This window comes from Pan troglodytes, chromosome 10, assembly GCF_028858775.2.
Source record: "Pan troglodytes isolate AG18354 chromosome 10, NHGRI_mPanTro3-v2.0_pri, whole genome shotgun sequence".
Classification (NCBI taxonomy): Eukaryota; Metazoa; Chordata; class Mammalia; order Primates; family Hominidae; genus Pan; species Pan troglodytes.
This window is the reverse complement of record NC_072408.2, coordinates 77,100,996-77,202,301: the sequence shown is the minus strand read 5'-3', so window position 1 is coordinate 77,202,301 and position 101,306 is coordinate 77,100,996. Positions and strand designations below refer to the sequence as shown.

The window sequence follows — 101,306 nt, the reverse complement described above, 5'->3', positions numbered from 1 at the left end:
CAAACTAATATAGATTGTTATTAATAATAATAAATGCTCATATTTAAATTCTTACTCAAAGATAAGAACTCTAGAATGTACTTTTCCTCAGTACAATGCTGTGAGTAGGTCCTATTTTTATCCTCATTATATTTTAGTATCCTCATGTGGCAGGCAGAATAATGGGCCGCCAAAGATGTTCTCATCCTAACCCTTGGAACCTGTAACTATTTAGATTACATTGCAAAGGAGAACCAATACTGCAGATAAAATTAAGGCTGGTACTCAGCTGGCCCTGAGATAGAGAGATTATCCTGAATTATCTGTGTGTGTCCCAAAGGAGCACAGGCCAAGCATAAAAAGACTAAAACTTAGATTTGTCCTACTGTGATTTGCCTTTGGTAGAAATGAGGAACTGGAGAGAAAAACTATGTTTCGAAAAGAAAACTATAGCTGGGTGTAGTGGCTGACACCTGTAATCCCAGCATTTTGGGAGGTCAAGGTGGGAGGATCACTTGAGGCCAGAAGTTCAAGACCCAGCCTAAGCAACATAGTGAGACCCCCGACTTTACAAAAATAAAAAAAAGTACTAGCCAGGTGTCCTGGCATGTGCCTGTTGTCTCCAGCTACTCAGGAGGCAGAGGTGGCAGAATCATTTGTGCCCAGGAGGTCAAGACTACAGTGAGCCATGATCACACCATTGCACTCCAGCCTGGGCAATAGAATAAGACCCTGTCTCTGATTTAAAAAAAAAAAAAAAAAAAAAAGTAAAAAGAAAACTATAGTATGTAAGAGTTAAAGAAAGAGGAAAGGAACACAAAACACAGCTTGCAGTTGAAGACAGGTTTACTTTAGATCAAACCTGAGAGGTGTCCCCGGCCCATTTCGGTCAGAAGCCCTTTCTCTTGCAGACTAGGAGTATATATTGGTTTTAGGGTGAGGGGGCTTATGAATGTTTATGTGTGTGGAAAAGTTTATGGCAGAATCTTTCTGGGAGGAGGGGAGGTTATCTTAGGACAGACATCTTTCCAGCCTGGAACGGGGTTATCTCAGGGCTAGCATCTTCCAGGCCAGAGCAGGGTTTATCTCTGGGCTGGCATGTCTCTGTTCAGGGAGGAGTTTGGAATGTTTCTGGTTGGAGATGTTATTTGTGGTTTATGGTCATGCTGACCTTAGCCATTAGGCTGATGTCCTTTGGATTTAGGTGGTTTTTTATTAAGGTGAACTTTAGAATGAGGGGCTTGTCCAAGATGGCGATGCTCCTGCTCTGTCATAGTACACCTGTAATTAGGTTCTAGCCTTTCCATTGTTTTAAAGTTTTTATTATTTGCCTACAATTTGGACTAAATTCTAAATTTCTTCCTTGCTACAAGTCTCCAAACTAATGTTTTCAAAATTTCCTCCCCTTTTACTGATTTGAAATCACTAGAAATTAAATCTTCTTTTCTTGAAGCCCTACAAACTGAAGCTAGACAACCTGATATAAACTTCAGGAGAAATCACCGCAGCAACTTATTTATAAATGGCCTTCATGCCTTTTGGTGTATGAACTATTCCAAAAGTTGACTTGAACACCTGATTCAAACTATAATCCAGGGAATATCTGTCAGATTGCCACTATAATCTGAATATGCTTCACAGACTCTGGAGCAGTCTATAAACTAGAAAAGCTAGTTTATAGAAAACTTAGTTTATAGACAACTCCAGACATTAACCTTTGTTTTTATTCTGTTTCCATAGAAATGCCTTTTTATTAAAGATGTTTGCCTGCATTATATATAGAGGCTTAGCCCATCTGCAATGCCATCTCCTGAAATGGGACACAGCTGTTTAACTGAACTGATCTATTCTCAGGACTAAGAGACTGATTCAGGCAGATATGGGACAATATATTTAAATTTGCTCTTTTCTGCTTATCCCAATTTGTTTTTTTCCCCCTCCTTTGCCTATCTCTTGCTACTCGACTACTAATCTGATTTCTCACTTCACAGCCACCAACTCAGCTTTTAATGCATGAAACTTGCAAGGAAGTTCCAGACAGGTGGAATAAAGGAGCACAAGGAACTTTACTCCAAAATATGATCACTTGGTATAATGAGTATTTTGAATTAAAGGCTCTTAGAGATCAATACACACTATAAGAGACTTTCCCCCTATCTACATAAAGACCAGAAGGACACACCAAGGAGAACAATAGTTTTTTTTTTTTCTTGCCTTCCTTTCTATCTCATTATCTGTTGCAGAAAGGATGACCATGAATGTAACCACACCTCAGCAGACCCTTTCACAAGATAATGTCTGTCTCTCAGGTTCATAAAAATTCCAAAGAGAACTAATTTACAAGTGAACCTCTGTTCTCTAATCCATTCATTTTCCTCAGAAAGATTTACTGCCCCTCAACAGAATTCCTCTTTTCCCCACTCCCATAATGTGTTTTGCCAGGATCCAAGCCCCCATTCTTTCTGTAACCTCAAGATACTATTTAGGCTTCTGAACCCAGTTGAGGGATAGATAACCATTCTGTGATTCTCCCTCATGGTCATGTGAATGAATTTGTATGTCTTTTCTCCAATTTATCTGCTCTTTATGAGTTAATTTTTCTGTGAACCTTCAGAAGATGGAGGGGAAGTTACAGCTGAATGTAATCACTGGAGTCCTTGTAAATTGAAGAGGGAGGCAGAAGATAGTGAACCAGAAAGATAGCAGTGTGAGAAGAACTTGGCCCAACTTTGTTGGCTTTGAAGATAGAGGAATGGGGAAATGAGCCAAGGACTGCAGGTGGCCTCTAGAAGCTGGAAAAAGCAAGGAGATGGATTCTTTCCTAGAGCCTCCAGAAGGAATGCAGCCCTGCTGACATTGAAACAGACCCAGTAGTCACATAGACAGTTTTTTAAAATAAACATAGAAATTGACACTTTTAGTTTTAAATCTTGAAACTTACATTTGTTTTATCTGAGTTCCTTCCTCAAAAAAGGAATTGTAGGCCTCTCAAAAAGTATCAAAGAATGAAACTCACCAAGTCACAGCATCCAGACGAGACACTAAGCCCTCATTCATCAAGATTTCTTTCTTACCCCTCCTGAGTTCCTGTTTTCCCCTACACAGTTACATTTCTCCCCTGCTATAAAAATCCCTAATTTTAGTCACTCAGGGAGATGGATTTGACACTGATCTCCCATCTCCTCAGCTGCAGCACCCAATGAAAGCCTTCTTCCTTGGCAATACTCATTGTCTCAGTCATCGGCTTTCTGTGTGGTGAGCAGCAGGACTTACACCAAACCCCTGGTGTTTTAGTAACAGATTTTGGTTTCCTATCCAACAATGCATTGCTTGTGCTCAGCCGCCATGGGCCAGGAGGCCCAGAAGCCCTGCTAAGCAGCTGCCCACCCAATTTTGGCTGGAGGTGAGTTTCTGTTTCTCTCTGGCCCTGCTGCTGCTGCTGGCCCCAGTTGCATTCCTGATTACCCAGGAAGAACTGCCTTTGAAATTTGGCATCCACATCTGGATAGGTGAGAGTTCTTTGTGTGCCCAGGCAGCAGGGTCTATTCCTCTCAATTCGGGAAATTTTTTCAGTAATTTTCATTTGCAGGTTGAACAAGCCCAACTGACATGAGGGAAGCACCCTGGCTGTTTCAGTATAAACACTCTTGGGGTCTTGTTTGTAATTGTGTTGTATGTGTGTGTCCAGGCAAGTGAGTATCTTTTGTGGGTACCAGACAGAGAGATTGGCTCCTCTCAACTGAGAAATTCTGAAGGAATTTCTGTTTGTAGGTTGATCAAGCTCAACCAATGAAGAGATGAAGCACCCTAACTGTTTCAGTTTGGACACTTTTGGGGCTTGTTTGTTGCTGCAGCAGTTGGATTGTGTTTTGGTGATTGTTTTTGTGTGTCCATATAGCCATGGGAAATTTGAATTAGATAAACTGATATTATTTTGTAATACTGTTTACCCCCAATATTCTTTGGAATCTGGAGTTTGCTTTTGAATGGGAAAATGGGATGGAGTTCTGCATACTCAGGCTTTTATGCTGCTGCTCTACAAAAGGAACCTATCACTTTTTGATGCTTTTGGTCACAGTTCTGTCACTAGAATCCTAGCAATTAGATATATGCAAGGAGTAACCTAATCACTTTAATACAATAGTTTGAAGTGCTTCAGGCAATAACTACTGGACACCAAATCACAGTGTTTTAATTTGTGACATGTTAGCATGATAGGACTTTCTGTTGTATAAATATCCTATTAACTAAACCTTGTGCTGTTAAGTTACAGGACTTTGACTCCTGGGATTGAAAAAGGTACTGACCTCTGCTAAATCTTGAGCATTGACATCAGTCGAAGTCTCGTCTTCAGTCCCAGGAGAAGGTGACAATCAAAATAAACTGCGTTAGTGAAATACAGATCCAGATATTAACACTATTCAATCCCTTTAGGCCCAGGGATTATTGTGGAAGAGGTGGGCACATGAGATTGTAAGGGCAAACTCTGAGGGATAAGATTTATTCAGAATTTTTATATAAATTAAACATTAATATCAAAAGCACACTAATGCAAGGCCAGCATCTGGGCCTGTCTGTTAGAATAACAGGGTTTTCTTGGATCATTGATATGCTATTTAATAGGGTATAGAAAGATTATGGAAATCTTACCTTATGGTCAAACTGATTAACATTAGACAGATTTGCTTATAAGGTTTTATTAACATTTAACATTAGTAATACACCATACAAAGCAAAAATTTGATTTTGTCTTTGGAACAAAATTTTCAGGTGAGAGATAATAAAATATTGTGTTTACCTTTTGAATAAAACTACAGAAGAATGAAAAAAGGGAGGGCAAAAGACAGATTTAGTTGGCTTCATATTGTCTTTATTAGGTCTTATTGTTTTGGAAATTAAGTCATCTTCTCTATTAAAGTATGAATATTCTTGTTTTAGCATTTTGCTAAATGAATGACTATTTTATAGTCACCTATAATCCTATTTTGTGATATCAAGTATCTTAAACCTTTGATAGGTGGCAGACTTTCCAAGAGCAAAATTTCAAGTTCTAAATTCAGTCTTTTTGACCTCAAAATAACTTTTTCAAATATTAGGTTCACTGAAGTCCAAGAGGGACTTATTAGCCTTATTAGGCTTATTTATTATGTTAGAATTATGCAGGAAGCATTGTCAAAATCTTAGGTGTGTTTAGCTTTTTTTGTGTTACATTTATATAGATGTGTTGTTAATAAGTGTCCAGAATTGTTTGAGATTCCTGAAATTCTGATGTTTTAATATTTCTTGTCAGTAATTATTATGATTATTATGTTAAATTGTTGTATACCATAGAAATAACAAAATTTCTTTATCAATTGTATCTTTAACTATTGCTGTCCTAAGACTTTGTCATCCACAATTGTTGTTTTGCATGGATTCTTCTCAAAAATTGACTTATAATCAGCTACTGTCCCTTGCTTCTTTGGGGTTTCATGAAAAGGACTCCTTCCTTCCTGAAAAGGACTCTTTTCTGATAAATTTGGAGATTTTGCCACTGGATTAGAGAGAAAACTTCTAGGATTCTAATTAAAGGCTGATAGAAACATTTATAAAGATTTCTAACCCAATATGAAGCAGATCAGGAGTTGATTTCATAGTGCATCAGACTGTTCTTGTGCTGCCCTAAAGAAATACCTGAGAATGGGTAATTTATAAAGAAAAGAAGTTTAAATGGCTCATAGTTCCACAAACTGTACAGAAAGCATGGCTGGGGAGGCCTCGGGAAACCTACAATCATGGTGGAAGGCAGAGGGGAAGCAGGCATGTCTTACGTGGCTAGAGCAGGGGGAAGAGAGGGAGTGGGGAGGTTTAAACAACCAGATTTCATGATAACTCACTAATTATCATGAGAACAACACCAAAGGGGAAAATCTTCTCCATGATCCAATTACCAATTACCTCCCATCAGACCCCACCTCCACTGTTGGGGATTTGACATGAGATTTGGGTGGGAACACAGACCCAAACCATATCATTCTCTACTGGCCCCTCCCAAATCTCATGTTCTTCTTACATTTCAAAATATAATCATGTCTTCCCAACAGTCCTCCAAAGTCTTTTTTAACCTTGTGATGCAACAGAACCCCCAAAGTCTTAACTCATTTCAGCATTAACTCAAAAGTACAAAGTCCAAATTCTCATCAGAGACAAGGCAAGTCCCTTCTGCCTATGAGCCTGTAAAATAAAAAACAAGTTAGTTACTCTCAAGATACAATAGGGGTGTAGGCATTGAGTAAATACTCCTATTCCAAAGGGGAAAAATCAGCCAAAAGAAAGGGGCTATAGGCCCCATGCAAGTCTGAAACCCAGCAGGGCAGTGATTAAATTTTAAATCTCCAAAATAATCTCCCTTGATTCCATGTCTCACATCCTGGCCACAGTGATGCAAGGTGTGGGATCCTAAGGCTTTGGGCACATGGACTGAATGAATGGAGGACTGAAATAACTTTTTAGGGCTTTTTGTTTGTTTGTTTGTTTGAAACATCACTGATGGCTGGGCACAGTGGCTCATGCCTGTAATCCCAGCATTTTGGGAGGCTGAGGCAGGCGAATCACGTGGTCAGGAGATCGAGACCATCCTGGCTAATATGGTGAAACCCCATCTCTACTAAAAATACAAAATATTAGCCAGGCATGATGGCGGGCACCTGTAGTTCCAGCTACTCAGGAGGCTGAGGCAGGAGAATGGAGTGAACCTGGAAGGTGGAGCTTGCAGTGAGCCGAGATAGCGCCACTGCACTCCAGCCTGGGTGACAGAGTGAGACTTGGCCTAAAAAAAAAAAAGAAAGAAAGAAAGAAACATCACTGATTCCTCAGAGTCTGGAGAACTTTTATCCTTTCGAGCTATTTATAGCCTTTAACAATTGAGTAGAGTATACTCTTCTAAACAGAATTTGAGGCACATTTTTCTGTGCCTCATTTCTCCAGAATTTGTAAATTATTTATGAATATTCTTAATTTATGGCACTGTGTTTGTTTGTATAAGTTCAATAAGAATCTGTTTTCTTTTATAATGGGACACAGTTGGAGGACCTGGTTTTCTTCCAGGGCTTTGACTGAAATGTCCTTGTGAGAGGTTCCAACAAAGCTGATTGAGGAAAGCCTATGTGGACACTGATTCTTCCTGCTATGTGTGGGTAATCAGGCCAAGTACATGGGACTGAAGCTTATTTTTCAGGTAGATTGGTGCTGCTGTGATTTGTCTCTGGTGGAAGTGGGGGACTGGAAAGAGAAAGATTGTGTTTCAGAATGAAACTATAGTTTTAGATTAATCTTTGAGCTGCCCACAACACCTCTTCTCAGCATGAAGCAGTCAGAAAGATTGACAACCAGATTCCCCATGACTGAGGAATTGATAAATGGAGAGGGGGAACTGAAACTATCTCAATAGTCCCATAGACTTTTTTGTTACATAAACATAGAAATTGACCCTTCAGTTTGGTCTTAAATCTTGAAACTTACATTTGTTTTTATCTGAGTTCCTTCCTCAGGAAAGGACTTCTAACCCTCTCAAAAAGTATCAAAAAGCTGTGGCTCACCAATTTATCCATCCAGACAATGAGATACTAGGCCCCTCATTCATCCTGATTGCTTCCTTACCCCTCCTAAGTTTCTGTTTTCCCATACATAGTTGCATTTCTTCCCTGCTATATAAACCCCTAATTTTAGTCACTCAGGGAGATGGATTTGACACTGATTTCCCATCTCCTTAGCTGCAGCACCAGATGAAAGCCTTCTCCACTGGCAATACTCATTGTCTCAGTCATTGGCTTTCTGTGCAGCAAGCAGCAGGACTTAGCCCAAACCCCTGGTGTTTCGATAACACCTTGATTTTAGCCTAGTGAGACCCACTTTGGAGCTTGACCACCAGAATTGTAAGATAATAAGTTTATGTTGTTTTAAGCCACTAAATATGTAGTAATTTGTTACAGTAGCAATAGGAAATGAATACACTTCATTTTACAGATAAGAGATCTGAAGTTTAAAGAGTTTCCATAATTTGCCCAAGGACATACAGCTAGTAAGTGATGAGAGCCAGTATTGGAACTCCGATGTCTGTAATACAGGGCCCCTATTTATAACTGCCATGATAATTTGCAAAACAAGTTCTAATCCCTCTTCCACCTGGCAACGTTTTTAGCTTTTGAAAGTAGATATCATGGCTTCCTTCTGTCTTCTCTAGGAAAAGCACAGTTTCTTCAAACCATCCTCAGATGACAGCTTTCGGTCCCCTAACCATCCTGGAAAATAAGACACCCACATTGAAAACAGTGCCAGTATGGCTCCAGCACCATCTTTGTGCATTTCAATCCACCTTCATCCAAAATGAAAATTATAACTCATAAAATTTAAGCAATACTTTTTCAGTTAAAAAAATGAGGTGATAGTTTTCTTGTATTAACAAATTGGCTATGAACTTAATGTTCTTACAAAATGAGTCATCTATGTTGGAACATTAATTATTTGAGCAGCTGAGTCCACATGACTCTAAGCAAAATGTCACTGCTCTGTCCCTGTACAGATCATTTCAAAAAAGTCCTGATGCTTGGCTGTAGTACTAATAGCGCAGGCTTCCTTCTTGCCTTCTCACCCTAACTCTTAGGTCTTGAAGGGTAGAATGCTCCTCAGGAAGAATGCACAGCTGTACAGTCCATCTGGCTACCCTTTTCCCACCCCCAAAAATAAATTTTTACTTGAGACTGAGATTCAATGGGACCATATGCTTTCTATTAGAGGCAGGGTCTTGGTAAGAAAAAGTGGGTGGGAGATTGAGACTTCAGGTTTAAAATAACCCACATGGCCAATAAGAACTGCTAGTACATCATGACAGGCAAAAAGAGATAGAGTAATGTACTCTGCTGTCACAAAAGTGTTTTGATGTTGGCTCATGAGAGTTAAATGTTCCCCTGAACCTAAAATAAAAGTTGGAAGAAAAAAAAATAAAAATAAGCCAATAAAATTGATTAATTTTTTAAAAAAAGAGGTAAGTGTCAAATTTTCTTTTCTATTTTTATTTATTTATTTTTTGACACAGGGTCTCACTCTGTCAAAATAAGCAAATAAAATTGATTAATTAAAAAAAAGAGTTAAGTGTCAAATTTTCCTTCTTTTCTCTTTTTATTTATTTATTTATTAAGACAGAGTGAGACTCTGTCACCCAGGCTGGAGTGCAGTAGTTCAATTACAGCTCACTGCAGCCTCAACTTCCCAAGCTCCAGCAATCCTCTCACCTCAGCCTCTCAAAGAGCTGGGACCACAGGCACGTGCCAATGTGGCCAGCTAATTTTTTTTTTTTTTTTTTTTGTAATAATGGGGTTTTGCCATATTGCCCAAGATGGTCTTGAACTCTTGAGTTCAAACCATCTTCCCACCTTGGCCTCACAAAGTGCTAGGATTACAGGTGTGAGCCATAATGCCCAGCCAAATTTTCTTTCTTCTATTTTTTTCCTCTTTTTTTCTTTCTTTCTTTTTTCTTTTTTTGAGATAGGCTCCTGCTCTGTCACCCAGGCTGGGGTAGTAGGCTCCTGCTCTGTCACCCAGGCTGGGGTACAGTGACATGATGATTGCAGCTCACTGCAGCCTTAACCTCCCAGGCTTATGCAATCCTCCCACCTCATCCTCCTGAGTAGCTGGGACTCCAGGTGTGCACCGCCACACCCAGTAAATTTAAAACAAATTTTTTTTTGTAGAGATGGGGTCCTGCTCTGTTGCCCAGGCTGGTCTCAAACTCCTGGGCTCAAGCAATCCTCCTGCTTTAGCCTCCCAAAGTGTTGGAATTACAGGCATGACCCACTGTGCCAGGCCACATGTTAAATTTTCTAAACAAGTTGTTAAACACAGCCATTATTAAAAATTAAATGATATAAGCTTATAACTTAATAAATTATATCTAAACCAAAGGTAATAAATACCCAAACTCATCAGTTCCTTATATTTTTACCATATTTGACTGTTATTTCTGCTCTTTAGGTGATTTTTGTTGACTGATTTTGCATGGTTGAAATACTATATAATGGTGTGCTACTGCACATTACTTTCCAACTCCAAGTTCAGTAATGTCACACTGATAGCTTGCAATCAGCTACAATGGGAGTACTGATACCACAGAAATCAGCAAAGATGTAAATGAGGGCATCCATCACACTCTTGGCTGGTTGTCAAGCATTTACCAACACATCAATTCCCAGCAGTAAACCTTCCTACTCCCACCCCCAAACACACACAAACACTGCACCCCACTCATCCCAATCAAAGAGTGAAGTCATCAGTCTTATCATTTCATCCCATAATTATAAAGGACAAAGTAAACATTGCTGTAGTGGATTTTGGGATGGGGGGTTGGAAGATTGCCTTCACACATTTACAGTTCATATGTTTCCTCTTTAAATTTCAGAGTCAATTTGAATTTTATAACCCAGAGTTGGCATTTAAGATATGCTGTCTCAGAAAGCAAAATTTTAGGAACTAATGGGGATATTGCAGTGATTTATGGTGTCTCTTGGTCTCTGATGAATGAAACAACATGGGAAACCTTCTGAGGCATCCCTCTTCCTAAACTACCTTTTATGTTCATGATACTGGAACTCATTAATTAGATGTACTGACAAAAACCACGTGATTATCTCAATAGATGCAGAAAGGCCTTCGATAAAATTCAACATCCCTTCATTTTAAAAACTCTCAATAAACTAGGTATTAATGGAACATATCTCAAAATAATAAGAGCTATTTATGACAAACTCATAGCTAATATCGTACTGAATGGGCAAAAGATGGAAGCATTTGCCTAGAAAACCAGCAAAAGACAAGGATGCCCTCTCTCACAACTCCTATTCAACATAGTATCAGAAGTTCTGTCCAGGGCAATCAGGCAAGAGAAAAAAATAAAGGGTATTCAAATAGGAAGAGAGGATGTCAAATTGTCTCTGTTTGCAGATGACATGATTCTATATTTAGAAAACCCCGCCATCTCAGCCCAAAATTCCTTAAGCTGATAAGCAACTTTAGCAAAGTCTCAGCATACAAAATCAATGTGCAAAAATCACAAGCATCCCTATACACCAAATAATAGACAAGCAGAGAGCCAAATCATGAGCGAACTCCCATTCACAATTGCTACTAAGAGAATAAAATACCTAGGAATACAACTTACAAGGGATGTAAAGGACCTCTTCAAGGAGAACTACAAATCACTGCTCAAGGAAATAAGAGAGGACACAAACAAATGGAAAAACATTCCATGCTCATGGGTAGGAAGAATCAATATCGTGAAAATGGCCATACTGCCCAAGGTAATTTATAGATTCAATGCTATTCCCATCAAGCTACCATTGACTTTCTTCACAGGATTGGAAAAAAACTACTTCAAATTTCATATGGAAACACAAAAGAGCCCATATAGCCAAGACAATCCTAAGCAAAAAGAACAAAGATGGAGGCATCACACTACCCAACTTCAAACAATGCTATGAGGCTACAGTAACCAAAACAGCATGGTACTGGTGCCAAAACAGATATATAGATCAATGGAACAGAAAAGAGACCTCAGCAATAACACCACATGTCTACAACCATCTGATCTTCAACAAACCTGACAAAAACAAGAAATGGGGAAAGGATTCCCTAATTAATAAATAGTGCTGAGAAAACTGGCCAGCCATATGCAGAAAACTGAAACCGGACCTCTTCCTTACACTTTATACAAAAATTAACGCAAGATAAATTAAAGAGCTAAATGTAAAACCCAAAACCATAAAAACCCTGGAAGAAAGTCTAGACAATAACATTCAGGACATAGGCATGGGCAAAGACTTCATGACTAAAACATCAAAAGCAATGGCAACAAAAGCCAACATTGACAAATGGGATCTAATCGAACTAAAGAACTTTTGCACAGCAAAAGAAACTATCATCAGAGTGAACAGGCAACCTACAGAATGGGAAAAAAATTTTGCAATCTACCCATCTGACAAATGTCTAATATCCAGAATCTACAAGGAGCTTAAACAAATTTTCAATAAGAAAACAAACAACTGCATCAAAAAGTGGGAAAAGGATAAGAACAGACACTTCTCAAAAGAAGACATTTATATGGCCAGCAAACATATGAAAAAAAACTCAACATCACTGATCATTAGAGAAATGCAAGTCAAAACCTCAATGAGATACCATCTAACACCAGTTGGAATGGCGATTATTAAAAAGTGGAAACAATAGATGCTGGTGAGGCTGTGGAGAAATAGAAACACTTTTACACTGTTGGTGGGGGTGTAAATTAGTTCAGTCATTGTGGAAGACAGTGTGGCATTCCTCAAGCATCTAGAACCAGAAATACCATTTGACCCAGCAATCCCATTACTGGGTATATACCCAGAGGATTACAAATCATTCTAATATAAAGACACATGCACACATATGTTTACTGCAGCACTATTTGCAATAGCAAAGATTTGGAACTAACCCAAATGTCCATCAATGATAAACTGGTTAAATAAAATGTGGCACATATACACCATGGAATACTATGCAGCCATAAAAAAGAATGAGTTCATGTCTTTGCAGGGACATGGATAAAGCTGGAAGCCATCATTCTCAGCAAACTAACACTGGAACAGAAAACCAAACACTGCTTGTTCTCCCTCATAAATGGAAGTTGAACAATGAGAACACATGGACACAGGGAGGGGAACAACCCACACTGGGGCCTCTCGGGGGGTGCCAGGCAAGGGGAGGGAGAGCATTAGGACAAATATCTAATGCATGTGGAGCTTAAAACCTAGATGACGAGTTGACAGGTGCAGCAAACCACCATGGCACATGTATACCTATGTTATAAATCTGCACATTCTGCACATGTATCCCGGAACTTAAAGTAAAATAAAAAAAAATTAAAATTAAAATAAATATATACTGAGGTTTCTCCTAGACTCCCAATTTCATTAACCTTATGACTTAACCAAGATTCTCCTGTTCAGCAATGCCATCCAAAATGCTTTTGAGAAGACGTAGATTTGTTCCTTTATTGAGGGAAAGTGGCAGAAAAGAAAATCTGTTCAGTTATCAGGGTCAAAGTATTTTTCATCTTTCGTCCTTTTCTTTTTTTTTTTTTTTTTTTTGAGATGGAGTCTCGCTCTGTTGCCCAAGCTGGAGTGCAGTGGCCCGATCTCTGCTCACTGCAACCTCCGCCTCCTGGGTTCGTGCCATTCTCCTGCCTCAGCCTCCCGAGTACCTGGGACTACAGGCGCCCCTCACCACGCCCGGCTAATTTTTTGTATTTTTAGTAGAAACGGAATTTCACCGTGTTAGCCAGGATGGTCTCGATCTCCTGACCTCGTGATCTGCCCTCCTCGGCCGCTCAAAATGCTGGGATTACAGGCGTGAGCCACTGCGCCCAGCCCACCTTTCATCATTAAAATAAAACATCAATGAACCGAGCTCCTCTACTCAGAGCTAATTCCCCTCAGGAAAAATTCCTCTAAGACAGCTAAAGAGGGGCAAATGTGGAGTTGAATTCCTCCCTCAGCTTGCTGGTGGTAATAGAGGAGAACAGGAGTCAAAGGATAGGAGGGAAGAAAAAAAATGATCTCTGCCAATCACATCGATGGAAACCAGTGATGATTTATAAATCAGAGCTTTAATTCAGAGACAATTAGCCTGGAATTTGAAGGCTGCTTGGGGGTCCAAGTAAGGAAGAAATGGAGAATTCGGATTTTTTTTTTTTTTTTTTTGAGACTGAGTCTTGCTCTATTACCCGGGCTGCAGTACAGTGGCACAATCTCTGCTCACTGCAACCTCTGCCTCCCAGATCAAGAGATTATCTCATCTCAGCCTCCCAAGTAGCTGGGACTACAGGGTGCACACCACCATACCCAACTAATTTTTTATATTTTTTGTAGAGATGGGGTTTTGCCATGTTGCACAGGCTGGTCTCAAACTCCTGAGCTCAAGCTATCCACCTGTCTCTGCCTCCCAAAATGCTGGGATTACAGGCATGAGCCATCGTGCCTGGCCAAATTAGGGGATTTTAATATAGCTAACATTCATTGAACACCTACATTGTGCCAGAAACTATACCAAGCATTAAGCATTTTGCATATAGTATCTTTCCATACATTATGTCACCAATCATCTTTTATCTCAAAGTGTCTCACACACTTCCAAGAAAGACATTTAGTCAATCTGGTTAGTAGTACTAAATAACTTCTAAAGAAACCAAAGGCTGCTTCATGGTTTCAACCAGAAGAATTTGGTTGGAGATCCCAGAAAAAGCTGTTGACCAAACAAAGCTGAGTTTATTAAATTTATTCCAAAGGAGACTATTTTAACAAAGTCTTCGCAGTGACTCAAAAAGAGAAAGTTAGGGAAGGATATTTATACGGTTTGGGCATCTGAACGCAAATCGTTTAAGACAGGTGTGTTTTGTTTGTTTGTTCGTTTTTTAGTTTTTGAGATGGAGTCTTGCTCTGTTGCCCAGGCTGCAGTGCAATGGCACGATCTCAGCTCACTGCAACTTCCGCCTCCTGGGTCCAAGTGATTCTCTTGCCTCAGCCTCCCCAGTCACTGGGATTACAGGCAAGCACCGCCATGCCTGGCTAATTTTTGTATTTTTAGTAGAGACGAGGTTTTACCGTGTTGGCCAGGCTGGTCTCAAACTCCTGACCTCTGGTGATCTGCCCGCCTCGGCCTCTCAAAGTGCTGGGATTACAGGCATGAACCACTGTGCCCAGACAAGACAGGTGTTTGAAGGCAAATATTTTCTGTAACTAAGATAAGTTCAAAGGTGAGGATCATGAGGCAAAACTTGATTAATTGTTGTCCTAATAAAACTTTTTTCCTAATTTTGGAGCTAATCTTTGGTATTTTGTAGTAACTTCTTTGAACTCTCCAATAATATGGCCTCCTGTGGTATTAGGAAAACAGGATTCTTAGTGGGAGTCGTTCATCTGTCATAATGACCAGGTAAGGCATTTCCTTCAATCTTCGGATTATCCCTTTTGTTTGGCATTCTACCTCCTTAAGAAACATTAGAACACTTAATCCTTTGACTATTTTTATTTGCCTTTTCCTCTGCAGGTATCAATATTCTTAGTTATTTAAAACTTTCCCCACCTCTTGCCATTGGTATTAATTCTCTTGTCTCTAGTTTGTTGACAGGTCATGGTGAATACAATAAATTCTGCCTCCTGTATATACTTTGGATTCAGTAAAATATCATTATTCTAGGGTGGGCTTTATTCTAGGGAAAGTGCTCTTTCCTGTAATCCCAGCACTTTAGGAAGCTGAGGCACTTCAGCCCAGGAGTTCAATACCATCCTGGGCAACATAGTGAGACCTTGTCCCTACAAATAATTTAAAAATTAGCAGGGTGTGCTGGCACACACCTGTGGTCCCAGCTACCCAGGAAGCTGAGGTGGGAGAATTGCTTGAGCCCGGGTGATCAAGGCTACAGTGAGCCATGATCACACCACTGTACTCCAGTCTGAGTGACAAAGTGAGATCTCGTCTAAGAAAGAAATAATAATGATAATAACAAATTATTATTCCAGGTGTTAGTTGAGATCTGTGATGACATATTCAGCCTGATAATTTCCTGTTTTGTCTTAAGGTATGACTCATTGTATTAGTCCATTCTCACATTTCTATAAAGAACTACCTGAGACTGGGTAGTTTATAAACAAAAGAGGTTTAATTGGCTCACAGTTCATAGACTGTACTGGAAGCATGGCTGGGGAGGCTTCAGGAAACTTACAATCATGGTGGAAGGTGAAGGGGAAGCATGGCTGGAGCAGGAAGAAGAGAATACAGGGAGAGGTGCTACACACTTTTAAACAACCAAATCTCATGAGAACTCACTTGCTATCATGAGAATAGCAAGGAGGAAATCTGCCCCCATGATCCAATCACCTCTTATCAGGCCCCTCCTCCAACATTAGGGATTACAATTTGACATGAGGCTTGGGCAGGGACACATCAAAACCATACCATTCTGCCTCTGTCCCCTCCCAAATATCATGTCTTTCTCATATTGTAAAATACAATTAGCCCTTCTCAACATCCCCCCAGTCTCAACTCATTTCAGCATTAAGTGAAAAATCTATAGTCCAAAGTTTCTTGTGAGACAAAGCAAGTCCCTACTGCTTATGAGCCAGTAAAATAAAAAACAAGTTAGTTACTTCCAAGATACAATGAGGGTACAGGCATTGGGTAAATGAACCCATTCCAAAAGAGATAAATTAGTCAAAACAAAGGGGCTACAGGCCTCATACAATTCTGAAGCCCAGCTTTAGATAATGACTAATAGGGTAGTCATTAAATCTTAAAGCTCTGATATAATCTTCTTTGACTCCATGTCCGATGCAAGGGGTGGGCTCCCAAAGCCTTGGGCTGTTCTGCCCCTGTGGCTCTGCTGCGCTCAGGTCCCAGGGCTGGCATTGAGTGCTTGTGGCTTTTTCAGGTACATGGTGCAAGCTGCTAGTGGATCTATCTGTCTGGGATATAGAGGATGCTGGCCCTCTTCTCAGCTCCACTAGGTAGTGCCCCCATGGGGACTCTGTGTGGGGGCTCCAACCCCACATTTCCCCTCTGCACTGTCCCAGTAGAAGTTCTCCATGAGGCCTCTGCCCCTGCAGCAGACTTCTGCCTGGACATCCAGGCATTTCCATACATCCTCTGATATCTAGGCTGAGGCTTCCAAGCCACAACTCTTGCCCTCTGTGCATCTGCAGGCTTAACACCACATGAAAGCCACTAAGTCTTATGGCTGACACCCTCTAGAGCAGTGGGTTAACATGTATCTGGGGCCCTTTTAGCTACAACTGGCACTAGAGTGGCTGGGACACAGGGAGCAGTGTCCCATGGTTGTGCAGGGCAGCAGGGCCCTGGGCCTGGACCATGAAACCATTCTTCTCTCCAAGACCTCTGGGCTTGTGATGGGAGGGGCTGCTACAAAGTTCTCTGAAATGCTTTCAAGGCATTTTCCCCATTGTCTTGGCTATTAACATTCTGCAATGTTACTTATGCAAATTTCTGTAGATGGCTTGAATTCCTCCCAGAAAATGGGGTTTTCTTTTCTAGTGCATGGTCAGACTGCAAATATTCTAAACTTTTATGCCCTGCTTCCCCTTTAAATATAACTTCCAGTTTCAGATATCTCTTTGCTCACACATATGACCATATGCTGTTAGAAGCAGCCAGGCCACATCTTCAATGCTTTGCTGCTCAGTGTGTGGGGGTGTATGACAATACATTCAAGCTTATATACAAGGCATTTGAGGTTGAGGCATGGAAAAATACTAAGGCACTGTGTGTATGTTGTTTGTGCATGATACTGTAACTCCTTGACTCTGAAAACAGGACAAGGAACAGGATGTGTGATAAGGAGTGCTGAAGACAGCATCCTAAGAATGTGGTTTGAGTGCTTTCAGATGTAATAAATAAGGCCATATGTACCTCATGACCTGACCCCCAAATAGCCACCTGGTGGATGTTTCTTGTTTGTCTAAATTGTAGTTTAACAAGCCTTCTCAATACATACTTGACAGACAGATCTTAAAGCAGCAATCCCTTGAAGGAGCTGCTCCCCACCCCGTTCATTGTAATTGTACGAATACTTATTTCTCAGCGTTCACTGCAGAGCAACCTGCAAGTGGTGACCCTGATGCGACTGCTTTGAAGTTACACCTGGAGTAGGACGACTCACCAATCTTTGGGGAATACCAGTAAGGAACAGTCCCAACCCATTTTCAGGAGGATGTGACCAAAGTGTATAATACCAAGGGTCGGGTTACCATGAGTCAGGAGTTGACCAAAGAGCAGAAAGTTTTTTATAAAATGGTGCAACAATTACTTAAGGCTATCCAGTGCACTGTAGAGTCTGAAGCTTTGCATAAGCTTATGCTTTTAATTTGGCAGGAATGCCCTTGGTTACATGATCAAGGAACATTAGATTTAAAGTTATGGGAGGAGGTGCGTTGCTGCCTGAAAAGAGGATTGGAGCAGGGCCATTTTGCTAATGTTACCGTTTTGACCACCTGGAGTTGGTTATGCTCTGCGTTATACCCTTTTGATATGCCAGATCGTGATGAGTCAGATCACCCATTTTCTTCACCTGAAGGGAATTCAGAAGATTTAAAGGGAAAGGGTACACAGGAACCAGAACAACAAAGAGGGGCTCCTCGCCCCACTTCACTCCCTTCAGTAGGGCATAAAGAAGACACTCTGGTAAAAGTTTTGGTTTCAGCTGCCGAATATACTGTGTGGGGGAGCGAGTACAGTCATTTAGCCATGCAGCAATGATTACAAATTTTGGATAATGATATCCTGATACAGCTTTATATGCTATTGGGAATAGGGCCTTTTCTTCAGCTCAGGCTCAGGCTCAGGTGGACAGCAGTTGATTTCCTCAATGCTCGCAGCTAGCCATATAAGTATGAAGAGGATACCCGTGGGACAATCCCAGGGTTCCTTTGTGATGGTTAGACAGGATGCAACAGAAACATACATTGAATTTATCAACCAATTGCAGGCTGCAATCAAAAGACAGGTACCCCATCCTGAAGCCACCAAACTTCTTAAGTTGTAATTGGCTTTTGAAAATGCAAATAAGGATTGTCAGGCAGCAATAACCCCAGTCCGAGCCACTGCCACTGAAATCAGTGTGTTTATTAAAGCATGCCAGAATGTAGGCACTACAACTCATCTGGCCCAGACTTTTGCTGCAATGATGACTGGGGCCACATGTTACAACTGTGGCGAAACCGGGCATATGGCCAAAGAATGCTGATAGAAGGGAGTCCCAAAGAAATCAAAGGCCTCTAAAATATCCTCTAAAGAATGCCTGCAATGCAGTAAAGGTAAGCACTGGGCTAACCAGTGCAAATCAAAATTTGATAAGGATGGAAACCCGTTATCAAGAAACAGGAAGAGGGGTGAGATCTCCAGCACCCAGAAAAATCCATGGAGGAACACCAATCCCCAGACTTGGGGAATAGCTTTTTCCTCGGAGTCAGGACCAGAAATAGCATCCATGATCTCTCTTCCGCCACCTCCGGCAGCGAAGGGCTGGACCTCGCAGTCATAACAGTCATGGTGCTTAAAGAGCAAGATGTGGTCCAGTTGATTTCAACTGGAATCTGTGACCGGTTACCCAGAGGAACGTTTGGATTGATTATTGGAAGGTCTTCTAATACACTTAAAGGGATTCAAATTCTCCCTGGAGTGATAGATTCAGACTATTTAGGAGAAATAAAACTTATGGCACAGGTGTCAGGGGTCCACACCATCTCTAAAGGAACTCACCTTGCTCAGACTATTCTTATTCCTTACCTTCAAGGTAATACTCAACAGAAAATGGTGGGGCCTCAGGATTCGGCCACTCAGGCATGAAAGTTTTTTGGAGTAGTCCAGTGTCATCTCATAAACCATACTTGGAAGTAAAAATTAATGGAGTTATGTTTATGGGAATTATTGACACAAGAGCTGATCAAACTATTATAGCTAAAAAACACTGGCCTTCAGATTGGGCCTCCTCTTCTGCCTTATGTTCTATCACGGGTGTTGGAGCGTATCAGCAGCCATTAAAAAGTAGGCATAACCTTCCACTTTTGGGCCTGGAAGGCAAGGTTGCCCAGCTTCAGCCCTTTATCTTAGAGATTCCATTTTCTCTGTGGGGACAAGATGCCCTAGAACAGTGGGGCTTAAACCTCTCTGTCCTGCCACCTTTTTGGTAGGGGCCACTGCTCCTTTGAAAATTATCAAAATTAAGAGGAAAACTACTAGCCCAGTATGGGTGGAGCAGTGGCCCATTAAGAAGGAAAAATTGGAACATATTCAACGTCTAGTACAAGAACAACATGCTGGCCACATTGAGCCTCCTGCTAGTCCCTGGAACACTCCTATTTTTACTATTCCAAAGAGGTCAGGAAAATGGAGGTTATTGCATGACCTCTGTGCTATTAATGCTGTGATGCTTCCTATGGGAACTTTGCAACCAAGACTGCCTTCTCCGGGTATGATCCCCAAAGACTGGCTTCTTATTATCATTAATCTAAGAAATTGTTTTTTTACCATACCCTTGCATCCCGAGGATCGAGAAAAATTTACTTTTACCGTTCCCACTTATAACAATCAGCAACCAGTTCAACGTTATCAATGGAGAATTCTACCCCAAGAGATGATAAATAGCCCACTACATGTCAGCTTTACGTACTTGAAGCCTTACTTTCTGTGCGTCCATCCTTCCCCCAGGCAAAAATCTTCCACTATGTGGATGATATTTTGATAGCTGCTCAATACCAGTCATTACTGCATCAACTTTACACAATGGTAATATAGCATATGTCATAGTATGGTCTTGTTATTACACACACAAAAAAGTCCAGCTGACATCTCTGTGGCTCTATCGAGGAAGTCTTATTTTATCTACTACCCTTAGGCCACAACTTACAAAAACAATTCTTCCACAGCACTTAACCCTTAATACATTACAGCAAGTCTTCGGACAGATTAATTGGATATGTCCCTATTTAGGCATTCCTGCAAATTCCTTGACTAATCTTTTGTCACCCTGAAAGGTCACCCTGCTTTAAATTTGCTGCGAGACCTCTCTCCACTAGCACAGGCAGACCTTAACACTGTGGAGCAAGCCTTGGCCCAATGGTGCATCTCGCGTTTAGATCCTGACAGACCTCTAGATCTTGTTAATACCTCTCATAGCCCTACAAGGATGCTTGGGCAAGTTGGAACAGATGTGTCTCCTTTGGAGTGGCTTTACCTGTCTCATAACCCCTCTAAACACATACAAAAGACCACAGATTTAATAGCTTCTCTTCTCATAAAGGGATGCCAACCAATTGTCAGGATATGACCCTGCTACTCTTTTCTTACCTTTAAGCAAGGAACAATTTCATACTCTCTTAGCTTGTGATCTTGATTGGCAAGTTGCAATGGCCGACTTTGTTGGTAATATCAGTTTCCATTTACCAGCCTCTAAGCTCCTGAACTTTTTACAAACTGTACCTGTTAAAAATTCGCATCTATTGTTGTTTCTGAGCCCTTGCCTCACGCCACTACTGTCTTTACAGATGATTCAGGAAAAACAAAAAAGGCAGGTATAGTGTGCAAGATGCCATGCAAAACTGGCAGCACAAAATCCAGGAACATTTCAAAACTGTGCAACAGGCAAAGTTAGGCGCCCTAATGGTGGCCTTACAAACTTTTCCTCACCAAGACATAAATATAATTAGTGATTCCTCTTATGCGGTGTATAGTATTACTCATTTAGATCTCGCACATCTGAAAGGCATTACTAATGAACCCCTACTAACCCTATTTCTCACAGTGCAGGAGCGCCTCTGTGCCCGTCATCACCCCCTTTATATCACACATATTCGCTCTCATTCTGGGCTACCTGGTCCCTGTCAGAAGGGAATGTTTGAGTTGATGCTCTGATACAACCACAGATGTGGTTTTCAGACTCTCTTGCTTTTTTGTGAGCTCAAGCTGATCATTCCTTTTTTCATCAGAACACCCGCAGTCTTACACAACAGTTTCATTTAACGCTTGCTCAAGCTCGCATGATTATTAAAACTTGTCCTGATTGCCAAGGGCATTCTCTCTCCCCTTTTTCATTGGAACTTGGTGCCAACCCACAAGGTCTGGTACCTAATGCTATCTGGTACACTGATATTACTCAGCATCCACCTTTGAACGCTTTAAATTTCTCCAGGTTACTGTGGACACTTATACAGGCCTGAAACATGCTACTCCCTGGACTGGACAAAAAACTAAAGATGCCATTGCTCATCTTTTAAAATCTATTATGACCTTAGGCCTTCCAAAAACTATAAAAACTGATAATGGTCCTTGCTATCTTAGCGCTCTATTTGCATATGCATTGAAACATTGGCACATACAACATAAAACTGGTATTCCTTATAACTCAACTGGTCAGGCCATTGTTGAACAAGCTCATCGAACTCTGAAAGTATATATTAATAAACAAAAAAGGGGGGCGATATGGGGGGGTGTACAACAATACAGTCAAGCTTATATACAAGGCATTTGAGATCGAAGCATGGAAAAATACTGAGGCACTGTGTGTATGTTGTTTGTGCATGAGACTGTAACTCCTTGACCCTGAAAACAGGACAAGGAACAGGATGTGTGATACGGAGTGCTGAACACAGCCTCCTAAGAATGTGGTTTGAGTGCTTTCAGATGTAATAAACAAGGCCATATGCACCTCATGACCCGACCCCAAATAGCCACCTGGTGGATGTTTCTTATTTGTCTAAACTGTAGTTTAACAAGCCTTCTCAGTAAATACCTGGCAGACAGATCTTAAAGCAGCACTCCCTTGGAGGAGATGCTCCCCGCCCTGTTCAGCTGTAACTATCTGAATACTTATTTATTGGTGTTCACTGAAGAGCAAGCTGCACTTAGAAATTTCATCTGCCATTTTTTCTAAATCATCACTCTCAAGTTCAAAGTTCCACAGATCCCTAGAGCAGGGGCACAATGCTGCCATCTCTTTGCTAAAGCATATCAAGAGTTACCTTTACTCCAGTTCCCAATAAGTTCCTCATTTCCATCTGAGACCTCCTCAGCCTGGACGTCACTGTCGATATCACTATCAGCATTTTGGTCACAGCCATTTAACAAGTCTCTAGGAAGTTCCAAACTTGCCCTCACCTTCCCGTCTTCTTCTGAGCCCTCCAAACTGTTCCAACCTCTGCCCATTACCCAGTTCCAAAGCTGCTTCCACATTTTCAGGTATATTTACAGCAGTGCCTCACTCCTGGTACCAATTTTCTGTATTAGTCCATTCTTGCATTATTATAAAGAACTACCTGAGACTGGGTAATTTATAAAGAAAAGAGGTTTAATTGGCTCATGGGTTCTGCAGGCTGTACAGGAAGGATGGCTAGGGAGGTCTCAGGAAACTTCCAATTATGGCAGAAGGTGAAGTAGAAGCAGGCATGTCCTACGTGGCTTCAGCAGAAGGAAGAGAGCAAAGGGAAAGGTGCTACACACTTTGAAACAGCCAGATCTCACGATAATTCACTATCATGAGAATAGCAAGGGAAAAAATCTGCCCCCATGATCCAGCCGCCTCCCTTCAGGCCCCTCCTTCAACACTGAGGATCACAATTTGACATGAGATTTGGGCAGGAACACAAATCCAAACAGTATCGCCATGAACAAACAAGGCTAACTCTCAATTTTCTGGAAGAGTTTCTAATCTGTTTAGGGCATGGACTGTTCTTGGCCAGAGGTTAGGCAGTCATGATTTACCCCTTCTTCTGGTAAAAGAAGGAAAGCAACAGTACATATATTATGGTACTACCAGGGAAGGAAACGTAAGTGAGAAAGCAATAAAATTTCATGAATAGTAAGCATATCCTTTAAGTACATTTTCAGCTTCATGCAGCCAGTGAGGTTTTTCTGAGGTGTGATTATTGCTAATTGAAAACTTCCCAATACCCGGTGGTGATGATTTGCAATACAGTTGGCATTGGAAAATTTTGACAATCTCTACAGATTGAATAAAGTAAAGAAAGAAAGAAATATAGTGAATTTTTAGCATGCAACTATTGTACATGATGAGGGTCCATTGAGTCTAAGGGAGACCCTACGAGTGAGTTAGCAGTAGCCTTCACTAATTTAGCTGAGTTGCTATTGCCCTGAGACAAGGAAGGTGCACTTTTGCCATTGGGTCAAGAGGAAAGCTGTAGCAAGTCTCTGATAAATGCTATAAAGCTGAGTCAGAATACTAAGGGCTTGTCCATCATTGCTTATATGCAAATAGGTAAAGTGGTTTAAAATACTTAAGATGACTCAGCATATGAAGATGTTAAAAATCTCATTTTAAATCATAAAATGCTGGCTCATATCTAGGCTCCCAAGGAAGAGATTTGATTATTTAAAACTTGTTTAAATCAGATAGAGTCATGATGATTTTAGGACAGTTGGAATCCTCTTAATTGACTCTGAATAACTGGCCCAGAAAAGTTTGTTTGTGTTTGTTTTTGTTTTAGAGATGGGGTCTTGGTTTTTTGCCCAGGCTGGAGTACAGTTGCTATTCACTGGAGCAATCCTAGACAGGCTGAAATTCCTGGGCTCAAGAGATCCTCCTGCTCCTGCCTCAGCCTCCTGAGAAGCTAGGACTACAGGTGTATACCATGGTGTGTAGCTTTGGCCTGGAAAACTGTTGAATGGCTTTTCCTCTGTCCTAAGTGGGGTATTTACTCTTGAATAAATCTTGATCTAAGTCACACAATCTGTTTTGAGAAAATTATAACTTTCCTTCTAACTTTAAGTCCTTTCTGAGTTAAAACTGTAAGAACATAAATGACTAAGAGAGCTCAACTCATTTTTAGAATATAACAAGTGGTCATCTACATATGGGATACAAGTAGAGTTTCAAGGAAATTTAAGGTTCAGAAGGTCCTAATCATGAACTTGTGAAAAAAAGGTAAATCACTAAAGCATAACTGTCAAAGCATATTGTTGACTTTACCAGGAAAAAGTGAGCAGGATTAACTATTTCAATCTACCCTAAGGAACCACTAAAGAGGGCATAGCACAGATTTCTAAGTCCAGAATATGTAACCCCACAAGAAAATAGTATTAGAGCTTAGTATACAGAAAGTTCAGGAATGGCAGTTTTGTTTATGACCCTGAGGTCCTAAACTAATATATATCATTGCAGATTGTGTTATTTGACGTAAGGACCAGTACAAGTTATGGTGAGTCTTTTTTTTTTTTTTTTTTTTTTTTTTCTGAGACGGAGTTTCGCTCTTGTTGCCCAGGCTGGATTGCAATGGCACAATCTCGGCTCACTGCAACCTCTGCCTCCTGGATTCAAGCAATTCTCCTGCCTCAGCCTCCTGCATAGCTGGGATTATAGGCATGCACCACCAAGCCCGGCTAATTTTTTTGTATTTTTAGTAGAGATGGGGTTTCTCCATGTTTGTCACGCTGGTCTCAAAACTTCCAACCTCAGGTGATCTGCCTGCCTCGGCCTCCCAAAGTGCTGGGATTACAGTCGTGAGCCACCACGCCCAGCCAGAGAGTCTTTTTTTTAAATTAGGCTTTCAACTATTGATTTTAGTTCTTTATCTACTGTTTTTAGAAGTTATTGTGCAAGCTTGAATATGTTTTGAATGTGTCAACATAACCTTGATAGATTCAGCCCTAAAAATTCTATTGAATTCTACAGATCAGAGTATGCCACCCCAAAATTTTCCTCTTTGACATAAGAATTATTTTAAGCTGAAGGCAGTCAAGAAATAGCAGGCACAGAAAAGCTCTGTGCCCTCCCCCTACTTGCTTGAAAGCAGGGCATAAATTTTTGTTTAAGAAAATGTCCTCCCTTCACTCTTTCATACCAGGAAAATCCACAATTTACCACCCCTACAAGGCTGAACTCCCTTTCCTTTGTCTTGCCACTTCTTTATACTGCTGTTTGTTAAAATGGTATATAAAGCCTCCAAGTCTGTTTCTTTGTCTTCATTTTGTTTCTGTGGACACCTCTGGGTGCATACATAACTATTTATCCTGCTAGCCTATTTTTGGTCAGTTTAATTTGCAGGGCCCCAGTTACTGAACCAACGAGGGTTGAAGAAAAGTTTTTCCTCCCCTACACTACGTATATCAGTAGAACTTTAAGTCCATAAGGAGGCCAGTACAGGACATCATAGAGACCTTCAATGTGAGCTTGATTTAGGCACAAGGATACCAGTACATTTTCAAACTAGCCTTGGCCTGTGTTTTAATAGGGAAGTCCCTATGGATCTCAAAGAAAAGGTGTTTAGTGGAGCAGTTAATCTGGCAGATTCATTTACACAATAGATCCCACCACCTGAGTAGTTTGTTGACCTTCTGGGAGATGTGATATCATAGCACCAGAGTTAAAGGGAGGTATTCTAATACTCATCATCAAAAAAACATTTTCAAGACTGTTCTATAACATTTACATAAATTTTTCTCGTGAACTTAAGAGTAAAGCAGCCGGGCGCAGTGGTTCACACCTGTAATCCCAGCACTTTGGGAGGCCGAGGTGGGCAGATCACAAGGTCAGGAGATCGGGACCATCCTGGCTAACACAGTGAAACCCCATCTCTACTGAAAATACAAAAAATTAGACGGGTGTGGTGGCAGGCACCTGTAGTCTCAGCTACTTGGGAGGCTGAGGCAGGAGAATGGCGTGAACCCGGAAGGCGGAGCTTGCAGTGAGCCGAGATCGCGCCACTGCACTCCAGCCTGGGCGACAGAGCGAGACTCCGTCTCAGAAAAAAAATAAAAATAAAAATAAAATGGTTAATTGGGTACTTGAGTCCCCCTTAGAGCAACTTTATTTTTTACAGACCTTTTCCCCCCTTCAGTTTGTTAACTGGCACAATTGTTTTTCCAATATCTTTTCTGTTTACAGTATTTACATACTTCTTTATCAAGGGTCTTCTTTCCCTGGATGCTTTTATTAGTTTTTATCTGTAAAGGCATAAGTTTATTCTAGGTCTGAGGGCTCTAGGCCCTTTGTTTGTTTGTTTGTTTTTAGACGGAGTTTCACTCTTGTTGCCCAGGCTGGAGAGCAATGGCGTGATCTCGGCTCACTGCAACCTCCACCTCCCAGGTTCAAGCGACTCTCCTGCCTCAGCCTCCCGAGTAGCTGCGATTTCAGGCATGCACCACCATGTCCGGCTAATTTTGTATTTTTAGTAGAAACGGGGTTTCTCCATGTTGGTCAGGTTGGTCTCGGACTGGACCTCCCGTGTTCCACCCACCTCAGCCTCCCAAAGTGCTGGGATTACAGGCGTGAGCCACCGCGCCCAGTGTCTAGGCCTCTTTCAAAAATTTCAGTTAGGTGTTAAAGATCTGGCCATAGGGCTATTCCCAATTTCAGTGTTTCCATGGGGAAGGCAGTGTTAAGCCCTATTTCTGGCTTAAGGCTGTTCACAAAAAGTGAGGAAAGCTTAAGGGTCATGTATGTTTCAGTATCTACTCTTGAAAGCTATCTGAAGTTATTAAAAAGACTATCCCTGACGTCTCCAGTTACTTCTTTTGGAAGCCTCTTCATTCCCCTCCCCAAAGAAAGCAGACAATTGGACTTTGCTCACTTTTTGTTGTAAGATGTCTGTCAAATACACTATTCTTATCAAATATATCAAATCCCAGTATTCTTATAAAAAGTTCCCCACTATAATTCTGCAGGGTTCCTGCTAACGAGCTAATGTTTATTCCACTATAACCCTAATCTATAGACTTATCTTTCTAAGTGGCATAATTTTACCAAAAATAATTTAGAATTACAGCTAAGCTACTTCCAGATTCCTTACTTCCTAATTCAGAAACTGTGTGAGATAAAAAACGTTTGTTGTTTTAAGTTGCTATGTTTTAGGGTAATTTGATAGTGAACACAGTGATTTTTCTGCTGTCTATCTGTTTAAAGAGTAGTATATAATATTTAAATACATTACCTTATTTTCATCGTAAGTTTTTAAGACCAAGATTGGAATAGATATTTATTATTCATTCATTTACATTTTACAGGGTTAACTATGCCCTAGGTAGTATGCTTAATGTCTTATTCTGCCAACCTTTAATGAAGAGTTTAGAATGATGTTTGATAAAAAAAACTTAAATGCACACAGAAAGCACTTAATAAGAGTTGGGAATTATTATTATTATTATCATATGGTTAAAAAGGTCAATAAATTATGTTTTTTGTCTCACAAGGTGGAGAGGTAAGAAAGAATCAGTGAATTAACAGCCATATAACACAAGATAAATTATTGTAATACATGCTAAATTCTTAAAATGATAGATGTATGTACACATTTTTGTGGGATCACAGAGGAAGAAGTGATTAATTCTTCGGGGAAGCATAAAGGGATGAGGTTGGGCCTTGAAAGTGGAATAAAATTTCCCAAGGCAGGGAAGGACATTAATTCATTCCATAAATATGGCACTGTGTCAGTGGTGGGAAAAAAAGCCCATCAACATTGTTCTACCTTCATGAATCTTAGAACTAGGAAGAGAGATAAGTAAGGGACAAGTACACAAATAAATAAATAAATAAATAAAGCAATTAAAAGTACTAGAAAAGAAGAAAGCGGCATGAAGAGGAGAGAATGACAGGAGAAATCTGCTTACATAAGATCACCATACATACAAAGGACTTCAGGAAAGAGTCAATATTTAAGCTTAGACCTGATGGATCAGAAGAACCAGATATTGAAACATGATGAGAAGAGAGGCTCAAGGACCTGAGAAAAGTACAGTGCAACTGAACTGCAGAGCGTGTAATGAAAATGTTGAGGTATTAGGAAAAGGTTGTTATATGGTTTGATATGGTAACTTTTCAGAAGGACACATTATCTGAGCCAGGCAAATGGCTCCCTATCCATGTTGTCTGAGAATATTTTGTCCCATTACTCTGTTATTGTAATTTCCGTCCATCAGTAAGCTTGAGACAGAGACATAAGAATGCATCTGAGCTATTGTGATATACATCCAGAGCTTGAAACAGGGGACAAGAGATAATAATCTGGTAATCACAGCTGAGATCACAGAAAAGCTAGGGAATGGATGGGTCTCATCCATTATGGTAATGTACGGAAAATCCTATAGAGAAGAAATATATCTAATATTTACCAGATAACAGGATAGTACTATACCCCACAATTATTCAGTATATGTTTCTTTGGCTGTATTTTCTAGGTCACCTTAGTGATAATTGCAGACAGCTAGGTGTATGCAGAAAGACATCCTCAAGAACACATCAACATCATCCCAGTCAGAGACTCTCTTCTCACTTTCCCATAGTCTGTTCTAGGTCACCTCCCATCCTACTGCCATGGCTGATCAAGCTTGATTTCAAGCACTGGCAGAAGAATAAATATGTATATGTTGTTCTTTGTGGGTAGAGTGCACTAGCTGGGAGGATCAGGGTCTGAGATTCTAACTAAGCACTGCTTAGCCCACAGGCTCAGAAACCACTGCCATATTTCCACCAGGAATCTTCCTCACGTTAGTTTTCTAATGAAGTACACACTAATTCAGCAGTGGCTGCTTTCACCTAGGTGTCCTAAGCTTAAAGCAGAGATGCAAGTTCATTAACTGCTGTCTGGTAAAGGGGACAAATGTCCAAAAGCGATCCCTGCATGGTTCTGTGAATTATAAACCCTTGTAGAATTGGGAAAAGAGAAAACAATTCTCAGGTTCCTGATGTGGAGAAATGTATATGGTGCCTTTGGCAGTGATTCTGAAAGACTGAACATTTCTACTTGCTGTGAACAAGAACTGACATTTAACCAGACACATCTCCTGACACCAACATGTATGTTTTTCCTTTCTTGATTTTATTTCATTAACTCTCACCACATCTTCACTACCCTGAATGCTAGAACTCTGGAGGTAGTTACATTTCTGACCTTTAACACCACTGACTTTCACAAAAATTAAAACATTTCTCCCAAATTTCAAACACTACCAATTCCTGCATAGACTCAGGGTAGTCTTGTTAGAATTTCTCATTGCTTCTAGATGTCACTTGGAAGTCCAAGCCCTAATGTGATCTTTTTCTACCTGCCAGAAACGCGGCGCTCCTATGATGACATTCATCAGCCTCATTAGTCATGCTTTGGGAAGCATAGAGGGGAAAAAAAGATAAAAACCTTTGTAAAAGTTACTCTGAGTCAGAGACCTGATAATGAGACACAGAATACATTTTATATATTTCAAACTTCTTGGAGATAGAAATGTTGCATCTTTTTAACAAATGCATTAATAAAAAATTACCCCAGTTGTTTTCAGTGTTGTACAGGGACCAGGCAGAAAGGATCATGTTCTTTGGATTTCCTCTCTGAGAAGAAAGTATCCCAGTAATTGCTTTGCATCAAAGAGAAGACACATTTTTTTTTTAAATAATGCTGGAAATTGCTAAGTATGAGGAAGTGGAGACTTTCAAGATAGCCATATTTTGAAAGTTATTTAATACTGAATAAAATGGAGAATTTGAAGAATCTTGAGTTTATTAAATAGACAATGAATTCAGAGGTGATTTCTTCTGAGTTGGAGTTCTGGAAATAAAAACAACTTGCCAATGATAGAACTTCTGAAAAGGAAAATCCCAATATTGTTCTAGTCTTAGACTGGTGGGGACTAAGTTAGAAGCATCTGATAAATAAAAGCACAAATTTTTAGGAAAAATTAGTTTTGAGTCCATTTTTCCTTTTTGCTGCACTAATGCTATACTACCATCATCATCACTGTTATTATCACCATCATCACCACCACCACCACCACCACCACCATCATCATCATCATCATCAGTATTTGTGGATCAGGCACTGTGCCAAGTACACATTTTGCATGGTCTCATTTAGTCCTCTCCAATGATATATCAATATCAGCCTCATTTTACAGTTGAAATAACAAAGCTGTAATAGAAATTAGGTAGCTTGCCCAAGATCACACAGATGCCAAAAGGGAGAGCCAGGATTCAAACTCAGACTGTTTGGTTCCAAAGCTCTTATTCTATGCCTCTTTTCTCTAGATTATCCCTCATAAGGAACCAAATTCATTCTAATAAGCTAGTAAGCTATTATATCCCTGTCCCCTTTTTTAACACCTTGTGTAGCCTTCTGAATATTTTATTTCCTACAATTTTAAAAACTTCCATATGATGGGAAACTCAATACATTTTTTTTTTACAACTGGAATACATTCAGAGAGATGGAAATTCTATTTTTTTTTTAAAAAGGGTACAGATTCTATTGTATATATTCTTTGAATATTTCAAACTCACTTGGCTATCTCTAAGTCCCACTTCTGTACTCCATACTGTAGGATAGACCTCTCCCCTTACCTTCCTGAAATATCTCCCTATTTTGCAAAGCAACAAAGCTTCCCTTACGTTTTTTTCTTTTACTGATTTTTAAGAAAATTCTGATTAATTTAAATCAGTAAAATAATTGAATTAAACTAAATTAGGTAAACTTCAATTTTAGATAAATAAAAATGTAAAGAATCATCTAAATTTCAGGAAACTATCATCTTTTTAGGTCCAAGTCTCTTCTCATACTCAATACAAAATGTAAGATGTATAGAAGAGGAATGTAGGAAGGAACTGATAATCTTCCCCCTCGTTCATTCTCCCTTTCCTCATTTTAATAATAAAATCTCTGTCCCAGGTTTTAGAAGGCATGGCTGCTCAGCAAGAGGTTCCTCTGCAGTTAATTTCTTACCAAAAGAATATACAAACTTGATGTGTGCAACTTCTATCTCATTTTATTCAAATGTATGTGCTTGCCCTTTACTTTTCTCTTCTCCATCCCACAGGTTGACCACTATGAAGAGGACACTCTAGGGAATGGCAGAATAAATGGTAGAATAAGTATAATAATAATATAAAATAATAATAGAGTAAAAATAATGGTAGAATAAATATAAGTCCCTGGACAATTTCATGGGCTACCTCCTGATGGCTACAAGAAAGAAAATAAATTATCTTATTGGAACTACAGTATTTGGGGGTTTCTCTGTTACAGTGGCTTAGCCTACACCCTAATAGTTTTAAATTCAGTACCAGAATATTATGGACTAAGTTGTAGGCCCCCAAAATTTATAGGTTGAAGGCCAAAGCCCCAATGTAACTATATTGGAAGATAGGGCCTTTCAGGAGATAATTAAGGTTAAATGAAATCATAGAGAGGGGCCCTAATCTTATAAGACTGGTGTCCTTATAAGAGAACACTGGAACACACAGGGAGACATTAGGGGCACAAGTGCCTAGTGTAAGGACACAGCAAGAAGGGAGCCATCTGCAAGCCAAGGAGAGAGGCCTCAGGAGAAACCAAACTTGCCAACACTTTGACCTTGAACTTTTGGCCCTCAGAACTGTTAAAAAACAAATTTTGGTTGTTTAAGCCACCCGGTCTTTACTATTTGTTATGCAGCTCTAGCTGACTGATACATAGGAATGGAAAAGTGCCATCATAACAAAAATCTAAAATATGTGGCTCTGGTATTGTGTTGCCAGGCAACCGGCAGTGTGGAAACAGATATTGCAGGATGAAAAACTAGAGACCCTTGTTATGTTTTGAACAATCACTAGGTAAAACTGACACCAGCAACAATTTGAAAGGCAGACTAGCTATGGGGAAAGCAGTTAGAACCAGAGTGGTCAATGTATATTGGTGGCTCCTTGCTGATGTTTTTAGTGAGGTACTATCAAAAGTAGTTGCTGTAAGATCAAAAAATAAAAAGTTTGCAAGTAGATAACACCATGCCCTGAAGTACAATTGCTTCTGCATTCAAGGGAGCAGGAGATGTGACTATTATTCAGTTTTGTTCAATAGTCACCACTGTGGCTGGGCGCAGAGGCTCACGCCTGTAATCTCAGCACTTTGGGACGCCGAGATGGGGGGATCACCAAAGGTCGGGAGTTCACGATCAATCTGGCCAACATGGTGAAACCCTGTCTTTACTAAAAAATACAAAAATTAGCCAGCAGAAGCCTGTAATCTCAGTTACTCAGGAGGCTGAGGCAAGAAAATTGCTTGAACCGGGAGGCAGGGGTTGCAGTGAGCCGAGATTACGCCACTGCATTCCAGCCTGAGTGACAGAGCAAGACTCCGTCTCAAAAAAAAAAAAAAGTCTCCATTGTGTTACTGGTCAGACAATGGGAGTCATTTCGGCAGAAAAGATCAGATGAAGAATGTTGCATCACCACTTAAACTCATTGTTGGAGAAGACTTCAAGATGGCTGCCATTAATTTGAGGGACAGCGGTATGGGCCAAGCACAGTGACTAATAAATAACACATTGCTGGCTTAAAGAACTATAACTAGAACAGCTCTTTGGCTGTGGCTACTTTCACATGAACTGACTGAAAGCAAATGAACCAGAAACCTCTAGTATTTTTGATAAAATGATGTCACCAATGCTATCATGACCCTTAAGATGCCAGATGAACTTCCTCCTCCCAAAATTCATAGAAAATTACCACGAATTCAGTTCGGATGCTGAGACTGATAATGCCACACACACAAGAAATGGGTATAAAAAGGTTTATTACTCACATACTGAGACTTTCCAGGGAGATAGGGCAGGCTCCCAGGAGGGTCGAGAAACGGCTTAATTGGTTTGGCTTTTATCCGTCTTAGAGTGTGAGGCTGGGGTGAAGCTTCCTGCATGCATGCCAGGGCTTGCGTGATTTGAACTTCCTGCTGGGGCCAAAGGAGGAGGCACCCATGCTTCCATCAGCTTGCCCAGATGTGCAGCATAAGGGAGAAGGGAAAGGTGAGTCTTGAAAGATGTCAGCAGTCAAACATTAAAAACGGCATTGAAGTCTTTATTACAGTCAAATGAACTAAAACCCTGGCCTATAAAAGCGTATATTTTTCAGTCTCTAAGGCAATCTAGGTCTAAAAGTCTGCACCAGCAAGCAGGGGCTGCAAAAGCTGTGATGTCCCTCAAAAGTTTCAGACGGGGCCACAGAAGCTGACGAGCAAGACTTTCCTAGAGGTCAAACTAGGGGCCACAGAAGACAATGGACAAGGGAGTTTCTCCTAGATAGCAGATTCATGATTTCACCAAGGAACACTTTCTGCTGGGCAAGGGATCTCCATCATGCCTGCTCAGCAGATTATCATGGCATGGGCCATTGGCTGCTATCATTTTTGTCTTTAACTCTAGTATTCATTCGCCTCTTTTTAGCTTTAGTAATAGAACCCTTTCCCTGGAGTTTTAGTAGGGCACATGTCCATCTAGTTAGAGACACGTCCCAGCCTTTCTTGAAGCTAGGTATAGCTATATAGTAAGTATTCATGAATGGACTGTGGGCAGAAGTGATGGCTGTAATTTCCTAAAAAGGAAATGGCTTGCTCCACCTTCTTCTTTTTTCACAGGCTAGGAAGTCTTGAGCCAGCTTTGACCATGGAAAGAACAATACCCTTGGGTATTAAGAGAACTAACAAGGTAGATGACTCCTATATCCCTTGAATACCTTGTGAAATGAAGCTACTTCTGGATTGCTATGTGAGAAAAAAATAAATTGTCTTACATGAGCCATCACATTTTGGGGTCTCTTTGTTACAGCAGTTTAGATCATTTTCTGATTTATACAAAAAGAGGATGAAAACATTAATAAGGTAAGCTTATTTACCTTTTATGACCTTAAAATGTCCTCTGCTTGTTCTTTTGGGTTTTACCTTTAACAAGTATAAATAAGGTGCTTCAAATTTAATTGGCTGTAAGCAAGTAAGACCTTAAGACTACGTGTGACCTTATGAATTCAGTGTGCTTCTCCCCTTTTCCAAAAATCAACCTACAGAATACAGTTGCATATACTTTTTCGGGATAAATGGAAGCGTTTAGTGTAAATGCATGAGTATCAAACTGATAAATGAAAACTAAGATTGATATATATCAACTTCCCCTTTTTTCAACACAAATGTATATCCATGCAGTATTCTAATCTACTACTCTGTAATCAATTAATCATAGACAACTGAATAAAGATAAAATGGATAAAGCAGACTTCGTTGCAGAGATGATTATTTCTCGGACTCCCAGTTTCGTGTTACTCTATGCTTCAGAATAGTTCACTGTGTTGCTAAGACAACAAGGATGCTGCAACCGGAAACTGGGATTGAAGTCAAGGCACTGGAGCTGCCTCAAAAGATGTCATAAATAGTGTGTTCAAGGCCTTTTTCACAGTGAAACTGTAACTTTTGAATTAGAAAAAAAATTATTGGAGCCAAGCACAGTGGTGCACACCAGTAACCCCAGATACTTGGGAGGCTGAGGGAGGGGGATCGCTTGAGCCCAGGAGCTTGAGGCTGCAGTGTGCTATGATCACACCTGTGAATAGCTACTGCACTCCATCCTGGGCAACATAGCAAGATCCCCATCTGTTAAAAAACAAAACACAAAAATAAACAGAAGAAGATTATACTCAATTCAACACCTTTCCACAGACTATGATTTTCAGTTATTCACATTCTAAGATTAAGAAAACATTGGCCTGTAATCCCAGCACTTTGGGAGGTGAGGTGGGCAGATCACAAGGTTAGGAGATTGAGACCATCCTGGCTAACACGGTGAAACCCCGTCTCTACTAAAAATACAAAAAAATTAGCCAGGCGTGGTGGTGCGTGCCTGTAGTCCCAGCTACTCGGGAGGCTGAGGCAGGGGAATGACTTGAACCTAGGAGGTGGAGACTGCAGTGAGCCGAGATCGTGCCACTGCACTCCAGCCTGGCGACAGAGTGAGACACCATCTCAAAAAAAAAAAAAAAAAAGAAAAAAAGAAAAAAGAAAACATTGGTATGTGGACTAAAGGTCAGGAAACCATCATTCCATATATACATATTACAGCTCCATGGAAATAACTGAGGGGAACTTGTCTTTAAATTCCAGTTTACCTTTATTCTAATAGAGGCATGTCTGAAGAGTATCAGAAGAAAACAAATGAAATTAGGTTGTCAGTTTTTCCTCCACTAACGATGTACATCTCACCTAAACAAAGGTTTGATTCTATGTAGTAAATAGGTTTGATGTTCACTGAGACCTGCGATTTGATACTTGGAATTTGAGTTTATAAAAAGATACAAAGAAAAATGGTCTTCTCAATCAACTTTTGATAAAGGCACAGAAAGCTCATCAGTAGCAATGATGTGAGCTGGGTTGCATCTCCAGGTTTGTCCAAGCAAACTGCACAATGGCAGCAATCCCCCTGGTTTTAATACTCATAACATCAAGGCAAGGACAAAGCAAAAAAAATGCTTGAACTGATTTTGTTGTTTTTTTCTGACCTACAAAAAGAAAAAAAAAATGAAAACAGCGTTTCACTAAGCTGAAGAGTGTCCTTCACATCATGTATATTGTATTGCACACAAATTTTTTTAACTCCATCAAAAACAACAAGAACAGATGAATAAGGAAGCCCAGTGCTTTTTGAGATAGAAGCCTTCTTCAGAATCACCTCCCTCTCTTAAGAAGTAATCTGGTGAAAAATAATGGTTAGGCAAAGGCAGGTGTTGGAGGATATGTTTTCCCAATCTTTTAGAATCTCTTGCTTAAGAGACACAGAGGTGACTGGAGACTGAGTTACCAGTATACTATTCATTTTCCAAGCAGACGTCAAAAGATACTCTTTAATAGTGGAAACTGAGGGTTACACAGTAAGGTTCAGACTTCAGCAGGAATCCTTGTTGTCAAGTAAAAGTTTAACCTAGCAGAAGCAAATGAGACCCAGATGTCCTCACCTTTTTTTTTTTTTTTTTAAACCCTGGTGTTCTAAGCATAAAAAAGGAAATAGAAAATAACACAGACCACTCTATTTTAATATTTTTAAGTAGCATAAATCATAATGGTTTGTATACTACACTGTACAAATAATATACTGTTACTTTTGAAAGAAAATGAACTTCTTATAGGGTTTTCTGAAATAGTTACTCCATACAGCTAAGAGCTTGACCCTTTAGCCATTGCTACAGCAGATGGAATACAAGCTTTGAGGTTCCAAGTCTTCCAGTTGTGCCTGTTTCTGTTGCCACTGAGGGATGAGCCTCTCAGAGCCCTGTCGTGGCCCTGTCCATCTCCTTCGCCAGGAAACACAGGTTCCGCAGGTGGACGCGTGCCGATGAGTACAGCTTCTGTGCTTTGCTTTCTACAAGCCTCCTTCCCCTTTAAGAGAACTTGCGCTTCTTCATGGCTTCCGCCTTGACCGCCAAGCTCTTGGCACAGATGGTCAGGACCACAATGAGAACGCCCACCACAAATGTCACCAGGGGCCAGAGGAAGCAATGCAGGAGGACAATCTCATCATGAGTGCGATGCAGAAGCACATCGTCTGGTCTGCAAGACAATGGAGAATAAGAAAGAAAGGGCAGTCAAATGCCTTGGCACTGAAAAACTCTTTACAACCTAAAGCCAAACTTGCTTTCCATAACCATTATTGAAAGTAAAGGCTGCACTCTGACTATAAACACTGTATTTTTGTGCTTCAAACCCATTACAGAAAGTTTTGAGCTCTTGAGTCAAGTAATTGGTGCAAATTTATGTATTAATTATAATTTACATGTTACAAAGTGTCAAAAATGTATCTCTTATGCTATGATTTTTCTTCATTCTAAGTTACTTAATGTATTCCACTTTCTCATTCATCCTCTAATGTCCATTGGTCAAGGGGCTTGAATCAGTCAAAAAATTACTGATGGGTGAGCATTCTCCAACAAATCTGAACTAGACCTCAGCTCATAGGTGTGGCCCAAATGATCTTAATTCAGATTAAAAAAAAAAAAAAAAAAAAGGTTAGTTAAAGCCACTGCTTGAATTTAGTCAGAAAGACAGCTGGTGTAATTCTCAGGGCAACTCAGCTTCACTATGTAAGTTACAGGTTTTTATTAATAAGCAGACAATGGCTGAATGAGTGCCTTTTTCCATGCTTCTGGGTGAAATTAGCCATCATTTTAAAACACTGACCACTTTCTTAATAAATCTCACAAAGTCCTAGCAATAGATTTCTGTCTTGTCAATGTGAGGCTCTATTTTTCAATTCCTGCATTGGTCCCATTCACAGAAAGTGAAGATGAGATGTGCTCCACAAGCCATGATCTCTAATCTTTGGCCATTAGAAAGAGATCCTGGAAATCTAACTTTTTTCTTTTTCTTGAGATGGAGTCTCACTCTGTCACCCAGGCTGGAGTGCAGTGGTGCCATCTTGGCTCACTGCAAGCTCCGCCTCCCGGGTTCACGCCATTCTCCTGCCTCAGCCTCCTGAGTAGCTGGGACTACAGGCGCCCGCCACCACGTCCAGCTAATTTTTTTTGTATTTTTAGTAGAGACGGGGTTTCACCATGTTAGCCAGGATGGTCTCGATCTTCTGACCTCGTGATCCGCCCTCCTCGGCCTCCCAAAGTGCTGGCATTACAGGCGTGAGTCACCGCACCCGGCCGGAATTTTAACTTTTTAATACAAGAGGTTTACATTTTGTAAGATATTTCCGTTTCATCCACAAGGTTTGCCCTGTTACACTAGAGTAGCTATGTTTCCTCCAGAAAAAAAATGAAAATAATGCAGAATAATGAGTCCAACTGCCCTTAAGAACATCAAAGCCTTCAGAGCACAAGGGCAGTGCATCTAACACAGAAATGCATTCCTGAAAATCACTCATTAGTCACAGCTCTCATAATTCAGAACCCATTATTTTCCCTGAAGATTGACAAAGGGTGTTGGGTATTTCTTTTTACTTATAGTGGAGCTATCATGTGCCATTAACATAAATAGTTTTACAGACAGGCTTTGAAATTACAAAATCCTTGCATTTTTTCCTTTGATGCACAGTGTAATTTCAAATTTTGCACATAATACAAGATTTCTATTGATGTTTTATTTCAAATAAAATTTATATTAAGTAAACGCAGAGTCATTTTAACAATTAGGCAACAATCATCCCAGCTTTCAGAAATTGCCTTTTTTTGGAATTCTTATAGCACTAAATTATCTCCAAGACTTGTGCTACCATTAGTATATGTGTATATATTGATGTATATATTCTTTTCTTCTGTAAGGCCCATTAGGGCTATGACATTGTCATTGCTGCTATTCTACAAATAGATGTTGCTACTGAGAAAGAGGAGCCTGCCTCTGTTGCAGACTTATTATCCATGTAAATTTTCAAGAAACTTCATGCTTGTCTAAAAAGTTTAAAAAAGTCAAGGCTGAGGTCTAAAAAAAGAGTCAGGACACAGGATAGCCAGAATCATATTTAAGAGTCTGAAATCCCCATCCCTGCACTGCCGTGATTCTTTTCCCAGGCACAGTGCTCATAGCTGTCAAAAACCTCTCCCTAAGTGTGAGGGAAGGTAAAAGCTGTCTCTCAGGTTGCTCTTTCCTTCTTTCTGTGAAGGACTATTATGCTCCTCCATAATCTACTGATACAAAAATGAGTCTTAAATTCTTCATCAAAATGGCTAAGGGTGCACAACAATGTGAATTTTACTTAGTATCACTGAAGTGTACATTTTAAAATGGTTAAGATGGCTGGGCGTAGTGGCTCATGCCTATAATCCCAGCACTTTGGGAGACAGAGGCGGGCAGGATGCTTGAGATGAGTTCAAGACCAGCCTGGGCAACATAGCGAAACCCTGTCTCTACAAAAAACTACATGCCTGTAGACCTAGTTATTTGGGAGGCTGAGGTGGGAGATCTCTTGAGCCCAGGAGGTCGAGGCTGCAGTGAGCCACGATCAAGCTGCTGCACTCCAGCTTGGGTGACAGAGTGAGACCCTGCCTCCAAAAGAAAAAAAAATGGTTTTGATGTTAAAAAAAAGAAAAAGGATTCAGGGTGAGGGACTTGGATTTTTTAACATTATTTTAATAAATGTGCATGTAATTTCCATAAGTAATATGTTTTTGCAACTAATTTTCTAGTAAAATGCTTCAGCGTGGATCCTCGTTTGTATTCATACTCCAGTCACTCTTAACTGATGTTGAATGCTTTCACAATATTGTGCAATTGAGCCAGAAAAATAGCCCAGATGACAGTGGTGGGAATCATACATATTTTCTGAAACACAGTTTGAAGAACATGTACCAAAAAAGAATGTGAGTAAAAAGAAGAGGAGGAGAGAAAAATAATAACTGGAAAATGCTGGACCCAGATATTTGTTTTATTCAGAAACTTCTTGGCATTCCACCTCCTACCAGAGCGCTTGGAGTAAAACTTTATTTTAATATCTTAAATGACAAAACAACATCAGTCCCTCCGAGTTAGCTATACTGAATTTGTAATCACTTCAAAAGCGTTCTTTGAGGTGCAAATGTTATATATAAATGTACACATTTCTTTAAAAATAATTCATGTCCGTTTCCACTTCCTACAGCTCTAAGGTGCTCCATAATCTCCTTCAACAGGAAAAACATTTCTCTGCACAGTAATGCTCACGCTCATCATTCAGTTTTTTGATTTAGTGAGATTATCTCTAAATTGCTTCTTGTGTCCTAATTAAAGTCTAGCTCATTCAAACTGGGCTTGTAGTGCCTTAATTGAAGGCACTCCCCTGTCTCAGTTTCCTCCAATTTTATCAGGCAGGCAGTTTTCAGATTGTTTAGCCAAAAACTATTTGCAAAGGGGTTTGGGCTTAGAATTCAATTTGCCGTAATTATATGGTAGGGAATGAACTATAATTTCTTTATAAATAATCACTGTTTGCCACATGTGGCAAACTGGATAAATGGCATGATGGGAGCTGACATAATAAAACCAGGATGGTGACACGAATATGTGGACAATAAGCAAAAAAGGGGTAATTACTCTATATCTAGGGACTTCAAAAAAGCAAGCAAGAGATTTCTCTTGGAGTATGCAGGAACACAAATGAAAAACACTTTTAAGCCCTGGGTCAGGGCTACAAAAGAAGAGTAAATACTGTGGGTACCCATAGAAAAACTTCCCTAAGCACTGGCACTACCCTGAGTCAAGGTTTGAAAATATGTGGTGATAATAATGACAGTCAGCATTTATTATGTGCTTTCTATCCTCCCGGTGCTGTGGTAGGACATTCAGACTCATTTGATCCTTAAAATGACCAAGTAATTTTTAATTTTCACTTTATAATGGAAGAAACTGAGGTAAAAAAGATTAGTTTCCCCAGGATTACACAATTTAAAATAATGACATGATTTGAAACCCTGTCTGTAAGATTTTTTAAATTGTACTATTTATTTACCCTTAAGCCAGCTTTTCTCAAATTTGAATCACTTAACGGTGCTTGTTGAAGTACAGTTCCCTGGTTTTCAACCCTTGATTTACTATAATTAGCATCTGAGTTTGTGGGATCCAGAAATCTGCATTTTGGAGAAGCTCTGAGATGATTCTTATGTGCACTTCGGTTTAAGAAGCATTGTGTAAAGTTCTAATAGTTAAAAAAAATGAAATATGAAATGCAATGCTACTTAGCTAGCTATTTCCCAAACTGCCTAATTGATACTTATGTTCAGCTCATTTTCTTTTTTTCTTTTTTTTTTTTTTGAGACGGAATCTCGCTCTGTCACCCAGGCTGGAGTGCAGTGGCACGATCTTGGCTCACTGCAACCTCCGCCTCCTGGGTTCAAGCGATTCTCCTGCCTCAGCCTCCTGGGTAGCTGGGACTACAGGCGCCTGCCACCACACCCCACTAATTTTTGTACTTTTAGTAGAGATGAGGTTTCACCATATTTGGCCAGGCTGGTCTTGAACTCCTGACCTTGTGATCCACCCGCCTCAGCCTCCCAAAGTGCTGGGATTACAGATGTGAGCCACCCCGCCTGGCCTGTTCAGGTCATTTTCATGATCTCTACATATTTTTGTGTAGAGATGGGGTTTTACTATGTTGCCCAGGCTGGTCTTGAACTCTTGAGCTTAAGCAATCCGCCTGCCTCGGCCCCCCAAACTACTAGGATTATGGGCGTGAGCCACTGCGCCCAGCTAAAAATGCTTTTTAAATATCAAATGCATCAGCCTAGTTTTTGACAATGGCTGAAGAGCAAATCGTTCAAGACTCAAATCACTGAGGTGCCTGAAGTGTCCTATGTTTCTGGGTGAGGGTGTCCCATCAGGTTAGATTCCTAACATGGAGGTGGCACAATGATTTTTTTATAATGAAAACCAAAGAAGACCTGACATGTGATCTTTCCCAGATAACTTTGCTTGAGGCTGGGTTTCAGAGAGCCTCAGAAAGTCTTCTACAGAAATGTCAAGTGTATAAACAAATCTTTAAATGAGATGCCACAAGTGAAAGAGGTGCCTATGTCATAGGTTTTCAGGCAAAAGTTACTGACCACGATATGTAACCTAGAAAGCCTTGATGCGAGTATTATTCAGTGTTTTGTTTTGTTTTTGTTTTTTTGAGATGGAGTCTCGCTCTGTCGCCCAGGCTGAAGTGCAGTGGCCCGATCTCAGCTCACTGCAAGCTCTGCCTCCTGAGTTTACGCCATTCTCCTGCCTCAGCCTCCCGAGTAGCTGGGACTACAGGCGCCCGCCACCACACCTGGCTAATTTTTTTTCTGTTTTTAGTAGAGACGGGGTTTCACTGTGTTAGCCAGGATGGTCTTGATCTCCTGACCTCGTGATCTGCCCACCTCGGCCTCTCAAAGTGCTGGGATTACAGGCATGAGCCACCACACCTGGCCTCAATGTTTTTTGTTTTTTTGTTTTTTGGCAAAACTCCATGCTATGGGATTTCTGGAAAGAGATTGTATTAAAACACAACCCATGAAAATATCTGACTTGATCTATTGATTCATGACTTTAAAAAGATTTCCAAAGATGTTTTCTACTGAAAGATGTTAACAATTAACTGAGAAAAGTGTTGGATTTGGTTTTGGCATAACTGAGCTGATCTTACTGAGAGTAATTAGCCAGTGTGTCTAGTTGTTGTTTGATGCAATCGTAAGACCTTGCCAAGAGAGCAGCAGAGCGTGCTTGTCTTCCTATGCAATCACAGGAAGGCAACCTAAAAGCTATATCAAGTTATGTTATAAAGTATAGTGGGAATACAGAGACCAGAACACAGAGACCCTTTGTAGTATTCTTTTTTTTTTTTGAGACGGAGTTTTGCTCTTGTCGCCCAGGCTGGAGTGCAGTGGCACGATCTCGGCTCACTGCAGCCTCTGCCTCCTGGGTTCAAGCGATTCTCCTGCCTCAGCCTCCTGAGTAGCTGGGATTACAGGTGTGTGCCACCACATCCGGCTAATTTTTGTACGTTTAGTAGAGACAAGGTTTTGTCACGTTGGCCAGGCTGGTCTCAAACTCCTGATTTCAACTGATCCCCTTGCCTCAGCCTCCCAAATTGCTGGGATTACAGGCATGCCCCGCCGCACCCAGCCTTTGCAATATATATATATATTTTTTTCTGAGACGGAGTCTCGCTCTGTTGCCCAGGCTGGACTGCAGTGGCGCGATCTCGGCTCACCTTTGCAGTATTCTTTACACTGAACTGCTCTGTTGTGGGGATCCACTCAGAACTCCAGCATTGGTTTCAAGATTATCTTAAGCTGAAGACATTTTAGATTCAACAAGTGCTAAACAAAGCTTTCTTGGATCTTCCCTTATCTGACTAAAAGCAGTAGCTTCTGAGATTTGAGGCTACTGTAAATCCCTTCTCCAGGGGAATTTTGTGGCCCTGAGGAAGACAGAAAGACCACTAATACTCATAAAGAAAAACATTACCACTAACTTGTCCTCCTAAAAAGCCATTTGTCCTTCCCATAGGAAACTTTTCTTCCTCTCCCTTTTCCCTACTAAGTTAGGTAGACAAGCCCTGAGTCTAAACACTTCTTATATACTACTGTGAAGCCCCATGCTCATAAAAATGTTAACATTGATAAAATGTGTATGCTTTTTCTCTGGTTAATTTACCTTTTGTCAGTTTAATTCACAGGCCCCAGCCACTAAACCTGAAATGTAAAGGGAAAGTATTTTGTTTGTTTGTTTTTGTCCCCTACAGTATCATGAGCCAATTTTTGCCCACTGGGGTCTACCAATGATATTGTGATAAGGGCTTTTAAAAGCTTGGGAGGTGGCCATGCACAGTGGTTCATGCCTGTAATCCCAGCACTTTGGGAGGTCGAGGAGGGAGGACTGCTTGAGCCCAGATCAAGACCAGCCTAGGCAACATAGGGAGACCCTGTCTCTACAAAATATAAAAAAATTAGATGGGCGTGGTGGCATACGCCTGTAGTCTTGGCTATTTAGGGGCTGAGGTGGAAGTATCGCTTGAGCCTAGGAGGTTGAGGCTGCAGTGGGCCTGCAGTGAGCCAAGATTGCACCACGGCATTCCAGCCTGGGCGACAGACTGAGACCTTCTCCAAAAAAAAAAAAGATGAAAAATAAAAAGGCTAGGGAGGTATTATAACAAGATTATGGTTTGCTCCACAGATGCTTCCTATCTATGAACGAAAGGCTGATTATAGATGTATGAATGTTATAAACAGCCTTACATTTTCCTTAGCTGTTTTCTCAAACTAGGTTAATTTTAAGTAGTAATGTTTAATTGTACAAGAGTTGCTGCCCATCAAGCTTGCCTATTCTTCATGGAGAAAATTAAATCAAGCCCCAAACTTGCAGTTTTTGGAAAGAAAAATTTGCATTCAGTTTTGGCAGGATATCCAGAAAACTGGCAGGTATGTTATTTTGGAGAAATAAAGTGTTATATATGTATCTCAGGTACAGCAAGGAAAAAAATAATTCAGTAGCACTAGACCCATGATTAGGACTACAAATAGAAGTTATACCCCAAACTTATCCCACAAACTATCATTTAACAGCATTAAATTCTTACGGTAGCTGGGTTTGGCAAATGTTTTCCTACTGATTAAGATGACCGTCCCTTCAGATGCAGCCCAGTGAAGTAATCGTCTCAACCAAGTCTCCTAAAGTAGAGGCCTGGGGAAACCGTCGCCGCTCTGTGCTCCCAGAGTAATAGACTTTTTAAAAGGTTTTACTCACACTGTGTGGTAATTATTTTTTATCCGTCTGTCGGTTTTCCCAATGTGATTCTTATAACCCTGAGATCGGGGGCCTATTAAGGATAACCCCTGCCGGAGATGCTTCCTGAGTTCTCAGAAATAAAGAGGGGTAATCGTCAAGACCTGCAAACCAGAAGGATGCTTATGACTTTCTGTCTTTTTTAAAAAGGCAAATCAACGAATGAATTTTATTCTAAAGTCAGCTTGGCACAAAAAGGCTTTATTAATTAGAAATCCTTTGTTGCTCTTCCATTGAAAATACAACGGAAAGAGAATTTTCAACCTAGTTAGATATTCTCTAAGATCAGATCTAAGAAACTGCATTAAATTTACATGAAATCCTTTTCCTCTTCCATCGACCTCCTTGAGCTGCTCAGGAACCTGGATCAGTTCAACGTTATCTCCACACCAGAGAGGAGGACTTTCAATTCATTGATTTCATCAGAATGCAGGATTTTGAAAACTAGCTGACAGCCTTGTTCCAGAAATTCCTGTGAGGTTTTCTTTAAGAATTGCTGCTCTTCAGAGTAATTTGGTCTGTGGTTTCTCTGAGTTACCAAGTTATTTATTTCATAGAGGACTATAAGTGTTTTTCTGTCCAAACATTTAAACTTAAGGTTTAAGCAGAAATAAACTGGAGACAAGAAGACATTTACATTCTTCATTTGAGACAGATTTTTCTTATAATAGTTCTCACCTTGTTAACCTACTTTGTAGTTCCAAATTTGATGTGAAAGTTCAATAGTTTAAATTCGTATGGGAGAGATGAATTATTGATTCAATAAATTGTGTTGGGACAATACATGCCATTTGGAGAAAAAAACAGCAGCTCCTCATTTTATTCTCCCCACACATACCAAAAAATCCAGATGGATGAGAACCTTAACTGTATAAAAACAAACTATGAATGCTCTAGAAAAATAACTTCATTTAAAAAAAAAAAAAAAAAAAGGCTGGGCATGCTGGCTCACGCCTGTAATCCCAGCACTTTGGGAGGCCAAGGCGGGCGGATCAAGAGGTCAGGGGGTCAAGACCTTCCTGGCTAACATAGTGAAACCTCGTCTCTACTAAAAATACAAAAAATTAGACGGGCGTGGTGGCGGCCGCCTGTAGTCCCAGCTACTCGGGAGGCTGAGGCAGGAGAATGGCGTGAACTTGGGAGGTGGAGCTTGCAGTGAGCCAAGATTGCGCCACTGCACTCCAGCCTGGGCGACAGAGCGAGACTCTGTCTCAAAAATAAATAAATAAATAAAAACCCTTGGAGTTTCCTCATTTGTAAAATGGGAAATAAAACCCTCATTAAGAAGATCAAATGAGGGTATGTATGGGAAAAGTTTTTTGTTTTTTTGTTTTTTTTTCTTTTTTGAGACAAGGTCTCACTCTGTCGCCCAGGCTGGAGTGCTTAACCTCCTGGGCTCAAGCAATCCTCTCACCTCAGCCTCCCTAGTAGCTGGGACTACAGGTGCCCACCATCACGCTCAGCTAATTTTTACAATTTTTTGTAGAGACAGGATCTCATTATGTTACCCAGGCCAGTCTCGAACTCCTGGACTCAAGCGATCCTCCAACTTTGGGCTCCCAAAGCACTGGGATTACAGGTATGAGTGACCACACTCAGCTGGGAAGCAGTTTTCTACAAAACCCTACACAGCATAGGTGACCTCAAATCTAGTCCAAGTCCAACTTTTCCAACCTTGAAGAAATGAATTTGACAACCCCAAGAGTATGATACAGAACCAGAACCTTTTAAAATTTGTAGTATTTTTTTTTTTTTTTTGAGACGGAGTCTCGCTACGTCGCCCAGGCTGGAGTGCAGTGGCGCTATCTCAGCTCACTGGAAGCTCCCCTCCCAGGTTCACACCATTCTCCTGCCTCAGCCTCCCGAGTAGCTGGGACTACAGGTGCCTGCCACCACGCCCGGCTAATTTTTTGTATTTTTAGTAGAGACGGGGTTTCACCGTGTTAGCCAGGATGGTCTCGATCTCTTGACCTCATGATCCGCCAGCCTCGGCCTCCCAAAGTGCTGGGATTACAGGTGTGAGCCACTGCGCCTGGCAATTTGTAGTATTTTCAAAGCTCAAAGTTGAAGAAAAGCTCATATTCATTGTAAAAGTCAATTACACTTAGAACTATCTGCAAATTACTGCCTGTATCTATTTCCTATTGCTGCTCTAGTAGCTTAAAGCAACACAGATGTAGTTTCTTACAGTTCTGGAGGTCAGAGGTTTGCAATCTGTTTCACTGGACTAAAATGAAGGTGTCAGCAGGGCTGTGTTCCTTCTGGAGGTTCTAGGAGAGAATCTGTTTCCTTGCCTTTCCCAGCATCCTTTCCTGCATTCTTTGGCTCATGGCCCCCTCCCTGACATCACTCTAATCTCGTTTCCCTGATCACATCCCCTACTACTCTCTCTGATCTCATCTCCCCCTTATAAGTATCCCATGATTGCATTTGGGGCACACTCAGGCAATCCAGTATCATTTCCCCATCTCAAAATCCTTAATCACATCTGCAAAGTTCCTTTTATCATACAAGGTAACATGGTAGCAAAGTAAAATAACATAAATCCATGGGGATTATGGTGTGGACATCTTTGGGGGCCACTATTCAGACAGCCACAGTACCATAAACCACTCTCCTATACTGTAATCAGTTCCTTACTAGCACAAGTTTTCTATCCCCTTTCCCAGTTAGTCATTCAGAATTAAATCATCAACAGAAGTATTTAAAAATAACCTAGGGAATAAACTGTTTTCTATTCATTCTATTTTATAACTCAGATCTACAATCTGAGTTATAAGATTTACTTTTTTCATTCTTTTTTCAGTGTTTGCCTTTTATGACAGGCATTTACATACAAGACACACCTGCCCAAAGATTAGCACACGTTATGAAATACTTCTCTTTCCTTCGTCCTTTTCCTACATTGTGCCTTTGCCTAGCTAGATCTCCACTATTTCCACCACTACCTGCTGTTCCTAACCACAGCATTAATAACACTTTGCAATTTTAATATCCATCCTCCCTAAGTGCCTCCTTACTTTTTATAGAATATCCTTTTTGTCTTTGTAATACATCTTTGATATTTCCTTTTCAACTTTATTTTTTATCAAATGTGCCCAAAGATTCTTGGTTCTTCTTTACTCAGTTCTTTTATGATACAATGTCACTAGCAATTCTAAACTGCATATTCATTTTAGCCCCAATCCTACGCCACACCATATTTGACTTTCCTAAAGTTTTTGTTCATTAACTATCCTTTGAATATTTTTTTTGAATTCTGAGTTTTAAAATTGAAGTAGAATTTCTGCAGAGAGAAATTCAGAGGTAACAAGTGCATGGTTTAATCAGTTCTTCTTGTTGTTTTGATACTGCTGATTTCTGATCCTTTCACTTCTATTTTATAAAAACATTTATCCAACCCATTCTATTCTTTAAAATCCACATTCTTCCTTACAATGATTTCTCTCATATTTGAAGAGCAATACTGTATTATTAAATCAGATTTCATCCAGAAACGGGGAAATTTAAGGGTGAGCCATTTTGTTTCCAAAGAAAGTCTCTCAGAACTCATTTTCTGTCTCAGCGATGCCTAGTGCTAAAGAAACATCCTCAGAAAATGGAAATGTTGATTTAGGATGTTAATGCTGAAAATATCTTTCTTTTTTAGAATTCCTTAAAGGAATTAATTCTTAAACATCAAAAGGTGCTTGCTGTGATATAGCATGTCTGATAATATAGGGCTACACAAGGGACTTCTCAAGCAAGCCCGGGCTGGATAGGACTAAAAATCAAAGGACTAATTATATCAGGACATCCCATATTCCCTTCACTGATTAAGACAAAACAATGGGGCCCCTTATTTTACCTTGTGAAGCCAAATTAACAAAGCTGAAATAGAAGTTCTCCTTATAAGAAAGGCTACAAACACTGGAAGGATTAGTCACAGTGAGCAAAAATCACCGATGCACCCAAAGTATGCATATGAGCAGGGATTCCATTGGGTATCTATAAGGCTGGCAAGAGCTTTAGAATTTGGTTCTCAAGGAAATGAGGTGGGTAAGGAATCCCCCCAAATGTCAATGTATCTTCTTACCATCTCAACAATCCTGGGTACAATGTGCACAGATGAAATTTGGCATTTAAAAGGAGGTCAAGAAACATTTTCCTCATGATTTTTGATATAAAATCAAGATGGCAACAAACACTGGAAGGATTAATCACAGAGCAAAGTTAGCATGCGCCTTTGTCTCAAAATCTTCAAAATCTTTTAAATGAAATAAGATTATATCCAAGGGCCTAAAAGCAGGTGTCTTCTGGGTTTGTCCAAGACCATAATTCTAAAATCCTAGAATCTGCTTCATTGCTTCAGGTGAATGAAGTCATAGGCTACACCAAGCATAGTGACTGCACACATATAAAAAGCTGCTTTTTGAAAGATCACTTTAACAACCACATTTTGTATCATTTCCCTAAGCTGAATCATGTTCTCAGCCCTCGCTCCAGGCAAAGAGGACACAGAAAAGAGATATAATCACAGATCACACACTTGCAATGTGGGTGTGAGAAACCGTTTCCAGGGAGAAAATGACAAACATACTGATGCACCCAAAATATGCATATGAGCAGGGATTCCATTGGGTGTCTGTAAGGCTGGCAAGAGCTTTAGAATTTGGTTCTCAAGGAAATGAGGTGGGTAAGGAATCCCCCCAAATGCCAATGTATCTTCTTCTTACCATCTCAACAATCCTGGGTATGATGTGCACAGACAAAATAAGGCATTTAAAAGGAAGTCAAGGCACATTTTCCCCATGAATTTTGATATAAAATCAAGACGGCTTCTTAGATAGGACAGTTGAAGTGGGGCATAGCAACACGGGCTAGCTGAGTCTCCCATGGCCCAACCACAAATGCCCCCATAAAGAATGGTCGGTGGTCTCAGTGAGTTTGTTCAACTCCCAATAACCTGGATTTTTTTCCCAGTATTCCCGCTCCTAGAAGAGCATCACACCCTGCTAAGCTCAAAGTGAGAGCTCAGTAAATGTTAGTGGAATAAGAAAAGACTTCAAAGAAGAAAGTGAAAATCCAGTGCCATAGAGTGTCAGTTAAGCAAATTAAGGTAGCGGGCAGGGAACAAGATCTTAGATTTCATGGAGGTTTTTTCCAAAGGCCACATATATTTGTTTGAAATTGCAAATATCATGGATGTATTTGCATAAACAGGCATGTGTATTTGCTTGTGTTTTTACAGACTGTGCCAACTATTTTCAGATAATTTCCAAGAATGAATGATCATATTTACTACTCATTCTGTCATTACTGTTCTTCTTCCTGCTTCATCTTTTAATCGATCTCTATCTAGCCCAGCCAACCCCAATGTGTGTATAACAACTGTCACAAGCAGTTCCTGTTCCTTCAACTCACCTGCCCCATCCCTGTTTAGGTGCTTTGTCCTCCTTGAGGAGCCTCCAATGCTGCTGCTCCTATACATGTCACAATTTCAGACCCAGCATGCTAGGAACTGCTGCCAGCGCCTGGTTAAGCCAATACTAAATGGGCCCAAACAGGTGAACAGACATTCTGTCTTTCTCCAAACCTCTGAAAAAGATTCTGCAACTCATCTCACAGTAATTTGTTCCCTAATTTACTCTTAGGAAATTGTCGTTAAAGTCTGATTAGGTTAAGTCCAATTCCCTGTAATTAGATCTTCAGTGAAGAAAAATCTACCCATCACCACAATTTATTTTCTTTTCTATAGCTCCAGCATCAGTATTGTACCATTATTTTGGCAGCTCTGGAGAAAGGATTTGAAAAATATATCCGGGGTGAAGGGAAAGTCAGCTGCATGTCTTTCTGAAGAAAGCGCTACCTTCTGTTATAATATCATCATTCTAGAAGATTCCCAATTGTTAACAGCCTATTTCATTAAAGTGTATTACACACCGGTTTTTTAAAATTAAATAATTAGCAGCTTATATATATTTTGCTATTGCATGTAGGAAGACAGAAATAGGCTAGCATTTCTATCAAGGCTAGCAATGAATCATTCATCCTAACCCCTAAATTATATAGTAAAGAATACTTTACTATACATTCAATTTTTACATTCAATTTTGTTGTAGTCTGTCAAGCAATATCTTTCAGTTAAAATGCATTAAACATCTTGAAATGCCTTTGCAAAGTAAAATTAGCTAAATTAATTTTGAGGTTCTTTTCCTAAATGATGAATTGATTACAAATATGTTTGGAGAACAAAAATACTATACAGAAATATGCATAACAATTAAAGTGGTGACTTACAGTTCAACAATAGAATTTTAAAACTTGAGTAATGAAAAAGACCCTATCAGTCTTCAAGTTTCTCTTAGATGTGCCAGCAGCTTAACTTTATCCTGGTAGCATGTGATATTCAAAATTCAAGAAAACACATGTAAATAACTGTCAGATTGGTGGAATAAACATGGTAAAGAATTTGAAAATCACTAAAAAGTATAGCCACAGGTATTCCTACAGAAACCTGTTTTCTGCTCTTTCACCTTGATACTAGCATTAATGTCCCAGATAGGTGCCCCTCCTTCATCTGGGGTCCCATAGTGAAAATGACATGGAGCAGAGCTGCACACGACCCAAGACAGACCTAGACAGGAAATAAACATTGGTTGTTACAAGCTTCTGAGATTTTCAGGTTGTTACCACAGCCTAATTTAGCCTAAGCTCACTGATACACACCAGGAAAGGCTGAGGATCCAATGGTTTCACTAAGGAAACAGCCACGATGGTCAAAAATAATCTTAATCTAAAGCACAAAAAAGTTTAGAGATGTTTATTTGGGCATTTTAAAAGACTTTCTTGGTACTCAGCTCTCTTCCATTCAGCCATGTGATATTTGCAGAACAACTATGATGTAGCAGGGACCAGGGCCATATTTGTGTGTTGGCTCTCACTAGTCAGCTGTAAATCCGAGGGCAGGAACACCATTTTCCCATGTTTATATTCCCATTACCCAGAATAATGCTTGGCATGTGCTCTAGGTGCTCATAAATGTTTGTTGTTGGCTTATTGTTGAAATCCATTTCAAAATGCAATGGACATTTGTACAAAGTGCAGAGGTAATATTAAAGAAGGAGAACTGAAGTTTGCCTGGGAAAATAAAAAGGAAGTATCTTTTCAGCAGACATGAAAGAACAGGAGATTAGAGTTTGGTGAAAAAAGGGGGAAAGAATTTCTTGGTAGAAGATACAGCACAAATGCTTTGGTCTGGCATTTCAGATTATTTTGCCACCAACAATGCACTTTAAATAATGTTATAATAGCAATCTTATTAATTAGATTTAATACAGTCCCTTATGTTATCCTAACCCAATATGCACTAGAATCCTGGCTGATGTTAGCAGCACCAGAGCAGAATGCTTAAGAGAACAGACTCTGTGAATCTAATTAGTGCCACTAAATTGTAAGTCTAATTAATGCCACTAAATTGTGCACCTTACCACAATTTTTAAAGATTCACCATGGTTAGTTCTGTAATCTCAGTGTGGAGGTAGACCATATTGTCCAAGTTTTACAGAAGAGGCTTCTGGAACTAAGAGGTTTGAATCCTGGCTCTGTCACTTGCCAGCTATGTGATTTGGTCATATTGCTTAACCTCTGTGTTCCAGTTCCCTCATGTATAAAATGAGGATTGTGTTAATAATGCCTTGTAGGGGTGTTGTGCAGATTCAATGAGTTAATATGTAAAAAACATTTAAATAGTTTCTGGTACAGAGGCAGCATGGTAAACAGGTATCGGCTATTATGAAAGGCCAAAGGAAGATCAGCAGTGAAATAGGTCTATGTCCTAGTCCTTTTCAGCATTTTTATCGATAACTTGGATGAGAAAAATCAAAGCCATTTTGACTTACAATTAAGATAGAATTATGATGGAAGATATAACAAATATGATGGGTACCATAATCAAGAGTCAAAATAATCATGAGACTGGAACAATCGGTCAAAAGCAACAAGATGTAGTCACATATAGGAATAAATTTTAAATTCTTGCGTATTTAAATGCTACACAAATCTCAACAGTTTAAGAATGGGGGGAACCTGCTTTAATAAAGAGCAGCATGTATAAATCAAATGTTGGGGGAGCAAGTTTAATTAAGTATAAACTCCATATGAATCGATAGTGTGCTGTAGCTGCCAAAAAAGCTCATGCCATGTCGTTAACTGAGTTTCAGTCTCTGGATTTATCAAGGGTGGTAGAAATGTGCTGCCTTCCTCTGCACTGGCCAGCTCAGGGCACAGTAAGAAAAGCATCCCAAATGATGAGAACAAATCTGTTCCCAACAGGGATGGCAATATGAACTTGGTGACACCCACAGTCTGAAGGTCAAGTACTCAGGTGCAGATCCTGACACTGCTCCTCCCTAGCCATGTGATCTTAAAGCCTCTGTTGTCTCCTCTGTAACACTTGGACAATATGGTCTACCTCCACACTGAGATTATAGAACTAACCACGGTGAATCTTTAAAAATTGTGGTAAAGTATACAACTGAGTGGCATTAATTAGACTCACAATTTAGTGGCATTAATTAGATTCACATAATTTATTTCCAAAATCCTTTTTTTTTTGAGACAGAGTCTCGCTCTGTCACCCAGGCTGGAGTGCAGTGGTGCGATCTCAGCTCACTGCAATCTCTGCCTCCCGGGTTCAAGCAATTCTCCTGCCTCAGCCTCCTGAGTAGCTGGGATTACAGGCATGCACCACCACGCCTGGCTAATTTTTGTATTTTTGGTAGAGATGGGGTTTCACCATGTTGGTCAGGCTGGTCTCGAACTCTTGACCTCATGATCTGCCTGCCTCAGCCTCCCAAAGTGCTGGGATTACAGGTGTGAGCCACCGCACCCGGCCCAAAACTTAAATCTCACCAGACAGAAACTCTCTAGCCATTGAGCAATAGCTCCCCACTTTCCACTTCCCTCAGTCCCTGATAAACTTGATATACTTTCTGTCTCTATGAATTTGCCTATTTTAGGTATTTCCCAGGATTAATTTCTTGACAACTAAAAACGTTTAAAAATGGAGTGGGCTTCTTCAGGAGGAGGTGATGTCCACTGTCACAAGAGTCGTTCAAGTAGAGAACAGAAAACACTTCAAAAAATTATGTGGTGGGGATTCATTTTGGGTTGCAGCAAATGAATGAAAAGTGTCTCCCAGATTGGACAGTCTATGAGTCTATGAACTCCACAATACATTTGACATGTGTTTCTGGTGACTTCTAGCCCCATTTTATCTAAGATGAAACTGAGGCAAGAGCTCTTTGATAAGTAGCCCAAGGTCAATCACTAAGTCACGAAGAGAGCCATGGATAGAAATGGAGTGGAGTCTCCTGACGCACAGCCCTGCCCTGCATTCCACCATCTGATGATGCTGCACTCTATGACCTACTTGTCCTACGGTTCTTGTATTTTTCCTCCCAAATTCCCTCAGGGCTTTGTTTGAAGGCTGCATAAAATATCTTAAATGAAAAGTGATTTAATAACATCAAATTCTTAACTTTAATGCCACGATGATAAAAGCTGTTAGAAGATGAATTTGCAAGCATGAAAACACTTTGATTAACCATTAGAAAACAGACTCTCAAATGTAGATTTTAAGTAATGTACACCCATTTGGATGTCAGACTGAGAAAAAACACTGGAATAACTTCCATATATATTCCACAGCATACTGGAGAAGCCACAGCAATCACTGCTTTTTTTAAAAAGTACAGATTTTGGGACCAAAGAAAGCCTTCAATTCTGATGTAATCTCTCTTAATATGGAGACAGACACAAATGTATATGGAAAATATTTGGTTTTGGTAAGATTCCAGATTTACTGTTTTGTTTTTTAAGATTCAGGATATATCATTGGGTTTAATGTCTAAAGAAAAAGCCAATATGTTCCTGTAAAAAATAGCCATAGAACCAGTCTATTCTCTAATGATAAGACTGTAAGAAATACTTCTCAGAGTAGAAGACAAAAATAAGTAATTTTTACCAAATATCAAACACAGTATTGAGTAATTCATTCCAATGTCAACAAAATTTTCCTCTGGAATTTGTTCCAAATCTTAGGTCCCATCTTTATATGCACATTTTCCCCATTTGTATACTAAGAGGTCTGCTAGTAAAAACAAAGTTTTTTCTTTAGTAATTTGCTCTATAAAAAAGCCAAAAGAAAAACTTAGAAGCCAATGGTACAATTAAATTCAACATATAAATATATTAAAACACATCTTTTTTTGAGCTTGCATCTGTTTTTAGAGCTCAATCTGTTTTTAGAATGCAAAGACGTCGGGAAAATAAACTACAACTGACCAATCATTTTTCACCCTATTGGTTATAAACATATTCAGATGCCTGTTTCTAAGCATGTAAGTGTTGTCTGTCTCACATAACAAGAAATCCAGAGGTAGCATGGCCAGGGCAGGGGCAGCTATTCCACAAGAGTGCCAGGAAGCTGGCTCTTTTTGCTCCACTCTTACTAATGTGTAGATGTCCACTCTCCTGTTTATCACCTCAAAGCTGCATGATGCCTTTTGCTGTTGTGGCATCAGAAAGCAGGAGGCAGTAGCACTCGCATCAGAAAAGCAAAGGCTTTCCCAGAACATTCCAGTTAATGGTGCCTCCAAAACAGTTACCCAGGACAGAAAGCCAGAACTGGATCCAATTCCATCCAGTTCTTAACCTCAACCCCTATCAAGCATCATGTACTTCTCTAAATCTGCAGATTCCACTTCCTTCAAGTCCTATGTCCATTCCTCCTTTTCTTCCTCCACTAATTCTACCTTTGTCCAAGCTCCTACCATCCCTTGTCTAGACTGGTACAACAGTCTCCAAATTGTTCATGGATCCTCCAGCTTTGGCTTCTATCAATCTACCCTCCATGCTGTCACTAGACTCATCTTTCTAAAACTTAAATGTGACTGTCACTCCTCCACTGCCCTTAGGACAAATTTAAACCCCTTAGCATGACATAAATGCACAGTATTATCTATTTCAACCTCTTCAGTTCATCTACCACTTTCTTTTTTCTTTTTTTAGACAGGGTCTCCCTATGCTGCCCAGGCTAGCCTTAAACTCCTGGACTCAAATGATCCTCCCATCTCAGCCTCCCAAGTAGCAGGGACTACAGGTATATGCCACTGTTCCCAGCTTGAGATGGTAGCATTTTTATGTGTAAAATTTAGGACACTAAATTACAAAAAGAGTAACAACCATGATACCAGAGTGATAAGCTATTCTGTGGCGGCAGGAAGATCTCTGTAGCCCCTGAAATGGGCTTGCTTCACGGAGAGGAAATAGACATTTACAAAAGTGAATTTTCCAAATAATTAAAGCTTAAATTTTAAGTTGAATAAAAACTAATAAAATATTAAAATATTATTGGTAAAAATCTTCCTAAAAATGCATTACACATTTCCTTGCCTTTTAAGGAGAGTAGGTTGAACCAAATTTAACCTTTTTTGATGACTCAGTGTCATCATTATGAAACTCAATTACCGTTGAGGTAGCAGGGCTGTCTCCCTCTCCATTAAATGGCTCCAGACTGTTAACCATTTATTTCTTTACTAATTGCCTCTCCCTTTCACCATTAGGATTTTATCTAGCATCTTAAGTTGTTGTAATTTTGTACAAGTCTTCAGAACCAGGGAATCATAAAACCATAGAATTTGAGAGTTTGAAGGAATTTTAGAGATCATTTCATCCATCAGTCTATCAAATTTTATAGTTAAGAAAACTAAACCCTAAGTAAGTGAGCAGTCTTTTTCTAATCAGTTGCTTTTCATCTTCTATTTTAATGGCTTTAAAACTGTGTTCTGAAGAAACCGCTACTCAATTTGAGCTCAGGCCATTATGTTTATCTTTCTTTAAAATGCTAAGGGTAAACTGGATTTAAAAACATACGCTACAGGATAAACACACTTTGAATGAACTTAGAAATTAGGATATATCTGTTAGCATCAGGAGTACAACATATTTATTTTAACAACAGAATTTCTTCTTTCTTCCTTTTTTTTTGTGTTCTGTTGTTTTACTCATTCATAAAACCCTCATTATTTATTTATTCAGCACCTCAGCCTCCAATCAGTAAATAACCAGGCCCAACTTTGTTTCTAACTTAGTTGTTAGAAATCTACAGAGGCAGGGAAGAAAAGCATATGTGTTTACTAAGTATTAGTATTAGCTATGGTGCAAATGTGTTTCTTACAAAACCAAAACAGAAGCTCTTAAGATGGGTAATGCTATCCTCATTTTACAGGCGAGGAAACCAAGATGGAGAAGCTGCACTATTTATCCAAGGTCGTACAATTAATCAGTGGTAGAGGAGAAATGTAAACCCTGATGCTTGATGTCACATGACTGCTGCCCTTAAGGAATTCATAATCTATAACAACAAAAAAGTACATATTCAACTCTCTTAACAGTGTGAAAAAAGCAACCATGGCAGTGTGGGACTGCAGAAGAGGAAGTAATGAATTATACCTGAAAAGGTGGGAGAAGGTTACACAGTGACATTTGAGGTGAATCTTAATAATAGTAATAAAAACAATAATAGCAAACACTTTTGTAGGAATTATTGTGGGTTAGGCACATGCCATCTCCTTGATATTATATCCCACTTCTGCAAAGGAAACTGAGGCACAGATAGATTTCAGTAACATATCTAAGACCACGCCACTAGAAAGCGTTTGGTTCTAGAGTTCATTCTAGGACTACTGTGCTGTGCTAATTCCCAGAAGTAAAAAAGGTGAAGGTGTCCCCAGGTGAGGAGAAAGAGACAGGAGCAAAGGCATCAAGGTGTATGGGAAACAGAATGACTCGAGGTGACTGATGCAGCTGGAATAAAAGTTAAAATATGTAAAGCAGACCATATTACCACTCTGCTTAAAACCAACGACTGGCTGCTCACTACATTTTAAGAGAAATCTAAGCCCTGTCTAGTTCTTGCTCCACTCTCCCACTCATTCACAGTTCTCCTGACACACTGGCCTTCTAGTACCTAAAACCACCAAGCTCTTTTTTGCCGCAGAACATTGGCACATGGTAGTATCTCATTCTGAAATATTCTCCCCCTAGCTTTTTACCTAGCTAATTCTTGAACATCCTCTGGTCTTGACCTAATTTTGATTTACACAGAAAGGTCTTTGAAATTCCCCATCATGCTGTAATATCTCATAGCAGCATCCTCAGCTTCCCCTTCATAGCACTACCCTACTTTGTAATTATACTACTGTTGTGACTACAGACTATAGGCTCCATGAAGGCAAGGACCGTGTCTGCTATTTTGTTGTTGTTTTCTTGTTGTTTTGTCTTTGGTTTTCCTTGACTGGCACATGATTCAATGGCAGAAGTTGAAGTTGGAATTGGAAGAGCATGGCCTTTATCCTATAGATAAGAAGAAGGCAGAAAAATTTAATCAAGGACTGTGACGAGATCAAAAGGAGGCTTAAACAAAGCAAAACAAAACCTAGCGTGGTGTGGATGACAGACAAGAGAAAGACCAAGGCTAACAGACTAGTTGAGGATGCCTTCAACAAGCCAGGTGAGAGCCTGAATCCAGGCAGTGGTGGAGGAAGTGAATTCAAGAGACTGCACAGGTGGTATGGCTGGATTTGTTCATTTGACGTGTGTGTGTGTGTAAGCCTGCTCCGTGTACTCTGTGACCTACTATCCAGAGGTATAAAACAAAGTACTAAAAAGTAAACCTGTATAGAAAAACTCTATGCTCTCCAACAAGAGGAAAAGATAAAAAGACTGATCACTCCTTTTGGCCTTTAGATCCAAAGGGAATTGAAGAATGAATAGTTATTTTCAAAGGGACAAGCCCTCTTCAAGGAGAAGCCAGTTAAGGCAAAGATGAAGAAAGAAAATTGTATGAAAAGATTGAGAATACAGAGAAGTTTTCTGGCAATGAAAAGGGGGTTTCAAAGTATTCTCGTTAAGGGGGTATAAGTTAGGTTTTGCTGAGAAGGGATAAGCCAGGGAAAGACTGAGGAAAAAAATGAAAAAATGATATAGGGAGAATTGTGAACTTACCTGAATAAAAAAGTGTAAAAACAAAATCTACACATTTTGGAAGGAGACTGAGCCTCGAGGTTAAGGGAGGCAAAGAGTGGAAAGGTTATACGGGAAGGCCACAAATGGACTCAATCCTTGGCATGAATTCACCCCAGTGACGCCTCTGCAGAATCCTTCCTGGGTGTAGAGAGGGATGGCCGCACGGAGACTGACTGCCCATGGCAGGCACAGCTGCTTCGGGGCTGCTTCAGCCACTGCAGACTCAACATTGGAATATAGCTTGCCTCAACAAGACTTAACCAGTGGAAAGCTAAGACTCCTCTAATCTTTGTCTTAGATTTTTAAAATAACACCCTTTTCTTGAAAGTGAAAACTTGACTATTCTCCCTAATTTCCTGCATTTGAGCGAAATCTAAAGGTTTCTTTAAATATAAAGTTCATCTTTTCAAGAGCATCTGGGAGTCCATACAGTAAGTCTATTTTAATTTCATATTTAGCAGTAGTAAAAAGTGTACTAAGAGTAGATGGCACCAGGGAGCTGCCATTTTTCACACCTCCAAACAGCACTCCTGTTTCCTCTCACATATGTCATGGTAAAAGAGCCAAACTCCGAACGCCTGCCTTCCCAGAGTCGCTGAAAAATCCTGTCTTGAGTGCTGCTGGGCTGTGATAGACCACCCCCGCTTCTATCTACACCCCCACCGTTTGGGAATGGGACAGTGAGATGATGGATAGGGAATGTGTATCCGTTCTGAAGGAGGTATAATGAGCTTAAATTTACTGTACTAAAGTTAACACAACTGCTATAGGTGACATAATAAGAAATTTGTATTTGGTCTCTGCCCCGGTTCCTGGCACAGAACTTGTAAAACCCTTGTAATTTCCTGAGTAGTCGGGGTGAGAGGAGAATCTTCGTTTTTTCATAGTAAGCCCCTTTCAACCATGCCCAAGTTTATACTAGTGAGGTGACTCTTGGAGGATGGGGACCGGTTGTCAGAAGAACCAACCATGTGAATAGAGGATTAGAATTCAGCACCACCTCGGGCCGGGCGCGGTGGCTCACGCCTGTAATCCCAGCACTTTGGGAGGCTGAGGCGGGTGGATCACGAGGTCAGGAGATTGAGACCATCCTGGCTAACACGGTGAAACCCCGTCTCTACTAAAAATACAAAAAATTAGCCGGGTGTGGTGGCGGGCGCCTGTAGTCCCAGCTACTCGGGAAGCTGAGGCAGGAGAATGGTGTGAACCCGGGAGGCGGAGCTTGCAGTGAGCAGAGATCAAGCCACTGCACTCCAGCCTGGGCGACAGAGTGAGACTCCATCTCAAAAAAAAAAAAAAAAAAAAAAGAATTCAGCACCACCTCTCTCTAGCCACCTCTCCAGGCAAGGGAGAGTTGGCTAGAGATCAACTCAACCACCAAGGGCCAATGCTGTAATCAATCGTGCCTATGTAATAGCCATAAAAACCCTAACAACTCCAGAGCTCCTGGGTTGGTGCATACTGATTCAAGGTGCTGGGAAGGTGGTGTGCCTGGAGAGGGCCCCTTGCTCAATGCATCTCTTCCATCTGGCAGTTCCTGAGTTGTGTCCTTTATAATAAACTGGAATAGTAAGTAGTGTTCTGTGAGCCATTCTAGCAAATTATTGAATGCAAGGAGGGAGGATGTGGGAACCCCTGACTTAGAGAAGGTCAGCCAGAAGTACAGGTAGATAACTGGGACATGCACTTGACATCTGAAGTGGGGGTCATCTTGTGGGGCTGGACCCTTTAATTTGTGGGATCTGATGCCAACTCCAGAAACAAACTGAACTGTAGGACACCAGCTAGTGTCACCAGAGAACTGAACTGCTTGGTGTGGAAATACCCCACACATTTGGTGTCAGAATTGTTGCGAGAGTACAAAAAAATACTTTTATACTTTTAGTATATAATTTGGTTTAGCTCTTTTTAGGTAGACCTCACACTTCTGGAGGAATAGTCCTTCTTGATTGGGTACTGAGAATATTCAAAATTCATGCCCTGACAGGAGGAGACAACCCTGTCAGGGGGAGGCAGCCCTCACAACACGCAGTTCCCAAGTGGGGAGTGAGAGGACGTTCATCAACATGGTCACCAGCTAGTCAGGACAGCACGTGGAAGGGGTGCCTTGTTCACCTCCAACTGCAAGCTCAAGCTCAGGAACGTTCTGAAACCAGTTCCCAGTCCAGGGCAGGAAGCTTCAAGGAAGCACCTGATTCACACAGCAGTGGGTTCAGGCTCAAACAGTCCCACCTCACAGAAAAAGAAATCTGCGTACTCCTTCAGCATTTCATTTCATTCTGTCTCGTTTTCTTCAGGGTATGTTCCATTTTTACTTTACGATATACATTATATTTTTCTCTCTCCCTCCAACAGTTTTCATCTGCAGGAGGCTTATTTCTCTATATCCACTCCTCAGTTACTCACCTCCTCCCCAAGCCTTTTTCCAGTCATAGGAAACTTTAATTTTATTTTATTGTGGTAAGAATACTTAAGATGAGACATACCCTCTTCAATTTTTAAGTGTACAATACATTACTGTTGGTGATAGTACAGTATTGTTGTACACAAGTGTTGACTTGTACTGTACAAGTCTGTAGAGCCTATTGATCTTACTTGACTGAAACTTTATGGCCATTGATTAGTAACTTCCGTTACCCCCTCCTCCCAGCCCCTGATAACTACTACCATTCCACTTTTTTAATCTATGAATTTGACTATTTTAGATACTTCATATAAGTGGAATAATACAGTATTTGCCTTTTTGTGTCTGGCTTCTTTCACTTGGTATAATGTCCTCCAGGTTCATCCATGTCGTCACATGTTGCAGAGTTTCCTTCTTTTCAAAGGCTGAACACTTCCATTGTATGTACATACCATATTTTCTTTCTATTTCTTTTCGAGATCGGATCTCGCTATGTGGCCCAGGCTGGACTCCTGGCCCCAAGCAATCCTCCCGCCTCAGCCTCCCCTAGCTGAGACCCCAGGTATCACCATTGCACCTGGCTTCACATATTCTTTATCCATTCATCTGCTGATGGACATTTAGGTTGTTTCCACATCTTGGCTATTGTGAATATTGCTGTGGTAAAAGGAGGACTGCTCTTCAGGATCTTGAAGAGTCAAGATCCTGATTTCAAGTCTTTTGGAGAAATACCCAGGAGTGGGATTGCTGGATCATACGGTAGTTCTACTTTTAATTTTTTGAGGAACATCCATACTGTCTTCCATAGCAGCTGCATCCTTTTGCATTCCCACCAACGGTATGCAAGGGTTCCAATTTCTCCGTATCCTCACCAATACCTGTCTTTTGTTTTTTTGTTAATAGTCATTCTGAGAGGTGTGAGGTGACATTACATTGTGGCTTTGACTTGCATTTCTCTGATGATTAGTGAGGTTCAGCAATGTTTCATATACCTGTCAGCCATTTAGATGTCTATTTTTGAGAAATATCTATTTAAGCCCTTAGCCTTTTTTTAAATCAGATTATTAGTTTCTTTTACTATTGAGTTGTAGGAGTTCCTTATATATTCAGGGGATTAACTCTTTAGCAGATATATAGTTTGCAAATATCTTCTCCTATTCTGCAGGTTGCCTTTTCACTCTGTTGAGTGTTTTCTTTGCTATTTAGTATGATGTAGTCCATGGCAAACTTCTTGAATGAGTAGTCTGGACTTATCAAAGGCTGTACCTAAATTATCTTCTTCTTGACTAACTTCTTCTCCTTAAAATACTCTCCTTTTAAGACGTTCTTATTTGATTTTCCTCTCACCCTCTGGCCACTCTTCCTTCATCTCCTTCTGCCTATAACTTAAATGTAGATGATCCTAAGATTCTGTCAACATTTCCCTCCTCACTCTAAATGTTCACAATATGCACTCTTTGTCTTCGCTTCAACTACAGCTTGTGCGCCATGATTCCCACATCTGAATAGCACTGCTTCTGACCTCTTGCTCCTTAACTTAAAAGTCTGTGTTTCTAACTCTTTCAAAGCATCTTCTGGATATTTTAAGAATCTCTCAAATTCAGCATACTCAGAGCTAGACTGTCCTTTTCTAACACTCAGTCAAGTCTGACACCTTTTTCCTTATCACTTACATTGTCATTAAGTTCTGTTGATTCTAACTAAAAAATCTTACTGCTATAATCCTTGTTGCTACTTTCACGACCACTATTCTCGTTTATGCCCTCAAAGTCTCTTACGAGGACCAGCAGATAGTCGATGGGAGCTTTGGGAATCAGACTAACTGGATTCCAGTTTTTGCACTTAACAGTTGTGTGCATTGGAGAAGTTATTTAACTTTTTAAATATGCAGTTTATTCATATGTTAAATGGGGCTAGTATTTAGAGATTTAGTAATCTAAATAAAATGTCATTCACAATGGCAGGCACACAGTAACCATTCAAAAATGTTTTTCACTCAGTACTCTCCTTTCTTTCTGCCTTTAACCCATCTTTCCCAGCCAGTATACATTCAACATTCACACCAGTTACTTTCTAACTCAAAAGGTCTACTCATGTCAGTCTTCGATTAAAAAAAAAAAAAACTTTTGACAAATTTTTATTGCCTATATGACAAAGAATCTCTTTAGCTTGACACTAATGACCCATTAGAAATCTAACCCCAAGCTACCTTTCTAGCTTACAAACTCATTACTCCATATTACATAACTTATTTACCTAAGGTATCTTACATTGTCAAGCCTTGATTTCTTTATTGTTGCCACCTCAATGTTCAGTCTTCCCCCTTCTATTTCTAGCTGATGTAATCATATTTATATTTGCATATGCATATGCTTTCAGCAATAAATCCTAATTCCTTGGAAGCAAAGAACCCTCCTTTTAATTTGACACATTGCATTCACTTATTCATTCACTCACCAAATATTTATTACCTGAAACCCAGACATTGTGCTAGATATTAGAGATACATAAACAAAGAAGACTGGCCCACACCCTTAACAAGTGTGCAGCCTGGTGAGGAAAATGGGCATACAAACAATTCCAGTAATGGGTGAAAAGTGAAAGGGCAGAACAGTGACTGTAGTTTCTGGTTATCGATTAGAATCTCTAGCATCGATTTTACAAAATGCTAATGCCCAGTTTCAACCACCAAAGATTCTAATTAATTGGTCTGTGGTAAATTTTCTTTTTTTAAAGTTCCTCTAGCTGGGCACAGAGGCTCCCGCCTGTAATCCCAGTACTTCAAGATGGGAGGCTCACCTGAGGTCAGGAGTTCAAAACCAGCCTGGCTAACATGGTGAAACCCCGTTTCTACTAAATAATACAAAAATTAGCTGGGCATGGTGGCATGCACCTGTAATCCCAGCTACTTGGGAGGCTGAGGCAGGAGAATCACTTGAACCTGAGAGGCAGAGGTTGCAGTGAGCCAAGATCGTGCCACTGCACTCCAGCCTGAGTGACAGAGCGAGACTCCTACTCAAACAAAACAAAAATAAAATAAAATAAAAAGCTCCTGTGGCCTAGTTATGTGACGCAACCCTTGCAAGCCCCTGGGAGAGAGTTGTAAATAGAAGCCTATGGAATATTATGACTCAGAAACATTTCCTGAAAAAATAAAATAAAATAAAATAAAAGACGATGACTGTGGAATATGGGAGACACACCTTTTCATTGGCATTTTTGGTTGTTCCACAACACCTTGTTCCCTTTCTTCTTCCTTCCCAAATCTACTCAGGGGTATACCCCGTCTCCAAGTGACTTAAGAGATGTAACACTAGCCCCAAGTCAGGGGTTGATTCGGATTGTTCTTTCTTGTGATTGGTTTAGGTGTGGGCAAAGGAACTCACTGTGAACAAGGATACATGAGGGGAGGTCGCCTGTGGGAAGATGGGAAAAGTTTTCCAAATCCCAAGAAAAATGCATCAAGAAAGACAGGCTCTTTCTCTCTTTGGACACTGCTGCACCTGGCTGGGACATCTGGAACTGAAGCAACTATATTATAACTGTGAAAAGAGCCACCTTGAGGCCAGATTTGAAAAGGAGCTGGGTTTTGGTAACACTATTAAGTCATTGCATCAAACAACCCTGACATCCGTCCACCTGTGCATTTCTCCTTCATTTTCATTTTTTTCTTTCTTCCTTTTTTTTTTTTTTTTTTGACGCAGGGTCTCATTTTGTCACCCAGGCTAAAGTGCAGTGGTGTGATCATGGCTCATTGCAGCCTCAACCTCCCAAGGCTTAGTAGGACCCAAGCAATCCTCCCATGTTAGCTTCCTGAGTAGCTGGGACTACAGGTGCACATCATCATGCCTGGCTAATTTTTAAAATTTTTTGTAGAGACAGGGTCTCCCTACGCTGCCCAGGCTGGCCTTGAACTCCTGGGCTCAAGTGATCCTCCCGCCTCAGTCTTCCACAGTGTTGGGATTACAGGCGTGAACCACCATGCCTGGCCTTGCATTTCTTGATGTATAAAATAATACATTTCCTAATTTTTTTTATGATGCTTCGAGTCAAAATTCTGATTACCTGCAACAAATCACATCTCAACTGATATAGAACTAAATCAAAATTGGGGATCAAGGAAGGCACCCCAGAGAAGGTGATATCTGAGGAGTTCCCAGTATGGCCGCCAAGAAGCAGGAAAAGCAAATAAAAAGGCATACATATAAAAGTATAAAATATTCTGGGAAGTGCACATAGTTCAGAATGGCTATTGCAAAGAGTTTGAGCAAGGAAATGAGGTTCGAGAAGTGACAGTCTGGGACAAGATCTTGAGAAGCCTTGTATCCTGTGGTAGATTAAATGTGGTGACAAATGTTTTGCAGCTCCTCCTATCAAGAGGCAAAGCCTACTCCAGAACCTCAAGAATATGGCTGGCTTCAGGACTTGCTTTGACCAATAGAAGGTGTCAGAAGTGATATTATTCAAATTCCAGAGCCGAGGCCTACCTCTCTTGAAATGCTGTCTGAGGCTGCCATGTTGTAAGGAAGGCATTCTAGCCTACTGAACAATGAGAGGCCAGGTGGTGGGGATACTGAGGCGCCCCAGCTGACAGCCAGCACTGACTGCTGGGCATGTGAGGGAGGAGGCCATCTTGGACCATGCAGCTATTTCAGCCATCATCTGACTGCAAATGAGCACAGCCAACCCACAGAATCATAAAAAAAAAAAAAAAAAGTGTCATTGCTGTAGTAAGCCACTACGTTTAGGGTGGTTTGTTATGCAGCAATAGGTATCTGACATAGGCCATGCCAAGATGTTTGAGCTTTATTCTGAAAACTATGCAGAGTAACCTGATTAGACTCATGTGTTAGAAAGATTACCTTGGCAGTACTATGGAGAGTGGCTTGGAGTGGGTCCACGGTGGAGGCGGAAGACTTGTTACAAGACTATTGCGTTAATGGAGCTGAGAAATCTGGATGTAAACTAAGACAGTGATAGTGGGGAGGCAGAGAAGAGTCATGATACAGGTAAAAATCAACATGATGTGTTGGACACAGTGGCTCACGCCTGTAATTTCAGCACTTTGGGAGGCTGAGGCAGGCAGATCACTTGAGGTCAGGAGTTAGATACCAGCCTGGTCAACATGGTGAAACCCTGTCTCTACTAAAAATACACGAATTAGCCAGCTGTGGTGGTGTGTGCCTGTAGTCCCAGCTACTCGGGAGGCTGAGGCACAAGAATCACTTGGACCTGGGAGGCGCAGGCTGCAGTGAGCCAAGATCTCGCCACTGCACTCCAGCCTGGGTGACAGAGTGAGACTCTGTCTAAAAACAAACAAAAATACATGATGGTGACACAGGTTACAAAGTACAAAGGAGAAAAATGAACTAAGCATTACTCAAAGGTTTCTGGATTTGGTAAATGAGTGAATGGTCATGCCATTTTCTAAGACAGAGATTATGGGAGCAAGTGAAGGTTTGCGGTAACCCTGGAACATCTACAGCAAGGAATTGTGAATACTCAATAAATGTTTGATGAATAAATTACTGATTAATCTGAGTGGGTACCAAAGTGCCCTAGTCCAAGGAACCATCTTTACATGGTTTATATGGTATAAACTGAGTACTAAGTCAAATAAGGTTTTAATGGTGTGAACTCATGTTATTGACACTTCATCAGAATAGAAAGGAAAAGGAAAGGTAAGATTCGATGCAGTCTAAAAGTGCTGGCAAATCTGCACATTGCTTAGCTTATGTGCATCAATCTGCAATTCTTAGGAAATGCAAAGTAATGTTCCTACCTAAAGTCACTATCATTTTGTAGTACATTCACAGGGTAAGGTGTACAACACAAGTCTTTTTCTCTGTCCTGCAGATTCATTATATGGGTTTCCCTAATTACACGCAAGGAAGAGTTGAGGCTATCTCCATGCTGTCAAGTGGGCATAATCTATGATATAACAGTGTAATAAGCTGCAGAGTCTACAAACAATTTTAACACGCACATGCAAATATTGACTTACCTTTGATGTTGATTAAAATAGCAAGTAAATGGCTGGGAACCAATCTCATCTTTCCAGTACTGTTGCCAATTCATGACACTTTCCAAATTCTTCTGATTTTCTCTCTTACAGGGAGGGATATAGGAGCACTAACAAAATAGAATACAGAAAGTAAACCTATTATTTTATGGAATATTGAGATATAGTCTTTTTTTTATAGAAAGATGACATTATAAAGACAGTAAATCTAATTTAGACCTCCCTAATTTTTAAATACAACCAAATTGAAATTACTAAACTATATTCCAAATTTCCAATTTGGCACAAGGACAAAGTATTCCAAATACAAAAACACAGCAAAAAATAAACTTCAGTCATTATGGTGTAAGGGTATTTTATAAACAATTAGTTACCATGTAATAGCAAATTAAAAGCATAATATACTCTCTCTTTTGGTGACCTGTCCGTCAACAGAGGGAGGCATAAAAAAGTTTATTTTTATCCCCAATTGCTATCTATGAACCTTGGCATTTCTGTCTTCTACCTGTAACTAATAAATTCAAGCACATAGCTCTTCTCAGGATACTGCTCCTAACTGCTGAAACCCAAGTTTTCTTTTCTTACATTCTCTTGGACAACAAAATCAGTGGAAAATTTCCTTTCAAATACATAATCAGTGTATTTTGCTAACTGATGCCTTTTCCTAGCCATGCCTCTGACAAAGTAGTTCTCTTAAAGGAGCTCTATTATTCTAAGCAATATAGATTAAGCAGAATCAGACAACTGTTCTTAAGTCCAGATGTTAAAATGAACTCTCGGCATTCTAATCCATTTTCTGCAATTCAGCTTTTTACAATGATGACGAAGATGATGCCAGTTTCTATTTATTGAGTGTTTGCAATACAGCAGACGCAAATGCTTAACAGGACTTAACTTGTGTACTTTTTACAACCCTATAACAATTTCCATTTTATAGATGCAGACATTGAGATTTTTGTCAGCTCTACAACCACAACTAGATTCTGGTGGTCTTACCACATTCTACTCTTAGGTGTTTTACCAAGGTATCTGATATTAAGGAGCAGGGAAAAACCAAACCAAACACAACATAGAGTTTTATAGTATAATTTCAGTCACATTGTTTAATTTACAGCATACAATTATTCAACACCTTCTCACTATTTTCTGGTAAAACTGAAATGTTTTAGCATGATGCACAAAGTTCTTTGTGATCTGGTCCCTGCCTGTCTTCACCCTCATTTAATTCTGGGATGCAGCCATATGGAGGTACTTGCTCTCCAAATCTGCCACGTGCTGTCAACCTACTTGCTTGGCACAGGCTGTTCTCTCTCCTTTTAATGCCCTTTGTTCCTAAATCTCCTTTATTTTAAGATTCAAGTTTGGTGTTACCTACTTGAGGGAGCCTTCTTTTTCTTCTACCACAGTTAAGTGCCCCTCATTTGTGCTGCCATGGGACTCACGCCACGTGATATCACAGCTGGAAACACACAGTATCATACTTGCCTGTTTTATGTCAGCCTTCCCAATTTGCTGGCGAGGTGAGAACAAGAACTGTTTTCTGTCTTTTCTATATTTTCACACTTATGACTATGTCTGCTAATGGTGAAACTGCAAAAATGTTGGTTGAATTCGTTAATGATAACACGGATACATTTTTATTCAAGATGATGACATTATTTTCAGTGTTTAAACTTTTTAAAAATATATAGACATTATAAATTTTAGTAAATTTGGTTGTCTATTATATACCATACATTCACAACATGTTATGCAAATGTTATTTTAATGATTGAATCACTGAATGTTTATCTTCTGCACATATAGTTCTACTTCTATTAATAACAATAATACAAAGCTAAAAATGTCTGTGAAATTATGGATTCTGCGTTCTTCCAAAGCAGCAGTTGGGTTTGGAAGCAATGGAGACCATTAGATAGGGCTCCAGTCCTATTGTCTATTAGGTGTTAGGCCTTGGGTAAATTACTTCCCTTTTCTGGACTTCATTTTTTCAAATATGCAAAATCTCCAAAATAATTTCTAGCTCTACATTTCTATGATTCTATTCTTGGAGGTACACCAAGAAAGAACCCAGCAGAAGGCAGGACTACAAACACTGTCACAGTATTTTTCCCAGAAGAGATCCTGCCCACTGGGGAGATGGCTGGGAACCCTGACTAAGCCAGTATTCCAGCCAGCAAAGAGGAGGAGTGTGGTAGGTCCTTCCTTAGGGGCCAGCACTTTGCATTAGAAAAATGTTCACAAGAGGACCATGATTTTCTTATTGCTTACTTTCTCTAAGGTGTTGGATATTTTGTTTCCTTCTATTAAAATATATATTTTTCTACATTATAGTCAATTAGTTTATAAAGTGTGAGCAAGTGCCAATTTATTGTGCTCTTCTAGGAAGGAGAAATTTCCCAATTTGGAGGTAGAAGCTGTGAAGTGTGAAGGCCTAAAAATTCATCAGAGCCCTTTTTGCAATGGGTAAATACTTGACACAAGAGATATACTAAGTGCGTTAGGAAAGAACAATTCACAACCACATGGAATCAAAACAGATTTTAAATATTTCTAAGTTAACTCAGTTTGAATTCTTTGCTATTTAGTTTTTTGGGGAGAAATGGGTTGAAAAGAAATGTCTCTCTCAAATGATAACCTAAGATTTGACCAGAATAATTACATTGACATGCTTCTGAAAAGGTCAAAAACTTTCACTGAGTGTGTAAAGTTCTGTATTAGGTATGCTGAAGTTTCATGTGAGATTTTTAAAAAAATTCTTGCTTTTTTGGAAAGTCTGAGGTTGTGTGGATGGATTTTTGGATGGAAAGTACTTTTTTACATTGGAGAAAATAATCTGAGATCAAAATTTGAGTATTCTTTTTACGCACTGCATTCTTTCCAAAGAGTGACATAGATTAAGTGATCTATACTTAACAATACTCTAGCAACTTTTTAAAACTAACATTGCCTGGAAAGAATTTTTTTTCAAGAGTCAGGGACTTGCTCTGTGACCCAGGCTGGAGTGCTGTGGCAAGATCATAGCTAACTGCAGCCTTGAACTCTTGGGGCTCAAGGGATCCTCCTGCCTAGCCTCTTGAGTAGCTAGGACTACAGCTACTCCACCACACCCAGCTAATTTTTTGTAGAGAAGGTGTCTGTCTCCTTTGGTTGTCCAGGCTAGTCTCGAACTCCTGGGCTCAACTGTCCCACCCTGGCCTCTAAGAGTGCTGGGGTTACAGGTGTGAGCCATCACACCTGGTCTGAAAAGCTAAACATTTTAAGGCAAACATCAAATTCTTAAAAATCATTATGGCTCCATTTCCTTAAGTCTTTATTCTCAAGTTACTGTGAAGCCTAACTCAGATCCTCCCTAGATTCCTTCTCAATTCACGTAGTGTATCATCGTAGATTGCCAGAATTTTTACATAAATTAGAAATGAAAGTCCAAAGCACGGTGCTGGAAAAAGAACTCGAGAATCCAGTCACACAAATGCCTTTTATTTCTAGATTGTTCAAGCCTGGTGGTTTTCGAGGCTTCATAATAGTTCCACCATGGATGTCTCTCATTTGGGGAGGACCACAAATAACAACCTACATGGTAACGTCATCATCACAACCAGCATTTATTGACTATATGTCAAGTGTTGCATTAATTCAAACGAGCAAATATTATAATTACTTCCATTTTTGGATGAGGAAACTGAGGGACAGAGGGACCTAAGAAAACTTTCTTGGCCAGGTACCACGGCTCACGCCTGTAATTCCAACACTTTGGGAGGTTGAGGCGGGCAGATCACTTGAGGTCAGGAGTTTGAGACCAGCCTGGACAGCAGGGTAAAACCCCATCTCTACTGAAAATACAAAAATTAGCAGGGCGTGGTGGCACACACCCATAATCCCAGCTACTTGGGAGGCTGAGACAAGAGAATCACTTAAACCCAGGAGGCGGAGGCTGCAGTGAGCTGAGATTACACCACTTGCACTCCAGCTTCGGTGACAGAGCAAGACTCTGTCTAAAAGAAGAAGAAAACTTTCTCAAGGTCCCAATGGCAAATGGAAAAGCTGGGATTCAGACTGCAGAGTGGTCCTAACTACTGCTTTCCATATCTCTATCTTTAGGGATTCCCAGTCTTCTCTCTTTGGAGCTCCTGATTTAGGACAAGGAGATCCCCTGCCCTCTGCATCCCTCTCTTGGAGCACCAGTATAGTATTTTTATTGGAATGGAATTGATGTAGTCCTCCTGAGAGCTGATGGGTTGAGGCAAGTCTGTTGCAGTCCTTTGTCTTCCTGGTACATCCTCAGAGAAATGCACTGTAAGTCTTTGCTTGTTCCCTCCTGTTTCAATTTGGCTTCAGGGTTGGTTTCCAGTGCCATGGATGTAATTTCACTTAGGTGAATTTATAGACATAATGCCTTTGGTCATGGAGGACAATAGCATTTCCTTAGAGAAATTTCTTCATATAGTTCTGACCTATTTTGTTTTTCATTTGCAAAGGCAGCATTTCCAGGCTTCTAATATCATTATTGCACAAATAACCTTCACTAGAGCCCATATTGTTTGCTGCCTGAACTTGGATGAAATAACTTCTTTGAAAAAATATTTTCGAAAAAGATTTTTTGAACTTTTGCATTCATGAACAAAGTTCATGGAACCGAGTGGGCTATCCTGACAAGAATAACATAAAGTCTTCCAATGAGTTTGAGTTTATTAAGAAAAGACACTATCATCACACGACATGGAATGCTTGATTACGTACTTATTATTACTTAGTTTTCCATTATCATATGTTAGGGTTTGTCAAGATTTGTAACAGCATTTTTTTTTCTGCCAACCACAATGGAATTTATATTTTAATAGAATCGTTTTTGAGTAGGTTCTTTGTGATAAGTGTCTTGAGAGGACTGCATTTCAATCGTTTGGGCAGAGTAGGCAGAATTAACTTTCTTCTGTTACTGAATCATTTAAAGATTATTGCATAAATCCTGTGGTCTACTTAGTTAAATATCAGGGACTGGGTTCTATGTTAGGAATTATATAAGAAACAGAAATGAGGAAATTTGTTTCTCCAGTTTTCCATTGACTTCATTTGGTTAGGGAGGGTAGTACTGAAAGACATAATACAGCTGAAAAACATGCATGCAGCTGATTAAATGATTTCCAAATAAATTTGGTTACAAAATGAATTCTTAAAACATTATCTATTGGAACACGTTTAATTATATTTTATACCATAATCCCTCATTTTCTGAACTCCTGTAAGAAATATCTGTCAGCTATCATTGTAATTTTAGTGATACTTTTGACAATATGAGCATATAATCAGAAAACACTGTGAAATAAAAAGTATAACTGAGCCATTTATAAACTCTGTTAACAGTCAGGTGCAGTGGCTCAAGCCTGTAATCCCAACATGTTGGGAGGATGAGGCAGGAGGATCACTTGAGCTCAGGAGTTCAAGACCACACTGGGCAACAAAGTGAGATCTCATCTTTACAAAATATTAAATAATCAGCCAGGCATGGTAGTACACACCTGTAGTCACCGCTACTCAGAAAGCTGAAGTGGGAGGACTGCTTGAGACCAGGAAGTCAAGGCTGCAGTGAGCCGTGATCGTCCCACTGTACTCCAGCCTGGGAAACAGAGCAAGATCCTATCTCAAAAATAAATAAATAAATAAACTCCATAATGTTTCAAATGTTGTGGGTGCATATGTGCATGGGCGCCCACACACACACACATACACACATACAGAGTCCTTATGAATGTAGGTTAATTGAACAAATATATACGAAATTATATGTCAGCTAAAAAACTAAACTCTAGGGCAGGTAGTCCAGAATGTTTATCCATATCTGAAAGCTAAATGAAAGTAATCTTATGGAAGAATTCAGAGTTAAATAAATGGCTTAGAAAATGTGAAAAGCAAGGTTAACTAAGAACAGGAGAAGCTAAAATGAGCTCTTAGGCAAGAGTAGGCTGGGCAGAAAGAGTGGTGCCCAGCCTAGAGCAGAGATGGTCAAAGTCTGTTCCACAGATCACTTGAACTGCTTGTCAAAAAGATCCACCCTCCTGAAAGTGTGATTCATTAAGACTAGGAATCTGCATTATTAACAGCTCTCCTGCCCTTGGAATGACAGATTTTTAGAATTGATAATTTATGCAATAAACTATTCTTGATTGCTGAGTACTGCATAGGAAACAAAGATTAGCTATTACTCACTCCCTTCTCCCTCTCTCTCCCTCTCCACCTCCCCCGAAGCAAGCAGTGTAGTAATAGTAGCATATTTACAAAGTGCTTTGTGACTACAAAAGAAGACATGAATATTTTGGCCTCCAGAGTATAAGAGAAGGCTTCACAGAAGAGATGACTTTTGATTTGTGTCTTTAAGGCTGAACAGGAATTTGCTTGTCAGAGAATGGGCTGGGAAGGTGACATCCCAAGAAGAAATGGAATGTACAGATGCTGTGTATGGATGTTCCAGAAAGACTGAGTCATCTAATGTGCCTGGAGGACAAGGGGCATAGGAGATGGCGTTGGAAAATGCCCAAATTATCTGACCTACTATTCACTGAAGAATTGCTCCTCTCTCCTTAAATGTTTCTGTAAAAAGTTGCTCACTACCTCCCAGAGAATACACCCACGCTCCAACGCATAGTTTTTTTAGTTAGAATTTACTATCATATGTTGATATGACATCTGGATTTTTGGAATTTAATAATATTCACTTAACTTCTGCATTCAGGCAGACTGCTAAGGTTGGTTATATTATTAAGACTGAAAAGTTCGGCATGGCATTCCATCTTCAAAATAGTTCATTTAGTTTTAGAGTTAGAAAATAAAAACACGGCAGGGCGTGGTGGCTCACACCTGTAATCCCAGCACTTTGGGGGGCCAAGGCGGGTGGATCACAAGGTCAGGAGTTCAAGATCAGGCTGGCCAAGATGGTGAAACTCCTTCTCTACTAAAACAACAAAAATTAGCTAGGCATGGTGGCAGGAGCCTGTAATCCCAGCTACTTAGGAGGCTGAGGCAGGAGAATCGCTTGAACCCAGGAGGCAGAGGTTGTAGTGAGCTGAGATCGCGCCACTGCACTCCAGTCTGGGCGACTCTTTCTCAAAAGAGTGAGACTCTTTCTAAAAAATAAAATAAAATAAATAAAATAAAATAAAAACACACAGTCTTTGCCAAAAATAGAAGTTGAATCCAAATAGAAGCAATCACACCAAAACAAGAAATTTTAATCTGGAAGAAGTTCAATAGTTATTAATAATTATAACAAACATGACAGGGCCTATAAACATTTGTTTAATAACTCCTTATCAGAATTTAAAATCCTGAGGAGATGGTCAATACTCTTTCTTTAAATTTTATTTTTTTTTATTATATTTTATGGGATACATGTGCAGAACATGCAGGTTTGTTACATAGACATACATGTGCCATGGTGGTTTGCTGCACCCATCAACCCCTCATCTACAGTAGGTATTTCTCCTAATGCTATTTCTCCCCGAGTTTCCCACTCCCCAACAGGCCCCAGTGTGTGATGTTGCCCTCCCTATGTCCCTATGTTCTTATTTTTCAACTTCCACTTATGAGTGAGAACATGCAGTGTTTGGTTTTCTGTTCCTGTGTTAGTTTGCTGAGAATGATGGTTTCCAGCTTCATCCACGTCCCTGCAAAGGACATGAACTCATCTTTTTTTATGGCTGCATTAGTATTCCATGGTGTATACGTGCCACATTTTCTTTATCCAGTCTATCATTGATGGGCATTTAGGTTGGTTCCAAGTTTTTGCTATTGTGAACAGTGCTGCAATAAACAAACGTGTGCATGTGTCTTTATAGAATGATTTATAATCCTTTGGGTATACACCCAGTATACCCAGTATACCATTTGCTGGGTCAAATGGTATTTCTGGTTCTAGATCCTTGAGGAATCACCACATTGTCTTCCACAATGGTTGAACTAATGTACACTCCCACCAACAGTGTAAAAGCATTCCTATTTCTCCACATCCTCTGCAGCATCTGTTATTTCCTGACTTTTTAATGACTGCCATTCTAACTGGTGTGAGATGGTATCTCATTGTGGTTTTGATTTGCATCTCTCTAATGGAGATGGTCAATACTCTTATGACACTGAAATGAAATAAAACTTTCTTAAATGTTCATGCACACATTCAGATGGCTTCATTGATGGCATTATTTGTAGCTATATTGTGTACTGTAAGGTACACAAATTCAATGTGTGTATGTATGGATATATATTCAATGAAATATTACAACCATCATTTCTGCATGAAGGGGATCAACAAGCCCTGTCTATTGTAAGTCCTCTAGAACCAGTATGGTGATGATAAAAAAAAACTGGTGCTTCCTATTTGTAGCAGAATATGTTTTCTAAAGAGAGCTGCATTAATATACATCCCATTTCACATACTCTTACAATGTGATGTTGGCACTCCTCAATTGAGAGGTGGGGGTCTAGCTTCTCTTCCTTAGCACATAAATGAGCCATTGATTACAGCAATGATTCAGTGTGACTTCAAGGTTAGATAAGAAAAGGTGATAAAGCACCTGCTTGCATCTCTCTCGAGAATGCTCATCCTTGGTCTCCAGACAGTATTCTACAAGGAAACCCAAACTGGCCCATAATGAGAGATCACATGAAAGGCCTATGTGGAGAGGACCTCAGACTATATTTTTCTCTGTGTCCTTTATAAATTTCTGACCCACAGAATTTGTGAACTTAGGCCAGGCGCAGTGGCTCACACCTGTAATCCCAGAGCCTTCGGAGGCCAAGGCAGGGGGACTGCTTGAACCCAGGAGTTCGAGACTAGCCAGGGCAACATAGCAAGACCCTCTGTCTACAGAACATATTTTTTTAATTAGCTGGGTGTACTGGTATATGTCTTTAGTCATAGTTAGTCAGGAGATTGAGAAGTGAGGATAGCTTGAGCCCTGGAGTTTGAGGTTACAGTGAGCTATGATTGTGCCACTGCACTCCAGCCTGGGTGACAGAGCAAGATCCTTTCTCTAAAAAAAAATAATAATAAATAAAAAATAAAAGAATGTGTGAACATATGAAAAATGACTTGAGCCACAGGGATCTTTGACAGTGGCTGAGATCACAGGACATCTAGGATTAAAATAAATGGATAACCTTCTAAGGTTCTTCTTTATTTACATACCTGAAAGTATAAAAACACTTGAGGTTTGATGAAATGAAGTCTATGAGTCACTGTGATGTAAGGTAGGACTCCTCAGCCAATCCCAGGCCCAAAGCTCCTTAGAGGAAGGGTGAGGGGGCTGGTTTATACTTAAAGCCCTTGTGGTAGAACCTCAAGTCCTATCTACTGAAAATCTAGCCTTTTCCAGCAGAACATGCCGACATGTAGCAGAGTAGTATAGAGCAGAAAGGGCAGACATTCAGAATAGTATTGAACACTGGCTCTATGCTAATGCTAATCCCTGGGGACTCTAAGTACACCTGTGCTTAGAATGAGAGCTCATGGGGGTCAGGGGAAAATGAAGTTTTGGTCCAAGTTAGTGTCACAATAGGCCCAGGGAGTCCATGAACTCTCTTCACGATTGTTCCTACAGATCCTGAAAGTATAGCACCTTCATATTTTGGAGGAAACATATATTGACATTTGGGATTGCTTCTCTGATCAATATACTGAGTAACCCAGAACCTGCCAGCTTTCAGTAGCAATCAGAGCAGGAAAACCTGCTCAAGGCTACAGAGCAGGAAGCTGTCTCAATTCATCTCTATGGCTCAGTGGCTTCAATAACAAACAAGAGTCTATGACAGATCAGCGGATATATGGAGCCCAGAGAGAGCCCTGATGGTATAAAGCAAACCCATGCTTTCTTTGGCAAGTGACTATTCTCCTTTTGAGAAACAAGTGGTTTGTTACTGGGTCCCAGTAGGGTCTGAATGCCTGAACATGCGACATCAATTTACCATTTTACCCACTGTATGCTGGGCTATTTTGACTCACTAAAACATAAAGTTGGGATTTACAGGGCTGAAGCAGGACTTGTTGGCAAATAAATTTCAGAAGCAAATGGCTCACACTCCCAAGGCACCTTCTCTTTTTATACCACCACCTGCCCCATCTTGTGCTAAAATGCAGTTGTTAATCTGGGTTGGTTTTCCTCATACTGGGATATACAGACCCCAAGGAATACTCTGCAGTGTGCCAGGAGGTTCTTAAAGCCCATGATCAGTTTTGATGGATGAGCAAATTTGAGCTCATTGAGCATAACTCTGGGCAGAACATCTGATTGTTTATTTCTCTTGAAAGAAATGATGGAGGTACAGTCCTACAATATTTTATGGACACTGGTTAACAAATAGTAAACTTGTTTCAAGTAACATGATTAGAGTGTGTTAAATCCTCAGAAATAGAACTCTGATCTATACATGGGCCTACAAATTCTATTTCCCATTCACCCATTCTCAGAAAGCTATTTGAGGATGTACTCCACCAAAACAAAGAAATAAATTAAGAAAGAGGAAGGCATGGGATCAAGGAAACAAGGTACTCAACACAAGAAAGATGCAGCAGGCCTAAGGTGCATCCAGTTCAGTATGAGAAGTAGGCAGATGGGGCCCAGCAAGGGTGTCCCACAAAATTTTTATTTGATCTTATTTTTTTGACAGGGTCCACAGGGTCTCACTCTGTCACCCAGGCTGAAGTGCAGTGGTGTGATCTTGGCTCACTGCAGCCTCAACCTCCCAGGCTCAAGTGATCCTTCTGCCTTAGCCCCCCAAGTAGCTGGGACTACAGGCACATGCTACCATGCCCAGCTAATTTTTGTATTTTTTGTAGAGACAGATTCTCAATATGTTGCCCAGGCTGGTCCCAAACTCCTGGGCTCAAGGGATCTGCTTGCCTCAGCCTCCCAAAGTGCTAGGATCCCAGGCGTGAGCCACCATGCCTGGCTAAGAAATTTTTAAAAAGAGTGAGAGAAATGTGGAACTAAATGACTACCTATTGAGAATGGTCATATGACAAACAGTATACAAATGGGTTTTACAATTCTGCAGGAGAATTTTGGAAAAATAAGAGAAAGGTACACAGGAAAGGTACAGGAAAGTAAGAAAATAAAAAAGGGAGATGATTCTTAGCTCAAGGAAAATAAGTTATAGAAGTGAACAGTACTTTACATAGTTAAAATAAGTTGAGCACTCAATATTAATTTATCCAAAAATTATGATAGAATCATATTTATTTAAAGAATAAAGAGAGGAAAATGGGGTAGGATGGTGTGGTGCAAGAAAGCTAAGTCCATATAATCCATCATAGGTGGTCAACAGTATCTCAACTGCATACATCAGAAAACCTATTGTTTAGAAACACAGAGGTAAAAAACAGAAAAAAAAAAAAGCCTTAAAAATAGTTAAAACCAGTTATCTCTGGGTGGCACAAGGGTTTGGAGCAGTGGAGTACTACTCCTTACCCTCAAATAAAAGTACAGTGCAATTTGATTTTCAAAACTATGTTCATAATAACAAGAGCAAACATTCACTGAAGGCTTACCATATGCAAGGAACTATCCTAGGTGCTTTCCATATATTAACTCATTACTCCTCATAACCCAAGGAGACAGGCTCTATTATAATCCTCATTTTACAGGTGAGGGAACTGAGGCACATCTGAAGTCACACTGCTATTCTAATTAAAAATTAATAATCAAGACATACAAATGGCAAACAGGCATATGAAAAGGTACTCAATATCATTGATCATCAGAGAAATGCAAATCAAAACTACAATGAGATATCATCTCACCCCAGTTAAAATGGCTTTTATTCAAAAGACAGACAATAACAAATGCTGGCAAGGATGTGGAGAAAAGGGAATCCTTGTACACTCTTGGTGGGAGTGTAAATTAGTACAACCACTAGGGAGAACAGTTTGGAGAACAGTTTTGAGTAACTAAACTGGAGAACAATTTAGTTACTCAAAAAACTAAAAATTTAGCTACCATCCGATTCAGCAATCCCACTGCTGGGTATATACCCAAAAGAAAAGAAATCAGTATATCAAAGAAACGTCTGCACTCCTGTATTTGTTGCAGCACTGTTTTCAATAGGTAAGATTTGGAAGTGACCTAAGTGTCCATCAACAGATGAATGGATAAAGAAAATGGGGTACATATATACAATAGAGTACTATTGAGCTATAAAAAAGAATGAGATCCCATCATTTGCAACATCATGGACGGAACTGGAGATCATTAAGTTAAGTGAAATAAGCAAGGCATAGAAAGACAATGGTCACATGTTCTCACTTATTTGAGAGATCTAAAAATCAAAACAATTGAACTCATGGACAGAGAGCAGAAGGATGGTTACCAGAAGCTAGGAAGGGTAGTGGAGGGCTGTGGGGGAGGTGGGGATGGTTAATGAGTACAAAAAATAAAAATAAAAAGAATGAATAAGACCTATTATTTGATAGCACAGTAGGGTGACTCTAGTCAATAATAATTGTACATTTTAAAATAACTTAAAGAGTATAACTGGATTGTTTGTAACTCAAAGGATAAATGCTTGAGGGGATAGATTCCCCATTCTCCATGATGTGCTTATGTCACTTTGCATGCCTGCATCAAAACTCATCTCATGTACCTCTTAAATATATATACCTACTATGTATCCACAAAAATTAAAACAATTAAAAAAAAAAAACACTCCAGGCATGGTGGCTCACTTGAGGTCAGGAGTTTGACACCAGCCTTACCAACATGGTGAAACCCCGTCTGTACTAAAAATACAAAATTGGCTGGGCATGGTGGTGCACGCCTGTAATCCCAGCTACTTGGGAGCTGAGGCAGGAGAATTGCTTGAAACTGGTAGAAGGAGGTTGCAGTGAGCCAAGACTGTACCACCACACTCTAGCCTGGGCAACAAGAGCAAAACTCCGCCTCACAAAAAAAAAAAAAAAAAAAAAAAAAAATTAAAAAATTAAAAAAAGACGAATCAGTGAGTCACAAATGAAGAAATAAAATGGCCCACAAATATGTGATGAAATGTTCAAACAAACTAGATACCAAAGGTGCTGGCAAAATTAAACTGATAAAAATGAAAATCACAGCCAATATCCCGTGCAGACAAGTATCTGCAAAAAATAGGCTCTTTCACACACAGCTGTCGGAATGATACATTTTTATTACTTATTTAGTATAATTTGGAAATATATGATAAAAGCTTAAGAAAGCAATAAGCTTTGTTTCCCTTCAAAAAAAAAACAACAAAAATAAAGCATAATAGACACACAACGTAAAAATGCAAACAGTGGGAAAGGTTACAAAATGAAATGTCTCCCTCTGACTGACCCTTACCCCAGGCAGTTATGCTTAACAGTCATTGTGCATTCTTCCAGATATTCTCTATACTCTATCTTAACAAGAATGTGAGCACACTCTTCTGTTTATTGCTTTGTTCTTTCACTACCCAAAATATCTTAGTGCTCTCATGTGTACAGATAGAGGTCTCATTCTTTTGAATGCTCACTGCATAGTTGTGTCAAAATTTATCAGTTGGTCCTCTAATGAAAAACATTATAGAAGTTTCTAGTCTTTTGCAATTACAAACAAAAGAGCAACAAACTTCCTTGTACCAGCATCTATGCACACGTGTGAGAACAGGAATAAAAGCTGGCATGTATTTTCAAAAACTGTAATTATGGTATTCCAAAGAACCTGCATGAGAGTTCATGAGAGCACCTTTCCCCATGTCCTTAAACAAACAAACAAACAAAAAGGCTACAATTAAACTTTTCTGATGGTGAAACATGGAGCTTCTTATTTTAATTTACATTTTTAAATGAACATTTCTTTTCTGCAAACTGACCATCCATGATCTTTGCCTATCTTGGTCATTTTCTCATTGATGTTTAAAAGTCTTCATATAGTTAAAAAAAAATTGTCTCACAATCCCAGTTTCCGTCCTGATTTTTCTTGTCTTTATTTGTGGTACATTTACTACATAAAAAAATTAATTTTTATGAAATCAATCTGTGAAAATTTATATAATTAGACCCACTTTGAAGACAGACCCATTATCTATAAAAACATATATTGTAATCTCTGAAACAAGATCTCCACTATCACAATGCCTCAGACTTACAAGATGAGGTATGTGACTGTCTGAAAAAGGTTTTTAGAAAATAGAGATAAGCAAAAATAAAATTTAGAAACCTCTGATACCGCCATCACTGAGATTACTAATTTCATTTTGGATTTTAAGTAAATATTCTTAAGAGAAGCTGTCCTGTAATTTTCATCTGTATATATATGTTATTATAGGTTTTTGTTTCAATGTAATCATAAATATATGAAAAGAATTTGGAAGTTTTCCTTATTTCTGTTTCTCTGGCATAGTTTAAAGTAGGATTAAAGTTATCTGTTTTCACAGAGTTGACCTGGAAACATTTACAGTTGTAGTTCGTTGACAGCTTTCTCCATTTCCTCTATGGTAATTGGTCTATTTTTCAGAAATCTCTATAGATTGTTTTATTTGGGAAGTTTATATTATCCTAAGAATCATTATCTCATCCTATGAGTTCAAATTTATTGGCATAGAATTGATCAAAGTATTCACTTGAAGTTCATTTAACTTTTCCTGTATTTGTGGTTGTTTCCTCATTTTTGTTTCTAATTTTGTATTTTTGAAGAACATTTCTTTGGCAATTAAACTTGCTGAGGATTCATAACTGAATTTATCTTTCCAAAAATAAAGACAATTCTGCACTCGTTGAAGATGCTCAGCATATCTTCAGTGGGAATTTTGAAGCCCTGAAAAATTTCAAGGCTATAAAGTTGTGCTATTAATTTTCTATCCAACTCTTATGCAAAATCAAATAAATGTTCATTAAAAACATTGAAGGGAAAGGTGTTTGACATTAACCGAAGAAAATATTCAGTACATCACAGGGACATGGGAGATAAAGCTAGATGAAAGGAAGCTCAACAGATTGAGGAGGTAGATGCTCTCAAATCCAAGAGAAATGCACCCCACCACAACACTGTGTGATGTCCTCCAGAGACTGTGCCAGAAAGAAAGCTCCAACCCAGGAGGGGTTTTGTGAATCAGACCGCATTCACAGCAGTTAGGATAGTGCCTGTAACATGGCAGATACCCAATAAACATTTGTTGAACTAACAATTCTAAAGTTTGTGACAAAGTCCCTAAACTCTGTCCTCATCTGTGAAATTCTCCCCGCTTGACACCTCAGTAACTACAAATACAAATACCAAGATGTATTTATTCCAGAAGTATTTATCAATAATATCTGCTTGGAACATTATATATATCATCTATAGTCCTCAGCTTGTAAAGGTTTCTTGATCAAGAGGTTAAGTGACTGACCTATAGATGTTCACCTTTAAATAGGAAGCATCTAGATTCAGGCACATGGGCCTTTTCTTTCTTCTTCTTCTTCTTCTTTTTTTTTTTTGAGACAGGGTCTCACTGTGTTGCTCAGGCTGGAGTATAGTGACATAGTCATAGCTCACTGTAACCTTAAACTCCTGGGCTCAAGCGATCCTACCGTCTTGCTAGAACTACAGGTGTGTACCACCACGCCTGGCTAATTTAAAAAAAAATTGTTTTAGAAACAGAGTTTCACAATGTTGTCTAGGCTGGTCTCAAACTCCTCTCCTCAAATTATCTTTTCACCTTGACTTCTGAAAGTGTTGGGATTACAGGCATGAGCCACTACACTTAGACTGGCCTTTTCCATTATACCAGGTAGCTTCTCAAATGTCTATGTGCCCAGCTCTGTCCTAGACTCTGTTAGTGAATCCAGAGATGTTTCCCCAACGGGGACTGTGAGAGGCCTTTTCAGTCATTCATTATCGTGGTGACAAGTTGGGATGGGAGAGGGGTATTTAAGTAAAACAGCATGGTTTTGTAAGAAGGTAGTTTTATCTTAATACATCGATCCTCTCCGTTGTAATAGTTAGTCTCTTGTGTTTCACAGAGCATTTATTTTAAAGTAACAGTTCTCAGTTTTCTCTCATAAAAATAAGCCTTCTTTATTGGAGAAATTTAGAAGCTACAGGTGGTCAAAAATCGTATTAATGGTGTGCATTTTTTCCATTTTGTCATTTATCTTTGATCTTTGTATATAGTCTTTTTTCATATAAAAATTTTCAATTTACATGAACACAATAGGGTCTTGCAGATGGAATTAGTTAAGATGAGGTCACAGTGGATTAGAGTAGGCCCTATATTCAATGACTGGTGTTTTTTGTTTGTTTTGAGATGGAATCTTGCTCTGTCACTCAGGCTGGAGTGCAGTGGCACGGTTTCGGCTCACTGCAACTTCTGCCCCCTGGGTTCAAGTGATTCTCCTGCCTCAGCCTCCTGAGTAGCTGGGGTTATAGGTGCACACCACCAAGCCCAGCTAATTTTTATGTTTTTAGGAGAGACAGGGTTTCACCATGTTGGCCAGGCTGGTCTCAAACTCCTGGCCTCAAGTGATCCACCCAACTTGGCCTCCCAAAGTGCTGGGATTACAGGCGTGAGCCACCGCACCTGGCTGTACTGGTGTTTTTATAAGAGAAAGAAGAAAGGGATACGGAGACACATACAGAGGGAAAAAGGCCATGTGAAGACAGAGGCAGCAACTGGAGTGATGCCAACTGCAGGCCAAGGAATGCAAGGATTGCAGGAAACAACCATTGCTAGGAAGAGGCAAGGAAGGGTGTTTTTCTAGAGCCTTCAGGGGAGCATGGACCTGTTTGATTTTGGACTTACAGACTTCAGAATTGTGGACAAATAAATCTCTGTTGAGTTAAGCAACCTCGTTTGTCGTACTTTGTTATGGCAGCCCTAAGACCCTAAGACATGTATTTTTCAGGATTTTGATATGTATTTCCAAGTTGACATGCAACTGCTCCTGCAACATGTTGCCACCAGCAGTGCACAAGACTGCCCACATCCCCATATTGCCACCAATTTAATATGTACCAACTTGATAGGCAGAAAAGGAATCTCAACATTGCATTAATTAATATTTCTTTTTTCCCCTTAGCTTTACTGAAATATACTTGACAAATAAAAATTGTACATATTTAAGGTATATAACATGATGTTCTGATATATGTGTACGTTGTGAAATAACTGCCACAATCTAATTAGCACGTCCATCACCTTACATAGTTATGATCTGATTAGTACAGTCCTATGCTGAATAATGACATTTCAGTCAATGATGAACTGCAATTATGACGGTGGTCTCATGAGATTATAATACTGTATTTTTACTGTACCTTTTCTATGTTTAGATACCCAAAAACGTACCATTCTGTTACAACTGCCTGTAGTATTCAGTACACTCATACATACAGGTTTGTAGCCTAGGAGCAATAGGCTATATCATATAGCCTGGGTGTGTAGTAGGCTATACTATCTAGGTTTGTGTAAGTACACTCTATGATGTTCACAGGACAAAATCACCTTAAACAATGAATGACTGTATTTCTTTGATTTTTAGTGAGGTAACACATATTTTTCATGTTTTTATTTGTAATTCTTTACTGAACTGCCTACGCATGTTCATGCCTAGTATTTTACTGAAGAGATGGTCTTTTATTGCTAAGAGTACTTCATATGTTGACTTTTTAATCATTTCCCCACCATGTTGCAAACATTTGTCCAAATTTATCATTTTTCCCTCAATTTTAATGTTCAAAAAAAAGTGTAAGTTTTCCCTTATTATATCATTAATCAGTGTATTCCTTTATGATTTCTGTCCTTGCTACTATGTTTAGAAAAGCTTTGCCCACCCCATATGTACAATATTAATGTATAAAATATATATTTACCCAAATTTTATTTAGTACTTTCATAATTTATTTCTGTACCTTTAAAATTTTATTCCATCAAAACTAAAATTTTAATTTTAATTAGATGTATATTTTTAAGTAAATATTTTCCAAATAACATTTTGATGATTCCTAGTATTTTCCAAACAAGTTTTTAAATTTAGAAAATTAGTTTTTTAAAATTTATTTCCAAAAAATAATAGGCAGTTTTAACACCACTTGCTGAATAATACATTGCTTTACAAGTTATTTGAAATGCCAAAATTTGCAAAGCAATCATTCATTATTATTTTTTGGGCAAGAGATTTATTGAAATATAATTCACATACCATCCAATTTACCCATTAAAAGTGAACAATTTAATGGTTTTTAGTAGATTGCACAGAGGTGTGCAACAATCATCACAATCAATTTTAGAATGTTTTCATTACACCAAAAAGACCCCTGTACCCTTTAGCTGTCATTCCCAATCTTCCCATGCCTTCTAGCTTTAGGCAACCACTAACCTACTTTCAGTCTCTATAGATTTCCTTCCTTATTCTGGACATTTCATGTAAATGGACTCATATAACGTGTGTTTTTTTGTGGCTGGCTTCCTATACTTACCATATTTTTGAAGTTCATCCATATTGTATTAACACTTCATTCTTTTTATAGCCAAGTAATTTTCCATTGTATGAATTAGCATATTTCATTTATCCATTCATCAGTTGATGGATGTTTGGTTTGTTTCCACCTTTTAGCTATTATGAATAACGCTGCTATGAAGAGTCATGTACAAAGTTTCTGCATGGACATGTTTTCGTTTCTCTTGGATATATAATTAGGAAAAAGTTGCTTGGTCACATGGAAACTGTTTAGCGTTTTGAGGAACTGTCAAACTGTTTTCCAAAGTGGCTGTTATCTTTTTCATTCTTACATTCTTGTATGAAGATTCCAATTTATTATGACAACACTTGTTATTGTCTTTTTTACAGCCATTCTAATGGATCTGAAGTGGTATTTCATTGGGGTTTTGATTTTCATTTCCCTCATGACTAAAAATGTCAAACATTTTTTCATGTGCTCATTGGCTATTTGGATACCTTCTTTGGAAAAAAAAAAACTATTCACATCCTTTGCCCACTTTTAAATTGGATTATTTGTCTTGTTGTGTTGTAAGCATTCTTCATTATTTTCTTGGTACTAGACACTTATCAGATACATTATTTGCAAATATTTTCTTTCTGTTACAGTTGTCTTTTCATTTTATTGATGGTGTCCTTTGAAGCACAAATGTTTTTAATTTTAATTAAGTCCAATGTATCTATTTGTCCTTTAGTTGCTTGTGCTTTTAGTATCATATTCAAGCATTAAAGTTTTAGCACTTATATTTAGGTCTCCCATCCATTATTTTAATGTGCAATCAGAGTTCAACTTCATTCCTTGGCATGTGGATATTCAGTTGTTCAAGCACCACTGATTGAAAAGACTGTTCTTTCCCTATTGAATGCTCTTGACACTCTTGTCAAAAATCAACCGTCCACGATGTATAGGTTTTTTTTTTTTTTTTTTGGACTCTCAGTTCTATTCCATAGGTTGGTAGGTCCATCCTTATTCAGTATCACACAGTCCTGAGTACTGTAGCTTTGTTGTATAGGCACACTTCGTTTTATTGCTTGCTTTATTGTGTTTTGCAGATATTGCATTCTTTTACAGATGGAAGGTTTGTGGCAACCCTGAGAACAAGTTCATTGGCACCATTTTTTCCAACAGCATGCACTTACTTCATGTCTCTGTGCCACATTTTGGTAATTTTCACAGTATTTCAAACTTTTCATGATTATTATATCTGTTATGGTGATCTGTGATCAGTAATCTTTGATGTTACTATTATAATTGCTTTGGGGATGCCACAAACCATGCCCATATGAGGACAAAGTTAATCAATGAATGTGTGAGTGTTCTAAGGGCTCCACCAAACCACCTGTTCCCCTGTCTCTCTACCTCTTCTGGGGCCTCTCTATTCCTGAAACAAAACGATATTGAAATTAGGCCAATTAATACCTCTACAATGGCCTCTAAGCGTTCAAGTGAAAGGAAGAGTCATCGTCTCTCACTCTAAATTAAAAACTAGAAATGACTAAGCTTAATGAGGAAAGCACATCAAAAGCTGAGACAGGCTGAAAGGTAGGCCTCTTCTGCCAAACAGCCAAGTTGTGAATGCAGAGGAAAAGCTTCTGCAAAAAAATTCAAAGTGCTACTCTAGTGAACACACGAACGATAAGAAAGTGAAACAGCCTTATTGCTGATATGGAGAAAGGTTTAGTGGTCTGGATAGAGGATCAAACCAGCCACAACATTTCTTTAAGCCAAAGCCTAATCCAGATCAATGCTCTACCCTCTTTAATTTTATGAAGGCTGCCAGAAGTGAGGAAGCTACAGAAGCTAACAGAGGTTCATTCATGAGGTTTAAGAAAAGAAGCCATCTTCATAACATAAGAGTGCAAAACGGGCTGGGCATGGTGGCTCATGCCTGTAATCCCAGCATTCTGAAGGGAGAAGAAGGCAGATCACTTGAGCAAATTCAAGACCAGCCTGGGAAACATGGCCAAACCCCATCTCTACAAAAAATACAAACATTAGCCAGGTGTGGTAGAGTGCACCTGTAGTCCTAGCTACTTGGGAGGCTGAGGTGGGAGGATGGCTTGAGCTTGGGGTGGAGGTTGTAGTGAGCAGAGATCACACCACTGCACTCCAGCCTGGGTGACAGCCAGAACTTGTCTCAAAAAGAAAAAAAAAAGTGCAAAGTGAAGCAGCAAGTGCTCATGTAGAAGCTGCAAGTTATCTAGATCTAGCTTAGATAATTTATAAAGGTGGCTACACTAAACAACAGATTTTCACCATGGATGAAACAGCCCTCTATTGGAAGAAGATCTAGGACTTTCATAGCTAGAAAGTCCAGGCTTCAAAGTTTCAAAGAACAGGCTGACTCTTGTTAGAGGCTAGTGTAGCTGGTGACTTTAAGTTGAAGCCAGTGCTCATTTACCATTCCAAAAATCCTACGGCCCTTAAAAATTGTGCTAAGTCTACTCTGCCTGTGCTTTAGAAATGGAACAAGAAAGCCTGGATGATAGCACATCAGTTTACAGCATGGTTTACTGAATATTTAAAGCCCTGTTGAGACCTACTGTTCAGAAAAAAAGATTCCTTTCAAAATACTACTGCTAATTGACAGTGTACCTCATCACCCAAGAGCTCTGATGGAGATGTATGAGGAGATTAATGTTGTTTTCATGCCTGCTAACATGACATCCATTCTGCAGCCCATGGATCAGGGAGTAAGTTCAACTTTCATGTCTTATTATTGAAAAAATACACTTTGGGCTGGGTGTGGTGGCTTACACCTGTAATCCCAGCATTTTGGGAGGCCGAGATGGGTGAACCACTTGAGGTCAGGAGTTCAAGACCAGCCTGACCAACATGGTGAAGCCTCATCTCTACTAAAAATACAAAAATTAGCCGGGCATGGTGGCGTGCACCTGTAGTCCCAGCTACTCAGGAAGCTGAGGCAGGAGAATCACTTGAACCCAGGAGGCAGAGGGTGCAGCGAGCCAAGATCACACCATTGTACTCGAGCCTGGGTGGCAGAGTGAGACTCCATCTCAAAAAGTACATAAATAAAATAAAAAATAAAAAATACACTTCATAAAGCTGTAGCTATAGTGATTCCTCTGATGGATCTGGGCAAAGTAAATGAAAAACTTTCTGGAAGGGATTCAACAATTTGATGCCATTATGAACATTAGTAAATCATGAAAGGAGGTTAAAATAACATTATAGGAGTTTGGAAGAAGTTGATTCCAACCCTCATGGATGACTTGTGGTGTTCAAGACATCAATGGAGAAAGTAACTACAGATGTGGTAGAAATAGGAAAGAACTAGAATTAGAAGTAGAGCTTGAAGGCCGGGTGCGGTGGCTCATGCTTGTAATCTTAGCACTTTGGGAGGCCAAGGCAGGCAGATCATTTGAGGTCAGAAGTTTGAGACCAGCCTGACCAACATGATGAAACCCTGTCTCTACTACCAATACAAAAAAAAAAATTAGCTGGGTGTGGTGGTGCATGCCTGTAATCTCAGCTACTCAGGAGGCTGACACAGGAGAGTCACTTGAACTCGCGAGGTGGAGGCTGCAGTGAGACGAGATTACACCACTGCACTCCAGCCTGGGCAACAGGGCAAGACTCCATCTCAAAAAAAAAAAAAAAAAGAAGTAGAGCTTGAAGAGATTCTACTAGAATTAGAAGTATAGCTTGAATTTCTGGAATCCCATGATAAAATTTGAACAAGTGAGGATTTGCAAATCCTCATTTGGATGAACAAAGAAAGTGGTTTCTTGAGATGGACTCCACTTCTGGTGAAAATGCTGTGAACACTGTTGAAATGACAAATGACAACAATTAACCTAGATATTACCTAAACTGAGTTGATAAAGCAGTGGAGGGATTTGAGAGGACTGACTCCAATTTTGAAAGGAGTTCTACTGTAAGTAAAATGCTATTAAATAGCATCACATGCAACAGAGAAACATTTTGTGGAAGAGTCAATTGATGCAGGAAACCTCGTTGTCTTAGCTTAAGTAATTTCCATAGCCACCTCAACCTTCAGCAACCACCACCCTGATTAGTCAGCAGCCATCAACATCGAGGCATGATCCTCCACCAGCAAAATGATTATGACTTTCTAAATGCTCATATCATTACTAGCATTTTTCAGTAATAAAATATTTTTAAATTAAGGTATGTACATTTTTAAGACATAATGGTACTGCACATTAATATAGTATAAATGTAATTTTTATATGTACTGGGAAACTAAAAAATTTGTGTGACTCTTTTATTGTAATATTGGCTTTGTTGAAGTGGTCTGGAACCAAATCTGCAATATTTCCAGTGTATCTCGGGAAATGTGAATCTTTCCATTTTGTTCTCTTTTTTCAAGATGGTTTTGTTTATTATGGTTCTCTTGCATTTCCATGTGAATTTTAGAATCAGCTTGTCAATTTATGCAAAAAGAAAAAAATAACTAATCCAGCTGGGATTTTGCTAGAGACTGTAATGAATCTGTAGATCAACCTGAGGAATACTGCCATCTTAACAATATTGGGTCTTCCTATCCATGAACAAAGGATGTCTTTCCATTTATCTAAGTCTTCTGTAATTTTTCTCAGTAGTGCTTTGTAGTCTTCAGGTTATAGGTCTTGTACTTTTGTTAAATTTATAAAATTTATTCCAAGACATTTTATTTTTATGTTATTATAAATGGAATCACATTCTTTTTTTTTTTTTTGAGACAAGGTCTCACTCTGTTGCCCAGGCTGGAGTGCAGTGGCATGATCACGGCTCACTGCAGCCTTAATCTCCCAGGATCAAGTGATCCTCCCACTTCAGCCTCCCAAGTTGCTCGGACTACAGGCACGTGCCATGACATCTGGCTTTTTTTTTTTTTTTTAAATTTTTGTAGAGGTGGGGTTTCACCATGTTGCCTAGGCTGGTCTTGAACTCCCGGGCTAAGCGGTCCTCCTGCTTTGGCCTCCCAAAGTGCTGGGTTTACAGGCGTGAGACATCATGCCCAGCCAGAATTGTGTTCTTAATTTCATTTTAGGATTGTTCATTCCTAGTGTATAAAAATATAATTTTTGTATATTGATATTGTATCCTGCAACTTTGCTGAATTCATTTATTAGCTCTAATAAATTTTAGGGGAGGCTCTTTAGGAGTTACTATATATAAGATCATGTGATTTCTGAAAATAGTTTTATTTTTCCTTTCCAATCTGGTTGCCTTTTATTTCTTTTTCTTGCTTAACTGCCCCTGGCTAGAACTGCCACTACAATGTTGAACAAGAGTGGTAAGAGTGGACATCCTCGTCTTCTTCTTGATCTTAGGGGTAAAGCTTTCAATGTTTCATCATTAAGTATGATATCAGCTGAGGCTTTTTCATAGGTGTCCTTTTTCAGGTTGAGAAGTTCCCTTCTATTCCTAATTTGTTGGTTTTTTTTTTTTTTTTATCATGAAAGGATTGTTAAATTTTGTCAATGTTTTTTTCTCCATATACTGAGATAATTATGCTTTTCTTGTCCTTTATGCTAGTAATCTATTACATTGATTGGTTTTAGCACGTTGAACCAAACTTGCATTCCTGGAATAAATCCCACTTCATCATGGTGTATAATCACAAACTCTTCCAAAAAAAACAGAAGGGGGAACACTTCCCAGCTCATTCTATTACTATGATACCAAAATCAGACAAAGACATCACAAGAAAAGGACAGACATATATCCTGTATAAATATAAATGCGAAAATCCTCAATAAAATATTAGCAAACAAAATCCAGGAATCTATAAAAAGAATTATATACCATGACCAAGTTGGAGGAATAATGAGTGAGAGCTAATACGTATAGGACCCCTACACATTGTTGAACCCCAACACGGAACTACTAAATCTGAAACTCAGGTGGAGCTTTTGATTCATTGGGTCGAGGATGGGACCTGAGAATGTGCATTTCTTTTCTTTTTAGAGATGGGGTCTCGCTCTGTTCCCTAGGCTGGATTACAGTGGTATGATCATAACTTACTGCAGCCTTGACCTCCTCAGCTCAAGCAAGGAGCCTTAGCCTCCTGAGTAGCTAGGACTACAGGTGTGTGTCATCATGTCTGGCTATTTTTTTTTTTTTTAATTTTTGTAGAGATGTGGTCTTGGCTATGTTGCCCAGGCTGATCTTGAACTCCTGGCCTCAAGCAATCCTCCTGCCTCAACCTCCCAGAGTATTGGTATTACAGGTGTGAGCCACCACGCTCAGCCAGAATGTGCATCTCTAACAAGTTCACAGATAATTCTGATGCTGCCCGTCCACCGACCATATTTTGAAAACCACCGGTTTGGAGGAAGAAATAGACTAGCCATAAACTCAATGAACAGATATGGTAATCAAAGCAAAAGATAGCACTGAACAAGAGAGCGGCAGTGAAATTTATAAAAAATATGAATACCAGAGAATGATGATACAATTAACAGAAACAAAAAACTCCAGAATAAAAGTGGGTTTGGGAGAAATAGTGATGAATTTTGTTGCCATTTTTATCCTTGAAACAGAGAAAACAAAAGGTAATTAAAATAAGAATTACAAATTCAGCACTCACTATAGAGTATTATCGTCTGGTTTTCCCTTCTTTAGGTCTATTTTAAAATAAAACTGTTTGGATAAAGACAATCATGAATATATTTATTACAAAGAACAAAATGGACTAAATTTCTACTTTCTAGGATTTAGTTTTCTCCAGTGAAATATAATATCAATATATGCTGCTGCAATATAGTTAGATTAAAACCAGTAAACTGAACATTAGATGAGGTTTCAAAGTCCATTTGATCAACTACATCAATTACATGAAGACAAAGCAAGTCTAGATATTTTTTCACATGTGCTTCAGTATAAAGAGACCATCTAGTAACCTAATCTGTTGGATTACAGTACTCAAGAAAGCACTTACTTAAAATAAATGTATCCTAGTTTATTTACAAAAATGGCCACAGAATCAAATAACTTAATAAACACAATGATTTACAAGTATTATATTGGTTATTTTAAAAGAATAGAAGAGGATATTACAACAAAAAGTTGTAAGTACAATTTTTTACACATTAATTTATGTGTTGTAGAGAATACCTAAGGCTCAGCATGAGGAATGGTTGGAAACATATGCAATGTTAAAAACTATTCTGTTCAGTATTTTACTGTGAGTAATTATGGTAATTGTAATATAAATGTACTGCTGATCTAGGAACTAAACTGAATTGAAATTCTGCTAAGGACTGAAAAAAAATTTAAACCCAAAGGAAATAAAACTTGACATCTTCATTCATAAATAAGTGCCCAAAACATTTTAAATAAACAAAATGTGTCAACTTATAAAAAGCTATATAATGAGGCAAGTTTGTGATCAAATAAATGTATTTTGTAAGCAAATTATAACTGATATGTATTGTAATGTCACAAATCTCTTTTGATTTTTAGCTTCTGATTCTTTTTTATGCATAAGTTTTGGGGACCTTACAGATATAATTGAGATCTTCATAAATGACATCCACAAATGGGGGTTGGAGATAGATTACGATAATCTCAGACAGATAGATCATAGCATCCTGCAGATTAGATTGCTTTTGTTTTAGAAATGGAGTCTTGCTCTGTCACCCAAGCTAAAGTCCTAAAGCACATACTTAAATTTAGCTCACTGCAGTCTTGTACTCCTAGGCTCAAGTAATCCTCCCTCCTCAGCCTCCAGAGTAGCTGGGACTACAGGTGTGCACCACAATGATCAGCCAATTTCCTTGATATTTTTTTTAAGAGATGGGATCTTACTATGTGGTACAGGCCTCAGCCTCCCAAGTAGCTGGGATTATAGGTAAGAGCCACCACACCCAGCCCAAATTAGATTGTTTCTAAAGAGATATTCTGACCATGCCTTTAAATATCTAATCATAAGTCACCTACTCAAAAACCGTCCTTGACTTCTGTATTAGTTTCCTATTGCTGCTGTAACACAAACTTAGTGGCTTAAAATGGCACAAATTTATTATCTTACAATTCTGGAGGTCAGAATCTAGAATGTGTCTCACTGGGCTAAAACCAAGATGCCAGGCTGCGTTCTCTTCTGAATGCCTAGCGGAAAATTCATTTTCTTGCCTTTTACCACTTCCTTGGAGAAGGAGTCTACATGCTTTTTTTGGCGCATGGCCCTCTTCTATATTCAAAGCTAGCAATGGCTGGTTGGATCTTTCTCAAACTCTATCACTCTGACCTTCTGCCTCTGTCTTCTACTTTTAAGTACCTTGTGATTCCATTGGGATTGTCTGGATAACTCAGGATAATCTCCTTATTTTAACATCAACTGTTTAACAACCTTAACTCGCTCTTTAATTTCTCTTTGCTATGTGACATAAGACACTTACAGTTTTTGAGGGTTAGGATGTGGACATCGTGGAAGGGAGACATTATTCCTCCTACCATGGCTTCCCAGTGTCTAGCAAACCCATCCTGGCTGCCTGGGTCTTCTACACTGTGGGCTCGAATTTACTCTCCCGCCTTACCCCCAAGACTTCATTTTATGTGCCCTGTGTTCCACACACACCAGTCCATCCAGATCCCCCAACACACCCCACACTTACACAGCTCATAGCTTTGTTTCTTGCATTTTATCTTCTTTGATGTTCTCTTCATTCCGCCCTGCCTCCCTTTACTCACCACCAAGATGAAACTCTGTTCATCCTCGGACTTATAGCAAATGCTTCTTTCTCCATGAAGCCTTCCCCCTAACTTTTTCCCTCTGGATATTCATATCATAATGTTTGTACCTCTCTGTAGAACTTGACATTCTGCCTTGTTTGACAGTTATTTGTGTCCTTATCTCCTCTGCTAGGTAATAATTTCCTTGAGGACAGAGACTCATGGATTCATCCTCATATTTAATGTCTGTTAGGCATATGCAAAACTGAACCCTTGATTTTCATCCACACTCCTCCAGACCTACTATTCCTTTAGTTTTTCCCATCACTAAAAGCACCCCCGTTCACCCAGTTGCACTTGACACAAACTTTGGAGCCATTCTCAACTCCTCTTTCCCTCATTCTTCATATCCAATTCATTAGTAAATTTTACCAGTGCTACCCACTGATCTAAGCCACCACCATCTTTTGCCTGTCCTACAGGACTTCCTGTTTCAAGTCTTGCCTCTGCACCTCTCACTGCACAAGTCAGAATGTGTGCATGTGCATGTAAACATACATATAAATTCTATTTTCAACTCAGCAGCGAGAGGGATCATTTGCATTTTTTAAAAGTCTAAGTCTGATGATATTTCAGCCCCGCTTAATGTCACAGATTCCCATCACGCTTGGAATAAAATCCAAAGTCCATACCGTGTTCTTTAGGACCCTAACCTCATTTCCCACTGTCCACCTTGCTCACTGTGGTCCAACCTCACTTTCGCCCTCATAGTTCCTCACACAGACACTTGTCACAGGGCCTTTGCATTTGCTATTTCCTCAGCTGGTGGACACTCCTGTCTCCAGATAGCCACATGATTCATTACTTATATCCCTTCTGTCTCTGCTCATCCCCTCATGTTCTTTGGGTCTCTGTGTAAATGTCACTTCATCAGAGCGGCCTTCCCTGACCACCCTGTCTAAAAGAAGAGCCCTTCACGTATTTTGTCACTGTCTATACTCTTATCCTGCCCAAATTTTCTTTAACCACCTATCATTACATGACATGGCATTATACATTTATTTCTTGTCTGTTACTTCCCAGCAGAATATAAGTTCCATGAGTGCAGGAACTTTGTTTTGACCTATATTCTAGTCTCAGCACCTGAATGCACACATAGCACAGGATACGTGTTTCATGAATATTTGTTAAGTGAACAAATTCATCTTTGTATGCCCTCTTGTTTCTTGCCCAGTTCTTTGATCATTGTAATAGATGCTGAAAAAGGATTTCCTGATTGAATTTTATGTATATACCAAACATTATATAATATCATCTCCAAAGGAAAAACAACCAAGAAATGCCGCTTTTTCAAGATAAATAAAGGTTACAAAGAAGTCATCACAATTCTGCTTAGCCTTTTATCATGTAGTTCTGATATGATGGATGTCTCTAGAGCGCAAAATGTATCAAACTGAATGTTCCAGGAAGGAGTTCAGAAACAATTCCAGGCAGGCCACACTGCCTCTCCTACAGTGCACTGGGACAGGGTACATGAGTGGATGTGGAGAGGGCCTAGGTGACTGTGAGCCACCATGCCCTGTAGTTAGGTACATCCAACTTCAGAAAACATAATGCCTGAAGCCTTATTCAGTCCCACCTAAGTTTTTCTTCTCCTTAATGCATTTCTCTCACTTTTAGAGTACTGGTTTCTTAGAAGGAGCCTTTTATCCTTTGTTTCTAGGTTTTTATTATTAGAGGAAGGGAAAAAAAAACCTCAAAATAAAAATAAACATATAGACTGGGCGTGTTGGCTCACGCCTGTAATCCCAGCACTTTGGGAGGTTGAGGCAGGGGGATCACATGAGGCCAGGAGTTGGAGACCCGCCTGGCCAACATAGTGAAACCCTGTCTCTACTAAATATACAAAAATTAGCTGGGCGTGGTAGCACATGCCCGTAAGCCCAGCTACTTGGGTGGCTGATGCAGGGGAATCGCTTGAACCCAGGAGGCGGAAGTTGCAGTGAGCTGAGATCATGCCACGGCACTCCAGCCTGGACAACAGAATGAGACTCAAAAATAAATAAATAAATAAATGAAATAACCATATTATCTCTAATCACTCACTCTGTCTTGTCTCACATACAAGAGGGCAGTTTTAAAAACTCACCTTTTTTTTTTTTTTTGGCCATCCAATGTATATAATTATGCAAATGCAAATGTCTGGAATCAAGTTCATTTCATTTAAACTTACTGGTTTTAAACTATTATTTACATAATAATTTTAAATAATACTCTCCCTTTCCTTCAGAATTTCCTTTTATACCGACTCCCTAAATTCAGTAGCACTGGCCGCGCGCGGTGGCTCATGCCTGTAATCCCAGCACTTTGGGAAGCCAAGGCAGGGGTGGATCACGAGGTCAGGAGATCGAGACCATCCTGGCTAACATGGTGAAACCTCATCTCACTAAAAATAGAAAAAATTAGCCAGGCGTGGTGGTGGGCACCTGTAGTCCCAGCTACTCGGGAGGCTGAGGCAGGAGAATGGCATGAACCAGGGAGGCGGAGCTTGCAGTGAGCCGAGATCATGCCACTGCACTCCAGCCTGGGCGACAGAGCGAGACTCTGTCTCAAAAAAAAAAAAAAAAAAAAAAAAAAAAAAATTCAGTAGCACCAACAATATCTTTTAATCTGAAGAGACAAATATTAATCACAATGACTCCTTTTTGGTTCTCAGGTTGTTTTTCTTGCACAGCAGATGAGAACATTTTCTAAGACAGTGGTTTTTGAATCTTGTCTTCACATTAGAATCATCACAGAACTTTTAAAAAACATCAATGCCCAGGCCCCACCCAAGACCAAATCAGAATCTTGGAGAGTTGGACCCAGCCATAAGAACTTCTTTTTAAAGTTCCCCTGGTGATTCTAAGGTACAGCCATAGGTGAGAACCAAAGCTCCTAGCATATACAACTGTGAGTCACCAAGAGATAGTGCAGTGACTGGAATAGTAGCAAGAGGAAGTTGACCCCGAATTTAGATTTTGCTATGGTTAATCCACAGAGATAATCTCCCTGTGGACAATTTGTTGCCTTGAATACTCTATTACAAGACTGGATATAGTGATTGCTTTAGACAATAAGGATATGATTCAAAATACAAATAAATTCAGTAGGAACTCAAGGTATTTTAAAGAAATTATTAGTCAAAGATCAAATTTACTCACAGTATCTTCTTCAGCAGCTTATGGCTTAAGAAATTCTGTATTTGCAATGTATTCTTTCCCTCTCCTGCCTCTTACTGTAATTAATGCAGGAAACTCAAGGGAGAGGAAAAACTCCTTATTCTATTTTTCTAAGAAGTGATTTCCTAAGTGGTTTCTTGTGTTGGTGGGTCATGAAGAAAAGCCTGGAGGCGGCTGGGATTCAATACACTGTTGAGAATCTAGACATTCTACAAAGAAACAGAGGGGAAGCATAGGCCTTCAATAAAGAGGTAAAGTAAGGCAAAGAAAAGATCTAGGCAGCCAAGATCCAACAGGAATGGACAATGGGTATTGCCTAATTGCAGGGACACTGTGGAAACACTCTGCTTATGTACATGACTCTGGCATAATATTTTTATTACATTGAATTTTTCCATCACACTGCCTATAAGAATTTCCAAATTGAGCATTTATTGGTCAAAAATAGAAAGGTGATGCTAAAGAACAAACTTACAGTCTATAAATGCTACAACATAATTATAATCTGGATAAAGAGATATAAATTGGTTTGGCTGAGAAAACCTTGACTAAAACGAATAGGATGTTGTCCATGACTTCTGTAACATAAATATATTCTTCTCCAGTTCTGTCAGTTCCTGAATACTTTACTTTATAAAATGTATTTTGTTCAGGTACTTTTTCAAAACAACTGTTGCCAAGATCTGAACTGGCACTGGAAAATAAATGATTATTTTCAGGGGAGAGAGAGAGAAAGAAAAGAGAGAGGAGAAATCTTAGTATTACATAAAGCATTGTGATTGCTTCTAGGTAATTTAAAAATCAACGTCCCAATGATTTCAATGTACTTTTTCTGCCAGATACTTCAAACTGCCTGAAAATTGTGAAGCAGTCTTTTTGTAATAAATTATAATTTGTCCTTGTCTTGATTAGATATTAGCCATTTATTAATGTGTGTGCATATATATGTATATATAGATATGAAATTTATTAGTGCCTGAACCACTATCTTAAAATAATTAGCAACGTTTCACCAACTATAACAACTTCTAAATGATGAACTGCCATATAATTTCTAAATCATTACTACTGGTTGGCACTTATCTTTGACATTATTGATTTAATTCTAAAAAAAAAATGATGTTTCTAAAACCCTGAGATTTCTTTTTAAATTCCTGAGCATTAAGAGGATCAAGTTACAACATTTGTCTTTGAGACGTTATCACCTCTTCAAGATCTTTAACATTATACTCCAAATTCTATATTCTTAGTCCTATATTTACTGCTTATGTATTATCGATATTTTTTAAGGTAAATCAATATTCATTTGTCGACAGGAGCATTTTTTTTTGAGAGGAGTCATTTATATTTTTAAAAAGAAATATTTTTTAAATGTCTCAAATTCAAGAATTTACTGTTCAGGAGGTAAGACCACAAGTTTTATTGCAGAGTGACGGTAAGCTTGTTTTAAATACTATTATAATATTAATGTAGAATTTTTTTCTTTTGGATTAATATAAATATATCTTGTTAGAGTTAACAAAGTTTTCCTGTGAACACAAGATGCATTCCCTTTTGGACTGTTTTTCTGCTTGATCCCTCAAAAAAAGGAAAAATGTCAATAACTTTTAAAAAGATACATACCTTTGATAGTTAAGCAACAAGGAGAGCAGAAAAGATCAAGGGAAGTAAAAACGGAACCAAAACCAGGTGCACTACAAAGCTCAATTAGTTCACAGGCTAAGGACACTGCTTTTTATAAGTTATTTTTCTCCATTGGGAACAGTTTTCTGAGACTTCCTCTCTCTGCTCTCCATCCCGGGAGTCCTAACCAGGTTTTATCTTTTTTTTTTTTTTTTCTTTTTCTTTTTCTTCTTGCTTGCTTTCGAGACCAAAAGAAGTTGTCAGAGAAGTCATATTAGGTACATTTCACTGAAGGTTTTCTATTTTCAGCAAGTTTTACTGTTCTCCAGACGACTCCTGACTGTCTCTAAACACAAAGGGTAACTAGGCTCCCTGTAGACTCTTTTGAGAATCTATTTCATGAAAACTAGGAGCCCTCTGTACTTCCCAAAATGGACCCGCAATATTCCACATTTGATTCCAGGTCGTTTGTCAAGCCACAAAAGCTTATCTTTGAACCCCAAGTTGAAAATGCCTATGTAGAGCGAAAAGGTGAGGAACTCTCTCACAACTTTCGAGAGTCCCCTCGACCTTTCAAGGAAGGTCATTCCATCTGAGTTCTAGATGAGACCAGCTGAAGCTCGGACCTTGACCGTGAGCTGGAGTAGGTGGATCCCCGCTAACCACTGGCTTTAAATGGAGGAAAAGTTAACTTTCTTGGCTCCTTGCACTTCTCCAAACCCAGTCCGGTAGGCGCAGGACCCGGACTGGGTCGAGGCCTCAAAATCTGAGACCAGGCAAGACAGGTTTTAAAGTAAGCCTCTGGGCACCACTGGTCGCCGCGCGTAAACCCACCTGAAAAGACTGGAGCCCTGGGGCTCCCTAATGTAGTCATTCCTGGCTTGAGCACAGCCTGCGCCACCTGGTCTCCTCCTAGCAATGCGAGCACACGCCGAACCCTCCCCGCGCGGAGTCTAACACCGACGCTGCCTCCAAACCTCCCTCGCGGGGAGCCCCTGGGTGCGCGGGGCGTTCTTACCTTGGGGTTGGTCAGGAGCTGGTGCTCGTCGCTGTGCAGCAGCGCCCTAGAGTTGGACTCAGAGTTGTTCACGTAGACCTGGACGCAGGGGTACTGCGAGGTGCCCCTGCAGTCGGCGCCACAGGTGAAGGTGCACTCGAACACCTCGCCGATCTGCTGCACCGACAGCACCGTGCAATTGGCCTCCGTGGCTTGCAGATCCTGCAGCGCGGGACTCAGCCAGCAGAAGCCGAAGATGAAGAGCGACACGACGCCGGAGATGATGAGAAACAAGCCGAGCCGGATGCTCTTGTCCTCGGCTTCCGTGTACTCGTAAGCCACCCGGAGCTTCGCCATCGCCCCCCACTCTCGGCGGCTGGCGTGCTCCCCCCGCCCCCTCCCGCCCCCGGCGCCGAGCCCGACTGCCTCGGGCGGGAGGAGCCGCCGCCGCCACCGCCGCCGCCGCGCGACAGCAGGGGAGTGGGCGGCGAGGGGGAGCGCGCGAGAACAAAGGGGCCGAGGCCAGCGACGCCCCCGGCGGCGGCGGCGGCAGCGCCCCCCAGCCCCCCAGCCGCCGCCTGGGCCCCGCGGTGCAGCAGCCGCTTCAGAGCCTCCTGCACCCTCGGGCGCGGGGAGCGCACGGACCGCTCCAGCTTCCAGCGCCCCCTGCCAGCCTCCGCCCCCGCACTCTCCCCGCCTCCCCCACCCCGCCTCCTCTCGTCGGGTGTCTCTCTGTCTCCATCGCCCGCTGGCCGCTACTCCGCTGACTCGCCCGGCAGCTGCCCCAAGGCTAAGAGTGTCTGAGCTGGGGCGAGCCCGGGGGCTCCCCCGTGCAGGAGGAGGCTCCGCCCCGCCCCGTCCGCAGCAGACCCGGGCCCTTCCGCCCCGCCCCGCTCCGCCCCGCCCCGCCCGGGGGCGTCTCCTTTGGGCGAGGGGCTGACGGGCACAAGCGACAGCGGCGACTTGCAATCGGAATCTTCGCTCAGTCCCCTTAGAGGGACGTCCGAGATGAAAGATTAAGATCAATTTAGCTTAACCGGAGGGAAGTTAAAATAATAATAATAATAAGAGGGGAGGGTGGAGTTCAAGTGGAGCGGCGGGAATCTTGAACTCCAAACGAGTACTGGTCACCTGCAGGGAGAGCAGCCAGGCTCCGGGCGCACCCCGGGAAGCGGGCACGGGTGGCGGTGTGGGAGGACACGAGCCGTCCAGGCCGGGCGGATCGAGGTGAAAGCCCCAGGCTAGCGGTGTGCGCTGGGAGGTCCCCGGGGACGACTGAATCGCAGGTTCCCATGCCACGGGCGGGCTGGCGCGCGGCG

General features: G+C 40.0%; 1 protein-coding gene across 2 annotated transcripts; it reads right to left on the bottom strand.

Moving 5' to 3' along the window:
* Nucleotides 1-36,164: 36,164 nt before the first annotated feature.
* On the bottom strand, nt 36,165-100,882 carry KCNMB4 (potassium calcium-activated channel subfamily M regulatory beta subunit 4). Of its 2 annotated transcripts, none has more exons than XM_001156630.6 (3): nt 100,009-100,866; nt 67,031-67,158; nt 36,165-36,881 (listed from the first exon to the last, which is right to left on the bottom strand). In XM_001156630.6, exons 1-3 carry the CDS (start codon nt 100,342-100,344, stop codon nt 36,713-36,715), a joined length of 633 nt encoding a protein of 210 aa, XP_001156630.1. In that variant the 5' UTR covers nt 100,345-100,866; the 3' UTR covers nt 36,165-36,712. The 2 variants fall into 2 exon arrangements, with proteins under 2 accessions (XP_001156630.1, XP_009424112.1); XM_009425837.5 differs by lacking the exon at nt 36,165-36,881 and adding an exon at nt 56,517-57,950 and having other exon boundaries at nt 100,009-100,882.
* Between the last annotated feature and the right edge of the window lie 424 nt (nt 100,883-101,306).

Bases quoted from the DNA above. Each gene is read 5' to 3' on its own strand.
- KCNMB4 (XM_001156630.6), bottom strand. From the start codon at position 100,344: ATGGCGAAGCTCCGGGTGGCTTACGAGTACACGGAAGCCGAGGACAAG. The intron at 67,159-100,008 runs GTAAGAACGCCC...CTATTTTGTTAG, and splicing joins AGCTCCTGACCAACCCCAAG to TGCTCCTATATCCCTCCCTG. The intron at 36,882-67,030 runs GTAAGTCAATAT...ATTGTCTTGCAG, and splicing joins TATTTTAATCAACATCAAAG to ACCAGACGATGTGCTTCTGC.